The sequence below is a fragment of the Mercenaria mercenaria genome, chromosome 13 (assembly GCF_021730395.1).
Source record: "Mercenaria mercenaria strain notata chromosome 13, MADL_Memer_1, whole genome shotgun sequence".
NCBI lineage: Eukaryota > Metazoa > Mollusca > Bivalvia > Venerida > Veneridae > Mercenaria > Mercenaria mercenaria.
This window is the reverse complement of record NC_069373.1, coordinates 49,341,884-49,486,062: the sequence shown is the minus strand read 5'-3', so window position 1 is coordinate 49,486,062 and position 144,179 is coordinate 49,341,884. Positions and strand designations below refer to the sequence as shown.

Sequence of the window (144,179 nt, the reverse complement as noted above, 5' to 3'; positions counted from 1 at the left end):
TTGAATAATGAGTACATGTAGTTCCTTGTAAAAATGTTAGTGTAGTCATTGAAAAGCCATAGAGCTTGTCTGTAATTATTTATATGTCTTATGAAATAAAAACATTATCTCCGTTAAAAAAAAAAGAAGAAAAAAAAAAAAAGATAATTTCATTCAATTGTAGTACCACAAGCTTAGACCTCTTCAAATTGCTAGTCAGTCATCCTTCCAAACCTGTTAAAGATATATTTGACTCAACATGATAATTTAAAATTTGAACCATTTCTTACATATAAACTTTGAACAAATTTCTTAATAGTATCTAGGTAAAAATAAAACTAACGATGTAACCACGACAGAGTAAAAGGTTAAAAATTGAAAACACTTTATACATGTTTATCTAAGTACAGTATATATATGTACGACCATTAAAAACATGAAGTTTTTGAAACGATGACTGTTATATTGTGAATGCATCTTTATATAAAGAGACCTACATTTTAGTCAAGATAAATTTAGTCTATAAGGATTTTCTACCAGTTTCTTCATTTCTAGGTAAACAAGTGTTCGGCCGGCACGAGAAATTATATATACTTTATCAGATCGGTAAATTCCTTAAATCCTCGGCCTCAATGAAAGTATTTATAATATAGATTCGAATGTCGCATGTCGATTGTTTAGTTAGCCAATTTGACACATTCATAAAAAGAAAAACGTTCATATATTTCTTACCTAGTTTAATGGTCAACATATCTCAGTCCGTTTTATATCCACAAATTTGCAGTTTTCGTGGTCTACTCAACATGTATAAATTCCTCATACACTGTTACCAGTGAATATTAGGTAAGGTAAGAACATCGGAAATTATAAATTAACTGATATATTTATTCACTTGATTATATATCGATTTTGAAAGCTTTTGGGGTAAACATTAATGACAGATATAAACAAGATTTTTATCAAAAGACAACCGCCGTTGGGATGCGCAGAGGTATAAAAATGAAACTAAAATTACGGCGTTTCAATATTCGTATGATAGGGTGTGGACGCAGAAAATCTGTTCTAACTTGAATGGAATTATACGCAAATTGAAAATTGAGAATAGATGAATCTATTTTCATGTCATATCGACCTCCCTTAAGGTTTGGCAGTATATCACCAAATCAGAGAAAATGTTTGGTAAAGGAACAACATTTTTACTAACAATCTACCTGTCTAATACATGTTTACTGTACTGTACCATTGGATACTTAAAATATTCTCAAAAACTGTCCCCCTTTACAAAAGAATGCCAGTAGTAAACAATTGTTCGAATCGATGTTCAACATAGTTATGTGAAGTTTAAGCACTATGACTATTGCAATTGAATCAAAAAACAAAGACACGTAATAGTTTTTTTAAATGGTGAGTGTTTAAAGGCATTCAACTGACTGTCAAAAAGTATGGCCCCTTCATGCAACCCATTTCCATAATACAATACATATATGAGCAAATTGATGATACTTTTGCAGACATATATGTTTTATTTGCTGCTTAATTTTCATGTAAAAGAACTCTTTCTTTCTATGATTTGGTGATGTTCGAATTCTTTCCCTAAATCATGACCTAACTCTTAAAGGCAGTGATAGTATGTTCAACATGAAACTGCTCTTTATCATTTTAGGAGATTTTCTATAAAAGATAAATCATTTGCTAACAGGGAAATTCTCACACCCATGCACCTGTTACACATCTTTCCTGTGGCAGATGGCCTTTCAACATATCATTCAGAAGGAAATGACATCAAACAACGCTGAATTTCCGGCGACCTTCATGAAAATTTAGTGACGCTACTCGACATAACATTTAAAAAGAGATTTTTACATGTTTTATAAATAAAAAAGTGTCAATGAATGTTTGCTTTATGTTATAGTCTGCAGAATCCAACGGCAATTGTTGGTTCTCTGGAACTACCGGAATCGGACACCAACAAATCCCTCGTTATCCTTACATTTATGGTGTAGTCCAAGCAGACTTAGTCATTTCATATAGACAAGTTTAAAGGCTTGTACATTAAAGAATCTACATTTTAAACTGTTGGAAAAATATATAATATATTTCTAATGCTTTTTTATCATTAATTTTAAAATTACCAGTTATAACATGATCGAGAGATAGATGACAGCGTACAAACATCTTGCATCTCCAAATATCAAAACATTTAACAGTCTTTAAGGATCCCTATCCATAGGCAGCATAGAGATAATTACTTCACTTTATAAAATAAATTTGAAAAATAAATGTACAGATATATGTTTCAGCTAAATAACACCTCTGCTCAGAGGTCACCATTAATGCTTGTAGCTTTACGCGGTCTTTAAAGTTGATCGACGTACACATGAACTTGTGAATACACTTGTTTTCATCGTACGCTTTAATTCATGCTAGACCAGAATATTTATGTAACAACATGCACACCTCCTAAAAGATTTATTATTAAAATTGCGTAAAATCATACTGTAGGTTAACAGTTCAGTAACACATTTAGTACTGCTTAAATTCTTGTCTTTTATCCAAACATCATCCAGGGATACAGAACACAGCAGGTTGCTTGTCATATTACACCCAATGGCATACTGAAAAATCGCTTCATTGGTTACTAATGAATTACAGAATACAAAAAAGGTTCTGACCCACACAAACAAGGTTCTACATAATATGTTCTAAGCTGTTACGGATACAACAGAAATGTACAGACCTGCTAGAAACTTGATATCACAAGACACATTGTGATTGGTTTCATGGCGCTAAAGACAGAAACCACGATGTATGACAATCTGAGATTTTCTTTCACTATACCAGTCTTTGAAGCACCCTTCTTGTCAAGTTTTGGGACGTTAACACGCTAACTGCTTTTCAAAATATGTTAAAAACCGTATCTTTTACAATATGTCACAATCTCTTCTAATGTTAGTTTTCCCTTAAAGTCATTAAATGTTTTAATGTGTATATGTTTATCCTAGACTGTTTTTGTTAATCTAAAATTGCTTTTTACTGGTCTTACTTTATAATTGTAGGAGTAAAAGTAATAGTTACAGACCGGATATTTTTTTAGAGACGGACCCAGATGGATTTCGCGGATGTGCTACATATTTTAAATTTAGTACAGTTGAGCTCTGATTTCGTCGGAATATTATGTATAGATAGGAAAAAAATTCGAAATTCTTCCAAATATGGCACGTTCTTACTATTATGTTTATTCAGTGGACTGTCATATCCCATAATTCCCCAAAACATGTGATTAAACATGGATGGATTTTGAATATATCCCGCACGTAATATTGGTCCAAATAAAGTTTTTCAAGTTATGTCCAGAGTTCCAGATGACTGGCCGTCTATCCATAATATGGTAATAATTCCCGGTTGCATTTTAAATGCTTTATCAGAAACGCATTATAAAAGTCTGTCATTGTATGATACAGGTTAACATACTCATAACGCTTTACTGCAATTGTCCAACTATCATATGATTATTTTTATAAGCAGGGTTTTCTACGGTTATAATCAACACATTCAACCATTGCCTAAGGTGTGATTTGGAATTGAAGTTGTAGTAAATCTTCTTCTTGAAATATCCCGACTGTAACATATAGTGCTCATTTTCCTCTGGCTGATTTAATACCTCCGATATATTTTCACCGCCTCGCCTTCCTTGACCTCTACTAGGGTCAATAATGGCATTAGTAAGTTGAGCAAACTTCCCATCGTATCCTGTAAAATTACCACCGCAAAAAGATTCGCCTTTCATAATATTCAAAATATATGAACTCTCATTTGGCTCCTCCCACTGCCATGGCAATACACGTTTTAAAGTACTTGTTGTATATGAAGTTGTTTGCTTTGATATAGAATGATAATGGTTGCCTGGGAACACAGGCTTTGTATCTGTCTTGTAAAAATAACCTTCAATAAACAAACCTTTTACCCTTATTCCTCCTGATGCAAATATCCAAAACAATCCAAAAAATATTACATAAATTATTGCTGCGATACGAATGTATTTTTTCATTGTCAATGTCTTTTTTTTGAAAATTCTAACTCAGTCTCTCCACTATATTCTGTTTTCTTATGTGTGTTTAAGGTCAAACATTGTCTTTCTAAACATCTTTTAAATGTAATTATAAATGTATAACTTTTTCCCAAATTTTACATAGCCTTAAAGTTCACGTATATTGCGATTAAAAGGGACTTTAGCTACTGTCATAAAACTTTGTCACTTTGTATCATTTCTGATTCTAATCATATCGGACACCTGCCTGTTTCTGTCGCTGATTTTTCATTACTGTCATCTTAGATCAATATTGTATTGTTATTCACACTACTAGCTAGTTTAAGAACACCCCATTCCAGCAACATCATTGAAATCATCACATGTTATATTTGTTCAATGTTGCTCCATTGCAATTTTAGACAAAAAAGGAATTTTTAGTCAAAAGTACTTTCAGCACAAAACTAGAAACAAAAGTCCTCAACAGAAAAACGTATTAAAATTTTTGTGTTGCAGCCAATGTCATTTTTCAAACATCTCCATTTCTGTTGAATGTTGATAACTAACATCAGATTGCATATTTTAATTTTAAATAGAGCTTCTACATGTATTTACTTGGCTCGTATTTTCTTAATGTTATTTTAACCTTTACCCTGCTAAATTTCTATAATGAACTTGTCCATCTTTCAATCTGGACAGTACCATTAAATGTCAAAAGGGGTGCTTACCAAAACAAATACTGACTGAATGTCGAACAGTGCAGGTCATGATCAGACTGCACAGATATGCAGGCTAATCATGATCTACACTTGTCGCAGAGGCAGAATCAATCGTGCCCAGCATGATAAGGGTTAATACAGATATTTTAACCTTGCCTCGGGACTGTCAATTCGTCAAGTTTTGTAGATCAGTATCTAGCAGTGTAAATTTCATTTCATCATTAGCAGTATATGAACCGTTGTCCCTAAAATTGTTTAGCTATGATTTGTCTACAGAACTGTCTGGCTATGACTTGTCGGTAAAACAGTTTAGCTACGACTTGTTGGCAAAACTGTTTAGCTATGACCTGTCGGCAAAACTGTTTGGCTATGATTTGTCGGTGAAACTATTCCGCTATGATTTGCCCGTAAAACTGTTTGTCTATGGTTTTTCGTTGAAATAGTTAGGCTATAATTTGATGATATAACTGTTTAGCTGTCATTTGTCGGCAAAACTAAAAACTAAGACGCAGAATGCTGTTTTTTTATCTTTAGCATTTTTATAACTATATCGGTAATGTGCTACTAAAAGTCATTTCGTAAACACATTCACGCCGAGCGTAAATATACAATGTATATTTGCAATGGAGAAATTATTCAACAGCGGACTTTCAGTGCCTTAGTTCGATATCAAAATACATTTGCAGAGAGCATATGTAAATGTGAGATGTACGATGCTGTACAATGGATAAATCATGTTATACTGCCCGAGAAAGGTGTTGTCTTCATATCTTTAAGACACGATCTTTTAGCTTCTCTTAAATGAAAATATTTGTTTTACCATGATAACTTCGTAGAATTACTGGAGAAAAAGTGAAAATCAAGTTTTACAGCCGCAACAATGGCCGTGCATGTGAAGATGTTGTGATCCTTTTGTCCAAAACTTTGCGAGAATTGTTCACGTTTCTGGTTTCTATTCGTCGAGTTACCGTGTGCAAATTCCTGCGAGACCGAGACCAAGAGCTAATCAGAATACGGAGAAAGATGCTAAATTTAGACGCAAGTGTATGTTTTTTCCAAAACTGAAGCAATCGAGATTTTAACATTAATTATTTTATCATCTCCTCTAACAGAAGTAAGAGCGTTACTAAATTATTCTCCCTTTTTTAGCTCACCTGAGCCAAAGGCTCAGGGTGAGCTATTGTGATCGCTCACCGTCCGGCGTACGTCGTCCGTCCGTCCGTCTACACTTTCCTTTAAACAACATCTCCTCCTAAACCAGCTGGCCAATTTTGATGAAACTTCACAGAGATGTTCCTTGGATGGTCTTCTTTAAAAATTGTTCAAAGAATTAAATTCCATACGGAACTCTGGTTGCCATGGCAACCGAAAAGAAAAACTTTAAAACTCTTCTTGTCCAAAACCACAGGGCTTTTATATTTGGTGTGTAGCATCATCTAGAGGTCCTCTACCAAGGTTGTTCAAATTATTCCCCTAGGGTCAAATATGGTCCCGCCATGGGGATCACATGGTTTACATTGACTTATATAGAGAAAAATTGAAAATCTTCTTGTCCAAAACCACAAGCCATAGAGCCTCAATATTTGACATGTGACATCATCTAATGGTCCTCTATAAAACATTTTCAAATTATGCCTCTGGGGTGAAAAGAGGCCACGTCCCGGGGGTCCCAAATTTTACATAGACTTATATAGCAAAATTACTTAAAAATTCTTCTTGTCTGAAATGAAAAGACCTAGGCCTTTGATATTTGGTATGTAGCATTGCCTTTTGGTTCCCTACCAAAATTGTTCAAAATATGCCCCGGGGTGAAAAGAGGCCCCGCCCCGGGGGTCTCAAGTTTTACATAGACTTATATAGGGAAAAAGTCTCCTTGTCTGAAACTGCAAGGCCTTTGATTTTTGGTATGTGGCATTGCCTAATGGTCCTTTACCAAGATTGTTCAAATTATGCCCCTGGGGTAAAAAGAGGCCCTGCCCTGGGGTCCCAAGTTTTACATAGACTTACGAGGATTGTTCAAATATGAATGCATCTAGAACATTATCTCGCTCAATAATGCGAAAATCAAGATTATTGGGTAGATAAAGATGTTAGCTTTACATTGATACCACACCCACTGGCGCCAGACCAGAAAGAAAATGCATCTGTACATGTTATACCCTACCCCTAGGTATTCTATAAGAACCATGGTCATGAACGGGAAAATATACTAACCCGTTTCAATCGCGCATTTCATATCTAAAGCACGCAGTTCGGTAAATGTGTACTATGGATATCAAACAAGTGGTAATTTATCTTCCACTGTGTACCGGTCACATTTCTTCAATACTTCTTATCTTACAAAAACAACGCGTAGTTTATAGTTTTTTCAACGTTACACAAAAAATTTGCTTGACCTTCCCTGGTGAAGTTCCGTTCTAGATTACAAAACCATTCTGATTGGCTCTTGTGAAAATGTATGTCAATCGTCATTTTACTACACGTGAACACTAATATGTGAAAATGCAGCATAAATGTGCAAAATGAATAAAATAAACAGAACAGATGTAGATCAATGTATGATTTCAAATTAAAAATCATATACAAGATGTATTTCATTAATCATTTCTAGTTTTAGAGTAAAATTGTAATTTTTTTAAAATTCTGGTTTTGTTTGTTTACGTTTCGCCTAACATGTGCACACTGCCGTGACCTCTAGACCGGATCTTCATTAGGGAAGGTTACGCAAGTTATTTCTGTAACGTTGACGAAAGCATAAAATATGTTGATAATCTCAGCAATATGGAATATTGAGACAATGTGACTGGTACACGCTGGAAGATAAATTATCGCTTGTTCAATATACTAGGTACCACTTCACCGAACTGCGCGTTTAAGTTGAGAAATGTACGATTGAAACGGGTTAGTATATTTTCCCGTTCATGACCATGGTTCTTATAGAAAACCTAGGGGTAGGGTATAACATGTACAGAGGCATTTTCTTTCTGGTCTGGCGCCAGTGACCAGACCGATTAAAATCCGTTCACTTTATCTGTGTCTATCGCTCGCTAAACATTGCCTACTCGTGTATACTAGATCTAATACAAACATGACTGCAAGAAGGTCAGCGTACGCCGTTGAAATACGGTCCTATATTAAGAATCGTTGTATTCTTGGCATAGGGTGTAAAGACATTTTTGATGAAATATGTTCTGTTTATGGGCATAATGAAATGTCTTTTTCGACAGTTATTCGTTGGTTTAAGAAATTCAAATGTGGGTTAGTTTCAACAGAAGATGCACCACATGGCCGTCGGCCGAAAACAGCAACGTCTGCCAAGATGGTTGCTAGAGTGAAAGAAATAGTTGCTATTGATGCAAAATACACAGCTAGGCAAATAGTTAATATGGTTGACATCTCATTAGGAGCAGCTCATACAATTCTGAAACGTAATTTGAAAATGAGAAAGATCTGTGCTGGATGAATTCCCCATCTGTTGACAGATGAGCAGAAAAAGGCACGCGTGCAATGCGCAAAATTGTTGCTTAAACAGTTTCCAAATTACAATGCACGGTCTTTCTCAAATGTCGTCACTGTTGACGAGACATGGGTTCACTTTTTTGAGCCCAAACGAAAGATTCAGAACAAAATATGGGCAACAAAGTCTGGCAAAAGACCATGCATTGTAAAGCGGACCATGAGTGTCATAAAGGTAATGTATACCATAGTCTTCACAACTTAGAGTCCTGCCATTCAGGTTGCTGTACCTAAAGGCAAATCCGTAAATGCGAAGTTTAACAAGACTGAAGTTCTTCGAAAACTGAAGAAATATTTCAAAAATCGAAGACCCGCAACTGGTATGGCCAATGTCAGATTGCTACATGACAATGCGTCATCACACAAGGCGTCTATACAAGACTTTCTGAAGCAGGAAAAGGTTGTTGTGCTCCCTCACCCTCCTTATTCGCCTGACCTTGCCCCGTGTGACTTCTTTTTGTTCCCAAGGCTCAAAAAATACCTTTCTGGTCGAAAATTTGTGCAGCGCAAACACCTCGGTTCTGCAATATTCCAGTGTCTTCATAGTTACCTAGAAACGATTATGAAAATGCCTTCAAGGATTGGATTAGAAGACTGAAACTTTGCAGATCTGTTGGAGGTGAATACTTCGAGGGGACCAAATAAAATTTTCATTGAAATCTATCAAGGATACATTTTTATGTGCTTAGATGCATTCATATTTGAACAATCCTCGTACATAGGAAAAAAGCTTTTAAAAATCTTCTTGACTGAAAGTTCAAGGCCTAGGCTTTTAATATTCAGTATGTAACATTGCCTAGTGGCTCTCTAATAAGATTGTTCAAATTATGCCCCTGGGGTGAAAAGAGGCCTCGCCCCGATGGTCACATAGTTTTTATATGAGTTATTATTTGATAATATTTCCTAGACTGTTTAATTATAATTACCGTATGACCCCAAGTAATTAGGGGTCACTTGACTGTAACCTTGACCTACTGACCTTCTTTCTTGTTTTTTAAGATACACCTTTGAAATTTGGATGACATGTACAGATTTGCACACGGATCTTAAAACTGACTTTCAGTGACCATGAATGGGACCTACTGACCTTCTTTCTTGTTTGTTAAGATACAGCCTTGAAATATGGACGACATGTACAGTTTTGCACACCGATCTTAAAACTGATTTTCAGTGACCTTGAATGTGACCTACTGACCTACTTTCTTGTTTTTTATGTTTTTTTGGGGTTTAACGCCGTTTTTCAACAGTATTTCAGTTATATAACGGCGGGCAGTTAACCTAACCAGTGTACCTGGATTCTGTACCAGTACAAATCTGTTCTCCGCAAGTAACTGCCAACTTTCTCACATGAATCAGAGGTGGAGGACTAATGATTTCAGACACAATGTCGTTTATCAAATAGTCACGGAGAACATATTCTTTTTTTTTTTTTTTTTTAATACAGCTTTGAAATTTGGATGACATGTATAATTTTGCATGCCGATTTTTAAACAGACATTCAGTGACCAATAATGTGACCTACTGACCTACGTTTTTGTTTTCTAAGCTACAGCAAAAGGATTTGGACCACCTGTAATATTTTTTTACTGATTTCAAAAGTAATCTTTACCTTGACCCACTCTCCTAATTTTCTTGTTTTTAAAGCTTTAGCTAAGAAATGTGTTCAAGCAAGCAACTCTACTCAGGTGAGCGATATAGGTCATCATGGCCCTCTTGTCTCAGTTTTTACCTGAAAATATATGCTTGTCCGCTGCTATCCTGAAAAAGGCTATTTCTTTAATAAAATTGTAATACAATGTCAACAAATAGTAAAGTGTTGGTTCAGTAAATCAAATGTCATTTTCACGCCTAAAAAGCTGTTGTATAAAACATTTTGCCGGGATAATTTGTCTTATAATAATATGATAAAAATTATGATGTTATATTCAGTTATCATAGATATGTACTATACTTGTACTTAAGTGGGTAAAATTATTGTAGCAAATAAAATCCATGTGAAAACTTGCTATATATATAACCATGTTCGCTATATAATAATTTGTACACAGAACAAAGTAGGTCCAACATTGGGACATTTTAAATTGTTCATTATAACCGAAAATTCGTTATAACCGTGTACGTTATAGGTGAAATTTATTGTTCATTTCTAGATAAACAAGTGCCGACACGAGGAGTTATGTATACATTTTCAGATCGGTAAATTCCTTGAATCCTCATATCGGCTTCACTGAAAGTAATTATTACATAGATTCAAATGTCGCATGTCTATTGATTAGCCAACTTGACACAGTCACAAAAAGAAAAACGTTTATGTATTTCCTGCCTAGTTGAATGGTCATCATATCTAAGTCCATTTTATATCCACAATGTTGCGTTACATACAGTTTGTGAGGTCTACTTATAATGTATAAATTCCTCCTTACTGTTATCAGTGAATATGAGGTAAGTTAAGAACATTGGTCATTATATAAATATCATATAGCAGCGTGTGTGACATTGATATTGTCACTCCTAGGGCAGAATGTCACCCGGGGCTTAAGCCAAGTGGTGACATTCTGTTTCGAGGTTGACAATATCAATGTCACACACGCTGCCATATGATATTTATTTTATTAAACCGAACAAATTTATGTACATACAAAAGTTAAAAAATATTTTTATTTCATTTCATCTTTAGCGCTGTAATCGACTGTATACACATTGAATAATGACGTCACTACTATACGTGTACAAGGGAGGCAATCATTTCATGATTTGGCTAAAAAATTGAAACAGTTATTTGCCCTTATATGACATTCAAAAATATCGGCGCGGTCACATGACCTGACAGTCACTTTCGCTTGGTCACGTGTCAGAAAGGTTAAAAATGTTCAAAATATCTCTTTCTCGGGTAATGGGATTTTATCATTGTAGACAAAAGTGAGGTATAATAATATCAATTAACTGATATGTTTATATCGATTTGGAAAGCTCGCAGCATTTTGAGTTTAAGTATTGTTCAAACATAACTGTCCGATCATGATGTCAAATATGTGAATATAGGAATTACATCATTTTTATCAAGTGCCAACCGCCGTTCAATGTATTAATTTGGAATGCTCAGATGTACAAAATGAAAATGAAATTACGGTGTTTCAGTAGTCGTATGGCAGGGTGTGTACGCCGAAAATCTGTTCTAACTTGAATGTAATTTTTGAAAATTGAAAATTGAAAAATAGATGAATCCATTTTCATGTCATATCGACCTCACTTAAAGGAAGTGATGGTATGTTCCAGCATAAAACGGCTCTTTTTGTCTTTTTCAAGAGGTATTTTAATAAACGAGTAAACATTTGATAACAGGGAAATTCTCACACCCATGCACCGTGTAACATATCTTTCCTGTGGCAGATGGCCTTTCAACACATCATTCAAAAGGAAATGACTTCAAACAACACTGACTTTCCGTCGAATTTCATGAAAATTTAGTGACGCTACTCAACATAACATTAAAAAAAAGAGATTTTTACATGTTTTATAAATAAAGAATAGTGTCAGCGCATGTTTGCTTCATGTTATAGTATCTGCAGAATTCGTCGGAATATGTTGGTTCCCTGGAACTACCGGAATCGGACAACAGCTGACTTAGTCATTTCATATAGACATGTTTCAAGATTCCCTTATTTTAATCATCTTTTTGTAAAATTGGTTAAAAAGTTTATCAAAAGAGGATACGATGCGAAAATCGTGAAGCACAGTGCATGTTTAGTGATTGACACCTCTACAGTTAATTGCTACGCTTTCCTATTTGATGGTGCGATGACTAATAAAGTGTAGGACACCATGATGCTTTTCTCCTCAATCCTACATACAACGGACGGAGGGAGTTGATTTTTGTCTTACAGTTTTCTTAGTCGTGCCCTTAAAAGTTAGGTTCTTGTTGCTCTGACTTCAGACAAGTTGTTGAGTACATTTGTATAACTGTACCTTAAATATACCTTAATATTATGTTTTGCTTTATTGATCTGTTACTTTTGCACTAATGTTAGAGCCTTTCTAAGCGGGGATTTTATTTACATTGTGTTGTTTAACTTGTTGATAATAGGGTAAGTGCGAGGTTGGCATACCCTAAACGCGATTAAACCCCCAGTTTCCTTTATTTAGGTTACTGATAGTTCCAAGGCGGTGCCCCTATTTTCAACTAGTTGTTTTGTCTGTCTTGTATTGTCTGTTGCGTATGTTTTCTTTTTTGTTGTAAGCGGTTTTCCTCCGCCCCACTCCCCATATTGCCCTCTCTTTTCCCTTGTATTTACGAGACTTTTTGCATCCCCTCCCCCTTTACTTTTAGTAAGTTTTCGTGGCTCCCCTTTGATCTGGCAACCGAATTCCAAGACGGTACTTGATTGTTTTTCCTACGTGTGTGAGTGCGTTTGTATGCTTGTGAGTCTATAACGGTGCCCGACTGTTTTCTTACGTGTTGCTTGTTCATTTTTCTATGTTATTTAGTTGATCGTAGTTGTGTGTTTATCTTTAGTACATGAGTGTCTTCGCTATTGTGGTTTACGTTGTAGTGAAAAGAACATGGCATTCCCTTGTATATTCGTCCTTGTTCAACTTTCCCCTTCGGATTCCCCACCCCCCTACCCCATTTCGCCCCTTGCCGTTCGTTCCCCTCCATCAATATTTAGCATAATTTAATATGTACTTGTTGGATGTTTGAAGCAACCCGTATAAAATATTTTTCCATTACAGCTTCTTTAAGTTGTGGGCCTACTATGTAAATGCGTGGCTCTGGGGCTGTGTTTTTGGTGCTCTGTGCTTCCGAGCAATCTACTCTTACCTATTATCTTTTGTACATTAACGAATCTACATTTTAAACTTTTTGGAAAAATATATTTCCAATGCTTTTTTATTATTAATTTTAAAATTACCAGTTATAACATGACCGACAGATTGATAACAGTGTACAAACATCTTGCATCTCCAAATATCAAAGCATTTAACAGTCTTGAAGGTTCCCTATCCATAGGCAGCATAGAAATAATTACTTCATTTTATAAAATTAATGTGAAAAATAAATGTACGATATATGTTTCAGCTAAATAGCACCTTTGCTCAGAGGTCACCATTAATTCTTACAGCTTTACTTGTCCTCATCGTACGCTTTAATTTATGCTAGGACAGAATATTTATATAATTATATGCACACCTCACAAAAGGTTTATTATTTAAATTGCGTAAAACCATACTGTAGGATAACAGTTCAGTAACACCTTTAGTACTGCTTAAATTATTGTTCTTTGCTCAAACATCATCCAACCAGTTATGTCGTGACAATCATATTACACCCATACTGAAGAATCGCTCCACTGGTTACTAATAAATTACACTATACAATAAAAAGTTCTGACCCACATCCACTTAGTTCTAGGCTGCAATAGAAATGTAAAGACCTGTTAGAAACCTGATATCACAAGACACATTGTCATTGGTTTCATGGTGCCAAAGACAGAAACCATGATGTATGACAATCTGAGCTTTTCTTTCACTATCCCAGTCTTCGGAGCTCCCTGTCAAGTTTTGGGAAGCTAACACGCTAACTGCTTTTCAAAATATGCTAAAAGCCTTTTTTTTACAATATGTCACAATTTCTTCTAATAATAGTTTTCCCTTAAAGTCATTAAAACTTTTAATGTATATATGTTTATTCTGTTTATGTAACTAGACTGTTTTTGTTAATCTAAAATAGCTTTTCGCTGGTTTTTACTTTATAATTGTACGAGTATAAGTAATAGTTGCAGGCCGGTTACATCACTAGAAATAATGTCAGAACCTTAAAGTTATTCCAACATAAGGTATTATTGATGATTCATAATCTTTAAGTATTTGTGAAATACTGGAAAAAAGTCCGCAAAAGAAATCCAAGCCAAATTAGTGTAATTTCCTTATTCACATGCATGCCTCACATAAAAAGCTGTTCAAGAGATATTTTATAAATATTGTAAATATCCTCCACCTCTGATTCATGTTCTATACGACGTTACATCAATCCAGTACTGCAGAAAGTGACACTAAACCCCAAAAAATACTACAAACAAGTATTCCTTTCAGGCACACATTGTCAATTGTCTTTTATGGGTTGTTGAAAATTTGTTGATACACCTTACAGTTTAACACTAATCTTTCCATTTTCAGTGCTGAGGAGAATTGTGTTATTTAAGACATGAAAGACGAAGTTCGACGTAAAATAGCAACATTGGGTGAAAAAATGTGTAGATAGTTAATTTCTGCAGCCAGGAATAAAGGTACTCTAATATTATATTCATGCATTTCTGTAGTTTATGCTATTTCCTGGCTAGCGTTGTATATTTATTTAAACATTGAGAAGAATGGAAGCAGAAGAATGCAATCGCGTTTACTTATTACCAATTTAATTTCAATATTCAATTGTGAAGTGTATCTGTATTGAAAGAAAGGTATTTTCAAATCGCCATCTGTTTTTTCTCTGTATCATTGTATCAAAACATTACACAATACTTGTGTGTCATTGTTTCTCCTCCTTTGAAACCTATACATCTTTGATATTTCTACATAAAAGAATGAATTATAAAAGGGACCATAATGAGTCTATTTGTGCCAACCCTTTTATAAATATATATTATATATTACTCGCCTATTAATCTAAATGTTAAATCAGTTGACCTTTATGTTTACTACTCTTTTTTTAAAATTGCAGGAGAACAAATGTATGTTAGACCTAAGAAAAGTGTGTGCTTTGAGTGTAGAATAATTACTGCCACCCGAATCTACTTGGAGATGCAAACGGTACCCTTATAACGTAGCGAATCGGACACATTCATCTGACTTCTTTTCATTTCAAGTGCCTGTTCTGTGGTACAGATGCCAAACAAAATGCGAAAAAGGCATATGATGACTTCCAAATTTCAGTCAACAATAAAGAAAAATTGGAAGCGAAGTCTTCTGTTGACTCTAATCCGTACATGATCTAACAGCAGTTGGTGCAAGATATCATCAAATGTGTAGCACACATTTCAGAACAGCATGTCAAGTTCCAACTCGACATCAAACACCTCAAAATACTGTAAAACGTAGTAAAGGTAGACCAACAAAAGATTCATCTGAAGAAGCATTTTTGAAAACCATACATTATTTTGAAAACACTGAAAGTGAGAAAATAGCTTAAATTATTAAATGATCCCAGGCAGAGTCTTTGTAAATAAACACTCTTAACATGATGACATTGAAACAGCTGGTAGTATATATATATATATATATATATAATATATATATATATATATATATATATATATATATATATATAATATATATATATATATATATATATAATAGGGTTATTATAACAGTAGCTTGATCTGGGATGCAGTATTCGGCTCGAGTGGATTTTGCTAGATCGGATCTCACGAGGCGCGCAAGCGCCGAGTGTGATCCGACCTTGCAAAATCCACGAGAGCCGAATACAAAGTCCCAGATCTAGCTGCTGTTATAATGACCCTTTTATTATATACCCTTACGATTTTGATTCTTGTTTTGTTCTTGAACGAAATCTGCAATGTTTATCAATATTAAATGGAACTTAGTGAAGTTTTTATGTGCGATATTTATAGAAATGTGTCGGGTCATGCATATTAATGAAAATAGTCCGGCAGCATACAATACGGAATGTACAATACGGACTTTAAAAGGTACAATAAGGAATTTTTGTCTGTCTGTTCATATTTAATTGTGAAATACAAGCCGATTTTTTACAGAATTTATATAGGTATATAATAAATATATATATTGTGACTTGGTGGACGGATAGCTCAGTGGTTTGCAAACTTGCTTTCCAATCTTGAGGTCGGGGGTTCGATCCCCGGCAGCTACCCGGGAATTTTCAGAAACGTTTTTCAGTGTTTCCCACCCAACTAGAGGTGTACTGGTCAGGAACCCAGGCAATCCTTGCGTGTATCAGTGCTATACACTGGGCACGTTAAAGAACCAGGCTGTCTATTTGCAACGAGCTAGGCTAAGTTAGCCGGACAGGCCTGTATCTGATTTCTGATCTCTCTGTCGTGGGGGCTGTGTTTCACTCTGTCCCTCTGGTCAGACCGCTCTGTGTCTGTACTAGTTGAGGATGAATTATGCGCCCTGTGTGGCTGCATTTGAACTATGTAAAGCGCTTTTGAACATGAAATAATTGTTTGTACAAAAGTAAAACAAATGAAACATTAAACACATTGAGGTACAGAAAATTCACTACGAAGGCAACAAGCACACCGGTAGTAAAAATACAGAGCCTAACTCTACAGAGGCAACTGCAAAGTTTCATAATTTTAGAGTGCACTGCCATTAAAGTAGAGACATGGATTGGAAAGGAAACGAACCCTTTTGACTTGAGATGGTACAAACGTGGTGATAAACTTGTTCCTTGACACATAGGTTGCTCTACTGGGATGGCTGTAGATGTCATGACATTAACACTTAACTGACTTTCATAATCTTGAGAGAGCAATGAAAAACATGTCTTATTACTAAGGACAACATACTAACTTTATAACAGAGCATAATTTTAAAGTATATCGCATCGCAGAGTTTTGTTCTCACATTTTTGTACATTACGGCTTTGTGTACATTTGCTGGTCTACTGTAGTGACCTGTTCTATATATACTATAGTACAGTCACTGTTGATCTGGGATTCTTTTCCATAATGTTTATTAATATATCGTTGTTATTATAACATTTATTACATTTAGTGCGAGTTTCAAGGAAATAGTTAAAAGATATTGCATGCACGTTTTATTGATGGGTGGACCCGCCCGTTTAGCTCATTTGGAAGAGCACCGATCTACGGATCGCGGGATCGTGAGTTGGATCCTCGGGCGGGCCATATGTTCTCCATGACGATTTGATAAAAGACATTGTGTCTGAAATCATTCATCCTCCACCTCTGATTCATGTGGGGAAGTTGGTAGTTACTTGCGGATAACAGGTTTGTACAGGTACAGAATCCAGGAACACTGGTTAGGTTAACTGCCTGACGATACATAACTGAAATACTGTTTAAAAACGGCGTTAAATCCAACACAAATAAAATTGATGGGTGGGGTAAATCTATAGTGTAAATTAATGCATTTATTAGTAAATGTCACAACAAAGCTTAGTATCAGCTTTAATTAATGTGATATTTCATATAATCAATGCCTCTGATTGAAGAAATAAACCAACGTATAGGTTTAAACTAATGTATGGTACCTAATGAATGAACCTCTTGATTCGTCTGTATCATTGAATTGCAAAGAGGGTGCCCTTCATAATCTCATTTTTTAAGATTTTCCAATGGGAATTTTGTGAGGACTTTTTTTCTAAAATGATCTAATGTTTAGAGATTATAAAACAATAAAAACATTTCATGTTGGAATTTGTTTAACCTTTTGACATAATATGTGGTAATATGACCGGCCTACAACTACTTTCTAAAAAAAACAATTCATTTTTACACTTGGAAAAATATTGGCTATAAACTTAAGATCCCTATCGAGCTAACAATTTAACCATTTAATTATATTCAAAAAATGGCCCCAGACTGTAAGGAGTTAGGTAAATTAAATTGGAATTCTTGAATTTCGACCAAGAGTGTTTATGTTATAGATAAAATTCTGGTCAAGAACTTTTTAGAATGAGTTTGAAATAAGAATTTTACATGTAAATGGTTGTTTGTCATTCTCAAATGTATAAAATAGTGTCATTTGACAATAATGGCATTTAAAAGAATTGAAATAGTCAGTGTTTAGGATAGCAGGGTTATATTAGTTCCGGTATCTATACTACAAAAGAATACCAGAAGAACATGAGGTTGAGCGTGATGTTACGCAGGCTTAATGTGTAATCCGTATGACTAGGTTTTCCCGTCAGATAGGCAGCGCCTAATTTCATATTAATATAATCAAGAAATAATATATGATCATGTTGAAGGAGGTATATCTGCCTTCGTTAAGTTTGTCGGCTTTTTACTCGCCGATTGAAAATTTTCAAAATGGCGGCGGTAATACAACAGTGCGACACGTGCTTGAATTGGTCGACCTGCTATTTTTAGATAACGTTGCGACAGTCTAAATTTTAATCGATTTGAATGTTCAGACTGAATTAGTTAAATATGTTCATGATTATACTCACAGAGTCGTGAAATAAAACACTAGGATCGGCGGGTCTAACTAGGTATGGTCGGGTTACCCGAAACAAACATTTTTAGGCCTTATTACGTACGATGATTCACATTTTAAACAGCGGAATATATTGTGTATATGCCAATCAATTAATGAAGATTTAAAAATTTCATTAAAACATGCCGAATATTCGAATATATTCGAATATGGCAAACCGAATATTCGAATATTGATTTCAATATTCGTTCCCATCCCTAGTTGTAAGCAATTGGTGTCTCCAATTTAAGGGCAAGCATCTTTTAAAGTATTTTCTTGTTTTCGGATTAACTATATGTTACTGTATTCGTTAGCGTTAGATTTGTATCAATCTAGACAGGGTCGATTTTGGGTTTCTATTTTTCACAAAAATAACAGGCGAGAAAATATTGTATTCCAGATGCAAATTCCAGATTTATCTTTTGAACAAAGCCACTGTGAAATTAACATAAATGTTTTTTTTAAAACAATACATGAAATCAAACATCACCTCATAACATGTCTGTTTAGGTTTTTTTTAGTATGTGTGCTTTAGTACAAGTAATACGTGTCATGTTACAGTAACCTTGTATTGTTTATTACTTTGTATTACAGGACAGTGCTATACAAACGCTTATCTAAATAGGGAGAGCGCTGATCTACGGATCACGGGGCCGTGAGTTCGATCCCCGGACGAGGCGTATGTTCTCTGTGACGATTCGATAAAAGACACTGTGTCGTCCTCCAGCTCTAATTCATGTGGGGAAGTTGGAAGTTACTTGCGGAAATCAGGTTTGTACTGGTACAGAATCAGGGAACACTAGTTGGGTGAACTGCCCACCGTTACATAACTGAAATACTGTTGAGTTAAACCCAAAATAAACAAACAAGCTAACTAACAAACTTCAATAACTCTGTTTGTTTTTTGATAAACACACATAATAATAATAATCAGTCCATATAGCTTTTATCTGCATATATTGCGCTTCATTTTACCAATTAAACCTGTAACAGCTTCAACATCAACTATTGTATATTTATTTGCAAGTTCTTTCGTTCTGTCAATATTGTTCCATGATAGATAATGAAGATTTCTCCACCTTGCCATAGCTTTAAAATGTGTGTTAGCATTTGACCAGTATGTGGGATAGAGCTCTATCAAACCAGCGTGTTTAGGTAAGAACAGTGTGTGACTAAGACCTGCTCCGTGCATCCCGATCAAAATGTCGACGTTAGCTATAAGTTTTAGCTGATTCTTCATGTCTAACTTATCAATCTGAATTCCAAAGACGTCATCACCGACAAAATGTTTCATTGCACTATCTAATAATTCTTTTTCATTTTTTATTTTTCTAGAGACGGACCCAGATGGATTTCGCGGATGTGCTACATAGTCTCTTCTCCACAGAAACATTATTTTTAACTTAGTACAGTTGAGCTCTGATTTTGTTGGAATGTTATGTCTAGATAGGAAGAAAAATCGGAATTCTTCCAAATATGGCACATTCTTACTATCATGCATATTCAGTGGACTGTCATATCCCATTATTCCCCAAATCATGTGATTAAACATGGATGGCTGTTGAATATATCCCGCGCGTAATATTGGTCCAAATAAAGTTTTCCAAGTTGTGTCAAGAGTTCCAGATGGGTGGCCGTCTATCCACAATATGGTGATGTTTCCAGGTTGCATTTTAAATGCTTTAGATACCAGAAACGCATTATAAAAGTCTGTCATTGTATGATACAGGTTAACATACTCATAACGCTTTACTGCAATTGTCCAACTATTATATGTTACTTTGTAAGCAGGGTTTTCTACAGTTGTATTTAACACATTTATCCATTGCCTAAGGTGTGAATTTGAATTGAAGTTGTAGTGAATCTTCTTCTTACAATTCAGTTTGAAATATCCCGACTGTAAAATGTAGTACTCATTTTCCTCTGGCTGATTTAATACCTCTGATATATTTTCACCACCTCGCCTTCCTTGACCTCTACTAGGGTCAATAATGGCATTAGTAAGTTGAGCAAACTTCCCATCGTATCCTGTAAAATTACCTCCGCAAAAAGATTCGCCTTTCATAATATCCAAAATATATGAGTTCTCATTTCGCTCCTTCCACTGCCATGGCAATACACGTTTTAAAGTACTTGTTGTATATGAAGTTGTTCGCTTTGATTTAGAATGATAATGGTTGCCTTGCATCACAGGCTTCGCATCTGTCTGATAGAAATAACCTTCAACAACCAAACCTTTTACCCCCTTTCCTCCTCCTGTAAACATCCAAAACAATGCAAAACCTACAGAAACTATTACATAGATTAACGCTGCAATACGTATGTATTTTTTCATCCTCAATGTCTTTTCTTTAGAATTCTAATTCAGTCTCTGCGCTATTTTCTGTTTGTGTGTTTAAGTCAGTTGTCTCTTTTTACATTTCTTTTAAAAGTATTCATGAATGTACAACGTGTCCCAAATTTCACATAGCTTCAAAGTTCACGTATATTGCGAAGCCCGGTGTGACTTTACCTACTGTCATAAAACAAAGACATAGCACTTGGTATCATTTCTAATTCTCAGTCAAGTTTACTGGCATCTGTTATCTTCAAATCATATCAAACACCTGTCTGTTTCTGTTGCCCTATTTTATTACTGTCATTTAGATCAATGTTGTTTTGTTATTAACACTTTCAGTATAGCAACATCTCATCCCAGCAATATTATTAAAACCATCACATGTGATATCTGTTATATGCTGCCCCGTTATGGTTTTAGACTAAAGGAAGGACCCTTTTAGTCATAAGTACTTTCAATACAAAACAAGAATCCTTAACAGAAAAACGTTTTCAAATCTTTGTGTTGCAACCAGAGTCATTTGTTATATGCTGATAACTAACTTCTGGCTGCATATTCTAATTTTCAATTTGGTTCGTATTTTCCTAATGTGATTTTAATACAGGTAGTTTTACCTTGCGTCGGGACTGTCATTAAAATTCGTCAAGTTTTGTAGATCAGTTTCCAGCAGTGCAAATTTCATTTCATCAATATCAGTATATGAACTGTTTGGCCAAGATTTATTGTCAAAACTGTTTAGCTTTAATTTGTCTACAGAACTGTCTGGCTATGACTTGCCGGTAAAACTGTTTGGCTACAACTTGTCGGCAAAACTATCTGGCTATGATTTGTTGGTGAAACTGCTCTGCTATGTGTTATCGGCAAAACTGTTTCGCTAAAATTTGTCCGTAAAACTGTTTGGCTATGATCTGTCGTTGAAATAGTTTGGCTATAATTTGATGCTTTCATGTGTCGGCAAAACTGAAAAATAAAAAGCAGAATGCTGTTATTTTTATCTTTAGCAAAAACATATATTTCTGATAGCTTTCTATTCCATATAATTTATGTTCGATGTTAGAACTAGGTTAAAAAGAACACATGAAAACACTATGAAGCTTTTGAATGAAAAAGAAAAATAATTTTATAACTGTCCTTAAAACATATTGTTTACAATATATATTTTTAGCAAAATGCTTCCGCTAAGCACATCCAACGTTGCCCCCATTAAGAGGAACCCTTTTGAAATTAATTAGAACAAACCTATATAAGCATTTTTATGATTACATACTGTAATGTGCTACTAAAAATCATTTCGTAAACACATTCACGTGGAGCGTAAACATACAATGTATATTTGCAGTGGAGAAATTACCAACAGCGGACCTTCGTAAGGTACCGATAAAACAGTATAGTGCCTTCATTCGATATCAAAATACATTTGCAGAGAGTATATGTAAATGTGTGAAGTACGATGCTGTGCAATGGATAAAGCATGTTATACTTATATCACTGTCCGAGAAAGACGCTGTCATCATATCTTTAAGACTCGATCTTTTGAGAATATTTGTTTGACCACGATATTTAACTAGACGCTAGAGTTAAGCAAATTTGAAACTGTAGAAATAGGCGTGCAAGTGAAAATGTTTTGAGTCTTTGATTTCATAAATACAAAATATATTTGGGGTATTTTCCTGTTAGATGGATGAAAGAGAATCCTGACTTGGAATGAATTATTTAACGTACCCGTACTTAATGGGTACACTCAGGCAAACAGACAGCCCACTACTTACAAGCAAAAGATATCCCGTTATCTTGATCCATGGGCATATAAAACAAAGCAAGGGTCATTATTGTTGCCTGATATTACACAGTTTTACTGATTTGCCGGTCTGTAGTATCTATAGCCCGGAAGAGCCAACTATTTTGGCTGCTGACCGGCAAGAAATTCAACAAGTGTTTTAGAATATGACATCAGAAATAAATTTTCATTTTTTCCCCAAGTTTTTTTCTTTAGTCCTACAAAGTACAGCGTTGTTGATCGGCTAATAGCACAGACTATGGACCAGCCATTTATATAACGAGTCATATAATGAATAAAAGATGTTATGTGCATTCAAATTATGTTTACTTTCAACTGTAGTACCACAAAACTTCTTCATATAAAACTGCTATTCAGTTTTCATACCGTATATATACAGACACGTAAGATGTTTGCGTTGCAACGAGCTAAACGTTTCCATTGGTATTCCTTACAAGACCAGCTTTTGGGAGAATGTAATAATGATAGTTCTAAATTCTGGAAGTCTACTGGAAAAATTGGAGTAAATTGTTCAAACAGTAATAGAATTCCAATGGAAGTTGTGCTTGATAACGGATCGACTTAACATGATATCAGTGTTGTTTTAAACAAATGGAAAAACTATTTTAGCTCGTTGTTCCAGACGGTCAACCATTCAGATATTGATTATGGCAATATTATTGATAATAATACGACGGAACACGATGGTTTAATCTGTTTATTAAAGATTTGCCATTGTATATCAAATCTCTTGATATTGGTATTTTTATTGTAAATGAAAAGGTTTGCATTATGCTGTATGCAGATGATATTGTTTTGATAGCAGAGTCTACACATGATATGCAAAAATTGTTAAAAGCATTAAATGATTGGTGTTTAGTAAATGATACGACTATTAATCCTACAAAAAGTAATAATGTACACTTTCGGCCGAATTCTCAGACATGTACTAATGTGAGTTTATGTGTGGTAATAATCAGTTGGCTATAGTAGATAGATACATTTATTTAGGAGTGGTACTGCATGAAGAACTTGATTTAAATGTATCAGTTGCTCAGAGTGCTAGTCGTGCATTGCGTTGCCAAATGCAAAAATATTGGGGGTGTACCGTATGATGTTTTTAGTAAGTTATCCGATTCCGTTGTATGGCCAGTCATCAGTTACAATGCTATGTTGTGGGGGTTCAAGTCCTTTCGTGTATTGATGCTGTACATAACAGAGCGCTACGATTCTTCCTAGGCGTCGGAAGATATACTCCTAATGACGGGGTCTCGGGGGTATGGGATGGAAGCCCCCAGTGGTACGGCAATGGAAAAGTATATTTTTATACTGGTTACGTCTCGGATCTTTTGACATAATACGTTTCAACAAGCAAATAGCACTGTGGGCATATAGTAAAGCAAATATATCATGTAAAAAATGGCTTTTTATCATTAGAGAATTTCGCAAAGACAACAATTTGCAAGTATATGTAGATATAGACCATTTACTACCAAATTCGTTTATTAATGATGGTGAAACGGTATTATTTAATGATTATATTTTAAAACAAGTGGTTTGCTAGAATCAATGCTGTGGTAGGTAATTCTGGCAGAAGTTGTAATAAATTTCGGTTTTATAAATTGTTTCCTGAGCGGTACTGCAAATTGATCATGCCTCCTAGACATCGTGCAGCTTTTAGTAAATTTCGATGCGGTGTAGCACCAATTAAAATTGAAACTGGTCGTTACGAATGCATTGAGCTTGAAAGAAGGGCATGTCCTTTTTGCAGTGCCGTTGAGGATGAGATTCACGTGATGTTGAATTGTCCAGTATATAATGATATAAGTCAGTCGCTGTTTCAAACGGCAATCGCTTGTAGAAACAATTTTCATTCTATGTCTGAAACGGATATATGTATATTCTTGTTTTCTGACCCAAATATTATCAAGACTAGCGCCAAAACCTGCTTTTTAATTCTTAAAAGACGCAATTTTTTAACATGTAAGTAGTGATATTTATGCTGTAAATAAGGTACCGTTTTGAATTTTTTTTATCTGTGTTCAAATATTTTTGTCCACTGAAAAAGTTTTACTATTAATCAAAGCAGGCTGATCTTATCGACAGGTTTCGGGTCACCTACAACCATTTTTTATAATTATTAAAGTGTGTAAAATAGTAAAAAAAATATTTTCAAATATTATTATTGTTTTATGTACTTTTTTGAATATCTAGTTATTTTTAATAAGATACCTATGGTTTAGTAAAAACTAGTTCGGATATATTGTTTTATAGTTTTTGTAAAAGCATTGATCTAGATATGACTGTGTATGTAGTTCCAACACGGAACGGCGTAGTACATTTGTAATTGTAAATATATATTTACATATTTACAGGTTATTAGCTTTGTATCGGGAAATATCGGGAAATAGGAGCGCAATATTCTTCCGCTGAAGAACGAGAGCATATTTCCCGATGCAAAGATAATAACCTTTTTATTACATACACATCTAAACGTATACATATAATGTAAACATCATAAATATGTTCAACAGCTTGAATAGAATTGACAATACTGAACTAAATAGAAAAAATAGTGCAACAACAAACACTGAATTACGTCACGCACCCGATATGAAATTCAGGCATCAGTGTATGGAACAATATTGAAGTTTCCGGTACCAGTGTAACCTGACGGGAAATAGAAACGAGTATGTAATAAAGCTGTTTATTGGTTGTATGTATTACGACGAGAATAAAGATTACATATACCGAACTTGTTAAAGGTATATTAGACCCAATATTATATTTGAAATTTTGAACAATTACTTATTAGTAACTATGTAAACAAAAGATTAACAGTTTTGTTTGTAACAACGTTGAAAATAGAACGCCTTTAATACATGTATAGTCTAGCACAGTATAAATGTGTACGACCACTAAAAATGGAAGTCTTTTGTGAATTCTATTGTGAATGCATCTCTATTACAAGAGGGCCATAATGGCCCTGTATCGCTCACCTGAGTACCATTGCTCAAAATGATATGATCAAGTTTTGACATAGAGCACATAGGCATACACATTAAATATCATCAGGATAAACATTTATTGTAACAGTCCCTTTTGACCTAGTCAAGTCCAATTCCCATACCAAGTTTGAGGGTCCTAGGCTCAAATGCTGCATTTTTGTACTAACATGACTATTCCTTACCCTGGAAGACTTAAATAATATTTAAAACCAATCTCATTAGATGCTGCTGAGATATATTCGTTTACATAAAATAAAGGGAGGTACTAGTAATTTGTCATAAATTCAGTCAAAAGTTATCTATCCTGATTGTCCATCTGATGGCGCAAATGACATTTCAAATCAGTATCTTCATTGCTTACTGAGATACACCCATTTTAATTTGAAACAAATGGAGGTAATTTGACATAAAATCAGTCCAAAGCTATCTACCTTGATTGCCTCAGTCCAACTAAAGACAATAATGAAATTTCAAATGAGTTCTATAAATATTTACCGAGATCAATCCATTTTTATTAAAATCAGGGGAGGTAATCATGCATTGGTATATGCATACATGTAGAAGAAAGTACAAGCCTATACAACAATATATTAGTAAAGTATTCATATCAATAAATGTTCAATCAAGAGTTATCTAATATGACTATTTCTTACCATGGAAGACATAAATAACGTTTCAAACCAGTCTCGTTAGAAGCTGCAAAGGTGTATTCATTTAGATAAAAATAAAGGGAGGTAATTTGTCATAAATTCAGTCAATATGTATCATCACTGATTGTCCAAGTCCATCTGTTGACATAAATGAAATTTCAAAACAGTATCTTCATTAGTTACGGAGATATACCTATTTTGATTTGAAATAAAGGGAGGCAATTTGACATAAAATCAGTCCATAGTTATCTACTCTGATTGTCTCAGTCCAACTAATGACAATAATGAAATTTCAAATAAGTCCTATAAGTACCTACTGATATAAATTCATTTCAATTACAATCAGGGGAGGTAATCAAATATAAAATAACTCTGGAACCTACAATTGGATCTGACAGATTCGTCAAGGAATCCAAGATTTATTATTGTTGAAGATATTTTGGAAGTTTGTATCAAATCATAAATCTGGAACCCATGAAGGAATCTGGCCAGTTCAAGAAAGGAACCAAGATCTTGTGGTGATACAAGTTGTGTGCAAGTTTGGTTAAAATCAAATTATAAATGAAGCTGCTATTGTGCAGACAAGGTCAAAATAGCTAATTTTGGCCCTTTCAGGGGCCATAACTCTGGAACCCATTATGGGATCTGGCCGGTTCAAGAAAGGAACCGAGACCTTATAGTGATACAAGTTGTGTGCAAGTTTGGTTAAAATAAAATCATAAATGCAGCTGCTATTGTGCAGACAAGGTCAAAATAGCTAATTCTGGCCCTTTCTGGGGTCATAACTCTGAAACCCATAACGGAATCTGGCCAGTTCAAGAAAGGAACCAAGATCTTATGATGATACAAGTTGTATGTAAGTTTGGTGAAAATCAAATCATAAATGCAGCTGCTATTGTGCAGACAAGGTCAAAATAGGTAATTTTGGCCCTTTCAGGGGCCATAACTCTAGAACACATGATGGGATCTAGCCAGTTTAAGAAAGGAACCGAGATCCTATGATGATACAAGTTGTGTGCAAGTTTGGTTAAAATAAAATCATAAATGAAACCACTATCGTGCAGACAAGAAATTGTTGACGCACGCACGGATGCACGACGGACGAAGGGTGATCACAAAAGCTCACCTTGTCACTATGTGACAGGTAAGCTAAAAATAGATCTATAATTTAGTCTAGATAAATTTATTCGAGAAGGATTTTCAAAATTTAATCTTATTATCTCAAAAATAAAATAGTTTGTGAAAGATACGCATTGGATATCTTTAAATATCTCAAAATAGGATAACAGTTTTAGAATGAGGACGATGGCACTGTTAACAATGAATGACATAAACAGTTGTATATCTGGCGATAAATAGATATTGAGGATGACAGACACCAAAAGCTATCGTTGTATATTTTCGTTAGCTGATTTGCATACTTCAGTTTTGTGCTGTTGTTTTATCAAATGGATTACTTGTCATTCTTTCGTATATTACCTGTATCAACGATAGTCAATATTTGATAGACGTGAGTAAAGTAAAGTAAATATTTAAGTTATCATGTATCTTGCTGTGTAAACATTCAAATGAGATTACACTAAGTTGCATTGTTTAAACTTGTCTGGCTCAGCCTATATAATTTTGAGACAATCGACCAGTTATATTATTTCAACAGACTTCTCATTTTTCCGTCGTCTTCGTTTAATAGGAAAATGAATCGGGTCGTAATAGAATAGTTGATACTATTTGCAAGCAAAATAATCAGTCGACAATCGGGACCAACGACATATGAAACAAGAAAACTGTGATACTTTGACCCACATGGCGGCGAAGAACTTGTCACTAGAGTAGGTAAGTACCTCTCATCGAAAGAACTGGCAACTGCTTTTCATATAAAAACAACAAATGCAATGAAATACAGAATTTGAGCAAGAACAAAAATGTGAGTAGAAAACACACACCAGTAGACAAATGAACAATAAAGTAATTAACAGTAGTAGATTAGAAAGACATAATAAATACTATGTAAAGTATGTTAATCAAAGTATCGACTGTAAAATGTTATATCATGTGTTTTATAATTATATAATAAGGCATCTGTATCTCTACCTATTCTTCATATACACAGTATAGTTGTGGTAATAAGTAAACTGTATAATGTCTTAAGTAATAAAAATGGGTTTGATTAATACATTGTATGTATATATGCTTTTATTAAGGTATATTGTAATAAAATGTAATGCTATTTCTAAAAGTATTGTTAATTAGATAAAGTGGATACAAGTGTTTTACCAATTTCTCTTGCTGTTAATTCCATTTCTTTTTTTGTAATTTGTCTTTGTGGTTTTGTAAAAGATACATTATATTCTTGCAATTTATTTGACTATCCTACTACTTGTTTTGATGGTTTATTTTGTAAAATCCAGAACATGTGAAATTTTTAAATCGTATGCCGTCAGTGAAAACTTAAAAAGGCACATTTCTTTAATAACATTACAATACAATGTCAACAAATAATAAAATGTTGGTTCAGTAAATCAAATGACATTTTCACGCCTAAAACGCTTTTGTATAAGACATTTTGTCGGAGTAATTTGTCTTATAATAATATGATAATTATTATGATGTTATATTCAGTTATCACAGATATGTACTATAATTGTACTTAAGTGGGTAATATTATAAATTCTTTCATGGTCGAAAGGATGTAGCAAATATAATCATATGAACGTTCGCTATAGCCATGTTCGCTATAACCATTTTTACACAGAACAAATTCAAGTAGGTTCAACATTGGGACATTTTAAATTGTTTGTTATAACCGTGTTTGTTATAGATGAAATTTACTGTTCATAGATGAAATTTACTGTTCATTTCTAGATAAACAAGTGTTCAACCGACATGAGGAGTTATTATTATTATTATTATTATACCAAAGTTATATATACCTTTTCGGATCGGTAAATTCCCCTGTTCCATATCGATGCATCCTCACTGAAAATAATCATTATATAGATTCAAATGTTGCATGTCGATTGTTTAGCCAACTTGACACAGTCACAAAAGAAAAACGTTTATAATAATTTTATGTCCGCAATGTTGCCTTATATTTTGAACTGTTTGTGAGGTCTATTTATAATATATAACTTCCTCCTACACTGTTATCAGTGAATATGAGGTAAGAGCATCGGACATTATAAATTAACTGATATGTTTATTCACTTGATTATATATCGATTTTCAAAAGCTCGCAGTCTTAAGTTTAAATATTGTTCAAATATAACTGTCTCATCATGATGTAAAATATGTGAATATAGGAATTACACCATTTTAGAAGTGACAATCGCCGTTCGATGTATAAAGTTACAGTGTGGATGCAGAAAATCTGTTCTAACTTGAATGTAATTTCATGCAAACTGAAAACAGATGAATCTATTTTCGTATCATATCGACCTCACTTAAGGCAGTGATAGTATGTTCCAGCATACCAGTGCTTTTTTTTTATCTTTTTTTTTTCAGGAGGTATTTTAACAGAAGAGTAAACATTTGTTAACAGGGAGATTCTCACACCCATGCACCGTTTAACACATCTCTTCTATGACAGATGGACTTACAACGCCTCTTTCAAAAGGAAATGACGTCAAACAATGCTGACTTTCCGGCGCATTTCATGAAAATTTAGTGAAATTTACTCGACATAACATTTTAAAATGGTTTGAGATTTTTACATGTTTTATAATAAAAATGCGTCAACGCATGTTTGCTTCATGTTATAGCATTTGCGGAATTCCTCAGAATAATTATTACATTGCTTCCCTCGAACTACCTGGATCGGGCACCAGCTATTAATGTGAAAACTAAATGTAAAGGTTTATGTTTCAGCTAAATAACGACTTTGCTCAGATATCACCATTAATGCTTTGCAGCTTTACGCGGTCTTAAAGTGATATATGAACTCTCGAATATACCTGTTTTTTATCGTAGACTATGAAAATACGCTTTAAGTTATGCTAGGACATAATATTTGTATAACTACATGCACACCTCATAAATGTTTATTATCTAATTTTTTGTAAAACCATCAAGTATGATAACAGTTCAGCTAGTTTAGTACTGCTTAACTTTTAGCCTGCTAAATTTCTAAAATGAACTGGTCCATCATTCAGTTTGGGCAGTACCACTTATGAGTCAAAGGGGTGTCCACTGAAAATTTACTGACTGAATAGCAAATAATGCAGACTCTGAGCAGCCTGCACAGATGTGCAGAAACCTTTTTTTAAAAATGAAACTCATTATACGACACTAACGTTTCTTACATGCACATAACCCTATACTGGCACTCGGGCTACGTCATCGTTCAAATATAGGTTAGGTCCTGGGTAGATACGAAAATATTGATGTTGTAAACAGAACATGTTTTAATTGTCATGATATTATAGAAGATGAAAAATACGTACTTTTTATTGCCCAGTAGATAATGATATAAGGAGAGATTTAGTCACTGCAATTAATAATTTGTCAGAAAATAATCAGAATATGTATATGTCTGATGATGAGAAAATGATTATAATTTTCAGTGATGAAAACTTTGTATATATATATATCTGCCAAAACCTGCTTCCATATTTTACTTGAACGGAAAAAGAAACTGTACGGTATAACATGAATTTTAGTATTTTTTAAGCGTAAATGTAAATAAGGGTCAGTAGTACCTTTCAGCTTACATATTGTCTTACCTTGGTCTAGAGAGTAGTAGCTAATCAGTTCATTTACAAGAGGATTTTTACTGACAGGGGATTTCCAATTTCAAAAAAAAAAATATCATTCTTGTTAATGCGCAAGTTTTATTTCATGTGGTCCCTTTTGTTTTGTTTTAGATGCATCCTTTTAATCTAATTTTATGAGTGATTGGCAACTGCTCCTTAGACTTACTAGTCTTCATATGGTTTAAAATTTTGTTTTTAAGATTTTTTTTTTTTTTTATCCAAGTGTTGTATTTGTATATCAGCTGTGATACAAATGATTAGTCTCTTATAACTCATTAATAAGTGGCATCTGTGTACCATGTTATATATATATAATGTGTATGTAAATTTATGCATGTATGTTTTTGTTTTATGTAATGATGTACATGATGATGAGACTGAAATAAATAACTATCTATCTATCTATCTGCTAATAACCACTTCAGGCCTGTCTTTACCGTTGAATTACCTACTCCTGCAAATAAAGGTTTAGTCGATCTAATAAAAGCTACTTGCTCCACAGTACCGTTAAGTAAATGTATATTATTATATACCTAATTATAGATGGTATAATAAGACTGCATAGGGCAGAATCATGTAAGCAAGGCCGATAACCGAAAGCTGGCACAATAACCGGTGTGAAGAAGCCGGTAAAATAACCTCTTATTTTGACATCATTTAACTTTGTGTCATCGCATTGAAACAATCGTGTTATACTAATTGTGTTTAGATGTCGATTGCTTATCCAACTTCGCAAAGTCCCAGAAAGAGGAAAGTTTATGTTTCAAATACCTATTATACACTGGTCTAATCTTAATCCATATTTATGTCCGCAGTGTTGCACTATACAGTTTTTATCTAACTGGGAGAATTTACAATGTATAAATTTGCCCTTCAATGTTATCAGTGAATACAGGCTGTGTGTCATAAATTAAACGTTTTGTTTACTGGCTTGATTTTATATCGACTTTCAAAGCTATCAACAATGTGAATTATTTAAGACTGTTTAAGGTAATTCTGCACATTCGAAAGCATTGATTTTTCTGAATTTCAAAAAGAACAGAATTTACGTAGAAAATTCGGCAAATTGTGAAGGTACGTGTGCTTGATTATGAGATATTTGCCGAAGACTACAGAGATCCGCTCATTACACGCTGGTTTTAAGACATTATTTAGAATCATTTTAACGTGTCAAACGTTTTAATACCATATTTTATATTTAGGAAGATGGTAACGGTGCCGTTTTTGACAAATTTATTCACGTGCTGGCAATAATTCATAAAACGATTTTCATTTCCGTATACCAAGCCAAGACATTATTTTATTTTAAATTATCCGAATAAAGAACGTTACGTCATTACTTCCGGTTTACATCGACCTTACTGGAAGGCAATGGTTGTATGTTCCAGCATAAAACTGTTGTTTTGATCATTTTCAGGTGTTTTAACTGGAGAGCAAATTTGTGCTGAAAGAGATATTCTCGCGCTAACGCACTATTTAACATATTTTTCCTGTGGCCCGCAGACTTACAACGCACCATTCAAAAGGAAATGACGTCAGACAATATTGATATACCCGTGCATTTCATGAAAAAATTTAGTGACACTGCCCGACATAATATTACTGTTTGAGCTTTTTACACGTTGTATGCTAGAAAAGTCTTAAGGCGTGTTTGTTTCTAGTTATAACATCTACAGAATAACTCGGAATATGTTAGTTCCGCAAGCACTAAAACATACGTTATCCGTACATTTATGTTGCTCAACATTTGTTCCCTAATGTAAATGAGTTGTGAAACCAAAATGTGTAGTCCTGTTTGGCGACATATAACCTATACTGTGTTGGTGCGCCGTAAAACCCAAATAAATAAATAAATACTAAGTCATTTCAGGGAGGCATGTTTCAAAGTTTATACATGAACGAATCTGTATTTTGGACCTTTGGAAGAAATGTTCTTGATTCTTTTGCCATCGATAATCTTAAAATACCAGTAATAATACAAGAACTTGTGATGTCGTTTGATCATTAATTTGTTCAGTTTCAACGAAAACTGGTGTCAATTCATAAGAATTGCCTGAGTATGCACTTAAAATTAGAAGAACAAGTCATCAAAAGTATTAAAATGTAAGCAATTGCTAAACCCTCTGAATTGATGTATCCAGACAAATCACGCTGATGCAAGTCGAAAATGATAAAATAATCATATTCGTGAGAGGCAAAAACAACAAATGTTACGTCATTCATGGTGACCAGTATGTAGGGAGTTAATGAAAAGACCTGTGCAAATGCGTCATAAAACATGTACAACCAAACTCTCTTTGCTGCCCTCCACCGACAACACCATAGTATGTGTCTCATAAATACTGTAAATTGTACTATGAGTCACGATACGTTGCTTGGCTAGGAAGATCTACGTGACTTAACCCCTAGGCGAAAAAGAAAATGGACTGGGCCATCATTCAATTTGGGCAATACCATTTATTATTCGAAGGGGTGTCCGCTGAAAATTTACAGACTGAATAGCGGACAGTGAAGACCATGATCAGCCTGCATGGAAGTGCGGTGCAGGCTGATCTTGGTCTGCACTGGTCGCAAAGGCAGAATCGCTTGCCGCCAGCAAGCTAAAGATTACGTAACGTGCAGAACCAATGTGTTGCACAGTAGAACTGTGTAACGCATTTCATCAAAAAAGAATTTCATCCACATCACGCGATGCCATTGACTGCTGAAACAATAGTAGATCTATTGCAAAAACATGAAAATGTCAGAACTGTCATAAGTGCCATTGCCATACACTGCATGTCAATATATGGTGTAAAAATAGCGCAACCTTGATGGAATTTACAAAGAACACCTCTTAGACCATGTTTTCACTATTGTTATGGCGCTTAAAATGGTGTCTGTTCATATCACGTGACACAAAAACGAAAAATTGAATTGACAATACTGAACTAAATAGAAAAAATAGTGCAACAACAAACACTGAATTACGTCACGCACCCGATATGAAATTCAGGCATCAGTGTATGGAACAATATTGAAGTTTCCGGTACCAGTGTAACCTGATGGGAAATAGAAACGAGTATGTAATAAAGCTGTTTATTGGTTGTATGTATTACGACGAGAATAAAGATTACATATACCGAACTTGTTAAAGGTATATTAGACCCAATATTATATTTGAAATTTTGAACAATTACTTATTAGTAACTATGTAAACAAAAGATTAACAGTTTTGTTTGTAACAACGTTGAAAATAGAACGCCTTTAATACATGTATAGTCTAGCGCAGTATAAATGTGTACGACCACTAAAAATGGAAGTCTTTTGTGAATTCTATTGTGAATGCATCTCTATTACAAGAGGGCCATAATAGCCCTGTATCGCTCACCTGAGTACCATTGCTCAAAATGATATGATCAAGTTTTGACATAGAGCACATAGGCATACACATTAAATATCATCAGGATAAACATTTCTTGTAATAGTCCCTTTTGACCTAGTCAAGTCCAATTCCCATACCAAGTTTGAGGATCCTAGGCTCAAATGCTGCATTTTTGTACTAACATGACTATTCCTTACCCTGGAAGACTTAAATAACATTTTAAACCAATCTCATTAGATGCTGCTGAGATATATTCGTTTACATAAAATAAAGGGAGGTACTAGTAATTTGTCATAAATTCCGTCAAAAGTTATCTACCCTGATCGTCCATCTGATGGCGCAAATGACATTTCAAATCAGTATCTTCATTGGTTACTGAGATACACCCATTTTAATTTGAAACAAATGGAGGTAATTTGACATAAAATCAGTCCAAAGCTATCTGCCTCAGTCCAACTAAAGACAATAGTGAAATTTCAAATGAGTTCTATAAATATTTACCGAGATCAATCCATTTTTATTAAAATCAGGGGAGGTAATCATGCATTGGTATATGCATACATGTAGAAGAAAGTACAAGCCTATACAACAATATATTAGTAAAGTATTCATGTCAATAAATGTTCAATCAAGAGTTATCTAATATGACTATTTCTTACCATGGAAGACATAAATAACGTTTCAAACCAGTCTCATTAGAAGCTGCTAAGGTGTATTCATTTAGATAAAAATAAAGGGAGGTAATTTGTCATAAATTCAGTCAATATGTATCTTCACTGATTGTCCAAGTCCATCTGTTGACATAAATGAAATTTCAAAAAAATATCTTCATTAGTTACGGATATATACCTATTTTGATTTGAAATAAAGGGAGGCAATTTGACATAAAATCAGTCCATAGTTATATACTCTGATTGTCTCAGTCCAACTAATGACAATAATGAAATTTCAAATAAGTCCTATAAGTACCTACTGAAGGGGGGGGGGGGGGGTAATCAGATATAAAATAACTCTGGAACCTACAATTGGATCTGACAGATCCGTCAAGGAATCCAAGATTTATTATTGTTGAAGATATTTTGAAAGTTTGTATCAAATCATAAATCTGGAACCCATGAAGAAATCTGGCCAGTTCAAGAAAGGAACCAAGATCTTGTGGTGATACAAGTTGTGTGCAAGTTTGGTTAAAATCAAATTATAAATGTAGCTGCTATTGTGCAGACAAGGTCAAAATAGCTAATTTTGGCCCTTTCAGGGGCCATAACTCTGGAACCCATTATGGGATCTGGCCGGTTCAAGAAAGGAACCGAGACCTTATAGTGATACAAGTTGTGTGCAAGTTTGGTTAAAATAAAATCATAAATGCAGCTGCTATTGTGCAGACAATGTCAAAATAGCTAATTCTGGCCCTTTCAGGGGTCATAACTCTGGAACCCATAATGGAATCTGGCCAGTTCAAGAAAGGAACCAAGATCTTATGGTGATACAAGTTGTATGTAAGTTTAGTAAAAATCAAATCATAAATGCAGCTGCTATTGTGCAGACAAGGTCAAAATAGGTAATTTTGGCCGTTTCAGGGGCCATAACTCTAGAACACATAATGGGATCTAGCCAGTTTAAGAAAGGAACCGAGATCCTATGATGATACAAGTTGTGTGCACGTTTTGTTAAAATAAAATCATAAATGAAACCACTATCGTGCAGACAAGAAATTGTTGACGCACGCACGGACGCACGACGGACGAAGGGTGATCACAAAAGCTCACCTTGCCACTATGTGACAGGTAAGCTAAAAATAGATCTATAATTTAGTCTAGATAAATTTATTCGAGAAGGATTTTCAAAATTTAATCTTATTATCTCAAAAATAAAATAGTTTGTGAAAGATACGCATTGGATATCTTTAAATATCTCAAAATAGGATAACAGTTTTAGAATGAGGACGATGGCACTGTTAACAATGAATGACATAAACAGTTCTATATTTGGCGATAAATAGATATTGAGGAAGCTATCGTTGTATATTTTCGTTAGCTGATTTGCATACTTCAGTTATGTGCTGTTGTTTTATCAAATGGATTACTTGTCATTCTTTCGTATATTACCTGTATCAACGGTAGTCAATATTTGATAAAGGTGAGTAAAGTAAAGTAAATATTTAAGTTATCATGTATCTTGCTGTGTAAACATTTTAATGAGATTACACTAAGTTGCATTGTTTAAACTGGTCTGGCTCAGCCTATATAATTTTGAGACAATCGACCAGTTATATTATTTCAACAGACTTCTCATTTTTCCGTCGTCTTCGTTTAATAGGAAAATGAATCGGGTCGTAATAGAATAGTTGATACTATTTGCAAGCAAAATTATCAGTCGACAATCGGGACCAACGACATATGAAACAAGAAAACTGTGAAACTTTGACTCACAGAGCGGCGAAGAACTTGTCACAAGATTAAGTAAGCACCTCTCATCGAAAATTATACAAATTAGGAAAAATGGAATAAAAAGCAAGAAATGTCGATTTTACTTTTTTTAACAAAATGCTAATTGTTTCTCATATAAAAACAACAAATGCAATGAAATACAGAATGTGAGCAAGAAAAAAATGTGGGTGGGAAATACACACCGGTAGACAAATAAACAAGAAAGTAATTAACTGGAGTAGATTAGAAAGACATAATGCAGAATTACTATGTAAAGTATATTAATAAAAGTATCGACTTTTTATATCATACGTTTTATAATCATATAGTAAGGCATCTATATATCTACCTATTCTTCATATACAGAGTATAGTTGCGGTAATAAGTAAATTGTATAATGTCTTAAGTAATAAAAATAGGATTGATTAATACATGTATGAATATATGCTATTTTTCAAGATATATTGTAATAATATATAATACTATTTAAGTATTGCAAATTAGATCAAGTGAATATAAGTGTTTTACAAATTTCTCTTTCTGTTAATTCCATTTTTTTTAAAAAATTGTCATTGTTGTTTTGTAAAAGATACGTTTCATTCTTTCAATTTATTGTTTTTGATGGTTTATTTGGTAAAATCCTGAACATTGAAATATTTAAAACGTATGCCGTCAGTGAAAACTTAAAAAGGCACATTTCTTTAATAACATTACAATATAATGTCAACAAATAATAAAATATTTGTTCAGTAAATCAAATGACATTTTCACGCCTAAACGCTTTTGTATAAGACATTTTGTCGGAGTAATTTGTTTTATAAAAATATAAGATAACTTTTATGATATTATATTCAGTTATCATGGATATGTACTATAATTGTACTTAAGTTGGTAAAATATAAATTATTTCATGGTCGAAAGGATGTAGCAAATAAAATCAATATGAAAATTTGCTATAACCATGTTCGCTATAACCATTTTTACACATCAAATTAAGTAGGTTAAACATTGGTACATGTTCATTATAACCGAAAATTCATTATAACCGTGTTTGTTATAGATGAAATTTACTGTTCATTTCTAGATAAACGTGTTCGGCCGAAGCGATGAGTTATATATACCTTTTCAGATCGGTAACTTCCTTGAATCCTCACACAGGCTTCACTGAAAGCAATTATTATATAGATTGAAATGTTTAGGCAATTTGACACAGTCACAAAAAGAAAAACGTTTATAATTTTATGTCCACAATATTGCCATATATTTTGAACTGTTTGTGAGGTCTATTTATAATGTATAACTTCCTCCTACACTGTTATCAGTGAATATGAGGTACGATACATCGGACATTATAAATTAACTGATATGTTTATTCACTTGATAATATATCGATTTTCAAAAGTTCGCAGTCTTAAGTTTAAATATTGTTCAAATATAACTGTCCCATCATGATGTAAAATATGTGAATATAGGAATTACACCATTTTTTTTTAAAGTGACAATCGTCGTTCAATGTATAAAGTTACGGTGTGGATGCAGAAAATCTGTTCTAACTTGAATGTAATTTCATGCAAACTGAAAACAGATGAATCTATTTTCGTATCATATCGACCTCGCATAAGGCAGTATGTTCCAGCATAAAACTGCTTTTTTTTTGTTTATCTTTTTCAGGAGGTATTTTAACAGAAGAGGAAACATATGCCAACAGGGAGATTCTCACACTCATGTACCGTTTAACACATCTTTTCTGTGACAGATGGCCTTACAACGCCTCTTTCAAAAGATAATGACGTAACCAAATGCTGACTTCTCGGCGCATTTCATGAAAGTTTAGTGAAATTTTCTCGACGTAGCATTTTTAAATGGCATGAGATTTTTACACGTTTCATAATAAAAAGCGTCAACGCATGTTTGCTTCATGTTGTAGCATTTACAGAACTCTTCAGAATACTTATTATATTGGTTCACTCGAACTACCTGGATCGGGCACAGTTGTAGGACCACATTCGTAACAGATCGCATTTGTAACAGGTGTTACAAATGCGATCGCATATGTAACACGTGTTACAAATGAGATCGCATAATTATGTAACAGATATCAAGCACATTTGTAACAATTTTTGAGACAAATGTGATCGATGCCGATTTTTGATGTGACATCTGATCACATTTGTCACATATCATTTTCAATCGGAAAAATGAACAAAAAAGTGCATTTTTACATCTGAAACGTATTTGTAACATGTTTTAGCTTACTTGCACGAAGTAACAAAGTAAGCTATTGTGATTATCCTTTGTACGTCGTCCGTCGCCCGACCGTCCGTCCGTTCACATTTTTCTTGTGAATACGATAGAGACAACATTTATTATTTGATTTTGACAAAACTTGCACAGAACGTGTATATATTTATGATATCTCGGTTCCTTTCAAAAACCATCCATATCACGTTATTCGTCTTGAAGTTACGGCCTCAGAGATGGCAATAATTACTGATTTTAGCCTTGTGAATGAGATAGAGACCACATTTTTTGTTTATTTTTACTAAACTTGCACACAACTTATATATCAATAAGATCTCGGTTCCTTTAAAAAACAACCGTATTGCACCATTTTACTTGGAGTTACGGCCCTTGAATTGGCAAAATACAAACGAACAAACAAAAAAATGCTGATTTTATCCTTGTCAACACAATGGGGACTATATTTATTATTTGATTTTTATTAATCCCCCGCCACGAGTGGTTTGGGTTATAGGAATGGTCTCCGTCCGTCCTTCCGACCTTCCATCTTCCGTCCTTCCGTAACATTTCGTGTCCGCTCTGTATCTCCTAAACCCCTTGAAGGATAATCATGAAAATTGGGTCAAATGATCACCTCATCAAGATGATGTGCAGAACCTATAAGTCAGCCATGTCGTCTCAAGTTCAAGGTCACAACTCAAAGCCAAAGGTTTGAGTCTACCATTTCGTGTCCGCTCTGTATCTCCTAAACCTCTTGAAGGATAATTGTGAAACTTGGATTAAATGTTCACCTCATTAAGACGATGTGCAGAACTCATAAGTCAGCCATGTCGGCTCAAGGTCAAGGTCGCAACTCAAAGCCAAAGGTTTGATCCTTCCATTTTGTGTCCGCTCTGTATCTCCTAAATCTCTTGAAGGATTTTCATCAAACTTGGGTCAAATGATCACATCATCAATATAATGTGCAGAACTTATGTATCAGTCTTGTTGGCTCAAGGTCAAGATCACAATGCCGGGTCAAAGGTTTGAGCCTTCCATTTTGTGTCCCCTCTGTATCTCCTAAACCCCTTAAAGGATTCATACGAAACCTGGGTCAAATGATCACCTATCTAAAACGATGTGCAGAACTCATGAGTCAGCCATGCCGGATCAAGGTCAAGGTCACAACTCAAGGTCAAAGGTTTAAGCCTTCCATTTCGTGCCCGCTCTTTATCTCTTAAACCCCTTGAAGGGTTTTTATAAAACTTGGGTCAAATGATCACCTCATCAAGTCGACGTGCAGAACTGATGAGTAAGCCATACCGGCTCAAGGTCAAGGTCACAATAAGGATCAAAGGTTTGAGCCTTCCATTTTGTGTATCTCCTAAACCCCTTGCAGGATTTACATTTAACTTGAGTCAAATGATCACCTCATCAAGAACTAATGAGTCAGTCATGTCAACTCAAGGTCAAGGTCACGACTCAAGGTCAAAAGTTTGAGCTTTGTACCTCCTAACCCCCTTGCAGGATTTTCATGAAACTTGGGTCAAATGAACACCTCATCTAGACGATGTGCAGAATATGATGGGTCAGCCATGTCAGTTCAAGGTCAAGGTCACAGCTCAAGGTCAAAGGTTTGCCATTTCACTATGCATACCAGTGGCGGGGGATTTAGCTGTCTTTATGGCTGCCTTGTTAAACTTATAAAGGATCTCACTTCCTTTAAAAACAGCCATATCGCGCCATTTGTCACCGAGTAATGGCTTAAATGGTAACATTTGCTTATTTTAGTCTTGTGAACACAATAGAGACCATACTTATGATTCCATTTTAATCAAACTTGTATAGAAGTTATATATCTATACCACCTCGGTTTATTGCGAAAACCAGCTATATAGCACCATTTGTCCTGGAGTTATGGCCCCTAAAATGACACATTTTGCTGACGTTAGCATTGTAAACATGACATAGATCACATTTATTATTTGATTTTGACCAAACTTGCATTAAAATCATATATCATTAATATCTTGCTTTTTGTCCCTCGAAGAGTAGCCAAATCACGCAATTTGTCTTAGAGTTATGGCCCCGGAAATGGCAAAAAACGCAGATTTAATAACCGATAGATAGATAGATAACTTTTAATTCCTCCAATACTGAAAAGCACGACATATGTACATGAAACAAATATGATCATATATGTACAGACACAGAACAACAAGTACATTAAGACATGATATGACAATCACCATTAATACCATTATAGAATGCTACATCACAATAAGATGTTTTACATACCATTAATGACCAAGTGACCTAATACGTATGTAAAAAGTGTCGAGTTAAAGTTATATTTTTGACATTAATACTTACATATGATTTTTTGTTTCAGAGTGAGTGAGTGAGTTGGGTTTTACGGCGAATCGACACAAAATGGTCATATATCGCCGACTTTTGTTTTGTTTCAGAAGACAAATAAAAACTAAGATCATATCAGACACATCTGGCGTAAGAATACATTAGAGGTATCCTATCACACCTGCCTTTACATACTAGAGTCGATACAGTAATTTGATACTCTATATGATACAATATTACTTATAAAAACTGATACAATATTACTTACAAGCATACACAGCAATACATACAGTAATTATTCACTAGCCAACCTATCTGAGACTTGGAACGAAACCGAAAGTCAAGTCAAAATTTGATTGACCGAGAAATGTAATTTTATACTGTTTACTCTGAGAGAAAAAAGGAAATAAAACAACAACAATGAACTAAGACTTTTACCAAAATCTTCACTCGAAACGAAAAAGTAAGAATATGGAAAAGTCTTTTACATAATTATACTTTACTGCATGTTCTTAAAATGTTTTTTTTTGTTCATATGGAGAACTAGCATTGTAAGAATACTAAATTATACGACCTTTGATACGCGATGAACAGTCGTTCGCACAATAAAGCAATCGTTAATACAGTTCCTTAATGTCACAGTCACACATACGGCGCGGATAGCTACGTCTAGCCACGGATAGAAACGTAGTAATCCGTATCGATCCGTAACGATCCGTACCTGAGCCGTACCTTAAAGTAGTAACCCGTAGCAATCCGTACGGCTCAGGTACGGACCGATACGTGTTACTACATTTCTATCCGTGGCTAGACGTAGCTATCCGCGCCGTATATGTGACTGGGGTATATGCAACCATGTATAAAATCATTTATCAAATTTAAATGTCTATTTCATCATACGTAACAGGAGTTTAGCAGCATTATAATACTTTAAGCTGTACCCTTCTGATTCAGCGGACATTTTGATATAAGCATTGTAAACATGACATAGATCACATTTATTATTTGATTTTGACCAAACTTGCATTGAAATTATATATCATTATTATCTTGCTTTTTGTCCCTCGAAGAGTAGCCACATCACGCAATTTGTCTTAGAGTTATGGCCCCGGAAATGGCAAAAAAACCGCATACTTAATAACCTGTTTAGTGTAGTATTAACTCATGTTAGCGATAGTGGGCCATGACTACCCTCTTGTTGATTAGAGGGATATTTCCGGTCAGGTTAATATCTTGGTACTGGTTTGTTATCTGGCAATTAAACTTGGAAAGAATACCGTTATCATGACTGGTCTGTTCATATTAGCATGGTACTACATGTACATGTCACTTATAGCTTTCCCATATCGGTTTTGGTTTGTAAGATTTTATTTTTACTAAATAAATGAATATGTATGATTAAAGGGGAAGATGCACACCACATGCAATCCCTGTTAAATTTATAATCGGCAAATCGCTGGTTGTATCGCTTCAACAACAACAACAAAAATGTACTAAAACAAGATCAAGGCAGTCTCAGCTAACATAGAAAGTCTTGTAAAAGCTTGTTTCCATAGAACACCGGGTATATAAATAGTGACTAGCTTGACTATTCGAAGACTACTCAATGTTATTGTTCTGATCCTGATGTCGTCGGCGTGCGCGGGTTCGCTGCAAGATAGGTTTTTAGTTTTCGTTTTTTTTTATCTTTGTCAACTCGCATTGCGTTGAACATCAAAAATTGAAAAAAAAAAAAAAAAAAAAAAAAAAAAAAAAAAAAAAAACTTATACTAAAGACAATGAAATATGTCCTATTCAAAACCCTGACGTGAACATTATTGGATTATATTTACTAAGAAAGTTTTCTTGCCTGGCCTGGTGTCTACATTCGTATGGAAATACTCTTATTTTGTATTTCTATAGGAGCGGCACAAGTAACTCCATCGGTGAGGGTGGTGCAGTGCATAGTTTTGCAGATTACGAAACCGGCGGAGCCTGTTGAATTTCCAGTCTGGACCGGAATTTCCAGAGCTATTGTGTCTCTCATCCACCCAGTTAAGACTTTACGTGTATCGGTGCGTTTAACCAGGCCCGTAAACTATTGTATAAGTGTAAACTCGTATATACAAACATAATATTTATCAAAACCATTCTACAGGGTGCAAAAATTTGAGTCGTTTGCATTAATATGTGTAATATGATCACTATAGATTGTCAATAAATGGTGGTTATTTGTACCAAAGTATTTGGAAATCTGACTACAGCGAGTTATGATCCGGACACAAACGTAAATATTTCAGCAAAATAACAAAACAAATCTAAGTTCAAAGCTGTGACCATGATATGGATATATCAACATGGATCATGTTCGCAACAAACCTTTATCCATGCTGATCATTTGTACCGAATAATTTAAAAATCTAACAATGCATGGGCATGTTATACCAAGGACAAGAACCTATATATAACTGCACGAACACACAAACTCCGCTATTTCACGGCGGGATTATAATAAACGAAGGCCTATTTCCTTACGAGCGAGCTCAGTTGGGTGAGGGTAATTAAAACCTAAGGTATTTTTTCTTAAAATCTCATAGACATAAATTCGCAGCATGCACAAAGTCGGGCCCTCCTAGACTTAAGGCTAACAACTCCGTCCATGACAAGTTGTATATAATTTGTCCCAGGACATAGCAACTTCCTGTTTGTCACCCAACTTGAGACAGCTCTGGATAAGGAAAGATAGCTACAAATGTATGTCACCACCGGGTTCGAACCAGTGACCTGACCATGTGGGTCTACCTTTCAGCTAGTTGAGGTAACAGTAGAAGAAGCTGAAGTTGTAATCATATTATAGCGGTAGTGTAGTGGCAGTGGATGCAGCAATGACGATAACAATTGAGCCAAGTCACGGGAAAATTGGCATTCTAATATTTTCGTGAATTTCCGGAAACTCTATATTAAAGCTGACCTGTGCATTTATGCATCTGAATTAGGGTCAGAAAACTTCATATTCAGGTAGAATAAGCCTTCTTTGAAATAAAAGCGAACGGTGTGGGCTATGATCAGACTGCGCTGATGCACAGGCTGATCTGGGCCCACACTGGTTGCAAAGCCTCGAAAGTTCCCGAAGGCCCATTTTCTCATGATGCGGCTCAAATAATTTTATGACGTTATTGACGTCGACGACGACGACGCTAACTTGTGATGGTGCTTATGGCAGTCATTTAATGATGTTGTGATGACAACCAACTGATTAAACATTTACAGTATAAAACTCAACACGATACATATGTGCTTCTATTGTCAACCCCCATGTTGGACAAACACATTCGTAACACATTTTACCTGTTACGAATGCGATCGCATGCGTACGAAATCTGTTACAAATGCGATCTGTTACGAATGTGGTCTACAGGGCACCAACTATTACTGTGAAAACTAAATGTAAAGATTTATGTTTCAGCTAAATAACGACTTTGCTCAGGCATCACCATTAATGCTTGCAGCTTTACGCGGTCTTTAAAGTGATATATGAACTCCCGAATATACCTGTTTTTTGCTATCGTAAAATATCAAAATACGCTTTAAGTTATGCTATGACATGATATTTATATAATTACATGCACACCTCATAAAGGTTTATTATCTAAATTTTGTAAAACCATCAAGTATGATAACAGTTCAGTTCCTTTAGTACTGCTTAACTTTTAGCCTGCTAAGTTTCTAAAATGAACTGGTCCATCGTTCAGTTTGGGCAGTACCACTTATGATTCAAAGGGGTGTTCACTGAAAATTTACTGACTGAATAGCAAATAGTGCAGACCATGAGAAGCCTGCACGGATGTGCAGAAACATTTTTTAATAAATTATATTATAAAAAATCCGTGTTATAGTTATTGTGTTTAGATGTCAAATGTCGCATGTGGATTGGTTAACCCAACTTCGCATAACCACAGAAAGAGGAAAGTTTATGTTTCACAAACCTATTATACACTAGTCCAATCTTAATCCATATTTATGTTCGCAGTATTGCACTATACAGTCAACAGTTTTGAGTTTTTATCTTAACAATGTATAAATTATCAGTAAATACGGGTTGTGATATGAACATTGGATGTCATAAATTAAACGTTTTGTTTACTGGCTTGATTTTATATCGACTTTCAGAGCTATTCAACAATGTAAATTAAGACTGTTTAAGGTAATTCTGCACGCTCGAACCTTTTTTTCGGCGACGCCGTCTAAATTCGTTTTCGTTACCTATGCCACGTGACTTCAGTTTGCAAATCAAACTACTTGATAACGCATTATAGATAATTTATCACAATGGAAGATTTATGCAACACTCTGCCTGATTGGACGAGAGTGTCAGTTTCTTTCACTCTGTTGATTGTGCTACGCTGAGTGAAATGTAGACAAAGCGTTTATCCTAAACGACGCTGTTCACAGTTTTAAAGCTAACTTCGGCTCAGTATATTTAGCAAGAATATTGATATATCTCAAAATGATAAGTAAGTTTAATAAATATGATAAAAACCTGTTCAATACCAACATATATCAAATTAAAGAAAGAGCTGAATACGGTCTGCGTATCACATGAATAAGGGTGTGATAAGAGTCTTTTATGTAGAGAAGTGCTTTTTAAAAGATTTTCCTTGTTACAATTGTCGTCTGTATATGAAAAGGTTTCTTGCTTTTGTGACTTATTCAGGTTGCATATTAAAATGACTACTTGTTTGCTTTGATATATTTGTTATAAATTATTTAACTGATTTATTATATATGAATATTTTTCTTTAGTATGGTATGCAAATATTGAACTCAGTTGAAATCTGTTTTATTATATATATGCTATATAATGACTGAATCTCGTCACACTGAAATGAAGGTACGCTGCATACAGTTTACCTATGTGATATGACTATGGTCAAACTTTGCTTATGAAACAGAAATATTGAAATAATTACAAATGTGCGTTTTGCTTGACCTTCACTTTTTTATAGGTGTGACGTCATTGTCCAAAGATTCATGAATAGCGAATATGCTATTTGTTATAGCGGGATCAGTTGGCCTATTTTAGAAATAAATAAAAATAATAAATAAAAAAATCCTTTAATTGATTTTTTCTCATGTATTCTAATCAAACTTGATTTGTAGCATCTTTATTAGGTCCGCAGCCAACTTTGTTCAGCTGGGGCATTTGACCCCTTTTAGGGGCTGCTAGAGCTAAAACTAGAATTGCCTTTATACAGCGTCTCATGAACAGCTTGGTGGATCTTTGTCATACTTGGTCTGGAGCATCATTATAAGGTCCTCTTTCAAATTTATTTATATAGGAACTTGGGCCCTATTAGGGACCACTATAGCTAAAAGTAGATATGCCTTTCTTCGCATTAACCACTAAAATGTAATGGATTTTTATCAAACTCGATGTGTAACAATATCGTAAGGTCTCCTGCTATTTTGTTACAAATGGGGATAGGGACCAATTTAGCTAAAAATATAAACACGTTTAATGACCTCTTCTCATGAACCGCTTCATGAATCTTCATCAAACTACTGCTGTAATTATTCGTCTAAGGATAAACGAAACAAAATTGCAACCCTGCGAAACCTTTGCGAAAAATTAAAAGAGAACCATTTAAATTGTTAAAGTGCGGTGTTTAGTTTTGCAATTTGAAAAATGTTAGATGAAAGATGAATGTTAGATGAAAAATTCATAAACTTCTTTCCTTATTACAATTCGCCGACCATCATTTTTAAAGATATTTCTTGTTTCTGATTAAACACGAAATTTCAAAACCAACAGAATATACGTAGAAAATTCGGCAAACTGTGAGGGTACGTGTGCTTGATTATGAGATATTTACCGAAGACTACAGAGATCCGCTCATTACACGCTGGTTTTAAGACATTATTTAGAATCATTTTAACGTGTCAATACCATATTTTATATTTAGAAAGATGGTAACATCGCCGTCGTACGTAAGACAAAGCACGGGATATGATAAGATATGCAAAATGGCCCCCTAAATAATTAGAATATGAAAACTCCATAATTGAAATTTTAACTGTCTAAAACAAAAAAGAAGATCATAATCGTTAAAACTATGACTTTTAAAAACTTCAAAACCAAGTTATTTGTACGACTCAGACCTTTAGAATAGTCGTAGTCCGTGACTTTAACCGTTTTACCACGCGATTTACACACTACATGCTCGATTTTCATTGTGAGCCGGACCTGGTGTCAAGCTAAAGTTTTGCTGAGAAAATAAGGTTATTAAAATATACATTTTCAGAAAAGATCAGCTTGACACCCGCTCCGGCTCATATTGAATTTCCACTTTTTTCGCAATTTTTAGCCTCACTTTTCTTTGAAGGAAACAGGATAACGTGCTCATCTCTAAGCAACCGAGCATCAAACAGATACGCGGGAGTTTTGTTCTAATCATGAAACTGATAACTAAAAGTTGTTTTTATAAGAAAACCAAATGTTTAGAGCCGAGTTTAATACAAAAGTGAAACTGAAAGTAGATCTAGACATTTTACTGATCAGTTACGTGTTTTAGATCTACGTGAACTGTTTTTCGGGATTATATTCAAGTTTAAAAATAAGGTGTAATTAAAGTTGTTTAAAAAGAAAATTGTTATTGTTTACATAAATGATATAGAGACAAGAAAGATAACTCATGCACACCGCAACTAGTAGACACATGTAGATAGTTCTTTTATCTAAAAAATATTACGTAGTTTGTAGATAAGTCTCTGTGACGCAATCGATACGCACGGCGGCTGAAATGAAACTTTATGCCTGGTGTCAGTGGTATGCGAGATCGATTCCCAACAAATCCTGTAAAACTTTTTTTCTGGCAAAAACGACAGAAAGTACCATTCTTTGATAATTGAAAACCATATTTAGATTTTATATCTTTAGCCACGAGTTAAAATATTTTAAACCATTTAACCGCGTTATTTCTATAATTAGTCAATTATTCTTTTAGGCTACTGTATGTCTGTGATAAAGTTATAAACATGTGTTTTTATACTTCTTTTTTAATGACGTATGAAAAATAGTAAGTCAACATCTCAGAATTGTTTCATCAACTCCGTTTCATCGCCGTACGAAGTTTCATAAATAAATGTATGTTGAGTCAATTAATGTCACTGACATGTCATTTCCGGTGTGAAATATTTTATTTTATGAATAAAAGATAAAATCCAGGCGCGTAACTAGGGCATTCTTCATAGTACGCAGAGGTAATGCGTAGGGGTCTTGGTATCTTCCCCATGATATTTTTTTTTCATCTGAGAACCGCAAATGGTGCATTTTGGCGTGTATTTGAAGCTAAACATTGCACGAAAACCTTATTCGTTCTTAATCTTTTATATAAAATGTATTATTTTACTAGGTATGTGTGTAATATTGCACGTGCAATTTGTGGTTCATTGATCCATGTTATATTTGTGCAGTATTCAAAACAGATGGTTGGTGGTAACACACTTTCAAAACATCAGTATGATTGGATAACAAGAGATGTGTGTATAAGTATATATTCGAGAGTTGTTAAAAGTAATTTTGCCATAACTCCAAACTGAATACTAGTCAACAAAGACATGCTAAGTTTCATGATATTGTTACAAATGTACAAAATAAAAAACTGATGCCTTGCACAGGAAAAATATTTCGGCGAATGTCATCGACGTCTGCATTATGTCAACTTCGTCAAAATGTATCATTATCGTTTCTTCAACTAAAACAGTATTCTGCAAAATGTTTCTTACTCCTTTTTTTTGCAGTTTGCCATCGTGATATTGCGCTTAGCGCTTCATGCATCTCTTTCTCTGGCGAGCTGTAAAGCGCGAGATAGCGATGGTGAAGCCATCGTGATTTCGCGCTGTGAACACTTTGCGTATTGTGAAGCGTGAAGTGCGAAATCACGATGGTGAACTTAACATCACGGTGGTGAAGCGAAAAATTTCGAGAGATAAAAAAAAACAAAAAAACAACAAAAAACTCAATTTCGTGCTTTGTCATTTTGATCTAGTATATAGTAACATAAAAGGGAAGTAATTCAAAAAAAAATATTATAAGTACAAAAAAGAGATCTGCCAAATAAAAACAAGAGCACTGCAATGCAGAACAATATACACAAAGCAAAGTTATATATGACCTTTGACCCTTAAGTGTGACCTTGACCTTGAAGCGAGTCATCCGGAGCACGCGCTCTGAGCACAGAGCACTGCACATGGTCTCAGTGTTGTGAACATTTCTGCCAAGTTTCTTTGAAATCCTTCAAGCAGTTCAAGAGTTACAGAGCGGACACAAAACAAACTGATAGGACTTTTGACCCATAAGTGTGACCTTGACCTTGAAGCCAGTCGTCCGGAACATGCGCTCTGCACGTCGTCTCGGTGTGGTGAACATTTGTGTCAAGTTTCTTTGAAATCCTTCAAGGGGTTCAAGAGTTACAGAGCGGACACGAAACAAACTGATATGACTTTTGACTCCTAAGTGTGACCTTGACCTTGAAGCGAGACATCCAAAACATGCACTCTGCACATCGTCTCGGTGTGGTGAACATTTGTGTCGAGTTTCCTTGAAATTCTTCAAGGGGTTCAAGAGTTACAGAGCGGACACGAAATTGCTAACGGACAGACGGACAGACAGACAGACGGACACCAGCGTCATAACATAATACGTCCCTTCGGGCGTATAAAAAGTAAACTTACAGTTTCTTCGAAGATGTCCAAAAATCTGATAAAATGTCATCGTATCAGATCCTGACAAAATTTAATCCGTATCACGAAACGGTTTGCTAAATGTGCATGGGCTTTTATGCAATACAAATACCATGTCCTTTTTGCTGACAACCTATTTACAGGCGCGTAGCAAGTTGGGTATTTACCCGACAAATTTTAGCACATGGTCTTGTTTCTTCTTTTGAGTATTTGTGTTCCGTTATACATATAGTCAATAATCGTTTTACAAACACGAAATCAACATTGACTGTTTAAAACAAAGGAGCATGGAGGTAAGTCAATTATCATTCTCAGCCAGGTATGCATGGTGTTTAAAAACATCTGAGGAGATTTGAAAACTTCGCTCGCTATGCTCGCTCGGTTTGGCTCACATGTCTATAAATACCATTTATATCCTCGAACAATAACAATTTTCCCTTGCGCCCCGAATAGTCCATTCTCCCACATAACATACACCTTTCTCCTTTACTTATATCCTATATCTTAAATTGCAGTCACGGCTCAATACACAGAGAAAAGCGGATGCAGTGGTCCAATGGTAACACTAACTACGGAACCAGGGGTCGATTGTCCGAGGCCCCGCTCATTAAACAAAAAGTTACTAACATTGGGATAAGAATCCCGTGTGTGGGTGCTCCACACCTGGCACGTTAAAGAACCAGGAAAACTTCTGGAATTGGAGCGTCTTTTGTATCTTGCACTATCCTCCCACTAGCATTACTATCAGTCTTCTAGAGGAGCCGCCCCATATGGGTTACCGGCAGCGACTATGAATAAACTTATATACAAAATGCACAGTGAACTACACCCGCGTGTTAAACGGTCATTTTCTATGCTCTTGATTGCAAGTTTGTTTATAGCCGCCAAATGTATAGATGAAACAGAATAATTTGATTTTATCTCGTTATGTTATATTGCAATAACAGTTATTGCATCCTTTTACCAGTTTTTATAAGTATTATATATACATAGCTAGAGGGTTAGATGACTTTCACTGATATGACTTTTTTTCATTATCAAAATATTGTTTGTCAATAAAACGAAATTATGGAGTTTTCATTATAACCCTTAAAGGCGATTCCTCCAGATGGCTGTTAGTATTATGTAAACGCTGAACGTTTAATCGGAAAAACTATTATGCCACGTAGTATCAGCTAAGATTTTTTTTGTATATCTTGTTATGTTTTTCTTTTCTACCGAAAATTAATTAACGGAAACTTCCAGACTATTTGTGAGTGCCACGGGCCGTTTCACAAAAGTTCATAAGTCTCATTCTAAGTATGGACTTTTAAAGCACATTCATTTCATAGGATATAGCTTGAATCGTTTGAAAAACGATGTCATTAAGTCAATTTTATGACTTATCTACCTTACTTTTCTTCTGTTCAGATTCTAAGAACAGCCGAATTGTTAAAATAAGTTTACTTAAAATGATGTTCGAGAAACACCTAACTCATAAGTTCTGACTTTGTCCTAAGTATGCTTCGTGAAACAGGCCAAAGGTCAATACGGACTATACTTGAAGGACAATTAAATCTTCACTTGTCCAGTGATTCGACGGACAAAAATAGTCGACCGTATAGTTCTATAGTTTAATATAGTCTCGGCCATCTATAAACATCAATATAAAACATATAACCCAATAGCATTAATATGTAAATTTATGGTCATTCTTTTTTATAATGACCAGAGACTTATACATGTACTATTATAAAAAATCATAATACTGAAACTAAAATTCAGTAATGTTATATATATACATGTAAAACCGCCATACCATCAATGTTAACCTTTCACAAAGTATCTTTGTATTTACCGAAGCTCACAGACATTTCTGTTGAAAACAGAACAAAACTATCTAGACCAAAAAAAAACACCAGTAAAATCTTAACACTTAAAATTTAAAACAATTTTGAGATACTTATTACCTCATATCACATAAATTATAATGACATGAGATGAACTGATTAACATTGCTAATATATATTAATAAAACACAATATATACATGTATTTGGACATAGTTATGTCTTATCTGTATAAACAATCACATCTACTCTTAAGGCTAAAATAGCAGGTTTTGGCAATAAAACGATTCATGTTAGTAAAACTCAATATAAACTTCTCATTTTCAGACGTGTGAAAGAAATCTTGGTTAAGACTGAAGCTTTTCTAAATAGTTCTGTGCATAAGTTATCATACAGTGGTCAACTATTAGTTCTGTGCATAAGTTATCATACAGTGGTCAACTATTATATCATGGTTTTCATTTTCAAATTGATCTTTACAAAATGGGCATAACCTTTCACTTACCTCTCATATCGTCACTTGTGTTAGTTTCCACCCATTTTCTCCGGCCACTGCATCAGATGGTGCTTATTTAGACACCCCAAGACACAGACACATTGCCCTATGCTGTACTGGTTCTATACATGAGAATCATTAATCAATGTTTGTGTACCCAAGACTGCCACACCATATACTATTACAGACTAAACCTATGAGTGAAAATACTTCAAAGGGCATACCGGATAACAGTTTTTGCCACAATAATTGCTGTGATATTGAAATTCAAAAATTGATCTAATGTTTGACCCAAACATACATATTTATCAACAACTTGTAAACATGCATTGCCACATTTAAACCAATCTTGTATAACAGGTACATTTATTGGTCTGAAACAACATTACTTTTACTAGAGTTCATTCACAAAGAAAACAATTCTGGTAGACCAATCTTGCAGCTCATCTAAAATACTTTGAAGATCTTTGCACTATCAGCGAATAAAACAAGGTTATCTGCATACAGCATAATACTTATTTTCTTCTCATCATTAATAGTCACATCACTGCCAAGGGCTTTAAATTTAACAGCAAGATAATTTACAAAAAAAGCTAAATAAAACTGGTGACAAACCATACCCTTGTCTTAAGCCTGTCGAGACTTTGAACCCCATTTACCTTAACACAGGATGCTATACAATCATACAAAGATTCAATGGCACAATACATCTTACTATGTATACGAATATTGTTCAGTTTTCGCCAGGGAAGACCTCTGTGGACAGAATCGTTCGCCTTTTTAAAAATGAAAAACATTAATTCTAATTTCAATCAAATTTGTCAAAGATGATATATGATCTACTGTACCCCTACTTTTTCCAGAATCCATTTTGTTCATCAACTATTTTAGAATTAGATTCTCCCACTTAGATAATCTCTCGCTCAAAATGAACTATACAAGATACACATGGTATTTGATAAAGCTATATCCCTGTACGACATCGGATCTCGTGCATCATTAGAATTACTTTTTGGAAGTGGTTTATAATACACTTGTCCAATTCTGATGGTATAGTACCAGTTTTGAAACATATATTAAAAAGTATATATGTAAATATGAAACTGATCAATGCCGAGAGATTTACCCGATTTTGACTTTAAAATATCTTTTCGGACTTCCAGAATAATACATTTCTTGGTGGTCTGACGCAAGAACTGATGTCACAGATGTACTACTACCTTCAATGCTATATGCTATAATTTACATTTATATTTTACAAGGATGAAAAACTTGACATCCATTTATCTAACACTTGGTCCCTATTTGATAGAATATTCCCATTTTCAGTAAAAATTTCCATTGGTATAAAACGTTTCTTCTTAAAAATCAATCTTATTCTACCAAATGATTTTTAAAATTTATTAGGGTCTAGATTGATGTCATTTAATAATTCATTTTGCATATTATACCAGTACAACCTTTTTGCTTTTTGAACACATCTATTAAATTCTTTACGACAAGACAAGACTTCTCTATTTTGTATTTTTTTAGCATTTACTTCGATACATTTCAAATTATTCCATTTAACGGTGAGTTCATCTCTCCACTATGGTTTCCCGACATTTTTTTCTTATTACTAGAAGATTGCTTAATTAACCTCCCCTATCACACACTTTCTTTATACAGACAATTTCTCCCGACATTTCTTGTTTCAAAAAATTACATATACTGTCGTAGGTATCATCAATATCTACTTGCATCTGCATATTGGATTCAAGCCTCAAAACTGTATTTATTAAAACCTGAAATTACGTTTATACTACCCAAGAATGAGTCCGGTATATATTTTTTTTGTTATAACACATAGAATTATGAACCCCAGTCACATTTATACTCCATTTCGACAGTGAATGATCAGGCAATGATAAAGGGATAATATTAAGCTTCTCCACAATTTCAGACATCCTTGTTACCTTAAATTCTTTTGACATAGATTATTCATTGCTACTGACTAAACAAAAATCAACAACCGAGCACCATTGGGTTCTAATACATGTATTGTCACTTTTCACTGTATTTCGCCCATTAAGTATACAGAAGTTACTGTTAATCAAAAAATCAATGTGAAGCGATCCGTATTCATTACTTGTGAAGTAAACAATATTTCTGTCAGGAATATTATCAATACTTTCAATATGGTCATATGTATCAGCAACCCGAGCATTGAAGTCTCCGCAAATATAAATTGACCCTTTATCTTGATACTGATAAACAGATGTTAGAAGTGTATCAAAAATTGTTGTACAGCTATCTGCATTGTTAAAATGCTGCTGGCAAGTAACAAACACATGGGTATATACAACTTTGATCATACATCTTTTTTAATTCTTATACAAGTATACCTTTATTAGCATTATTGCAAACTTTTACATTAAAAATTTCAAATAAAAAATTTTTTTTATCAAAAAACCTACATCACCCGACCCAGTTCTAGCATTTCGATGTAATTTACCCCTATAATTCCCATACCATGTATGACCATTAACATTTTATTTCATGATTTAAATGTCTTTCGCAATACAAATGTCTAATTGAAACAACTCAATACATTTATTTCTTAAATTATAACTGTTTGTTACCAAAATCCTGCTTGAAGTTAATAATTATGACGTTTCCAATAAATTTTTTCACGCCTACTATATTCATTTCTGTATGTACAACTATTCAGCTCTCATCTGTGGTATCTGTCAAGATTTTCATTACTGTTAAATGATATGTTTCCATGGTTATACAGATTATTAAGACCACAGCTAGAAGACATACTGTTACATCTGTTGGGATCAGATTTATTGGTATATCTGGATCTCGGATCATCATGAACATCATCATCCACATACTTTTTATCACTTGATGTATTATTATAATCATTTTCACCACTCTCAAGCACAACTTTAGACCCACGTATGGATACATCTCTTCCTCCTCTCTTAACAAGATCTGCCAATGTACGCATATTTGCACCAACCAATGTACGCATATTTGCAGCAAATATTCTTTCCTCTGCTGTATCGTCCTGGTTAATATATACATTGGAGACGCTTCCTGTGTTTTTTAAGTCTGTGTTTTCTTCATTATTGTCTTCTTCCTTCATTATTTCTACACTTAGCAATAATAAGACCAGACCAGTTATCGATCCTAGTCCCTTTCCTAACTGCCGACCGTATTTTAATCTCACGGAGCTTCAAACCATCCTCAATGAAGGAATTTACTTGATTTTTAACATTTTCGTTAATTGCCTTTGAAATCCCACGTATAACAATGTTGAGAGCTTTACATGGTATGTTGGTTTGAAGTTCATTTTACTGCTCACACTATCTGTGAGTTTTCTCTCCAGCTCACTCATTCATTTTCCTTACCTATATCTCTTTGATGCGACATAATACCAGTTAAGAAAATTTTATGATAATATATTTTGTAATGTGTAAGGTTCGGTTACCGAAAGTTTATTTGCGGAATATTCATCAGTACTAGGTCAACACTTATAGGTCAATTCAATATACACCTGTCAAGTGATGCGACGAACAAAAATAATCGAATAGGAAATTGTAATTGTATAACAAATTGCACAAAGTACAGTTCTGATATCATTATTACAACAGAAAATATCAATGCAGATAAACATAAAAATTCTAAATGTAATAGCATATTGACAATCTTAACTGAAAGATTCAACATTTAAGCGTGTTTTAATCAATAACGGAGAGCAGAAATGTAAACACTTAGTTTGGTTTGGTGAAATTCTTGGTGCAAATTTTTATTAGCACATCTGGCCAAGTTTTTCATAATTTTCCATGGCAACGTTGTCCACAGAAAGTGAAATCCGTCTGTTTAACATGGTATCGTGACTTTTCTGATATTTTCTTCGAAAAATATCTCGTGAATTAAAGCCTGAAAACTTGCATATAAAATAAAAAAATGGAACAAATGTCGGATTTGAAGTAAGTTTTCTTTTAAAAATTATTTTTATGAACTTTTGTTTTCAGACATTTTATTTACACGTCGTTGTGAAGACAATAAAATTTCATTAGTCTGCAGAACAAAACGTATTACGCCTTACGTATTTTTATATATGTTCGATGCTTTTATGATTGCACCAACTACCGTGAAGTCAGTCAATGTCACGGGCATGAAATTTCGAGGATTTTTTTAAGCTAACTGTTTCGTAAGAGTTCGTGGAGTAACAGTATGGCGATAAAATGAAAGAAAATTTCATTTTTTTCCGTTTGAATTTAGTTTCGTGGTTTGACTCAGCCATGACATCCACGAACCGAATTTTCCGGCTGATTGATATTTGGCGGAGTTATGACTCCTTAAAGTTTTTGATAAAGATTGTTTGCTCTTCTTCTCCTGTACTACAGACTGGATTTGAATGAAACTTCATAGAATTGATTACTATAAAGTATAGACACAGATATTAACGCGTGTTGTTTATTGATACGAGTTGAGTTTTGGTCCTTCGGAAAAAAGTGATGTTTCACAATGTTTACACGCTAAGCACCATCATTTATCTAGCAATCATATTAACATTTACACAGAATGTATATAACTATAAAATCTTGTTTAAGGTTTGCAAAATTTCAGATCAGAGTGATAAGTTCAGAGATATGTGACATTGAATTATCTAAAATATGATATTGCACTATGTTTAAGCTTGAGCGCCTTCATTTTTTGACCAATCCTTAACATATTTACATAGGATTTCTTTCATTCGAATACGGGTCAGATCATATCAGTAGGTTTGGAGTTATGTGTCATTGAAATACCAAGCAATGTCATCTCTAGCATCTTCTTTTCTCAACGAATCCTTATCATGCTTACACTTGTCAGCGTCAAGTCGCAGTAAAGGTATTGTCAGACTATTGACTGATGAGTTATGTTCTCTTGATTTAGCAATAGTTTCCTTAAAACATTTATAAGCTGTGTAATCTACACATACATGTACCAACTCGGTATATGAAATCATATACCGATATGTTTTACGTGTCTTTGTGAACTTGTACTTGAGTTATGAGCAATGACACTCAGGTGAGCGATAAAGGACCGCCATGTTCCTCAGTTTTTGCATTTCTTGATTAGTTGTAGTTGCATGAATATCCTATTTACTTTTAACGGTTTCCCTTTCTATTTTCCTCAAGATTTTACTTGTTTCAAACACTGTACTACTTTAAAATTTATACTTGTCTTTTTCCGCAACACATGGCTTTATTAATATAATATTAGAGCATTGTATGCCTTATTCATCCTAGCCGTTGTTATTTTATCATGGACATTATGCGTACGTGATGTCGACAATAGGTTTAATTACGTAGTGAAAGGGTACTTATCGGAAAATATGCACTCGTTCTTTAGCGGAAGAAATTGCGCAACTAGAGTCGCGCAATATTTCCGCTGCAGAACTCGTGCATATTTACCGATACAAAGCTTATAACCTATAATTATCGTACTACGTTTTTAACATGACCTGGACAAGGGCACGAGTGTCGGACGTGGGCTTAAAAAATACGATCAGACAGATAGCCCTCCACTCCCTGTCTTTATCTCATCCTAAATCAAGCCAGAATGAAAAAAAAATATGTAGTGAAATATGAGCATCTTTCAAGTAGTATGTTACACAAGACTATAAACTAGAGGTTATAAACTAGAGGTTCGAGCCTAGGAGCGATGGGTTCACTTCCCACGCAGTTGTGAAACAAATTCTCCAGACAATTACAGACTTTACGTATACATTTACTTACAAACTGACACCAACCACAAGTCTCTAGCCCTTCCCGTTCATGAAATATCTACCAGGAAACAAGGGCTGAAAGTCTCAGGTAGCTTAAAATGTTGCACAACGGAACAGTGCGAAAACATCGGCTAAATAAGGTTGTCAACCGAGCACGAGTTAAATTCACTAGCCATTATTAACACATAAATCAAGGCCACTCATAATTGTTAGTAGTATCTGCTACACACGTTATGAGCCCGCACGCTTAGCTCAGTAGGTAGAGCCTTGGTCTACGGATCGCGGGGTCGTGAGTGCGATCCTCGGGCGGGGCATATGTTCTCCATGACGATTTGATAAACGTCATTGTGTCTGATATCTTTCGTCCTCCACCTCTGATTCATGTGGGGAAGTTGGCAGGTGCTTGCGGAGAACAGGTTTGTATTGGTATAGAATCCAGGAACACTGGTTAGGTTAACTGCCCACTGTTACATGACTGAAATACTGTTAAAAACGGCGTTAAACCCAAAACAAACACGCGCTATGAATGTTTTAATATCCTCTCGGTCTTTCGATTGTACTGTCCGCCATTGAACAGCAGCCCTTCGATATTTTGGAACGTGATTTCTGATTGGCCAATAGTGACACCCCACCCCGTCAAACAGAACACAGGATTTCTCTGATATCATCATATTGCCTCCAATGGCAAAGAATCCAACCTGGACACCTTTTTATAGATCCTGAACTCTTTCTACATTCCTTATCTACTTTAACATGTCCTGAACACCTTTTTACATATCACGAAGACTTTTTGAATATCCTGAGCACGTTTTATATGCTTGAATGTTTTCTAACATGTCGTGGACATTTTCACAAGTCCAAAACAACTTTTAACGTGTTACAATATATATGTCCAGAAGACCTTTTTCAATATCCCGAACCGTTTATATGTCCGGAACACTTTTTACAGGCCTGAAAATCTGAAGAAAGGTGCGGTACCAGTAAATAAAGATGAGATTGTGGACCTCATTCAAATGAACCTGTTTGGCAGGGTGGGATATGGTAAGATATTTAAAATATATGAATAATATTTATTGATAGACTGTTTACCTCATTTACCGTGAAGGCAGGATTGAAATATTGTTACTGCAATATAATTCATAAATATGTTAATGTCACAGTTTTAGTCATTATCTGCCTTTTTCTTATAAATCCCGCTAGCAAATACACGGAGGACGACATAGCTCGTCAACATCTTCGATGCTTAAACAACGGACTTACGTATAAAGGACTGAGAATCCTAAATCTAACGCAAGAGGGTGCATCTATTTAAAATCCTCTACCCTACCGTCATTGCATTTGAGGTGGACTCTCTCTCTCTCTCTAGTTAAACATTTGAGGTTGTTGTCATGGAGATCCATTTACAAACAAAAAAAAGAGGATTCAACTGTCCAAAACTCTTTACCTTACCGTCTTCGTATTATTTATGACCGAGTTTAACATTTCAGGCTGTTGTCGTGGAGATCCATTAACAAACAAAGGAAAGAGGATTCAGCTGTTCAAAATCCTATGCCTTACCGTCATCCCAATTTTGGGGGTTTGGGGATTTACCATGCATTCGTTAACAGTCAGCGTTGAAACAAAAGCTGATATAGAAACGGTAAGGCTAATGTTATAGAGCTGACCTTGGAAACTTGTCGTAGAACTCCAGTATCCAATATTGGTTGTTGGAGGACACACTTTTGAATTTGACCAATGGCAAAGCTCTACTTTTAACCTATTTATTTCCATATACTAGGCAAGATAGTGAAGTGATTTAAAATTTGCCGTACATTGAAAAACGAAATGTTTGATTAACATCTAAAACATTAATTTTTATTTTTCATAGAGACTTTCTTAATGGTCCGAGATATGTCAATTTTGTTCGAATAACATTACCATTCCGTATCAGTTCATAAAACGTATTATCATGGTTTCTGTATACCCGTATAGAATGAATTTATGCCCGAGTCTCATGTGTACATGGTCATGCTTCATATATCACAATAAATACTACCTGTTGACAGCGGTTTAATATGCACATTTGAATTGTAATTTTACACATTTGTTAAATTTACGCTAGAGAATTATTTCCAGATATATGAAAAACGCAGACATAAATCAGAAACCGTATAGTACTAGGTGAATATCCGTTTTCCCATTGACTACTTTCATTAATATTCATGACCTGGAAAATAAACAGTTCCTTGTTCAAGATGGATTGTACATGTTTTGCGTATAAAATAGGTGAATATAATAAAGGGTCATTTGCAACAGTAGCTTATTATGGGATATTGCGTTTGGCTCGAGTTTTTATCAAATTGTTTAAGGTATAGGTCCATGTTTCGGAGAAAAAAATTCGAACGTAATCAAATCATAGAAAGAAAGCATTGTTTTACATGAAAATTTAACAGCATATAAAACATTTATATTATTCTACAAAACCATTGTCAATTTATTCATGTATGTACCGAATTCCGGAAAGGGACTGCATGAAGGGGCCACACTTCTGGACAGTTCAGCGCCTTTAAAAACTCACCATTTTGAAAAAGCTGTTACATGTCTTCATTCTGATGCATTTGCAACATCATGCGAGTGTTTAAACTTTACATTACTAGGTAAAACATCGTCCTTGACAATTGTTTACATTTATTTCTTCACAAATGACATTCTTATTCAAAGGGGGACTACTCATTAAAAATATTTTAAGTATCCAACACTGTGGGACAGAACAATAAAGTATGTATTGAACAGATAAGTTGCGCGTCAAGGTGCTGTTCATTTACTAAAAAAATCTGTTATTTTGTGATATACTGCTAAACCTTAAGTCTTTTGTATTCTTGTTCAGGCAAAAACCTCTATGTCTGTGGTTGTTATGCTAGGGGAGCTAATTCACCACATACAACGTGAGCGAGATATGAGCGTCCTATATCTCAGTGATCTTGGGCCGGGTACCAAAACTTTCCTTCTAGCAGAATACATGGCAACTGATGACGCTCTTCAGAAACTCACCACATGGCCTAGAGGATTACAGGTACCAGCGCTACTTTTGTATTAACCTTTAATGAGCATAATTCTTCCTTTATTTCTCGAGAATAGAGCTGTTTTGGCAAATAATGTATGTTTATTAACATAATTATTCTGTTTTAGCATATTCTTAAAGAGAACTGAAAAACAAATCATTGAAATGACCTTTATCAAACATTTAGGACAGCAAAATGCTTAAGATATGAGCAGACCTGTACAACATAATGCTGGAACAATTGTCTAAGTTCACAGGTTAACATTAGAAATTAGCAAGCGTTATATATATATATGAACACCACGACCGAAGTAAAATGGATACAATCCATGATGACATTGAATTATTATTCAATCAAATGATGTTGTTTCGTAGAGTAACCCGAGAGAGGAGTTTCGCAGTAAAGCGAACTTGATGTCTTTTATCACCCAGCACCGAGCCTCGTTAAATCCTACAACGGCTGATATCTACGCAGAAATCAATTTTTACAGCGGCATAACTAGCGAATTTCTTTTATGGTATGTACATAGATGTTTAGGTGATCAACATATACGGTTAGATGATCAGAGAATAACAGTTTTGCCCACTTCCTACCCCAACCATAAAGATCACACATTGCTATTTTATTTTCCCACACACTTACAATGTAAGAATTTATGGACGAGACCTCTACTTCATTTACCTCATCTTGCCAAATAAATAAAAAATAAATACAAAGACTGCGTCATTTACAATGGATACACATATAGTTAAGCTACCATTCTAGATCTTAGAGTTGGTAAAACATTTACACATATTTAACACTGGAAAAGGAGTAGAGTCGTAATAGTTTTGATGAAAATTAACATATAAGCCGTGCCATGAGAAAACCAACATAGTGGGTTTGCGACCAGCATGGATCCAGACCAGCCTGCGCATCCGCTGTTCGCTTTTAAAGCCTACTGCAACTAGAGAAACTGTTAGCGAACAGCATGGATCCTGAAAAGACTGCGCGGATGCGCAGGCTGGTCTGGATCCATGCTGGTCGCAAAGCCACTATGTTGGTTTTCTCATGGCACGGCTCATATATACAATATTCCCTTGAAGTTAAAAAGAAACACGGTACTTTCTGTATGTTCACGTGTGAGTTCATGTTTTAAATCGTGTTATAGAAGTGCAAAGATTTATTATATAGCATCACCCTGTTTGATGTAAGAACACTATTGAAGCCGTCATGTTTTACCTTCATTTTAGGTTAGTTGAGAACATCAAAGGCTCGGGCTTTGGCTCTATATGGAAAACTTTGGTTGCCTACCAGAAGATTACACGTTGTAAAGAAGACATTGGTGTAGAGAGGGCTTACGGTGCCATGTTCTACGCTACTGGACGATTTGAGAAATGGACCGACTACGAATTCTACAATGAAAAAATCCACGACTTTAAATACAACTACAAAACAGCTGTATTTTACTCTGACGCCGTGATTCCGTTACACACAGAAGAAGTCAACGAAATTAAATCAACTGGTCTTAACATTACTGAAATTATTTTCGGCTATCGTTTTGAAATTCAAAATAATGAACTTAACGTGTCATACAAATCCTTAGAGAAAGCTAAATGGTTTTTTGATAATATAACGATATACCTGGATTCTTTGCTCCAGATACAGCTTAAGGTAGCCGCCAGAATTACATCAGAGGTCCAGGACGTCTTGTCCGAGGTTATAATCAAGGTAAAGATATTTTCTCTACATTTTACCAAAATGGGAAGTCCGAAGATACTCTAGTCCTAAGATACGCGAGTCCGACGTCCCGCTAGTCCGAAGGCACGCCAGTCTGAAGACTCGCTAGTCCGAAGGTCCGCTAGTCCGAAGACACGCTAGTATAAAGGTACGCTAGTCCGAACGCACACTAGTCCTTCAGTGCTGCTATTGTATTCCGCCACATCATAAAACTCATTCACTTAATCTCTAAAATGTTTTACACACTATTCGTATTATGTTGAATGTTTGAGGAGGTTTTTTCTGTTCTTATGACAGACGTTTGTGTACGCTCTGATGGTGGTCGTGGTGATAGCCATGTGTCCGGTGATTATGTTCACGGCCAACGGGTTGTCCACGGATATACAGCTTTACACGATGACATTGGTAGAGAAGTCCAAAGAGCTAAACATGGAGAAATACAAGACGGAAACACTACTATACCAGATGGTTCCAAAAACTGTGGCGGATAAACTGAAGAGTAGTGGTTCGGTTTGTATTTTCTTTTTGCAAAATATATCCACATGGCATAGATACGGTGTCCTATAGGGGTCATTGCTGCGTAGAAAAGTCAAAAAACGAAATAACGAAACTAGGACGGAAAAATGTCGAAATAACGACTGGGGAATGTGTCAAAATTATTTCGACTTTGCATCATTGTTTCGTTTTTCATCATCGTATTTCAACTTAACTTAATTTAAGAAATATGCTGATGACCCCAATGAGACACCGTAAATAGACTATGAGATAGAAACTTGTAATTTTCAGGAAAGTTAAACAGTGTATTAATTTATAAATCACTTTTTACGAATAATGTTTTGTAACAATATACTTTACGCAAAACAAGTGTTTATTATCTTACTGGTGACACTCTGTATTTATATAAAAAAATCAGTAATAAGATACGACTGGAAAACGTAAAAATTGACGTATACAGCTGAAGTATATATTCTTGTTTAAGTAATAAAATGACGTATCTATCGCTTACCATCTTTTAATTCTGGAATAATACATAGAACTTTGGTTTTATTCTGTGATAACTCTGTGATGAACTTTCCTGGTGGGCATTTCCAAATTAGGTACCATTAATCAGATTGTGATCAACTTTCAACTGAGTGATAAATTATTAGAACCAGCAATGTGTGTTAGAGTGGAGTTGTAGATGTGTTCATAATTGTCGTGAGTGCTAATGTAGAAAAGAAAGTCATGTAGAACGCCATGTCATTAGGCCCAATACATCACACGATGTTATCAATGTTGTCCTGTGTTCCGTGTAAACATGTAATCGGGTGCACTTGATTTACTTGTAGATGGACTCCGAATTTTTCAAATCGGTCACCATTTTTTTCTGCGATATTGCCGAATTCCATGGAATAACCTTGACATTGGCCCCTATGGAGCTTGTGCGTATACTGAACAGTTTGTACACATCCATGGACGAGATTATCGACAATTTTGATGTCTACAAAGTCGAGACGATCAATGATTCATATATGGTTGCTTCAGGTATATGTTAACAGCTAGATCCATATTTTGGAAAAAAGAATTCAAACAAATCCATATCATAGAAAGGAAGAGTTGTTTTACATAAAAATTAAACAGCATATAATACATGTATATTACTCTATGACAGGATTGTGGATTTATTGATAAATGCATTAAATTCCATTAAAAGACAGCAGAAAGGGGCCAAACTTTCGGAGAGTTCAACACCTTTAAAAACTCACCACGTTCAAAGAATTGTTACCTATCTTCGGTTTTGATACATTTGCAATAATGCCCAAGTGCAGAAATTTCACACTTCTAGGTTTAACATCGTTTTTAGCAATTGTTTTTATCATTTCTTTACAAATGGCATTTATATACAAAGGGAGACACATTTTTAAAGTGTATTTTTAAGTATCCATGGTACAGGACAGTACGGAAAACACATACTGTTCGTAAAGGTGTTGTTCGTTTATCAAATATTTCAGTCGTTTGGTGATACACTCCTAAACGTTATACAGGTTAGTTTGTTACGGTTGAAAATATCATGCCTCACAGCCAAATTTTACAGTCTGCCGTAAACGGTTATTCTGCAAGCATTTTACTACATTAATAAAATTGAAATTGTTTCATTTAGTGCCGAACAACTAGTTATCTCCCATATTGATAGTAGTATTGGACAAGTGTTTGATATTTTCTTTCTTGTTGAAAAGACTTCAAGATTCTTTAAGAAGAACATTTTATTCCAAATGTTGCGTTCCAGGCCTTCCTAGCCGTAACGGCGACAAACACGCACCGGAGATTGCGACGCTGGCTTTAGCCATTCTGAGTATGATAAGAAACAAGAAATTTCCGTGCTCTACACAAGCTAATGTGCAGCTTAGAATTGGAATCAATACAGGTAGAATATATTTTTGTTATCTTATATTAGTCTATTTGTCATATATTTGAGTAACATTAAATTCATTTTTTTTAATTTACCTCCCTTTATTGCTCTAGCAGTAATGGTTCATGTGTAAAATTGACAAAAGAGCTTTTCTTACCATGCCGTTTTGCATATTCTTTATCTGGACAACCGTTTTTGTCTCTAACGTTAAACATAAAGGATTATGGAACTTTGAACTAAATGTGAGAGATACACTATATAGTTTTTATCAGTACAAGTCATAAATTTATATTTGTGCCCCGCCTTTTTCGAAGAAAGAAAGGGGAATATAGAAATAGGCTGCGTCCTTCCGTCCGTCCGTCACACTTCATGCCCGGTCCATACCTCTACCATCCATAAAGGGATTTTGAAATAACTTGGCACAAATGTTCCTCATAAAAGGACGATAATTCAGACCCCTAGCTTCAAGGTCACATTTAGAGGTCAAAGGTTAACAGCGTATATTTCGTGACCGGTCTTTAACTCTGCAATTCATCGAGGGATTATGAAATTACTTGACACAAATGTTCCCCATAATGCTACGACGTGACATGCGCAAGACCCCTAACTCCAAGGTCAAGGTCACACTTAGAGGACAAAGGTTAACAGGGTCTGTTTCGTGTCTTGTCCATAACTCTGCCATTCATCAAGAGATTTTGAAATAACTTGGCACAAATGTTCCTCATAATAAGAGAACATGTTTAGCCAAGACCCAGACCACTAGCTCAAAGGTCAAGGTCACACTAAGAGGACAAAGTTTAACAGGGTCTGTTTCGTGTCGGATCCATAATTCTGCCATTCATCAAGGAATTTTGAAATTACTTGGCACATATAATGAGATGACTTGCCATGCGCAAGACTCAGACCCCTTGCTCTAAGGTCAAAATCACGCTACAGGTAAAAGATTAACATGGTATTTTTTGTACTGTCAGTAACTCCGCTATTTATCAAGGGATTTTGAAATTACTTGGCACAAATGTTCTTCATAATGAGAAGACTTGTCATGCGCAAGACTCAGAACTCTAGTTCTAAGGTCAATGTCACGCTAGAGGTAAAGAATTAACACGGTCTGTTTCTTATACGGTCAACAACTCTGCCATTTGTCAAGGGATTTTAAAATTACTTGGCACAAATGTTCCCTATAATGAGTTTATTTGTTATGTGTCTATATAGATCTAAGGTCAAGGTCACACTTAGATATCATAGTTAAATTCAAGGGTGACTTTGTCCGGAGCATTTCTTTTTCATGCTTCGAGGGATTTTGATGTAACTTGGCAGCAGCTAGATACGAAAATGTGCCCCGAATATAGGTTCCCGAGGATATATATAGCGTGTGACATAGCCTTATAGTCGCGAACAAATAAACCTGTATTTCTGCACATCTAACATGTCTAGATATTCGCTGATTTTAAATTCAAAAATGCTTCTATAAAAATGATCTGCTAGAGTCATTTATATCAGAGTTTAATTCTTGTCCATAACCATGAGGGACTTTTCAATACGTTCGGTGGAACATACAGTCCTTCAAAAGTGACACTTTATGCTCGTCACAGTTATTTCCCTTAGACCGCGCCGTATCTGGCTAGCCGAATACGCGTGTCATAATGGGATCAACGTTGGATATTGTGTTGTGATGGGTAAAACAGCAGGGGAGCTTAGTTTATGACCAAGGAAATCAGTGTGCGTGTAAAATATTTCGCATTGAAAATGCATTTCACTCAAAATCACTAGTTGAACAAACGTTGGCCAAAATATGATCGTTGTATATAGTGTGATGATTAAAACAGAGGAAAAGCATAGTTTAATAACATTTGTAATTTTTAATCCCCCGCCACAAGTGGTGGGGGTTATAGGAATGGTCTCCGTCCGTCCGTTCTTCCGTCTGTCCGTAACAATTTTGTATCGGCTCCATATCTTCTAAATCCCTTGAAGGGTTTTCATGAAACTTGGGTCAAATGATCACCTCATCAAGACGATGTGCAGAACTCATAAGTCAGCCTTGTCGGCTCAAGGTCAAGTTAACAACTCAAGGTCAAAGGTTTAAGCCTTCCATTTTATGTCCGCTCTATATCTCCTAACCCCTTGAAGGAATTTGATAAAACTTGGGTCAAATGATCACCTCATTTAGACAATGTGCAGAACTCATTAATCAGCCAAGCCGGCTCAAGGTCAAGGTCACAACTTAGGGTCAAAGGTTTGAGCCTTCCATTTTGTGTCCGCTCTGTATCTCCTAAACCCCTTGAAGGATTTTCATAACTTGGGTCTAATAATCAACTCATCAAGGCGATGTGCAGAACTTAAGAGTCAGCCATGTTGGCTCAAGGTCAAGGTCACAACTCAGAGTCAAAGGTTTGAACCTTCCATTTTGTGTCCGCTCTGTATCTCCTAATCCCGTTGAAGGATTCATATGAATCCTGGGTCAAATGATCACCTATCCAAGACGTTATGCAGAACTCATGAGTCAGCCATAGTGGCTCAAGATCAATGTCACGACTCAAGGTCAAAGGTTTTAGCCTTCCATTTTGTGTGCGCTCTATATCTCCTAAACCCATTGATGGAATTTGATAAAATTTGGCTCAAATGATCACCTCATCAAGGCAATGTGCAGAACTTATGAGTCAGCCATGCTTGCTCAAGGTCAAGGTCACAACTTAGGGTCAAAGGTTTGAGCCTTCCATTGTGTGTCCACTCTGTATCTCCTAAACCCCTTGAAGGATTTTCATCAAACTTTGGTCAAATGATCACCTCATCAAGAACTTATGAGTCAGCTATGTCAATTCAAGGTCAAGGTCACAACTAAGGGTCAAAGGTTTGAGCTCTGCATCTCCTAAACCCCTGGAAGGATTTTCATGGATCTTGGGTCAAATGATAACCTCATCAAGACAATGTGCAGAATTTATGAGTCAGCCATGTTAGTTCAAGGTCAAGATCACAGCTCAAGGTCAAAGGTTTACCCATTCAATATCCATAACAATGGCAGGGGATTAAGCTGTCTTTCAGACTGCCTTGTATTTCTTAAATTCACTGAACAAAACATATAGACAAACCTAAAAGACGCGCCACAAAGTAATTGTATTATTATTTTCTTGATGGTAATTATACATGCTTTGCATGAAGAAAATGAGAAAAAAACAAGTATCTAGTTACAAACTGGCAGTGACATATATTAGGCAAAGACAATGTGTTTTATGTCTAAATATATTGTTAAATTGATATAGTAGTATGCCAGTACTTAATGTATTAAGGTAAATTTAGACCACACTTTGTTTCTGCAGTGTAAGATAGTTATTATTCTATGTTTATAGAACTATACTGAAAAGAGAATGACTGAATACGTTTGCAGATGAGGTTTTTAAAAAAAATTAATTCAGGGAGGGCCTAATTATCCACCTGTCATCTGGTAGAATAGCTGTATTATACCAGTATTCTAAGAATGATTCGCACGAAGTTCATGTTGGAGGAAAAGGTAGATAGATCTGCTTTACATGATTCGCAATCTGACTAAAGTACATCTCCAATTAACGCTAAGCTTTGGATCTGAAGACGTGCTATTGATAGACTTGTTCTGACGACCCTTCCGCTAGCCAATCAGTGCCTTGCTTTCAACAGTTTGAAAGTGAAAGTAAAATCTATTTTTAGCCTGGGTTTTTCATGTTTATCATGACGACCACATCATGACTGCGCCTTCGTGTTTTGATAGGTATCATATGTCACGGTTCGGACTTGGTCACGTAAGGGGAGAATATGTGTCAGGCAGCCTGTTAGCTATGTAATTGTAATTTAAGATGAAATGATATCACAGATAGAAATATCTGTATAAAATAGTTATACAAAATAAATATACAGAATTTCAAACAAAACCAATATAAAAGATTAAATGTTGAATATTCATTCATGGACTGCCATGGTCATTAGTCATGGATACATAACGGTTCGTCTGCATATTTTTTACATGAAATGAAAGATAAAGAAATGTAAATTGGGAATATAGGTTATAATTATAAAATTATGACAAATGAATACTTATTGATGTTTTAAACGTTTACAAACAAAACTATATGATTCAATGTTTGTTTTACATTCAATTCCTTTTGATAAAAACTCTTGTTCCATATTGTTAAGATACATGCTGAATGAAAGGTGAAAGACTTTCCCTAGATTGCACCCAAAAGTTTTACCTAAAGAGTTACAAATTTTTATTCAGATTGATTTTAAATTATTATACAAATATATGATAAGTTAATCATCCAAAAGAATGCGCAGCAATAAAAATATATTTACTGAACAAAACAGTTAACCTGCCATTTGCTGTTTTTGCAAATATCTTACAAATTACTGAATGTACATTTTAAAAATTCAACAACATAAAGATTTAGATCAGTATGTAAACATAGCTTATTAAAATTAAAATATTCAATCACATAAAGATATAATTTTATTCACTTTAATTTCACACTGCTGTTACGAATCTTTCACTTTTAAAATATCTGGCTCGTGGGTAACTGTTGGGGAGGTAACAATACACTGCAGCATGTGAAGACTATGCAAACGATTTTTCAATAGAGACAAATCTTCTATATGGAAGCTCGTACGATTGTGTTAATTAAGCAAATTATTACTATGAAAGGGGATTGTAACTTGCTTGCGGGGAAATTATCACTATCGTAAAAATCAATACTACATTTAAGCTCAGTACATTTTATTCCTTTTGCGCTGCGATCATTTTCCAGTTTTAGAATTGAATGTCTTCTGACATTTAGTGTCTCAATGCCTTTTAACTTCTGACTTTTAGATTTCGTCGCCATTTACTCCAAAGTTAAAGTTTCGTTGCCTTTTTACTTCAATCTGAAGTTTCCATTACATTGCTATTTCTGAATTTAATGTTCCACTGCCTTTTCACTGACTGCATTTTAGGTTTTATTACCTTTTTCTTTACACTAATGCAATATCGGTTCAAATGCCTATTTACTAGCGCCGTTTTCCCTAAAAAATAATGTTCCCTTTTCACTCATGCATGTTCCTTTGCATTTTCATTATCGCATTCAAGGTTATTTTGCCTTTTCCTTCAGAATCTTATGTTCCCTTTGCACTAATTAATGCATTTTAGGTTCAATTTCCTTTTTACTACTAGTAATTTAGGTTATGTTGCTATGTATTTTAGGTTCCATTGCCTTTTAACTTCCGCATTCTAGGTTTCATTGCCATTTCCCTTCCGAGTTTTAGCAAATGTTGCTTTTTTTGCTGAATTTCAGGTTCCTGTATGGCAGGCATTGTAGGGACTGTCATGTTACGGTATTGTCTGTTCGGAGACACCATAAACACAGCGTCCCGTATGAAGACATATGGAATGGGTAGGTATTTGAACTTCCGGTTAGGAAAATTGAATAATATCGTTTTGAAGCTTTTGATTCTAAAGATTGGACCAGTTTATGAAATTAACAAGAAATATCTTTAAAAATGATGGTCGGCGAATTGTAATAAGGAAAGAAGTTTATGAATTTTTCATCTAACATTCATCTTTCATCTAACATTTTGCAAAACTAAACACCGCACTTTAACAATTTAAATGGTTCTCTTTTAATTTTTCGCAAAGGTTTCGTAGGGTTGCAATTTTTTTTCGTTTATCCTTAGACGAATAATTACAGCAGTAGTTTGATGAAGCTTCATGAAGCGGTTCATGAGAAGAGGTCATTAAACGTGTTTATATTTTTAGCTAAATCGGTCCCTATCCCCATTTGTAACAAAATAGCAGACCTTACGATATTGTTACACATCGAGTTTGATAAAAATTCATTACATTTTAGTGGTTAATGCGAAGAAAGGCATATATCTACTTTTAGCTATAGTGGTCCCTAATAGGGCCCAAGTTCCTATATAAATAAATTTGGAAGAGGACCTTATAATGATGCTCCAGACCAAATATGACAAAGATCCACCAAGCTGTTCATGAGACGCTGTATAAAGGCATTTCTAGTTTTAGCTCTAGCAGCCCCTAAAAGGGGTTAAATGTCCCAGCTGAACAAAGTTGGCTGCGGGCCTAATAAAGATGCTACAAATCAAGTTTGATTAGAATACATGAGAAAAAATCAATCAAAGGATTTTTTTATTTATTATTTTTATTTATTTCTAAAATAGGCCAACTGATCCCGCTTTAACAAATGCATATCCGCTATTCATGAATCTTTGGACAATGACGTCACACCTATAAAAAAAGTGAAGGTCAAGCAAAACATACAGTTGTAGTTATTTCAATATTTCTGTTTCATAAGCAAAGTTTGACCGTAGTCATATCACATAGATAAACTGTATGCAGCGTACCTTCATTTCAGTGTAATGAGATTCAGTCATTATATAGCATATACATGTATATAATAAAACAGATTTCAACTGAGTTCAATATTTGCACACCATACTAAAGAAAAATATTCATATATAATAAATCAGTTAAATAATTTATAACAAATATATCAAAGCAAACAAGTACTCATTTTAATATGCAATCTGAATAAGTCACAAAAGCAAGAAACCTTTTCCTATACAGACGACAATTGTAACAAGGAAAATCTTTTAAAAAGCACTTCTCTACACAAAAGACTCTTATCACACCCTTATTCATGTGATACGCAGACCGTATTCAGCTCTTTCTTTAATTTGATATATGTTGGTATTTGAACAGGTTTTTATCATATTTATTAAACGTACTTATCATTTTGAGATATATCAATATTCTTGCTAAATATACTGAGCCAAAGTTAGCTCTAAAACTGTGAACAGCGTCGTTTAGGATAAACGCTCAGTCTACATTTCACTCAGCGTAGCACAATCAACAGAGTGAAAGAAATTGACACTCTCGTCCAATCAGGCAGAGTGTTGCATAAATCTTCCATTTTGATAAATTATCTATAATGCGTTATCAAGTAGTTTGATTTGCAAACTGAAGTCACGTGGCATAGGTAACGAAAACGAATTTAGACGGCGAAAAAATGCTGTTTTAAAGAGGCAGACCCTATAACTTGATGCACCCGAAAACCGTCCGAAATTGATTTATAATTTTACATCGAATATTGCTGGACCTTATTCTCGTTTTTCTGTCACTTTGATTTTGGGCCACCGGTCCGCAACCAGTCGAAAGGGGATAGGTAACAAGCTAACATGGGTACCGTTGGATGGATATTGGAACGCTTTGTTTACAAAAAAAAACTTTTAACAATTATCGGTCTTACTAATGTAAAATTTAAATCAGATATATGAGCCGTGCCATGAGAAAACCAACATAGCGGCTTTGCGACCAGCATGAAACAAGACCAGCCTGCGCATCCGCACAGTCTGCACAGGATCCATGCTGTTCGCTAATGGTTTCTCTAATTGCAATAGGCTTTAAAAGCGAACAGCTTGGATCCTGACCAGACTGCGCAAATGCGCAGGCTGGTCTGGATCCATGCTGGTCGCAAAGCCACTATGTTGGTTTTCTCATGGCGCGGCTCATATGTCTTCTTCTTCTTGTACAATAAAAGGATGGACAGCGATTTATTATAAAATGTCACTATATTGCTGTTTACGTGCCTAAAATGACATTTTTTTGATGCAAATTTTTCTGTGAAGTTTCATTTATTTGTTATTTTAGGTTCATTTAGATAATTATATGGGTTCTCTGTATGCCACTTTAACTATCACATATTAACCAAGCACAGAAATTGTGTCACAATTTTTACATGCAGACATTTTAGGACAATTCTGCGTCCGAGAAATTCACTGGATAATGTATGTCTGTATTTCATATTTTCCAGCAAACAGAATTCATATAAGTGAATATACACACAGGGCACTTGCTAAAATGGGAGGTTTTCGAATGAAGCTTAGAGGGACACTCGATATAAAGGTAACACTATTTACATAAAATAATGAAAACAATTTGGACGCTAAAAGATTCCTATCTTAGACAGGAAAGAGTCTAAAATAGTAACTAAAATTAGACGACGTCTCAATACAAAGGTAACGATTTCAGGAGAAAACATGATGAAATTTAGGGGGTCGATCGACAGGAAAATAATGATATATAGGGGGAAATACGACGGCAATGATAATATATATTAACCTTTACCCTGCTACATTGCTATAATGACCTTGTGCATCTTTCAATTTGGACAGTACCATTAACTGTTAAAAGGGGTGATTGCCAAAAAGGTACTGACTGAATTGCGAACAGTGCAGATCTTGATCAGACTGCACGGATGTGCAGGCTGATCATGATCTACACTGGTCGCAAAGGCAGAATCAGTCATGTCCAGCATGATAAGTGTTAAGTTGGAGCGAAATTGAACGCATCAAGCGTTAAAAAGTAAAGAAGAAACACTCAAAGAACAATGAATGGAAGGCCTATTTGAGTATTTATTTTTTGTTTTAGGTTTAGGACTGGTTTTCGACGGTATTTCCATTATGCATTCAACTTAACAGTGTTTCTTGATTCTGTGTCAGTTCTAACCTTTTCTTCGCAAATAACTGTCAACTTCCCCACACGAATCAGGTTAAGAGAACGAAGGATTTCAGACAGACTGTCTTCTAACAAATCGCCACGGAGAACATACTCTCCCGAAAATTGAATTCTGTAGATCTGCATTGTTCCTATAGATTTAAGCGGGCGGGTTTGGACGACCTATGATATTAAGAAGGAATCAAAGTTGATCAAAAATAATGAACTTTGGCTGAATGCCTCCAGTGAATGTTATCACATAATTTAAACCATCATACTGACGTCGTTCTATTGTAGTTGCCATAGTAGATTCTTTTTTCACGAATCCATAGTTGATTTGACAAACAATAGTTAATTTACAAATTTTTTCATTATCAACTTCTCATATACGCTGCACCTGGAGATTGAACTTGCAACCTCCCCATTCATAGTTTTGTGCTTAACCTGCCACGCTAACAGGGTGGTTACTAAAAATCATTACAGCATAATTAAGTCAGTTGTACGGATGAAACTCGATAACTTGGTCTTATTCCAAATGACATTTCTACCTTTTACAGTGTATAAATGTTAATTATCACGTTTGAACTGTTGAAGGGTAATTGCCTAACATACTTCTGTATATGGTTTTTTACACTATTATGAAATGTGAAATCAAAATGTAATTACTATTTACAGCCCTTTATTTAATTTTGCATTCGCTAGTTAATATTTCTTGCTTTTCTGATTATTGTCTTAATTTCTGTTTAATATTTTTTTTTCAATTACGCTGTCTATGAAATTGCTGTATTGTACGAGTGCCATTCTAAAAAAAATCGCACGCTTCCTGTAGACGTTTGACACACATGAAACTCGTGTTTACATGGATGATACTATAAAAATCATATCTGGCCCGAGGGTAACTGTTTAGGCGGTAACGAGGCTCTGCCGAGTTACTGCAAAACTCGGCAAAACCTCGTTACCACATAAACAGTTACCCGAGAGCCGGATATTTCCATCCACACCTACAACTTGTGATAGATTCTTTTTCTTGCAAGTCGTATTCTTTAATTAAAAGAAGGAATGAAGGAAAACGACGTCTTTTCTTTTGAGCACTACTTTGTTATAGTGGCGTATGAATTTACGCATTCATTCATTAATTGCAGCAGGTGAGTCATCTTACAGTCCAGAGTGTCAGACGAGTTTTTCTAGCACCGGCAAAAACACGAGAAAGTCCTGTCGGGCATGCAAGAAATTACTGGCTACCTGCAAAAAATTGCTGAAAACTATCGTACAGTTTCGGAGATTGGTTTTGTGTTGTGTCAGATGTAGTCATGTACACTATGCATGTAGCTATGAAAAGCGAACAAAAATCTGAAATTAGAGCGTACATTTAATGATTTTTTCTTTAGAATTAGCTGCAAAGCAGATACTCAGTGGACTGCCCATACACAGACTGTGTACCATATTCCAGCACGATCATTGTCATCATTTTTAGAATGACCCTCGTATAAAAAATCAGCTAGTACAGTAGATTTATATACAATTAATAATGTATGCTTAGCCTAGTACATATATGTCACAATCTAATTATTAAAGCCCTGCTCCGCGGCTATTCATATACTTTTGTGAGTATGCAACCCATGATTACAAAAGGTAACAGTTAACGGCCACCTGCCACAATTAAGCACGCAAAACCACAGGTATTTCATATATAATTTTATTTAAAGTAGACTCTATTTTGACAGGCGTCAATGTTCATAGTCAGGATTTTCATGCTTTCTCAGTGACAATTCAAGGTTGAAAGGTAGGACGGGAGCAGGGTTTTAAACATCCGTCCTAATCAGATATGTATGACATACGTAAACATATGGAAATGAACAATGTGAAATGATTAAAATATACAGGAAAGTCATAACCTATGTTGAGAAAACAATCGCAGAAAAGATTTTAGTAAAGTATTTACGGTTCTGACCTGGCGCTACTATGAGACAACTTTAAATTTACTATCTGTCAACTGAAGTTCAATATTATTAACTTTTTAAATAGCTTGCTCGTCAATAGTCAAAACTATTGCCATAAGTGTTTTACTACATGAAATTCAAAATTTGAATTTTAACGCTCTGTATATCACATGTACAAAAAGAATATTTTCCAATAAAATGTTTTTATAAATATTTCTGTCATCTCTTAAGCTTCCAAAATTCCAGATCGACTCACGTCGTCTTGTACGAAAGCGAAACTAACAAGGTGTGACCTCTGGATATTTATATATCTATGTGTCGCCAGTAGACGAATACCAGACAAATAACTACATTAGATTCACAGAACGTTATATTTTCTATGTAAATATTTAATATGTTCATTTCTTGAATTTTGAACGAAATAAATGTGTATAGTTGCATTTTTTAAAAAACAAGATTACAAAAAAAGTTTTAAGTAAGATAAACCACACAGAAACTCCGTGAATCCACAGTCACTCGAGGTTTTGCGTGTTATGTTAAGATATCTTCAGAGTTAAAAGAAAACATTCATTTTAAAGACGGAATTTCAATTCAAAAAAATGACCTGAAGTTTTTGCGTCTCAATACCAATGTTTTCTTATTACAGGGAAAAGGACTAATGAAGACGTACTGGATTCTCAATCGTTGGGATGAAGGAGACTACTACGATGAGCAGAAAGATGAATGTCCAAACCTGCCTGGGGAACTGATGACATACTCGGACGTGAGGATTAGCGGCACAAACAGCGGCGCGTTCGTCACAGGGGACTCGACCGTATCCGACGGGCATATCTGGAGGGAGGAAGATGTTTTTGTTGCTGGAATGGAGAGGCAGAGAGAGAATATATCAAATATAAAGCCTTCACAAAGGCATAGTGGTATCCATAAGTGTTGAGACTTCAAAAAATACATGAACTTAAAATATAGTGTGAATTTATTCCTTCTCAGTGAAAAATGACTTTCAAATATTTCAACTTCATTTTCAAACAATCAAACAATGAAAACGTTCCTTCTCACAGGCATATATTCATATATGCCAATAATGGAAATATATTTCTTTACTCTGGCCTATGTTCAAATATGCCAACAATGAAAATATATTTCTTCTGACAAGCACATGTGCAAATATAAAAAAAAATGGAAATCTATGTCTTCATTCTGGCCTTTGTTCAAATATGCCAACAATGGAAATCGTTTTCTTCACTCTGGACTATGCTGAAGTATGTCAACAATGGAAATATATTTCTTCAGACAAACATTATGTGCAAAAATTACAACACTGGAAATCTATGTCTTCGCTCAGACCTATGTGCAGATATGCCAACATTCAAAATCTATGTCTTCATTCTGGCCTTTGTTTAAATATGCCAACGATGGAAATATTTTTCTTCACTCTGGCCTATGTTCAGATGTAAGGAAATTTCTTCAGACAAGCATATGTTCAAATATACCAACAGCCGAAATCTGTTTCTTCACATTGGTACATGATGTTCAAACATCCCAGCAATGGATAATATTTCTGTATAGAGGCATATGATGTTCAAATACCCCCCTTTCCCACAAAAAAGAATTAATTTATTCGCAGCGAGGCATGTTTTTGTTCAAATGTGCCAACAAGAACAGACTCAAAAAGGAATATCATTTCTTCACAGAGGCATATGATATTTTTCATACTTGCTTAAACTAGTTGATAGTTTTGGATTTTTCTTTTCACATTTGTTAGATATATTTGTGAAGTGTGTATGGTATTTTGTATATTTGTTTAGTAATATTTGTGAAGATGTATTGTGAATTTCAAAGATTTTAGTAATACAACTTAATGAATGATGCTGTGAAGTAAATAATTCTGACACGGTATCAAAGTACATTTAAGAAGATGATTATTCCAGAGAATATTAGATCACTGTCATCCGGAGTCGCAGGAATATGTACAGCGAGAAATTGCCGAATATAATTTTTTTTTCAGAGATGAGCCGGCTGAGTTTAATTTAGAAAATCCGTAACCTTATATTCTTTATCAATAATAGGAAAACAAATGGGATCGTGTTAAAATTAATGATAACGTACTGCTGACGATGGGGGAGAATGTTCCTTAAATGACGTCGCAGTTGCCTCAATCTAGTGACAGAATGTCCAGGCAGAGGATTCTAGTGTGTGCATCTGTTTTAACGACACGAACGTATAGTTAAGAAGAACGTTCCCTAGGTGAAGATAATGTTGCAGTTACCTAGTATTATGAACAGATTGTACAGAAAGCTGATTCTAATGTGTGCCTCTGTTTTCACGATACCAGCGTATCCCTAGACGAAGATGATAAATTGCAGATGCCCTGTCTTGTGAACTGGATGTCCGGGAAGCTGATTCTAATGTTAAATACAACAAATATATCCAATGAAAAAAGAAACAAACTTGTTAACAACGGAAGGGAAATATGATATACAGTCAAACATGTGTTAAAGACCACATCTGAACAGAGACCACCTGGCTCTAAAGACCACATGTTTTGTTTCCCATTTTAACATTTACAGTGTTTTAAACCTACGGATAAAGACCACCTCCCAATAAAGACCACATTTTGGCTCTCCCAAGGGTGGTCTTTATAGACAGGTTTGACTGTATTCAATACAATAAATACAAGAAACAAAATTAATTTATTCGCAGTTCATCCGAAATGAACGCCTGAATATGATGAACAAAGTAACTATTAACCGCTAGCGTAATTCATGAATATGTCACCCATATTCTGTCGTTCATTTTGCATGAACTCTGAACAAAATAAATTCATTTCTTATATTCATAGTTACAGGATAAATTTTCTTACATTCGTAGATACTTTTATATTTATTTCTTCTTTTACTTTAAATACTTCCGAGAAACTGCAGTGGAATTGATATAATTCTTAAGATGGTTATAATCCATAACTAGCCTTTAGAGGATCTAGTTGTAATCTCAAACGTTACTCATATTTTGACAAAGATATATAATTGTTGTTTTGTCTTGTTTTTTGTTGGCTTTTAGCAATCCTCTACGCAGTTGTCGCCCCTTAAATCAAGTAAGCATAACGCTTGGGCCGGTAACCACTGCTGGGAGTTTGGCACAATAGGTGAAATGATCATATTTTCCAGTCTTTAACAATGAGAAAATACTAAGATAAGCCTACTGGAATTATTCAGGGGCAAGCATCTGGGCAAAAACAAGTACCTTACATAAGCAAGGTACAAATGTTATCTAAATAAACTTGTCTTGTTAAAAAAGACTTCATACATTTTTATATTTTGTGATTTGTTGTTGTAAAATGGAACTTGCCTTCAAATTAATGTCGCAATATTTCAAAATGAGAAAGCAATTTTGTGTCAGGTACTGTATATAATAAGTTTAAAAAAACAATAAAGTAAAGGACAGGCAATATTATTTAAAGCAGACTTTAGAGGTCGTATAAATTTAATCCTTAATTTGTATGAAATAAATAGTCATATAGATATTATATAAGAAAATACTGATTATTTTGGCTTTAATTTTAAGACGAGTTTATTTTGGAAATAAAAACATTGAATCATTTTTGGTGTTACTTTTTTCTACTTCAGAGCCTCGAAGATGACAAACCTTTTATTAACTCAAGTGTGGAGAGGGGTTCATGTCTTGTTTAAATATCTAAAATTATGTACAAAATTATGGATAAAATCAGTTCCTTTGGCAGCATAGAATGCAACCAAGCGAAAGAATAGCAGGCTTGAATGAGTGTTTTCATGACAGAAATATAAGATTCTTTCACTGGTTTTAGGTGCAGATGGGAATTTCGGCCTTGAGGGTAACTGTTTAGGTGGTAACGAGGCTCCAGCCGAGTTACCGCCTAAACAGTTACCCGAGAGCCGGATATTCCCATGTGCACCTATAACCAATGACAGAATCTTTTTCTTGCATACCGATATCAAGAAATAATAATAAAAATAAAATCAATCGAACGGCTTTCTTTGTAGAACTATTTCTTATAGCAGCGTATTTAAACAAAGCGCGGGAAAGCAACGTCCGGAAACAGGAAAGACGTCATGACGTTTCAAAGACAAATAACAATGTTTAGTTCCGGTTTTGTTTCATCAGTTGCAGCGTAACGTTATGTATTTTTGATAAAATAACGATTTTTGAATCGAGAAATATACTATCAGGAACAAAGAGGAACTGTCAAGGTATTGGATTTTCATTCCGTTTTTTTTAAATAAAATATAAATAACTACATAAATCTTCTACATATATGTAGTTCGTAATACGTCATTTAAAGCACGAGAGTCATCTTACACCCCGGGATGTAAGATGGATTTTTCCAGCACCGGTAAAAATACCGGAAATCCCCGTCTGGTATGCAAAAAAATGAAATGTGCAACACCCCTCACATTCCCTAGCGCTCACAAGCTTGAGTGGAACTCTGTAATAGTAGGACCAAAAGTATAGCAGCACTGAGCCCAAGTAGAAAGTAAAGTCAACTTACATAGGGCTTGACTATTTGTTTTATTTTACGAACGAAACAAGTTGAGACATGTCTGATTGGCCGACCAATGTTGAACTGATAAAATGACTAAAAATTGACTTTCGACAGAAAAAACAAAACATCCAAGAACTATTATAATCGAGATAAAGTAGAAAACGTGTTTGTTCTTATTCCTTCTATATCAGTGTCCGAAACTCATCTTTAATCAAACTGTCTGTGTGACGTTAATACTTTTTATTGACATTGAAAATCATTCATATTTACATTGGACAGAAGAAATACCAATACAATGCATCAGTTAAAACATTATTTATTTAAGATGCATTGTTCAATGACAACAACTGAAAGCTTTCATTTGACAATGGCCAGTCTATTGCTACATCAACAATTTTAAAAGTTCAATACTTTTATTTTCAGTTCTGAAAGACTTCTAAGCACTTAAGGATGTAGGAACGATTTTTTCTAAGATTTTTTTTCATACTCTGTTATCCTGAAGAACATTAGTTTCCAAGACAAACAAGAGAAGAAAAAACATAGGCCATCGAACTCGATTTAATTCAATAGGCCATTTTCTTTACCCACTGTTTAAGCCTTTCGGAAATTTTGTAAAATTAACAAATAATCAAGGCCTTCGAGTTGTTTTTCGTCTGATTTACCACGGTTCAGAGTTCAGATGCGTAGGAATTGAATTGGTTAAATACTGAAGCATCTGAACGATGAACCGTGGTAAATTAGACGATAAATAACAAGAAGGCCTTGATTGTTTTCATTCTGACATGCTCATTGATATATTTTAATAGATATTATACTGGACTTCATTTACGCGAGGAGTAATGTATCGAACGTCATGCGGCAATATGACGTCATAATTGACGTCATAATGCTCTCTTACCGGTCCGCGCGAAATCAAATCGATTTTCCATGTTAGAATTGAATGTTAGAATTGAAAATATAGTGGTACTTTATAAAACATATAAAAAACCACTTAATGTTATAGGGATTTCGGGTCTTACAGGTTAATATGAATACAAGGTGATGTCAGTATTATATAAGCAAAAATGTCACTGACAAATATCTTTCACTTTTTACATGTTGACATAATTACCACATCCACTTTATTTTCAATGGATAAAACGTATTTAGATCTACAAAAAAATCTGACGTTAAGATTTTCAAAATATTTTCAGCTTTAATGACACGCAAAATGCTTCAAAATGAAAAGAAAAAAGTTGGGATCACCGTGCATCTAAGACATTTATTAAGAAAAAACTGTTAAAAACTGATGAATGTTGATATTTTTTGTTCTTTTTGTGTTAGTTCATATGTTTAAGATAATGTAAAATGCTATCTTAAATTTCAATTATAGCTTATCATTATATATGAGCCGTGCCATGGGAAAACCAACATAGTGGGTATGCGACCAGCATGGATCCAGACCAGCTGGCATCGCGCAGTCTGTCAGATCTGCTGTTCGTAACAGTTCTCCAATTCCATAGCTTTAAAAGCGAACGATGGAGCTGACCAGACTGCGCGGATGCGAGGTGGTCTGGATCCATGCTGTCGCAAACCATATGTTGGTTTTCTCATGGCACGGCTCATATATCTGTCAGGAAAATATCAAAACCAAACCTGATCTACTTTAATAGATATTTGAAATTACCTACCCCTACCCCATTGTAAATCTTGCGTCAATTTTAGGCATATGCCAGCCAAAAATAAGGGTGATTTTTTTTCAATGACTAGAATCTTTTTGGTTAAATGGTATAATATTAGCCTTATTTTAATTATTTAGCATTAATTTTGGGCAAAACTTTTGTTAGAAAGCAATATTCGAAGAAACATTTTTCAAATATCCTGAAAAAAAAAAAAAAAACAGGCTCGTACATCCTTAATTAATGTATATATTTATTGTTAAAGGACTTACTTCAAAATGAATGCTATCAAATATGCATTAAAATTATCCGGCAGACTTTGATTCGGTTGAGATTCAAATATTAAAGTAACCATGCCGTCACGTAAATATAACGTTTTGAAAAAAGTTTCACTTGTTTTTTTTCTAGTTGAAAGCATGTGTTTTTGAAAATTAAGTATAGAACATCTATAAATATCTCAATTTTCTTTACATATGCAATTAGTAAAGCAACTACTGACAATAATTGTGTGAGACTATGACCTAAGCCCTTATCATGCTTGACACGGAGTATTCTGCCTTTGCGTTCAGTGTAGATCATGATCAGCTTGCACATCCGAGCAGTCTGTTCATGATCTGGACTGTTCGCCATTCAATCAGCATCTTTTTTTGGTAAACTCCCCTTTTAACAGTTAATGGCTATGTCCAAATTGAAAGATGGACAAGTTCATTATAGAAATTTATTAGGGTAAGGGTTAAAGCCTAAAATGTCATTAATTAAATACACATACGCCCTTTTCTTGTTATTCCGAGCTCTTTAACTCTTCGAGCTCGCAAATAGTAGATGCTGGTTGACAATGTTGTTTTGCTACAAACTTGTTTAATTTTAAAGCAATCATAATAAGAAAAACACTAAGAATTGTTGTCAATGAACAATCCGAGCTTTCTCATTATGACCCTAAGCCTCTGAAACAGTTACTTTCAAACATTTAGTCATTTGCCTTGACACTAAAAGCTAGGGCATTTTTGAAGCAAAAAGCTCTTTTTCTTTCAGTCTAAGAACAGTCATATTTCTTTTTTGCAAACAAAAAGGTTTTACAAGAAATGGTTACTACTTCGTTAAAGGAGGAAAGTACATGTTATATATAAATAGGCCAATTATGTGCCAAACCTTTCAGATGGTTGCTTTTCAGCATGTTGCTTTTATTGTTTATACTATTTTCTTTTTACTTTCTTTTAACTGTCATATGATTCGCCGCAACATGCATATAATTTTGAAACGGAAAATAGCTGCAAGAGCAATTTTTCAAAGTGTCCGGATCATTGTAACGGGAAACAGGGACACTGAGTACTTATTCCGTCTCTGTACAAGTGGTGTTCAAGAAGTGATGCAAATAGGTCTATATTTTGCGAAATTTTTAACTAATTTAATATGCTCATTCTGATGAAATTCTTGTTTGTTTTTACTAAATAATTTCTGCTCTCTTCGTCGTAAGCAACTACATGTACTAAGCAACTACTGGCTACTTCAACCAAAAAGGGGTTATTTTATCACCTATTTGCAGGTATAATATGAATGTAAAAAGACATTCAGAAACATGTCTCGTTTAAAACTTCTAAGGTGCTGTGGAGGTTTGTAGAGCATGTTTTCTTCTTATAAAAGCACCTCTAACATTTTTTCTTTGTTTGAAAGTATTTGAGCCGTGCCATGGGAAAACCAACATAGTGGGTGTGCGACCAGCATGGATCCAGACCAGTCTGCGCATCCGCGCAGTCTGGTCAGGCTCCATGCTGTTCGCTTTTAAAGCCTATTGGAATTGGAGAAACTGTTAGCGAACAGCATGGATCCTGACCAGACTGCGCGGATGCGCAGGCTGGTCTGGATCCATGCTGGTCGCACACCCACTATGTTGGTTTTCCCATGGCACGGCTCATTGGTTTTTAGTATGTTTTTTTTTACATAATAGCCTTCATTAATATTTTCCTATATTTCAGTATTGTCCGTTTGTGTTTTTTAACATTTTTAACTGCTTACAAACTCAAACTAAATTAGCAATTCCTTTTTGGAATCGTGTAACTTTAACTATTTTCGTTATAATTTCATACAAAAAAACACTGTTCAAGGTTTTCATCTTTCCATACCAAAAGAGATACATACGTTTAGAAACAGTTTCAGTTTTGAATGGCCTGTTTCTTTAAGTAAGTACATACAATCCTTAAACTAAAATTTGATAATTTAACAGAGACACACTTACATAGTTTCATTTTTGGTTGTAAAATTATGGAGCTCAATTATGTTTTTACAGCCATCCAAAGATATCGTCGGTGCCAAATCTGCTGACAAATCAAACATTTATTACTAATGTATGTGATAATACTCTGATCAGGCTTACGTAAAAGGCTACTTGTTATTGATTCCAGTGGAATTTGTACTGAATATAATTAAAATGTCAATATGTACAACTGTTTTCCAATCCTTTACCTAACTTAAAAGATGAAAATTGATTGCCTTTGTTAACAGTGATACGTTAGCTTCAATCTTTTACTAATAAAAGTATGACACATTCATACATATGAAATAACAGTCCCTATCAGTGACTTATTCAAATGAAACAAATCAGTGACTTATTCAAATGAAACAACAATACTTTCATATTTCATACATTCTCATAGTACATGGGAGTCAGAAAAAGTTTTTAAATATTTACTAGTTTCTATTCCGATAAGGGTAAACACCCACATTTGATTTTAATTATTACCGAATGTGCTGTGACTGTACTTACCAAACTTTTCTGCATAAAGTTCAGTCTTTTGTAAGCTATGACAAACCCAGCCTTGAAATAAACTATTGCACGGAAAAATTATTCTGCTTGCTTATGTACATTATGTTTAGATATATTAAAATTACAGTTACAACAAACACCAGGCCCCAACTTCACGAAAAAAAAACAAACAACTTAAGTAATTTATTTCAAATTGTTTTTGCCCTTTATGCATCTTCAATGTTGACATTTTTTTATCTATATCAGAACTGTATATGACTATTTCATAGAACAAAACACAACAACTTTCTATATCGCAGAAAAGGAAGTAAAAAAAAATAAAAATATATACTTAAAGCAAATATTCAAGTTCTTTATATCGTGCTTAAATAAAAATGTCATATTTCCGTGGTTGAAATAAGTACTGCAGACAAATACTACTAACAACAGTATAATTTGGGCTATAAATAATTATTATAGAGGGACCCAATATTAGATACATGTAACAATAACTTACTAATAAGCAGCATCACCATTTCAAAATAACATACTTAACTAAGTAATAAGTGTTTTCGTGAAACTGGGAGCAGAATTTAATGTTCTAGAGTAGTACAATAAAAAAGGACGAAAGCTACGTTAAAAGTACACATCTCTTTACACTGTGACAAAGTAAAATATACAAGGAAGACAAAACAAAACAAAAAAGAGCAGGAACACACCGCCTTGCAACGGCCAGAGGCAAACACTCTAATCGAGGGCCTTAATTCGTTTAACGGTCAACATGATCTAACTTTAAATGCCCACTTAGTCCTAAAAGTACAGGAAAGTGTAGAAAAATACCCACAAGATAAATCCCTTACACCTCAAATGACAACAAAGACAAGGCTTGTAAAACACAAAAATGTTACATTTTGTATTTTAAATTTATACACAAGACGAGCCATAAAATATATTTGTAAGCATGTACCGAGACAGAGTGCTAGAAAAAAATAACTGCAGAGAAAAATCGACTGGAAGACAGATATCAGATTATACCAACCCTTGCTGACATTTCTGTAAATAGGACTTTAGAGTAAACAGAGTGAAATGTTTTCTTACTAATAAAAAGCAATTGAGCACTACTGAAATACGTAATTTCTCTTCATTTGTATTTTATTATATGAAATACATATACGTAATTTCTCTTCTTTTATCTTTTATTATATTTGACATGACAAAAAAATTGTTCAATTTTGACAAAGGGGTACGCGAGATCATATAAATTGTATACATATTTCCATAAGTACTTTTTCTGTTAATTGTGTGAAATTCGACCAAAAAATAATTGATACTTGAAAGTCAATAAACAATATGCTTACGTTGGTTTTATCGATTTTTCGGAATTGTTAAAATTTTGACGTCCGATAATTAATACTCGAGTAAATGAAATCCGGCATAATATTTATTAAAATATGTCAATGAGCATGTCGGAATTCTTGTGATTTATCGTCAAATTCACCACGGTTCATTGTTCAGATGCTTCAGTATTTAATCACCCAGGCTAACGTTCTCGTTGTTCAATTCCTGCGCATCTGAGCTCTGAACCGTGTCAAAATAAGACAATAAACCACTCGAAGACCTTGATTTTTGTTAATTCAAATATGACTTGATTTGATTTCCAGTGTTAAACAAAAAAGAAGAAAACCAAGCTAACGCCCTCGTGGATCAGTTCCTGTTATGAATCGATCGGCCTAGTAATCACGAGTTGTACTGGATAGTTTTGTTTGATAGGACAGCGTCATTCTAACATAGTACCGCTTAACTGCTAGTGACATAGCTTCACAAATGGTAAAGAAACCATGTCCATGGTCTGAAAGCTGTAGTTTCAGTATTTACATTCAATATGGCATTATCTATCATATCTTCTATTTCAGTAAAATGTCTAGAAATAGATATTAAAGCACTTTTCTTGGTAGAAATTATTGATTCTGCTTCTAACTTAGTGACTGTACATAATATGCTAATGACATAAAATTATAAAAGTATTGTCAAGTACGAAGTAGCAGTCAGATGCTTTATCGTACTAACATAGTTATATATTTTTCTAAGTGTCTTCAATTCTCTTAGTTTAAATCGATTTAATTGAACATAAAAATACTAACAAAATTCTGAGTGGTGAAAACTAATGACGAAGTAAAACACATGTTATTTATCCATTAATACACGCTATTTAACATATTAAAGATTGTTGTAAAGTTCTACATAGGACTTTTAAACATTATTGATATATCAGTTACCATTTTTACTTAATTCTAGCCCACGAAAATCGTTCTGATTTTTCTTCTGCTTTATAGCAAATTGTATAAAAGGGAGACAACTTTTTTCACTTTTGTTGGAAGTACAGTATTTTTGTTAATAAATATGTTTGAAATGTATTCAAATAGGTGATTGTAACTAATTATTTCTGTGATGAATTTAAGTGTTTTATCAGTATTATCGATAAAATTAGGTATTTCTTAAAAATATATACATATATGGCGGCCATCTTCGATTTTTCGGCCATATTCGATTTTTTTAGAGTGGTTCTCATGCTCATTTCTTTTGTGCTTTCAAGTAGTTATGCTGCAAGTTTTGTGCTTTTCCCATTTTCTGAAGTATTTTTGCACGATTTTACTGGACAAATAGTGTCCATCCGCTGTAAGTGATCACATAATACATCCCGTTTCGAAACGGGGTATAAAATGATATTTTGATATTATTCATCCTTCAGTATGGCCGTTTTTTTTACTTTATTTCACTAATGCTGTTCAAGAGTATTCTGACACCAGACATTAAAGCCATAGTTAACAAACGCATACTAAACAAACACAAAATGCTAAGTGTTCATTATTTAAGGCTTAAATACAATTATAAACATACACATCTTGTAGATATTAAAAATACCAACTTTCACGTACATTATACAAATGACTCAACAGTTCACGTGAGACAAATGCTGTCCACAATGTTCTGAAGAAAAAAATCTTGTATAATACTTATCAAAATTTAACAGATGTTCATAACAGGTTTCAGATTAGAAATGTTTATCATTAAATACAGACTTAGATAAGATTCACAACTGGGCGAACAAATGGCTCGTAGATTTCAATCCTTCCAAAACTGAAACGCTCCTAATCTCAAGAAAAAAGAACAAAGTAAATCACCCAGTCTTAAAAATGAACAACATTCCAATCAAAGCTGTCTCTTGAACAGTTATACATATCCTTTATCCGACCTCTCCTAGAATACAGTGACTCTGTCTGGGACAATTGTACCATAGAAGAAAAAAGAAATATTGAATCCGTTCAAATTGAGGCAGCGAGAATTGTAACGGGTGCAACAAAATTATGTAATATAGAAAAACTTTATATTGAACTCAAATGGGAAAAATTAGCCGACAAAAGAAAAAAACATAAACTGACAACCTTTTACAAAATGAATCACAATATCGCCCCAGATTACTTATCTCAACTCATTCCAGGTCAAACACAATCAAGATATAATCTCCGTAACATCAATAATACCCCTCAAATTAATACACGTACTCAGTTGTATAAAAACTCCTTTTTACCTTCTGTTATACGTGACTGGAATTCTCTTCCTGAATCAACAAAACTAGCCCCATCTCTGTCTGCTTTCAAAAACAAACTCAACACAAACTGCCAAAAACCCCACTCTTACTATTATCATGGTAAAAGAAATGAACAAGTACTTCACACAAGACTACGGCTAGGATGTAGTTCTTTAAATCATGACCTTTTTCGAAAATCAATTACTGAATCACCCTATTGCTCTTGTGGTGAAATCGAAACTGTAAATCACTTTCTTCTCGCATGTCAAAAATATTCTGCTCAAAGACAAAGATTCTTTTCAACTTTGCCTTGTCCTGTAACGTACCAAAACTTGATATATGGGTCGGAAAATCTTTCTACTGATCAAAATGCTCTTGTCTTTTCAACAGTACAGAAATAAATCCTCGCTACTGGGCGATTCACATCGTAGTCTGATCCACGAACTCAATAACTTACTTGTATGTTGTCTTCTGAAGACGAGTAGCACTCAGCATTCAATATCTTTGAAGTATTAATGTGATCCTACAATTCTTTTGTCCCCTCTTCTTTGATGGTCTATTATTTTATTTTTTGTATGTAAATATTTTTTTTTCTTCTCTACTCTCCAAAATATGTTTGCTTAAGTAGTCGTACACTAAACATCGCAAGACAAACTTTCAAGGAGCTGTATTAATATAAGCCTCTACAGGCTTGTTTACATATCCTTAGACTAGAAAGCTATGTTCATGTTATTATTTATTGCTATATAAAACTGTTTGACTTTGTGTATAATTTATAATGAAAATAAATATTGTTTAAACTTAATGTTTATCAAAACGTGCAAACCGACATTCTACATGTATATTTAATCGTTCTGATAATTATGGGTTTTTTTCAAAGGCGCTTTTCATTGCTCAAACGCAGCCATACAGGGAGCGAAATTCATCCTCTTCTAGTACAGACACAGAGCAATCTGGCCAGAAAGACAGAGTGAGATAAAGCCCCCAGAACAGATAGCGAGAAATGCGTTGTAGTTACAGGCCTGTGCGTCTAACTTAGCCTAAATCTTTGCGAATGGACAGTCTGGTTCTTTAACGTGCCCGGCTGATAACATCGATACACGCGAATCCATTTTTCTTGGGAAGGACCAGAACAGACCTAATTGTTAGTTGGGAGACTCTCAAGAGCATCTCAGATATTTCCAGTGCCTGGACTGGGATTCGAACCCCTTGCCTCTGGATTGACAGTCAAGCGTGTTAAGTATAGGTTAATAAGCCCTCGGGCTATTATCTTCTTCCAGGGTCATTATCACTCAAAGGCACCGCTCTCCCATGTATTTACCTGTTTATTACATGTCTACCTATAATATAGTAAGAAATGGTTTTTTTTTTGTGTCATTTTTATGGGTACTTGCATCTTCTGGCACAATAAATTTCAGCTTTTCAGTTTCTATATTATTTGTATAAGAGTCTATTTACTGTATAAAATCAAATACCTGGATAGTTGTACTTTCTTGCTTATTGCATGTTTAGGGATAAAATACGATATTTCACGAAGAATACACGTTGTTACGCTCAAGATGATAAAATAAAACGGAAATATTCGCTGTTTTACCTCCACGAAACGCCATGACGTCATTTCTGTTTACAGACGTTAATTTCCCGCGCTAACGCCAGGGCCATTATCGATAATGGCCCCGGGGCTTATTATGATAATGTGATAATGCATGACGCAATGCGATAATGGGAGAATTTTCAACACAAATTTGTTACTATTTATAGGTACTCATGTAATAAATAGTGATAAAGCACTGTTTTGCTATAAATTATTTCGATTCTAATATATTCATTTTTATATCAAATATGATGGAACTGTTTCTTCACGCAAGCAGACAAGTAATTCAACCAAGCAGTTGATACTTGAAAATGTTCATCTTTAAACAATCAATATATATATCACCGATTTTTCTTATATACGAGGGGCGTTCAATGATATGGTTACTCCGTGTGTAGTTCCGTAACCGGTATTTTTGAATGCGGTTTTAAGCACAATTTAGAGCAATTTATTGGAAATAAAATGCGATATAAATGAAAAAATAGTAAAGATATATAACATTTGAGTGAAGTGTACTGGACCATAGCAAAAACAATTATAACTTAGCTTTGTCCTGGGCATTAAAGGTGTCAGAAAAATAGAATAACTTGTAAAATTACAAAATTCTATCATTTCTCTTCGAGATACAGCAAATTGTGATTAGTTTTAGTTTGTTTTTAACTACTTATTGCATTTTTCATTTTACAAAACAGCTAAAATATCTAAACTCGATTTATTTCGATGTAAATCAGATGTGGAACCATATTTGTAGTCCTGTTAGGCGCCATATAACCTATACTGTGTTGGTGCGCCGTAAAACCCAAATAAATAAATAAATCTAAACTCGAGGTTGATTCCATCTGGAATGAATCTCGAGAGTGATTAATTAAAGTTATAAGAACTTGTTTCACAACCGAGAATTAAGAAATTAATATCAATCAAAAATAAAAGATTTTTTTCAACGTTGAACATCACGGCTGACAAAATTGAAAAGACTTATTGTACTCAGCTTATCAATTTTCGAGTAGAAATAAACACACACCGTTTAATACACTGTTATCTTTTCTTTTTTTAATTTGGTTTTCGAATGTTTATGTAAAGATGATGATTTATTTCAGCTGTTTAAACTGAAAATTGACCTACATTTCTAGTTGCTGAATAGAAGAATGAAGGAATTACATATTACAATCACAACATTTTGGACATAAAATGGTCCATATTACCCGAGTACACCTGACTCAAATGTTTGTATTTTTTACTTTCAAATTGAATCTACCGATTTTTATCATTCTTATGGCATTTTGTTTCAGACAAACTGCTCAATAATGTGCCGAAAACCGAATTTAAAAATAAAATAACCACCGGTTACGGAACTACATACGGAGTAACATTATTTATTGAACATCCCTCGTACGCTGTGTTTGTTTAGAAAAAGCTGGTATTTTGACCACTTCGAGGCACGTGACTCTACGTACAACAATAAATGGACGGTGGACCAGTTGTAAAACAATCGGCCAATCTAGAGCATCCAAATTCAATTTAAGGCCGAAACACTGAAATTTCTCATTGTATTTTCCACGTGTTTAGAAACTTTTTAACAAAATTGTCCAATCAGCAAGTATATTAAAAAGAGAAGCTTTTATTTCATACTTGTTCGGGTAATCGTAGATGTATGATTATTATAATATACGTCTGAAAAGCCCAAATTCTGCAAATTTCAATATTGTATAAAAATTTGACCGCACATGTTTAAGATATACTTACTAAACCTAAATGTTTAACACAAGTGTCCTAAACATTTAGATTAACAAGGTTTAATTGATTAGATACGTGATAAGGTTCATGATACGTGATAAGGTTCATGATCGTTCCTACAAATAGACATTGTCGATTTATGTGAAGTCTGACTGTGAACATCGAATGCGGACTGTCTAGGGAGCGTTTCAAAACACGTTTATTCATTTATTGGTTTGTTTTGCCAAGCGCCGTTTTTTACAGTATTTCTATTTCTATTATGTAACGGCAGGCAGTTAGCCTAACCAGTGTTCCTGGATTGTTTACGGGTACAAGTTAACCTGTTCTCAGCAAGTTGTTGTTGCTGTTTTTTCATAGAAAATGTTAAAATGTGACGAGCGAACTATTTTTAAGTTGCTTTAACAAGTCACAACCACTGGCGCCAGCCCAGAAAGAAAATGCCTCTGTACATGTTATACCCTACCCCTATGTATTCTATAGAATACCTAGGGGTAGGGTATGACATGTACAGAGGCATTTTCTTCCTGTTCTGGTGCCATTGGTCACACCCATTAACTGTGAATACCATTAAGAACTTTTAGTAGCATCGATCTATCGGAAAACCGATAAATCTGCCTATATAAACAAAGAAGGAAAAATTACTTAAACTTAAATAGAAAAAGTTCTATTTGGAAATAAAAAATTCGATACCCCACAAATTAAAGTTTAATTTATTCCGGATATTATGAATATATTTTTTTTTAATATTTTAATATTTGGTTGGTTCACGGAATGCTACTCTGGAGTGAAATTAGACTGATCGGAGACCATGTAATTACAGTTTGGTGATCATCTGAAGTTCACTTTAAGCTAATCTTGGGATTTTTAAACTATCAGAATATGTATCCCTAGCGGATGAAACTGGTAGAAGCCGTGCATTTCATTTTCAGTGACTACAATCATGTGCTTAAAGTGCGCAATTCTAAACAAATTATCCTCCTTTTTTACATTATTTTCTCGACAGTCTCTTATACATTTAAGTGCTCATCAGTCTATAATCATGCTTGAGAGATATTTCCAAAACGATTTTTCTCCCTTGCTGAGAAAATAAAACGAGGAAGTAAATGTTAACTTACAACAAAAGAAACATATACTGCAAGGGCGTAGCCAGCGGGGGAAAGGGAGGGGTGCGATAATATACTGCAAGGGCGTAGCCAGCGGGGGAAAGGGAGGGGTGCGACAATATACTGCAAGGGCGTAGCCAGCGGGGGAAAGGGAGGGGTGCGACACATGCGATCGCACTCCCTTTTCGGCAAAGCTTCCATTTTCATTATATCAAAATACCCTTGAATGTCCATTCTTTATTTCGGCTCGCTACGCTCGCAAACTTGCCAATATTTACTATGTTTGACGCTGTAATCTTTATATATAGTCTGATGATGATTCTTTATATTATAGAATATGATTTTTAGAAAGGTCAGAGCATTACTTTTATGAGAAACTGATTATGTATAACTATTTACTTTTTCACAATAGCGGAATGAAATGTATAAAAAAGACAGTTTCCATTTACATTAAGTTTCTAAAAAAGATGATGTAAAATAAATAATGTAAACTTTGTAACTGAATACTATGAAATTTATTAACGGTGTTATGCGAAAAATTTTAACGCTGTTATGTGAACATTAGTGTAAAAATAAAGGATCATATATCAGTGAAAATGTGTTTAGCGACATGACCGTACCTAGATTAAGACTCATTTTATTCGAAAATGATTTTAAGAGTAATAACTCTGCAAACAATATTTCGAGCGGACGTGCCAATGATATGCTCAACAAGGCTTTATAACAACACTTCCTACTATCATTGAAATCTGGACTAGAATTTTGAAATGAAGCGTTGGCAAAAATTTCTAGCAGGGCTTTTTCCCCCTATAAATCTACTTCCAGTAAAAGAGGTAATCCCAAAACAAAGAAAGTATTATTTCCCCAATTCTAAATTTAACATTCCCAAATTAGTGTTACCTTTTTGGAATTTTGCCGGTTTAAAATAGTTTTGCTAACTTTTATGTATATTTCGGTCATTATATCAACAGTTATACTGTTGAACAATTACTGAAATGCAGTCCATTAATATTTTACACAAAAATATCTTTACAAAGATTTTGTTTATTTGCAAATTTTCTCAAATAAAACAAATTTTCAATAGCATTTTCCTAATTCCACTTGTGTTGAAGGCGTTCCCAAAATGACGAAAAAGGAAAAAGGACCTGTCTACATAACTTCTATCTCTAATAATGAAATACAATTAATTCAAATCATTCAACGTACAATCCATAACTTATGAATAATATTGACCTGCAACTATCATTACTAAGACGTTTCAGTCAAATCACACAAACAGTATACTAGGAGAAGTAGTCCGAACATTTTTTTTCAGTAAAAATGAATAATGGACATAACTCCGGAAAAATATTTCGAACAGTATGTACCAACGATATACACATCTTATTTCAATAAATCCTTTAGGCTTCAATGACATTTGGAGATAAATTACAGAAAAAATCTCTTCATAGACTTTATGCATGATAATCAAAGGGCCATTACTCAGTACAAGATCATTTAAATATGAACCTCGTAATACATGCTCAGCTAGATCATTCCTATGAAATTGTTTTCAAATTCTGCTAATTATAAAGCAGTTCGGACAAATTTCATTCAAAAACTACTTTTAATAGGGACCCTAACTCCACAAAAAAACCCGATGATACGCGCAACAAGGCGTCATAATATCATTTCCGTGAAATTCCGTCTAAATCCTAGCAAAGCAATTTGAAAAGCTAGGTAAGGCTATATGAAGACGGACAGACGGACGTAAATATGACGAAGGCAGAAACAAAATGTATCAATTGAAATGGGAAACATAGTTTATGGAACTTTTGTAGAATTACTATCTTTTTTAAAAGAAATCTTATTCTAAGTACATGTATATTTTGGAGAGCTCTTGTTAAAACACTTTACTTATGCTTGGTTAAAGTAACTCTTCTAATGTCTTATGAGAACATTCCTATACTAACATTCACTTAAATTGTCCCAAATTTAATTACTTTCTAAACAAGCATAGAACATAACCAAGACTCTGTTTCATTCAGTCTGTCTATATAATACTTGTATGACGTTCTGTCATGAACAAAGTCAGCTACAGTAACAGTAAATGAAATACAAGTATGTCTTGAGAAGACCCCCAGGATTTACAGCACACTCACAGTTGATTGTCCACATCAACTTAAGCCGACAATGTCTAATAGTGCTAGTAATTACCCCTAGGGGGCAGGACGTCGAGCATAGGTGCTCTACACAAGTCGGTAAAAGACTATGGATGTCTGTTCAAAAGCGCTAGGCTATGTTAACCGGAAAAGTCTGTAACTAACATTTCTCCGTTTTTCTACTGGGAGCTTTCTAGTGCTCTGTCCGTCTGGTCAAACCATTGTGTATCGGATAAATTTTGCTCTTGGATTCGCTGCGTTTGTTAATTAACTCCCTGAGGCCGATATCGTAACATACCTGCTGCGGCGGGATAAGAATTACCACCTGACGTCGAAGAACATTATCTAACCTTATCATAATCACACTCACATACGGTCAGTTGAAATCATGCAGGGAAACATTATTAACTTGGGTGTAAATTAAAATGTACTTACAAAATATTCGAAGTTTGAACAAATATTTTTTAAATCCAATTTCGTCCGTAGCTTATATCCAAATAGAACAAAATTTTCACTTCGACATATTCACAATTTTAACACACCTACTGCGTTTAATAGATATTTGAACATTAAATTCCCATAAATAGAAATACATCATTAACCATGAATATTTGCATTAGAATTACCCGAAATTTACACCCGTTTTTGTGTGAGTATCAATGGTTTATTTTGATGTATAATCTATTTTTAAACATGTACACAAATGTCGTGTGTCACGCGCTGAGACAGTTAAGTTGTAATATTTACATGCATCTTTGAATAATTATTAAATTTACAAACATGCGTTTATTTACATATATATTTTTTTTGTATTTTATGAAACATGCATTGTGATGTTATTTTTCATCCATTTGTATCGTATGTGATGTAAGTGTACCAATATTTCAGCCTTCTAAAACTTAACATTTTCCGACCATTCATTTGTCTGATAATGGAATCGCATCGTCGGAATCATCATCCGACGGAACTGATATTTCAGAATCAGCATGAATATAAATAAATATTTTCTTCTTTTTAAGAAAGATCTCTGGCCGACGACAATATTTTACGCTTTTGAAATACAGTATGAACGAAACACAGCGGAGATCGTCTTTTTATTTCATTTACATTACCGCATAGTTACAGACATTTATTTTAACAAGGGTACTAATTATTAGCACAACTAGTAATTATTACATCAAAGAAATAATATCGACGCTGCACGGGTAGAAAATATAACGCCTATAGTCGCATTTCGGCCCCAGGGAGTTAAGCACCTTTGAACGAGTTCATAATGAAAAGGGTATTATATTGAGAACAATATACCAAATAAAAAGGGAAGAAAAATGACGTATGTCGATAGTGCTTAATTGTTTTCACTGTTAGGAAAAATAATGTTTGCTCTACATTAGGTATTATCTATAGAAAATTAGTTCTCGAATTTATTTAACCATTGTTCGAAGCAATTTACTTCACATAATAATAAAGTGCTAACTTTGTGATATATTGATGTTGGTCATTTCAAAGTTCGAGTGGCTGCGAGAAAGATTCAGTCATAAAATTAAGTTGTTGGAATTAGCTGTTTCTTAAAATGCCTGTCATTACTTTACTGTTTTCTGGTAACGTAGTGTTATCTATGTCAAATATAAACAAGTACAACAGAATCGAAGCTATGAATGGATTAAAGTGTCAGAGCAGTTACATTGTATTTTATGAAAATAATATTGGAAGTATTGCTGAATGCTTAAAGCTGTGTTCCAGTCAAGGTGCGTGTGCGGGCGCATCATACCAAATATCCACAAGGCAATGTATTGGATGTGACTGGCAGTTTCAAATCAGTAACGGAGCGGATGTTTTTGAAGCCGCGATGTTTTTCCAACTAAATGGTAAGAACAGACATGACTGGCGGGAGTGCACAAGCTCGTCATAGCACTACTCAACTCAACAGTGTGTTGGATATGGCAGCAATAGCTGCCAAACAATTTTCAAATTGTCCGGTTTTGATTCAATCAGGTTTTCATAAAGTAAACACAAACCTGTTAAAGGCAACTTACACAAAAATGTATGCCATGATACTGAAAAAATCTAATTCTTTGATTTCTTATATTTGCCATGTGAAAATTTCTTTAGATAAGTGTGGGGATGGGATTGACAAGGTACGGCCTGCGAGGTAATGTATACGTAGAGTCCAGTTAATTTCATGATGACAAGACATGAAGAAAAGTGGACAGTTTTTGCTTCTTCTTTCCATGGTAAGATGCATTTCGACTACCGTCCACGAACAGGCTCAATCAAACCGAGCCTGCAACATTTTCATATTTTTCGTGTTGAGCGACCTGTGGAGTTTCCACTTCTTCTATTTCATTATCACAATAATAACGTTGTTTGTGCCTTGTGGCGGCCGTAAAAAGTATCCCCACACATTCAATCAGCGCTGTCATATTTCGATCTTCTCAGATCGTTCAGCACGAACTATATGTCGTGTAATTAGTACTGTTTAGTTTATCAGCTTGAACATTTCGGTCTGGGTGGTCCCAATGCTCAAAATATCATAGCTTTGGGTATTGTATTGTCATCCCTTGGATAATGTGCCTGCTTTTTATATTGTCTTTTGGTAGTTCCTGTGATATGCAAGCTCCATAATCTCAGATCCTCTTTCTAAATTCAAGTTTCTTTAGTTCTGCCCATTGTTTCTTCGTTGAGGGTAAACTCGTTATTTTAACTTGGGACCATACACCGCTTTTCATGGAATTACACGCTAGTGTATAATTGAAGGTTCCATGTGCACCGCCGTATGAATACATCAGCGGATGGTTCTAAATTGATTTTTGTACTTGTAGTATGTGTAAATGTTGAGTTCTGCTCAACCCAGGGCTAGTTGTCGTGTTGAGTGACCTGTTGAGTTTTCACTTTTTAATCCCCCGCCACGAGTGGGCTATAGGAATGGTCTCCGGTCGGTACGTCCGTCCTTCCGTCTGTCCGTAACACTTTCGTGTCCGCTCCATATCTCGTAAACCCCTTAACGGATTTTCATGAAACTTGGGTCAAACAATTACCTCATCAAGACGATGTGCAGAACTTATGAGTCTGTCATGTCGGCTCAAGGTCAAGGTCACAACTCAAGGTCAAACTTTTAAGACTTCCATTTTGTGTCCGTTCTGTATCTCCTAAACCCCTTGAAGGAAGTCTATAAAACTTCGGTCAAATAATTACCTCATCAAGACAATGTGCAGAACTTAGGAGTCAGCCATGTAGGCTCAAGGTAAAGGTCAGAACTTAGGGTCAGAAGTTTATGAGCCTTCCATTTTGTGTCAGCTTTGTATCTCCTAAATACCTTGAAGGATTTTCATGAAACTTTGGTCAAATTGTCACCTCATCAAGATAATCTGCAGAACTTTTGAGTTAGCCATGTTGGCCAAAGGCCAAGGTCACATCTTAGGGTAAAATGTTTGAGCCTTCCATTTAGTGTCTGCTCTGTATCTCATAAACTTTGAAGGATTTTCATGAGACGTTAGTCAAATGATCACCTCATCAAGATAATGTCCGGAATTTATAAGTCGGAAGGTTTGGCATAACCGGCGGGTATCTGTCAAGGCGCAAAAAAATAGAATCAACATGAATCAAAACAAACAAGAAATATCTTTAAAATGTTGGTCGGCGAATTGTAATAATACAAGATGTTTACGAGGTTTTCGTATAATTTCTGTTGTTCTATAATCTACCTAACATAACAAATAACAAAACTAAACACGAACTTTTAACAATTCAAGTGCTTCTCTTTTAATTTTCACAAATGTTTTGTAGTGGTGCATTTTTGTTTCGTTTTTTTTTCTACGGCGAATAATTACAACAGAGGTCTGGAAGCCACTTCCTTACCTAGAAGACTTTAATCGATCGGCTTATCACAACCTTATTCATGTGATACGCAGACCGTATTCAGCTCTCTCTGTAAATTGAGATATTAAGTTGGTATTTGAACAGGGTTTTATTATATTTATTAAACTTACTTATCATTTTTAGATATATCAATATTCTTGCTACATTAACAGAGCGAAACGTAGAACAGCGTCATTAAGGATAAATGCTTTGTCTGACGTTTCACTCAGCGTTGCACAATCAGCAGTGTGAAAAAATAGACACTCTCGTCCAATTAGGCAGAGTGTTGCATAAATCTTTAATTTTGATAAATTATCTATAATGTGTTATCAAGAAATCTGATTTGCAGACTGAAGTCATGTAACATAAGTCACAAATTTGTTTTAGACGTCGTCCGCCGAAAAAATATGTAATAATCCATTAAATTAAAACTGTTCTTCTGTAGTTTCAACTTATATATTGGTTAATAATTTGTTGTTGAACTCTTTGGAGTCCCTCATAAGACGACACCGGACGAGGAATATTTTTCAGATAATTTGGCAACAATATCAAAAATAGGGGCTACGGGTAGATCTTCCGGAAGCAAAAGTCACCCCAAAGCCATTGCATTAAATACATACCAATTTTGAGCAAATGACCAGTTATAGTAGATTTCCCATATACCAAGGCGGTGATGTGCTTGAATGCTTGAAAAGAAAAGTTTAATCAAATTGATTAAGAAGATACATCGAGTATATCATGCCAACCTATACATTAACGAAAAAGTTATCGGAAGAGGAGCCTAGTGTCACAGAAAGACGTGCAATGAAGTATCTGATGAAAACAAACTGAATCATATATAAATATAATATATGATAATCAACTAAAAGCATTTGCAAATATTAATATGATAGATATTACTTTTCTGTTACAGACTGCCCGAACGGTAATGGCCGAATTCATCCGGAAGTTGACTTTCGACTACAGATTTATACAGATAAAAAGAATCAAAGTGACGCAGCGGACACTTGTAAACGTGAACTGAATGGACATCTCGTGGTTATTGATGAAGAATGGAAAATGACTAGAGTCTCAAGCATTTTGACTTCTTGTCCGGGTAATATTTTAAGTACACGTACCAATCTGTATTAAATTCTGGTATCAACATTACCAGTACTTGTTTGAGAGCATTATGGCAATTTTTACTTAAAGACATATTTTTTTTACTTTTTTTCTGACAATACACAGCAGTGAGCTGTGTTTTACAGGACAAACTTACACAACAAGAGAGCCATTATGGCACCGTATCGTCCACCTGAGTACTCGCTCTCTGAACACAACTTTGGTTACTCATATAAAACATCAATTTATTCAACAAGTTCAGTGTATGTATGTGCCGCTGTAACTAAGCCTAAGGGACTAGAACCAATTTGCAGTATTAGGGAATGTCTCTTTTTACAGATTATCATATCGTATAACACTAGTGTAATGTGACGCCCCCTTCCCCCGTTATTTTGTTATTGTGAATATTTGTGCCGAGAAATTGAGAATGTATGAAACGTTCCGGTTTTAAAAGAGAAATGCCATAAAAATCTTGTCAAAAGTGTGATTTCTAGAATGTTATAATAATTTTGTATAATTTGATCTTGTTATAAATGAATAGTATTTTCACCTGAGTTATTTGCCCTGATTGCTTTGTTTGGGTCCTTATAACACAGTTATAAACATGGTCGACAATATTCTGGTAAGTTTTCATACAGATAGTGTTGAAACCGTGGTATCAGTTCAAACAAATTCAAGAGCCATGACACAGATGTTACTTGAGCAATATTGCCCATCATCGAGCTGGGGCTAGAACTTGATGCTGTTAATATTCGGCGGTTTATCGTAGAGTTCGGGCCCTGATGTTAAATGAATTGAATGTGCTTAATGCAAATAGTATGCAAAATTAGAATTGATAGGTTTAACATCACTTACGTAGGGACTGGAGTATAATAGTGTGTAATAAAGAGATAGATGGCCGATACTGAGGTGCGGTTTGTGTACGTAATTAATGTAATTAAGTTCTTGGTGTTGTGCTTTTTGTTTTGTTTTTGTTGTTTGTAAGTGTGTAAAATGACATAATATTCAGAGTAAAACGGGTTTTTTTCTTAGCTCTTATATAATATGTTTAAACGCACATATAGAGGGTTCAATGCAATAGGTGCTATCGGCTTATAATAATAATATGTAGATACACCCCTATTGCGTTAAATCCTCAATATATTCTTTATTGTATAACAGGTTTTTCTGACGCCAACGACTACTGGACAGATGGGTCATGTGTGAACAGCAAGTATAAATTTACAAATGAAAGATATATGCCAATGGATCAGAATACATTCTGGAAAGAAAGTTCACCGGATAGTTTCAGCTCAAACTGCGTACGTTTGAGAAAAGACGAACAAGTGTATAGGTGGGACGATAAAGTGTGTCACCGCGAATACCGTTTCATATGTCAATATTGACAAGTTGGTAAACCCCAATTTGATTCCGTATTTTTGAATTTTACAACGACCGGTAGAATTTTGCCCAAGATAAAACTTCCGATTCTGTGAGTCCTATCAATATAAGCATCTTTTATCTTCGCACACTTGTGATGTATTTAATAGTGTATTGAAATGTAGTTATTTTCCAGAAAAATGGACTGAAGGTGTTTAAGTTTCTTTACTTAAAAAGGAGATAAAAATGCATAATTAGAGGTATACATTAGTTTTATTTGCAAATTTATTATTCTATCTTACTAAATAGATTGTCATTTATTGGGACTGTGAAGAAAATTTGTCTTGCAATTGATTTAGAAAAGAAAAGTCTACGGATAGATTTTTATTTGTGTAAACGACTGTCGTACAAAATTACATTATTGATAATAAACGTTAGTATTGTGTTTTTGTCGATTTTGTAAAAGCATTTAATTGTATATATAGAAATGCACGCCGGCTAATGTTATTTATCTGTGGTATTAAAGGAAAATTGCTATGTATAGTTTAAGATATGAATTACAACAAACTTAAATTTCAGTCATGTGTAAAGCTATATAATATGATGTGTGTCTACGTTAAGGGGTCATTAGTCATATGGTGACTTTCCAGCTTTGGTGGTGGAGGAAGACCTCAGGTGCCTCAGGTGCAGGATTTCATCACGAGCGGGAACATGGGTAGAACCACCGACCTTCCGTAAGCCAGCCGGGTGGCTTCCTCACATGAAGACTTCAACGCTCAGAGTGAGGCTCGAACCCGCATCGATGAGGGGCAAGTGATTTGAAGTCAGCGACCTTACCTTAACCACTCGGTCACGGAGGCCCCTTCTAAAGCTCTCAGTGTGTTATTAGTTAATTGCAATAGATATCAATTTATGCCAAAAATCTTATGTCAACTTTTCGGTTCATTTTTGGGATCAATAAATGCTGCTAAAATACGGGGTAATAGTGAATCAAAAGAAACCCAAATCTTGTAAACAGATACTAAATACATGTAATGCTGCTGTATATGGAGAACTTGCACGGTAGCCTTTGTAGATATCCAGATATGTAAAAATCATTAAAAACTGGTTCAAATTGTTAGAAACTGATAATGCAAATTTTATAAATTGCATTTGCTGCCTGTAGCCTTGGAAAGAAAAACTGGTTGCCAAATATCTAATGTTTACTATGCAGTTACCGCTTAAATTATGTGTGGGATAAATATCCAGAATCCATAAACGATAAAGTTTTTGTGCCTTTATTTAAGAAAAGAATAGACGCTTTTATACAAAACTGGTATTATGATGAGAGGACAGTGCTATATTAAATTTATATAGCCATGTTAAACATCCATATATGTATGAAAGTTACCTTGATATACTGCCAAGTAATCTAAGAATATTTCTTACTAAAATTAATGTACCATCTCATTCGCTGTATGTTTAAACTGGCATTTATGGTGTCAATAGTAATGTTAAACGAGGTGAACGATACTCTTCTCACTGTAATCTCCATGATGTTGAGGACGAGTATCATTTTATTTTAATATGTCACTGATATATATACTGGTAAGTTTTCATATATATATATATAATTACTTAAGACCTAGTATGTATAAGTTTATTTAGATGACAATAGGAATATTTTAATTAATCTATGCCTTTATATTTTGGTCTTTATTAATAATTAATAGAGAATAATTCATCCTTAGTATTTGCTACATGTAAACATCCTGTATAACTTCGACCATTGTGATTTTATTTACAGCTGATTTATTATATGCTTACTGCGTATTTGACGATGTACACATGTACAAGTCTAAATAAATTATATGTTCTTTTCTATTCCCGGGGCGCAATTCCATTCCTGAATATCTTTTGTCAATAATGTTCCCATAAGCACGATTTGATACAAATAAATGTTATATTCACTACTGTATTACAGTTGTTTTATCATTAGACTAACATAAGCCACATGGGGTCAGAAACTGATAGTTTGCACGCTTCATGTCGCCAGAGATTTTGCGATACATGTTACAGTGTCGAATAATAAATTACAAACCAGATATGTGGCATGCATGGTGTTTTATCATAGTTGTGTCGAATAACATTTTGCTTTTGTCGAGAACGTGTATAATTTTGTATACTAAGCAAAAACATAACTTCAACTACCTCAGTTTTGCCTTTTTTACGAGCAACACCAGCACCGGACGTCGCACAAACCATTTAAAGAGTATTCCCATCGGGAATGGGATTATGAGTTTATGACTCTGCATATCTCTGCATCTTTTCTTATTGATATATGTCTTTAATTAAATGATATTATCTGTTCACAAATTAATGGCAAAATTTTACCATTAGTGATGTGAATTTACCTAATTTGCATACCGTTGTACGCCTGGCAACTTTTTACGGATAATTTGTTCTCATTTAATTTGCCAGATTGTGTAGCTATGAACTTTTTATGGATATATATTTCTTAATTAATTTGCCAGAGTATGTAGCTATCTATGTGTATGCTCCATTGTTCCATTGGAAAGCAAAATATTTCACACTTTACTAAGAGTAAAAAATTGTTAAGTATTTTCTCTTTAGCCGTTTTTTATGAAATCTGCTTTAGTTCGTCATTTCAAACTTCGAGTAGCGCCGCAAAACGAAGTTAATGGAAATAGCTAATATTTCAATGCTTCTGAAAATGCATGTCCTTATGTTAGGCCACACCTAACTGAAAAGTTGCTCATCGGATTTTTTTTCTGAAAAAAAAATGAGGCGGAGAGCGAAAAAATAATTTAAATATTTTATTTTTGTTTTTAAGAAAATCAGGAGCGATCGAAGAAATATATTTCTCTTGTTTTGACTCTCGATTAACTAATAAAAGCCTTAGGATAGAATCTACAGCCCTTTTATATTAAAAATTATTCACAAGTAATTGAGAAAACATGGGTACATTTTGACCTGGAGGCACACAACAAAGTGAACTCGTGAAAAAAAGTTATAACATTGGATACAGAACAGTAATCATAATATGCATTGAAATCTTTAAAAATATGTATATTAGCAACAATGCATAACCTTAAACATAATCATGAATAGGTTGTGACTTGAATATTATGGGTGTAAAATAGCATTTTAGCTTGACTTTCGAGTTTGATAAAGTCAAATATCCATACTATTTAGCTTGGACTTGAATTAAAAAAGTTTTTAATCAAAGTCTACTCCAGTAGTAACATTTCCCATACCCTTATTTGAATTTCAGAGGTTAGTCTCTTGTAACTAAGAATTTTTTGTAAGTTTTATATCCAATATCTCTGTACTTTGAAAATCTATTGACTATTATGCCCTTCACGGCAAGCTCTAATTCAAGAACAAGCACTGAGCCCAAGTCAGACCGCTGTTTCGACAGCACTTGTTCTAACTTAAATTCTAACGCAGGGTTGATATCTTCATAATTGTAATGTTAAATTCCTTCACTCATACAATTTCTTTTAAATCACAGTTTCCCCGAGTTAATTTGAATCAGTTTTTCATCCCTTTGCCAAGTGCGAGCTATTTCCATTCACAGGGTGGTCCTTCCCTTCGGCAAAAACCTGTAACTGATTAAATGTTGAACAAATCTCATTAAGTCTGAAATGGAGATTTAAGTTGCATGACATTCTAAAATTTAAGATCTAAATTGGTCTGAACACAACTCAATGTAAATTCTTAGCTCACCATTCTGTATACAAATGCTGATCATTTGGACACCCAAAAAACCCCCCCCCCCCCCAGAAGCACGACATGCATCATAGTATCCATCCTTACAAAATAATGTAGATTGATGTTACAAAAAATTAGTAAGTTTCCATCGATTTCAATGAAATAAATCGATTGTTGAAGCAACTCAATTGGTAAACATTCGCATAAATGGGTAGATAAGGGAAATACTTAATGCACTAAATTAGCGGAACGATGACAACTGTTAAGTCGTGAGACTATGGTTGGTACGTAGAATATCCGCAAATAAGTGTGACAGATCACAGTTAGCGGACAAAGTGTCAGGGTAAATCTTGTATTTACGAAGAAAAAAAAAGTTCTACAGAACCCAGAATCACTGATAATTCCTCATCCCTCACTTTTTCGAATTTAGAAATGCTTCCGTATTAACCATTTTTACAGTGACCATTGTAGCAATTTGTGAAAGTTGATAAAAAATGATCGTTAGGAGGCAACTGATATAATGTTCACCCGCTGTAGTGACATATCTCCCGTTTCAACGAGGCATAAAAGATATTTGATAGTTTTCACCTTCGTATGGCGTTTACTTATCTCCAATGCTGTTCAAAAGTATTCTACACCAACATTAAAGCCTTACTTACAAACGCAAATGCCAAGTGTTCATTATTAGTTTAAATACATTATAACTTAACACTTGTAGATATTAAAATACAACTTCACGTACATTATAAATGACTCACAGTTACGTGAGACAAATGTGTCCCATGTTCTGAAGAAAACCTATATAATACATATCAATATTTAAAATATTCTTAACAGTTTTCAGATTAGAATTTAATCAAAGGTGTATATTTAATTTTTGCCTGTCGATGCTGAATTTTTATTATCCAGGTTATATAGCGCCCTTTTTGAATAAACACTTAAAGGCACTTACATAGCGCAAGACACCAAGGGCCGAATTATCCATTTGTACAGATACAGAGCGATTGACAGAAATGACAGTGAGATATAAGCTCCCGACAGATAAGGAAAATTTTGTAGAAAAGGTCTGTCGGTAACTTAGCCTAGCTCTTTCGATAGACATTCCGGTTCCTTAGCCCATTTTATAACGATATACGCGAGCCGTTTTCTTTGGAAGAACCCAGTACAAGCCTCATAGTTAGTTAGGAGACACTCAAGAGCATCACAGAAATTTCCAGTGCCTGGACCGGGATCTGAACCCCGTACCCCTGGATTGACGTCAAGCGTGTTACCACTAGACCACCGGCCCACCTTTAATTAAATTATTTCATTAACACACAAATAGTAAAAAGTCCTTGTAATGCTTATTCAATTTTGTGCAACTTCTGTACATTTGACGTGTAGTAAAGTACTGAAAATTTTCACTATTTTCTCAGAGACACTTTTGAAACACCCTTGCCTTCACAAAGTTTCTTTCAAATCATGCAGTTTCTCTCTAAAACTAGCCTCAACTCTCGGTACAGTTTTTGTTTCCGTGTTTCAGTACAAGGGGTTATCTCCTCGTGAACAAGAATTTTTAAAACACAATTAATTTATGTTGTCAAAACGCATCATGACCAATGTAAGCAAGCTCCGGGCAACCACACATTTAAGGAGCAACTTCTGTTATATACACCATTGACGCTCCAAGAAGGCACGACGTAAGTAACCAATATTCAGTATGATGAATGTAGTATGTTAGATTACAGCATGTCCGAAAGCTAGACGAATATATGAAGCAAGCATGATCAAACCAAACAGAATACCTAATACAGGCATGAACATGTAAGAATGCAAAATGGTTTTCTGAATGGCAAATTGTCAGACAATGACATGCGTAAGCAACAAAACAAGATGCAATGCAATGTTGCAGACTCATTTACTGTTATTCCTTCTATAAGTGTGTCTGAAGGTAACCTTTAATTAAACTATCTGTGTGACGTAAATACTTTTTATGTAAATTGTAAAACATCAATATTTACATGGGACATTAGAAATACACATACAATACATCATTCAAAACAGAAAAATAGTATTGTGATAAGATGTATTGTTAACTAACAACAACTGGAAGTTTCATTCGATAATGGCCAATCTATTGCTACGTTAACAATTTTAGAAATTCAAAACCATAATGTTTTTAATCAAGCATTGAAATATGTACTGCAGACAAATACTACTAACACTAGTATAATTTAGTTATAAATACATTGTTATAGACTCAATAATTAAATAACAATAACTTAAGCAATATCACCATTTTAAAATAACAGACTTATCTAAGTAATTAAGTATTTTTCGTGAAAGAATTTAATGTGCTAGGTAGTAGAACAAATCAAAGCCCTGAAAGGACTGATAGCCAGCTCGTATTGAGTGATATTTTGACCGATACACCTGAGGAATCTACATTTCATTGTGCATAGACTGGTCATGATTTGAAAAATTTTGGTATAGGTCCAACAGACAATGCTATATGCCAAGTATCTAATCTCTGTGCATTGTGGTTCAAGACAAGACGATTTTTAAAGGTTGTCTCTACATATCTCTATGAAAAATTAAGTTTGCCCCAGAGCGGAGTGATTCCGAAAATTACGAATGTGAATATGCAGTTCATAATTATTCTAGCATCCATTGTTTTTAAAACAATGTCCTCAGTTGTTCACACACTCACACAATATCAAATTTATATAAATAAATATGGTGCTATTTTTGTACACGTCCAGAAGAATATTTGTGTGACACGGTCACTTAGAAATAGACGGAAAACTCAAACGACGCGAGGTTGAAACTTGGTAATTGATTTCTAACCAGTAGCTATTAAAGCATTGGCTAAAAAGGACGAAAGCTATGTTCAAAGTACACATATCCTTCACACTAAGACTCAGTAAAAGGAAGACTAAACAAAAAAAGTACAGAAACACACCGCCTTGCAACTGTCAGAGGCAAAAACTCCAACTGAGGGGCTTAATTCGTTTAACGGTGCACATGATCTAACTTAGTTCCAAAAGTACAGGAAAGTTTAAAAATACCCACAAGATGAATCCCTTCCACATGCAATGACAACCGAGACAAGGTTTGTAAAACACAAAAATGTTACATTTTGTATTTCAAATTTATATAAAAGACATAATTATATTTGTACGCATGTACCTAGAATGAATATCAGGGAAAATCTCAGAGAAAAATGGGCTAGCTAATATCAAATTAACTAAACACTTGTTGACTAAAAGAAATGTCTACCTACATTTGCATTTGCTCAAAGTGCATCATTGTGTGACATGAAATGATTTCGGACAACGGTTAAATAGATCTGACATTTCTGTAAACAGGACCTTAGAGAAAACAGGGTGAAATGTTTTCCTATTAATAAAAAGCAACTGAGCACTATTGAAATACGTCATTTCTCTTCATTTACATTTTATTACATATGAAAGGACACAAACTTGACAAATGGATAAGCGAGATCATTCACATTGTATACAGACTTCCATTAGTACTTTTTCCTGTTCATTGTGTGAAATTCAACCAAGCAATTGATACTTGAAAGTGCTCATCTTTAAACAATCAGTATGCTTACGTTGGTATTAACGATTTTTCTTATATATACTGTGTTTGTTTTGGAAACGCTGACATTTTGATGACTTAGAGGCACGTACAACAATAAATGGACGGTGGACCAGTTGTAAAACAATCGGCCAATCTGGAGCATCCGAATTCGATTTAAGGCCGAAACACTGAAATTTCTCATTGTATTTTCCACGTGTTTAGACCACTATTTAACACAACTGTCCAATCAGCGAGTATATTAAAAAGAGAAGCTTTTATTTCATACTTGTACGGGTACTCGTAGATGTATGATTATTACAATATACGTCTGAGGTGCCCAACTCCTGCAAATTTCAATCTTGTATACAATTTGACCGTAAACGTTCAAAATATACTTACAAAACCTAAATGTTTAACCCAAATGTCCTAGACATTTAAATTTACGTGTAGCAAACAACAAGGTTCAATTGATTAGATACGTCATACGGTTCATGATCGTTCCTACAAATAGTGCTGGTAATTACTCCAGGAAAAGATCATAGATGTCCGTTCAAAAAGAGCTAGGCTATGTTAACTAACATTTCTCTCTTTTTTTCTGCTGGGAGATTTCTAGATAGTGCTCTGTCCGCCTAGTAAAATCATTGTGTATCGGATTGATTTCGCTCTTTGATTCCCTGTGTTTGTACATTAAGCACCTTTGAACGAGTTCGTAATGAAAAGGGTATTATATTGAGTACAATGTACCAAATAAAAAAGGGAAGAAAAATGACGTGTGTCGATAGTGCTTTATTTTTTTCATTATTAGAAAAATAATGTTTACTCTACATTAGGTATTATCTATACAAAATTAATTCTCCAATTTTTTAAACAATTGTTTGAAGCAATTTACTTCACATAATAATCAATGCTAACTTTGTGAGATATCGATGTTGGTCATTTCAAAGTTCGAATGGCTACGTGAAAGATTCAGTCATAAAACTAAATTGTTGGAATTAGCTATGCTTCTGAACATGCATGTCTTTACTTTCCTGTTTTCTGTTAACGTAGTGTTATCTATGTCAAATATAAACAAGTACAACAGAATCGAAGCTATGGATGGATTAAAGTGTCAGAGCAGTTACGTTGTATTTAATGAAAAGAATATCGGAAGCATTACCGAATGCTTAAAGTTGTGTTCCAGTCAAGGTGCGTGTGCGGGCACATCATACCAAATATCCACAAAACAATGTATTGGGTGTAACTGGCAGTTTCAAACCAGTAACGGAACGGATGTTTTTGAAACCGCAATGTTTTTCCTACTCAATGGTAAGAGCAGACATGATTGGCGGATGTGCGAAAGCTCACCATAGCACTACTCAACTCGACAGCGCTTTTGATTTGACATCAACAGCTGCCAAACAATTAAAAAAATTTCCAGCTTTAATTTTTAACAAGCTTTTAATAAAGTAAACACAAACCTGTTAAAGACAACTTACACACAAAATACATGCCATACTTAAAAATATATTATTCTTTGATTTCTAATGTTTGCCGCGTGAACATTTTGGGAAGTGCAGGGGTGGGATTAGGAAGGTACTGCTTACGAGGTAATAAGTCGAATCCAATAAATGTCATGATGTCAAAACAGGAAGAAAAGTGGACAATTCTTGCTTCTTTTCCGTTTAAAACGTAAAAAAATACATGTACTAAGCCTGCTGAAAATTTGACACTCATTTTAGTCTATTAGTAAATTTTAATATCAATTTGAATAAACCTTAAACGTCTACATATCAAAATGGACTTCCGATGATACCACTAAATCAATATTTAGACTATCAAGAGGCACTGGAAGGGATTTCCCTAAATGTTGCTTTTTTGAAATATGACGGTTGTTAAAACTGACACTTATTTTAATTTCACCAAAGTGTTTTTGCAGCGGTTTGTGTATATTTGAAACATTTAATTCAGTCTACCTACTCGGGAGGTTTGGCATAACCGGCGGGTATCTGTCATGGTGCTAAAAAAAAGAATCAACACGAATCAAAACTAAAAATGTGTAATAATCCTTAAATTAAATATGTTCTTTTGTAATTTCAACTTTTATATATTAACATTAGAAAAAATTTATTGCTGAACTCTTTGGTGTCTCTTATAAACGACGGAGGAGGAAGAATATTCTTCAGATAATTTGAAAGAACATCAAAGCCATTGTATAAAATATTTACAAATCTTGACCACATGTTCCTTTTTAGTAGAGTTCCCATTTACCAAGGCGATAGTGTGCTTGAATGTTTGAAAAGAAAATGGTTAATTAAATTTTTCATGAAGATGTATCGAGTTTATTACGCCAACCTGTATTTTGATAAAACAGTCATTAGTCGAGGAACCTAGTGACACAGAAAGGCCTAGTTTAGTGCAATGACGTATCTTTACTTATTATACATGTGAAACCAAACTGAATGTAATAATATGATGGATATTTCTTTTCTGCTGCAGACTGCCCTAACAGTAATGGCCGAATTCAACAGGAAGTTAACTTCCGACTACAGATTTATACAGATAAAAAGAATCAGAGTGACGCAGCGGACACTTGTAAACATGAACTGAATGGACATCTCGTGGTTATTGATGAAGAATGGAAAATGAATACAGTCTCAAACATTTTAACTTCATGCTCGGGTAATATTAATAAGTATATGTGCCAACCTATATTAAGATTATGGTTTAAGATCATTTTGCAAACAATATTTGTTTGAGATAAGTAAGACAATATATTTATGTTGCAGATTTGTTTACTTAATGAAGCATCAATGTTCATTGATTGATGCAAAGCGCTAACAACTTCTTTTTCGTTTTGGTTGACAATCAAAATCTATTACATCGAGTTAGCACCATGCGTAATATTTTCAACAAAAAAGGGCAAAACAGTGGTCGGTGTTTTGCATATTAATTGATATCTAAAATTCAAAAGTCGTTTTATATCATTTTGAATCATGGCTTTTGGGAACAAGGAAAGCCTGACAAGAAGTTAATTTCATATGAAAGCCATTTTCAAGCCTTTCATAACGCTGAAAGAATTTTTAAAATCGGACCACTATTAAAAAAGATATGGCAAATTGAAATTTAAGAAAATTGTTGGCCATTTTGTGTGTTTATGACATCATTTACACACTGCTGAATTCTTTATTTAGCAAATAACCTCTTAAATAGATTAATTTTATATGTTTCTTGTGTGTAAGATGTAAAACATGGTAATTTCATTCATTTTAGCTAGAAGAAATAGAGAAATCATTTTACAGAAAAAAGTAAATACAGTTTAAATATGTGTCTAGAAATTTAATAAATCCGCCATTTTGATTTTTGTTGCCGTAACGTTTTTATTTTTAAGTCGATTTTGAAAATTCTTTATCTTCTTTATATAATTAAATACATTCTAGTAGACGGAATTAACATCAAAACATCATTGCATTTCCCTTTAAGCGTAGGTTTACATCACACGTAAAAACGTAAAAAATAGTTCGAAAAAAAAGTTTATTTGAAAAACATTTGACAAAAAAGCATCAGTGAGCACTGTGTTACAGGACACAATTACACAGCAAAAGGACTCTGATGGGATCGTTTCGTCCACCTGCATACTTACCATCTTTAACACAATATATGTACTCAGATGAAACTTAAGTACACCATGCTCAAACATCAAGACATCGATTTACTCATCAAGTTCAGTACATGTATGTATCGCTAGAGATTAACGTAAGGAACTAAAGCCATTTTGCAGTATAAAGGAATATAACTCATATAAGTCTGGTCTGATAAGTCCACGTTGTTTTGTTATGGGGAATGTTAAAGCCAAGAAATGTTATAATTCTTCATGTATTAAACGTTCCACTTTCACAAGGGAAGAGCCATAAAGATTTCGTTTAAAAATTATGGTTTCTAGAATGCAATTTTGATATTCAGTGATGAATGTTTACAATTGAGTGTCCCAATATCACACCTGACCTTAAATTATCAAAGACAAACAATCTTAAGGTGATCAAGAAGAATATATTCTTCCAAGTGAGTGAAACAACTTTTCAATGATATGGCCTGATAATTTAGTTTTGATCCAAGTAAACAATTTGAGGCTCACATGGCGGGGATAACTTTTATTTATTCTGTCCCGTGACTTTGGAGCATGGCGGGGATAACTTTTATTTATACTGTCCCGTGACTTTGGAGCATGGCGGGGTAAAGAGTGAGGTTATATAGGTACAACATAAACCGGTTTAAGCTCCCCAGTGGTAGTTTTGCCACTTATCCTTTGAAGGCGGTGCCCCATTGTGTTTCATTATTTGTTTGTTTTGTCCTTGCGTATTTACTTTGTGTGTGTGTTGGTCGTGTGCGCGTGTGCGTGTGCGTGTGCGTGTGCGTGTGCGTGGTGGGTTTACGTTTGGGGAAGATGCATTTTTAGAACGTGGCTTTCCCTGTTAGATATTCATCCTTGTTTCGATACTGAGGTGCGGGTTGTATGCGTAATTAAATGTAATTCAGTCCTTTGTTGTTTATTTTTATTTTGAAAAATGTAATTACTCAATGCGAGATGTACATCTTTTCTTAGATCTTATTGTTTTTTTTGTTGTCTAACAGATTTTTCTGATGTCAACGGTTATTGGACTGATGGATCATGTGTGAACAGCAAGTTTGAATTTACAGATGAAAGAGAAATGCCAATGACGCAGGTGTCATTCTGGATAGAAAATGCACCTGACCAATTTGGGTCAAGCTGTGTACGTTTGAAAAAAGTCGACCAAGTGTATAGGTGGAACGACAGGGAATGTTACAGAAAATACCGTTTTATATGTCAATATTGACTGAAAAAACGGGTGAAAGTGGTTAAACCCAATGAAAAATTAAATAAATTAAATAAAAATCAACAATGTTATAAAGTCAAAATGTTTTTTATGATGTGAACAAATTTTATTTTGTTGGGTTTAACGTCGCACCGACACAATTATAGGTCATATGGCGACTTTCCAGCTTTGTTGGTGTAGGAAGACCCCAGGTGCCCCTCCGTGCATTATTTCATCACGGGCGGGCACCTTGGTAGAACCATCGACCTTCCGTAAGCCAGCTGGATGGCTTCCTCACATGAAGAATTCAACGCCCCGAGTGAGGCTCGAACCCACATCGATGGGTGGCAAGTGATTTGAAGTCAGCGACCTTAACCACTTGGCCACGGAGGCCCCACGATGTGAACAAAAGATTTAACCTTGTGTCTGTACCGCATCTGGTGTACACGTGCTGAAAATATTTTATACAGATCCATTTAAGGAATTATATACATTATTCTTCTTTGCATTTATTGATGAAGGAAACAAAGCATAAATGACACTTTTGTGGTATTTAGTAGTGGGATTAACTGAATGATCGTTCATAATGTTTCCGTGAATATTTGTACAAAATGTTTGAACAAGTTTTTAAAATTAGCTTTATATGCTAGACATTTAGCAGAAGTGAAATAATATTAAAATTTACAAACATTTTCTCCTTTGTGCGAAATATTTCATATGTATCAAAAAGGTAATACATGTATCCCTAAAATCCCATGTTCTATTGCGAATATTAGAAAGACATAAATATATGGGAACACAGAGTGACCCTTGTCTCAGATTTGTTTTTGTGTTGTTATAAAAGAGAATTTTTGTTGAAACTTTCTTTAGATATGCAAGCAGGCGTTACCATTGCATTCAGCAATTCGCCACACTATCTAGATGTTTTTAAAAGTACCGCAAAACATATTTGATAATATATTCAGTTTTCCTTACAAAACCTTAAAGTAGTCACAATTCTGTGACGTTATTCGCGATTGAATATACATGATGTATCAAGTGAGGTACATATGAATAGATTGTGCTTATTTTTTGCTTAGTCCTTTTACCTGTAAACGATAAATGAAATTTTAATTTCGTAAACACGTATATAACCGCCTCGATAGCCTAGTGGTAGAGCGTCCGCTTTGAGTGCGGGAGGTCGTGGGTTCGGTCCCCGGCCGCATCATACCAAAGACGTAAAAAATGGTACCAGTAGCTCCCTTGCTTGGCGCTCAGCATTAAAAGGAAATATCTCTCATACCCTCGTGGCGATGGATTCCATCAGGAATGAGGTGTCGAGAGTGATTAATATAAGTTGTGGAACTTCCTTCATAATCGACCTAAAATAAATTATGTATAAACTAAACACGTACTGCAAAACAACTTTCAATATATATGTATCAACTGTAATAAATGTGTTCTTTTATTGTTAAATGATTAATTATCCAGGCACTAACGTGTTTAGAATAAAAGGCTCGTAATGATCAAAAGAATAATTACTGAAGTAAGGGGAACTTTTCGTAGAAAAAATTGAATTATATCGTACGCGTTAGTCGTCCTGGGAATGCATCAAATACTTATTTGTTTGTTTTGGGCTTAACGCCGTTTTTCAACAGTATTTCAGTTATGTAACGGCGGGCAGTTAACATAACCAGTGTTCCTGGATTCTGTACCAGTACAAAAATCGCAAGTTCGAAGATACATGTCTTAAGGAGGTAGGTTACCTTGTTACCAGGGTAAGTTTAAATTAGTTGAACCCCAGCAATTTTTTGTATTTCGTATAATTTAATGTTTTAACTGCTACAATCTCAGTACAATTTTTATCCAGGTTTGAAGTACATGACCCTCCAAAGGTATTTTATATTGAAAGAAGAAGGAAAATACGGATATTTAACATTTTTCAGTGTATTTTGGTTTCAATGTTATCCGTAAAAGTCTGCATTTGATAATTTTACTAGTATGCGCGTTAGCTTTCTAATATAAGCTTAAATTGTATATGTTGCGGGGCTCGTGTTTCCATGATAACGCATTTTCTCTCATTTTTAAACTACTGTGTATGAAAACGGGGTTTTCCACGGCTTCTGTGCCATTCTGTTAATGACCAACATGGAATATTTGCCATGGGTAATATGATTAGCAAAATATCAAGCGCTTTACATGGTACCCTATTTTTCTTAAACTTTAAAGTAACCATGGCAACATAGATGTTTGAAATAACTTATATCATGCTTTTTATCGTAATTCCTTATAAAAATAAATAAATAAAATAAAATTATCTTTCATGTTAATGTAGCTTTAAAACATCTTATTTCTAACGTAAGTAATATTTTCGTGTTATTTGCATTTGTTTAAACAAATTTCACAGCTTAAAATACTTACAGCAGTACCCCTCGTCTGACATTTTTATGGAAAAATCGTTCTGCATGCTGCTATTATTCTCATGGATAGTGTTGAAATGCAAATAAAAAGCCGAAGCTGTGTTTCTTAAATAGACCTGCGTCAACGCTTTTGAATTTTACATTTAGATATAGAGGTCACGGGCTTCGGTTCCATGATAACATTAAATTCAAGAAACCACAATTTTCTACTGAAATTTGAACAATCTAGAGCTTAGTGTTAGTACATAAGTAACAAATTATCAACTGGAAAATAGGTATTACAAATCGAACTGCCCAGTTTTTATTTGAAAATGGCAGTAATAAGTAACCTTTCACCCAACTGTTTTCCCAATAACATTAGTTACCATGGATCATCAATTTTCTTACATTCCGCATAACATTTCAATATAACTACATAAAAGAAGCAAAATATTGATCATTATTCAGAGCGAAAGACTCATTAAAATATTTCAGCAAATAATGGCTGTCTAAAAATAGTTCAAATAAAGACAATGCACAGAATTACGTACTTTAAAAATAAAAGCTATTAATTTTACGCGGTAACTGACACGTAACGTCATGACGTCAGTGACGTCATTTTAAGGCAACAATGTTTTGAAGCGTTTCTGCGGCAATATATTCATCATTTCTGCATTATCAAACCATTAAGCATCAGATCGGAGGCAGATTCATGATTTCTTTTTAGAAGAATGGATATACAAACACATTTAGTTTGTCGTAAACGTCGTTGTAAATCGTCACGTTAGCTTCCGGTTGGACATGCGCACATTCAAATATTAAGGTAACCTACCTCCTTAACCACTTCTGTGCCAAGGCCGATTTTGGGCCGATTTTGTTTACTACGTTGAGTGCCAAGGGCCGATTTAGACCGATCTGAACTGAACATTTACGCTATTCTTTAGATGTAGGTGTAATTATTTTCCAAGCAGAAAAACATACTATCGTTTCTATGTTATACTGCTTAACAATCGTTATCGATTATAACTAGCAGGCGCTTTGTCAGGGATATCTGTTAAAAATAATAAGAATACAGAGATTATGTGCATAAAGTAAAAGAACTATTTTACAGGTCAGGTTAAAAAGTAAAAGCAGGAAGTTGAATTAGAATTGATAGAAGGGTGGTAGCTGCCCAACAAATACTTCTAAGTTGGGACTAGCTTGCAAAGACACAGGGAGACTGTTCCACAGACGTGTGCTTCCGAGAAAAAAGGAGTTTGCATGACAATGTGTCGTTGAATACGGTACCAAGTAGTTCAAGTTTCTATTAGGTCTAAGGTGGCTGTGGTCAACAAAAACAAGGTGTTGTTGGATCTTGTATAACATAGTAACTGAGCTGATCTTACGGCGTTGTTCTAGGGTTTGCCAGTTTAGTTCATTTATCATTTTGGAGACACTACTGGTGTAATTGTAGTCATTATAGACATATCTTGCTGCAGATCTTTGAACTTGCTCAATTTTATGGGTTAGGTATTTTTGCCATGGATGCCATATGGTGGAACAGTACTCTAACTGGGGTCTAACATAGGTTTTATATGCAACCTCTTTGACTCTTTTATTTGGGGTTTTGACATTACGTTTGAGGAATCTTAGGGAATTTGGGAATTTTTTGCTTTTGATGTTACATTATTGATATGATTGGTCCATGATAGGTCTTTACTAATGGTTACGCCTAAATGTTTGGCAGAATCAGCCGATTTTAACTCGATGTCATGCAGCTTATAACTGAATATTACAGGGTTTCTTTTGCGACTGATTCTTAGGATTTCGCACTTATCTGGATTGAATTCCAAGGACCAATCAGACTTCCAGGTTTCGAGACTGAAAAGGTCTTGCTGTAGGGCTTGGGCATCACTGTTTGATTTGACCGTAACATAGACTACTATATCATTTGCGAACAGCCTCACCTTGCCTTTAACACTTTCAGGCAGATCATTTATGTACGAGAGGAAGAGGCAAGGTCCGAGGACCGAGCCTTGTGGGACACCAGAGAGGACGGGGAGATTGTCTGAATTGTGACCTTCGACGACAACCTGCTGAGTGCGACCCTGAAGGAAGGACTTGACCCAAAAAGTGACCTGTGGATTGACACCTAGTCTTTGTAACTTGTGGACTAGTTTGTGATGATCTACCTTATCGAAAGCTTTGCTGAAGTCCATGACTATGATATCTATTTGTTGACCTTGTTCTAAGCTGTCACTGACTTCTTGGGAAAAACTTATTAGCTGGGTTTCACAGCTGTGTTTTGACCTGAAACCATGTTGATAGGGACTGAGAATGTTAAACTGATCATAGAAGGACATGATATTGGAAACAAGAATGTGTTCCATTAACTTTGAGGCAATACATGTGAGGGATATGGGGCGATAATTAGAGGGTTTACACTTAGGGCCTTTTTTATATGCAGGGGCAATGACTGCATGCTTCCAGTCATTGAGGACAATACCAGTATTGAGGGAGATTTGGAATATGTAGGTAAGGACAGGGGCTATTCCTAAGTACAGTTCCTTCAATAACCTAGGTGGCAGTTCATCTGGGCCAGAGGCTTTACTTGGATCCAGGCTTTTAAGGAGCTTTTCTACACCTTCCTGGGATATGTTGACCTTGGGCATGACTGGTTTATTTATAGGGGTTAGCAGTTGTTTGCATGACTGGGCGAGGCTTATGGGATGGGGCCGTGTGAAAACTGTCTCAAATTGCCGATTGAGTATGTTTGCGTTTCTATGGAAATGAAAACATAACGATCTTACTGGCATATCATGACGTCATTTTCGAGTTGACGTCACTTTAAAGACGTTAACGTAACAACAATTTCCGCCGAAATAATATACATATCGGTGGTTTGGGTGTTATAAAACTGATCGAAGAAACGTGATAAAATGACTATGACGCACGTTTTACGACGATCATGTAATAGAAAAATAAATAATTAAGATATTCTTTACTTCATTAAATCGAAATACGTAGAGCAAATTAAGAAATATCATGTTCATAAATAATTATCCAGTCTTGCATACCATTTAAAGGCACTGACCTCCAGATTTGGGTAAAAAATAATCTTTCTTTCAAATTGAAGCTTGGTCATATTATGAACATTAGAAAATGAATTTTTGGTTTCTAAAATTTTTTTAAAATTCCAAATCAAGAAAAAAAAAAGATGACCGCGTCGGGAATCGAACCCACGATAGCGGCGGCAATAAAAGACATTTTCCCGTCGTCGTAACCAATAGCGTTACAGCTGAATTAGTGAATACTGGCTTCAGAATATAGATATTTATAATCGAGACAGTTTACCTGGAGTAAAAGCGATTTTCTTCGTAAAAAGTAGTAAAAACAGCAAATTCTCATGTTTTTCCGTAACATAAAATTTGTCAGTAATTAAGTTTTAAAGCCTTCTTAAGAAATATAGCATTTATTACAAGATATCTAAAAAAAATAATTTTTGTTGTCGAACGATCTGGAGGCATGTCGCTTTAAAAAATAAGATATTACCTAATTAAAAGTCGAACAAAGTTCTTTTTAAATCAAAATATACGATAAGCACTGTCGGACTAGTGAGAGGATACAGGCAGGTACGTTTTAAGAAACAAACTAGAAGCATTAATATTTTACTGAAAATGTCCCTTTGACGCTCTGTGTGAGAAATTTCCCAAACTGTCGTGCACTGCCTTTGAAATGTCTCAGTTATACTATTGAATAAACTTGAAACCTATATCCTTTATAAGAGCTTGATGAATCTTTTTAGATAAAAAATAAATGTCATCATGAAATAAAGTGATACCTTCGTATGATTTTGTTGTTATGGTTACCAGTGTCTTCAGTTTGCCTAATGTTTACATTAATCAAAATTTAGAATATTTTTACAGACAGACCCTATAACATTGCATTTTGAGGCATTTTTGGCCGCTGACTTCGAATCACTTGTCCTTCACAGTTTCGGGTTCGGTTCGTAACCTCACTTAGGGTGTTGAATTATTTTATATGAGGAAGCCATCCAGCTGGCTAACGGAAGGTCAACGGTTTTACCCAGGCAGGTGCCCGTCCGTGCCTACAACATTGCATGACAGGGCACCTGGGTTTTTTCTCAACCATAAAAAGCTGGAGAGTCGCCAGTCATGGTATAAACAAGTGTGCGAATGTTTGGGACATTATGTTATAATTAGTAAATTAAGATATTATTATCATTGCATGTGTTGAAAATGATTTCAAACAACGCATACAACGCGCACTAAAGCACAGACAAACAGACAATAAAAAATTAAATAGAAAATTAATATAGTTTTACCTAATACTGGAAACCTGATTTTATTTCAAATGTCGAAATGAAAAAAAAGAAAAACAAAAAAAAAAAAACTATTAAACTATGATTTGTTTAGGTATTGAATACTATTAGGAAAATAAGTATGGCATGTCAAACGTTGCTCAATTATATATGTATGTTATACCGTGTTCACACTAGCAGAACGGTTTTATTTTTATTAGGCACTAATTGTCTATAATTGGTATTTGACATTCAAAACCCATCAAAATATAATCTAGTTTGCGTCCACACTAGGCAAAGAAATGTGGTTTAAATATATACATGCACTGTTGGAAGTTAACAAATATCTTGCAATAAGCAAAAAAGGTTACAAAGAATTGAGGCTAACAGAAACAAAAAGGGGTCATCAATATTTAAACTTCTGTGTTCATCTAAGAATTTCTGTTCATTCCATCTATTGTCCATTTTGAGCGTCAGCATGACTCCATATCGCAATTTAATGTTTTTGTTTCAACAACAGTCCAATTACTTTTGCCAGCCACAGCATCAATTGTTTGATACAAAAGAGAAACACATGGTATTCTTCCTCCAAAAGGTAAGATCTGTAGATCTGGGATTGTAAAACCAGTTAACCCACATTTGCGTTCACATTTGTAAAATAATGTAGCATTACTTATTAATGTAGTATTAAAACCACCTCCCGAGGTAGTTTTAATGCTTCATTACAGAAACCACTTGACTTCACGTTTAACACCACATATAGTGTAGACGCAAACGAGTTTAAAAAATAAACCCAAGTTAATGTAGGATTAAAAAACGTAGTCTGAACACGGTATTATTATTATTGTATGTTTGTTATTGTTATTCAATGTCTTGTCATTCATATTCTAAAAGTCATTATTGTTATTCTATATTTTGTTATTCTTATTGTATCTTTGATGGTGTTATTCAATGTCGTGTCATTCATATTCTAATAGTATAAATAGTATAAAGCATGGCTAAAATTCTCTCGATTATCATTTACTGTAACACGACAGTGTTTAAGCTCTTCGTTTTCAGGTTTATTTAAAGAAATCATAATAAAACACATTAAAAAGAAATAATACCATATCCGCTTTTAAAGACGAGAACAATGAAAAGTATTTACTTTATAATGATTATGCTCGCCCGAGAAGCTCTATATTCATATTCAGGAGCTCGGATCCTGGGCGGTACGTATCACGGCTCTCAGTGGTGATCGGCTAAAGTTCGTCGGTGGGGTGGGGGGGGGGGGGGGGGGGTACTGGTAAAAACACCGTAAATAACTTTAATGCTGGTGGGAAAAGTATCAGTAAACCAATAAAAATATCAACATATTTTTATCACACCATATGTAATTAGATCGCTTCTCAAAAATAGCATTGCATAAAGTCATTAAAATAGTTTTATTTTAGTTCTATGTTTATTGAAAGTACTACTATTGTTGATATTTTTTATTTAGTTAAGAATGTTATATCTAATATTATGTTTACAATGATTGTCATGGAGCTTTAGTTCCTAATTTCAATATAATTATATATTCAGAGTCATAACTATAATTGTCTGCGATATATCGTATTTATGTAAATAATTTCGAAAATCAGAAAGTGTCTTCCTTGGTTAGTAATTATAAATACAAAGTAAAATTAAAGCGATTGAGTGAATTTCAAACATTAATTCTTAACAAAAAGTCCGTGCAGTGTGTACAATATACAGAAAAGCAGTTAGTCACGCAATAAAAAATGTGATATGAAACAGAATTAATTAGCTGCATGTATTTCATATCATACTTGAAATGCTTATGATTTGTAAATTTGATATCTAATATGTATACATATACATTGCTATCTGTTCGTCTTGAGGTTGTACTTTAAGGGCAAAAGAAAAATGAAAGCAAAATATTAAGACAAAATTCAATCTGTTAAAATTATTTTTCAAATGATACACAACTCATAATAGATTGAAGGGGTAATTAATTATCTTGCTCAAAATTTTAAATATCCTCAAAGCAGCGGATATATTTTGAAAGAGTTTTGGTGACGTGTTTTAGTAGAGTAATCATGGTAGGGGAGGTCAAGTGTGTAAATCATACGCTACCACAACAGTTATTAATATTAAAATGTGTTTATCATATATCGAACGTAAATTCCGATCAGCTTACGATGCAAATCGCCATACGACCAAATATACAGACGAAATATTTACATGTCTTTTTTTTTTTTTACGCAACGTAAAAATATCTTGTTTCACAGGTTACCCAACGGTTCTCGGCATTCGCGCATGTTCTGTCTTCTGTACATCATAATAAAGTGTTTTCATAGTTTTATGTCCGCACAATTTCACTCGGATTTTTCACAAAAGAGAAAAACTTTCTGTCCTTCTCCCTAATTAAGAGTGATCGGAATATGCATGTTGAAGCTGACAGTTATATATATGATTTACCCAAGAACGAACCCACGTCCCGAGAAACAAGTACACTGTATTGCCACAGTATTCATTTTTCACTATTCATTAAATGCTAGACATTTAGAATTACCTGCTTTTATTAAATATGTTTCAGTATGTATTTGATTAAATATACGATTTCTTTTAAAGATTACCGCATTTTACAATTTAAGAATTGGATGCACACATGAAGAATATCTCCACCTAAATTTTCATTTAAAATTATGGTTTTCGTGTATAAAAATTCAATGCATCAGTAAAACTTTATATAAACATTATAGCCATTTGGAAATATAAATCTGCGTGTTTCGTAAGAAGAACTGGTTAATTTTAAGACTTCGTTGAATGTCTAACGGTATTCTTATTGAAATATGGCAGTCATTTTGAAAATCAAAAATGGCTGCCAAATTTGTGTTGTAAGTGCATAATTATATTAAAGTTACCAGCGCGGAAGCCATCTGGCCTAGTCGCGCAATGGCGGACTAGTTTTTGAACTTGACATGGCCGCAGAGGTCTAAATTAAAGCTGTTTTCTGTTTATATTTCATTGTTGATGTAGTTTTTGACATCTTGATAGAAGAAATGGGAGAGGAGATTGTATTTGGTGAAGTGAAACTCAATTTTAGTATGAGTAGTACTTCAAGGTTACAGCAGTGTGAGTTTGATGTGATTTTACGGTTAGCAAATGTGACATGAGAAATCTCTCTTAGAAGATACATGAACCCTCTCTTCATTTTATATCAGTTTTATCAAAACTCTTTAAAATGAGGTAAGGATTTGTTCTCTGAAATGGGTCTAGCTATGTTTGGTAGCTCTTTAAAAATGAAATGTTTTATATAGAATATATAGGGAATACTATTAAGTGTAGTGTGACCTAAAAATATTACCAACGGAATTCTTTATAGGCGATACATAACTTATCATAAAAATCTTTTTAAAAAAAATATAAGGAAAAGATCCACAGGATTACAATTCTCAAAAGACTATTAGGACAATGTCCATGATCCAGGATCTTACGAAAGTTTTAAAAGCTTCCCAATAAAAGTCAGGTAGTGATATTCATTGACGTAAAGCTTTTCCTTTATCATGTTTATGTATATTTTCACAAGATCTTTTTGTTTACATATCGTGACAGTTCGTAGGTCAGAAACCACCAAAAAAAGTACAGGGAATAAGGTAACATTAATCCGTTCTGACTGGTCAGTAATGTAAACAAAAAAAGTGATTTTTATTTTCAAAATTGAATTTTTACTGTAATAACAGTATATTATTATACATTTTGACAAACTAAGTATGAATGACCCAACATTTTTTTTCTGACAGCATTTACAAAGAGGTCATTTAACGTTAAAATGTAACACCTCAATGCCCAGTTGTTCGAAACTTTAACAGTTGATTAAGCTAACAGTCGATTAAAGTAATATTTCAACATTTTAGAAAACTAAGAAAAACAAATGTATGACTTAAGGATTATGAACACTAAAACGTATTTACGGTAAAATTAAAACATCGTACTAGTGTTTCCTACCAAGACTAGTATTTTGAATCAAAATTTAACAGGCGATTAGTTTAACAGTCTGTTAAAGTTTCGAACAACTGGGCCCTGGTCTATAAATTTTAGTTTTAATCCATTGACCAGACTGACGCCTTTTCGCCATTAATTGCATCACATATATTCTAGTACCAGTTTTAAACATTTTATTATTATTCTAACTCGACCCGTCGCATATATATAAATACTTAGGGGGACCATCTATAACTTCAAATCACTTGCCCCTCATCGATGTAGGTTCGAGTCTCACTCGGGGCGTTGATTCTGCATATGAGGAAGCCATCCAGCTGGCTTACGGAAGGTCGGTGTCCGCTCGTGACGAAATAGTGCACGGAGGGGCACCTGGGGTCTTCCTCCACCATCAAAGCTGAAAAGTCCCCATGATCTATAATTGTGTTGGTGCGACATTAAACCCAACAAAATTAATAAATAAATGTAACTATTCTACGATAAAGTATACGGGCAACGCGTGCGGTAAATGACTAACGAACGACGTGACGTAATTGTAAACAATCAAACTCCGCACAGCGATTTGATTGGATAAGCTCCGTTTTCAAATCACAGGTTATCACGTGACGATCATATGATTTTATGGGGAAAAAAAGATCTGAATTATATTTTATTATCTAAATTTTCATAAATTCATTATAGTGCATCGGCAGTGTAAAAAATACAGAAATAAACAATTTAAATTTTCATCAAAATTGAGAAAATGCCTTGTGGTGACAGTGGTAACTGTAACTGACATTAACAAAGTTGCGGGGCGATATTTTGCGGGGCGGTGGTATAAGAGCGAGCAAATAATTAAACTACTGGTATCTGTTTTATTTTTTTTTTTCAATTTGTAATCATTGAAATAGAATAAATAAGCTCTAATTACATGTTCAATATTGGTTTTTAGATGATCATTAGCTCCTACAGCCTAACCCCTCTTACCCTTTGATTTTTATTGCATGTTTGGCATTTTTATTTTTTTCATTTTCTCGGATAATCTGCAGGCCCGGGCCTGCAGTGCCTTATAGAAGCTAAGCCACTGACTACACTGTTATATTTATCCAAAGTCGCCGTAACGGATCTAAACACACCGCTGTGTATTTGATATATTTTAATAGAAAAACAAAACAAAGAAACAAGGCAAGTAACTATTTTAAACAGTATTACTACAGACTAAATAGTAAGCAAGAATTTATTGAAAGAGGAACTGTTTACATAAAGTGTACTGTTGTCATTCTCACTGCCAAGTCCGATCATTATAGTTTACGTTTATCCATTGTTTACATAAAGTGTACTGTTGTCATTCTCACTGCCAAGTAAATCTAGAGCATTCTTGATTATTTTTTCCCATTTTTCATCTTCTCCTTCAGGCACGTCTGGAATTAGAAGACAACACAATTATTCTTGTTGGAAAGAATTTATCAAAATCCAGTTTTAAAATGCCACAATAGGCCAAAAGAAATCTGGAATGACTTTCCATAAGACATAAAAAATTCTACAGTTTACATATTCATTTGTCTTTAAACAAATACTAAAACTACATGCTGAATGGTTTTGACAAAACAAAAAGGAACACTTTTACTACTTCATAAACTATTAAGACAGTGACCAGGTTAATTTTTCTCATTTTTCAAGATATAGAGGATATTTGTTTGCTTTAGTGTAAGATCGAAATATATTTCACCGAGTGAACACACTATAATATTTTCAGCCACGAGTGAAAATGTAAATTATGGTGTTCACGAGTGAAATATATTTCGATCTTACACTGAAACAAACAAATTTTCTATTTATCTTATGTATTTTTAATGGTTTAAATCAAATTATATCCAGTTGGTCCGCGCAACGTCACGTGCATCGCATCATGACGTCATAATATCGTGACGTCAGAATATCTTTGTAGAAAAAATGTAAATAGTTTTATTATGTTTCCTGATTATTTTTACATTTATTTATAATAGAAGGTAAATATTTATGATCCTGTTATTATTTTTATACATTTATACCTTTACTGAAGAATATTTTGCAAGGAATTTTCTATCATTTAGATCTATAATTCGTATTATTTCTTATTCAAGTGTAGTTCCGTAGATCTACCATTGAAAAATAAAAATGATATTTTCACTGTTTGAAACAGTGAAAATATCAATTTTATTTCACTGATAAATTTCAGTATTTCACCGAAGAGCATAAAATAAAAAAACTTTATACATTCATAAGAAAGTATAATTCTAGCAAATAATGGTGAGAAACGTGTGTGTCGCAGTTATTCATTAAGTCTCTTAGTCTAGACCTTTCAAACAGATTGATAGTTTAAATGGGGATACCGTTTAATATCTAAGAAGAAAAAACATATGACAATGTGTATTTAGTGATCCATTTACGGTTAGAAACAGGTTAGGTGGCTGAAATTATGGAGGTGGTGTTACATAATTTTAATCATTGATTCTCCACTAAACATGCAAATTAAAATTGTGAGAAAACCAAATAATGAAATTTTCACAAAGTAACTTTGAAGAACTTTATTTTGAGTCTGAATGCATATATGACATTGAACAAGTACTAGATTTTCTTAGCTCTATCAGAAAAAGTCAGTATTTAGGTTGGAATTAAGTCACCTAGAATTCAAATTTCGCTTAATATAGATACGTTACTTAATTTTTGCTTAACTTCAGGCGCATATTTAATGTCATGGGTATATATATTTCCTATTTAGCATTTGGTTTACACACTTACAACTATTCTGTATTAAGGTAGTTCAAAATCGATGGAAAAATATACATTTTATAAAAAATATTTCTGGTTTTCATAAGCGTACCAAATAATGTTATTTTTTCATTTTCGTATTGGTCAAAGCTGTATCCTTTGTTTATAATATACACAAATTAAGCTGTAATATCCAGTGATTAGATCGATTTGCCATGCCTATATGCCGACATAGTTCAGCCTGAACAAACATATATATATATATCTTCAGATCTCTATCTGTAAACAAAGGTCATAAAATAGTAACGTATCTATTCGAACAATAATGTTAATATCGAAAAATATGAAACATTACGAACATGAACAACAACACAAATTAACTGGCTAACAATGTAAGACTACTCAATGTGAGTCTTAAGAAATTGTTTTAGAATCAGAAACCGACATATACTGTCATATATAATGTTATCAGTGTTGGTAACGTATCTATTCATATTGTCTATTTTTTCATCAACGCAAATTTAGCTTCAATTAGTTCTCTTGTACCGTCTGCAATGACAAAGGATCGTTTCGATCTACCAATAGCTGTTGGAGGGACTATATTGCAGATTACTTTATTGAAGGGAACCCATAAATCATCGGAGGGGTTTGGCCACTTATATGTTACGCCCTTTTTGGTGACCACATCAGCCATGGAGTTAACGAAAATGTCAGAGTCTTTAACATCAACATCTATTACTTGTCCTATGAACCATTTCTTGTTGTACACTGCGGCTATATAAGTGCCAATCTCAGGTGGTTCGAACTCCATATCTATCGCCGTTCCCGCATCAACTACTTCTGTAGTCTCCATTGGCTCATGCACTTCTGAAATGACAACATAAACACTATTAATTATCAAAGATACTTGATATATTATTTTATAAATGTAATAAGTTAAAGAAAAAACCTGTTCAGTTACTTTTTACACAAAATAATTATCCTGGTAGACATCTTTATTTTTTTTATTGTGTTAATACCTTGAATCAAGAGACTACCGTCAGCTATTAAGTTAATGCGATAATATGTGTACTCGTTTTAGGGAATATTTCACATTAATATATTTGATTACTGAAAAGCATGGTTATCCGATATTAAAATAATTATGCTACACTTAAAGAACAAATCTATTTACTCTTAAAAGAATTTGGTTAAGTTATTGTACCTAATGGTTCGACAGTGGCGGCTTGTTGGTTGGTTGTAAGCTGATATTTACTCCAACTTTCACACAAAGACCCAGTCAGACACTGAAAACAGTAACATGAAACATCTCTGGTGTACACCGATGACCTGTCAGCAGGAACAACTGCGTGTAATCTCATGGTACCGGGGATAGGATCTGTATTTCTCTCTCTGATCAAAGCATCTGCTGCATCATACTCTTCATGTGTATAAAAAATATACTTGATTTTCTTTTCGTGCAGCGAAGCCCATTCATAAAACTCGGATGCATCTTGAATGGAGACCTTTCCCTGTTTCACAGCGTCTGATGCCTGTCGCTTAGCTGACCCGCCAATTCCGTCGCAGGGACCTTTGCCGTGCCCACTTTCAAAGTAGTTCCATACTGCCTTTACGCCAAACATGTCTTCATGTCTACAAAGTATATCAAAAATGTATCGGTTACGGTATTGTGAAGTTGGCGAGTCTGTCCAATAGTGCATCTTTGTTACATTTGGGAAATCTGTCTTGACCAGTGGAACTAACTTTTGTATGATAGCCACCACAGCTCGGGAATTATGATGATTAACATCTGATATGAACACATAGTTTTTGTGTTCAAGTTCACCGCTCGGCGATTTCTGATGTGCTACAACTGGGTGCAAGTCACGTTGGTAGAATTCCAGTATGCGCTTTGAATTTCATCTGCGCTCTGACAGGCAAAGTTTTCAGCAAAGTCCATTTGTATCACGACCTCGTTCATTGGAAGATTAGCCTTTAGTTCTGCGATAGATCTGTACTGGTGACGCACACGCTCAACATGCTGTAAAAACAAATCATACTGTTTTGTCATAGTTGCTATGAAGTCCGTCAGCTTCTGTGTTGTTTTCACAATGCGCATACGATTCTTTCCGTCTTTGCATACTACCCTCTGCCATGACTCAAATTCAACATCCTCTGCTGTTATATTGGAGAGGAGAGTTGTCATATGTTCCATATCCACTGTTTGCTGGCGACTTCTGGATTAGGGCTGATATTAACATTGACAGATCGCAGACATTTTAGTTTTAATGCCATGTTTTGGTGACTTGTACAGAGGCAGGTGTTTCTTGAAATCAAGCTTGTCAGTTTTACATGTTGCGGCCGTAGTTTGCAAAACTGAGAAAGCGAACATTTCATTCCTTGTGATTCGGCACAAAATTTTTCATGTAGGTTTGACAAGTAATCATTTAAGATTCGTGTTTGTTTCTTTTGTCCATCGCTTTTGGAAACATCTTGTTTGCCTGGCATGCATCTACTCACGTCATCTCTTTCGTAAAAATCCTTGACCTCCTCCTTAAGACGTTCTTGTTCTTTGTTTTTTCTAAATCGTTTTGTAAACTCCACCCTTTTCTCAGTATCGTTCAGTCTACCAACTCTTACACCAGTCTTCTTTTTAAGAAGAGATAAACATCTATACTTTTTCACAATTCTGCCACTGAATACCTTCTTTATAACTCTGCGTTTTGATTGTTGTGGGTTTTTCTCTACTACTTCTTGTATTTCTGAGCATACTGTATTCCCCATAACGAGTTTTCTAACAATTGATTTCGGTAAAGACCTCGGTGTCAAACCTGCCTCTCTGATGTCATGGTGTGCTTTACTCTTGGGTGTTAAACTTTCTACAGGAATAGTATCATTCTCGTCAGTTTTGTTAGTTTGCTCATTTTTCATTCTTTGGCAACGTTTCTTATATTTCCATGTCATTTTCTGCCATTTATCGCATTCACTCTTTAACCTATTTGTCTCAGATCTTGCTGCTGATAAAGCTGTTTTGCGCCTTTTCTTCATTGAGCTGCTGCTTCGCCTTCTAAAGTCAAACCGAACAAGCAGTTCTTCATTTGAAGTACCTGACCGTGTAACTAATGGTGATCCTATTGTTAATGCACTACTACTTGTAACAACATTATCATTTGAACTGCTTATATCTGATGACTGCACCAAGTTAGCTTCTTCTACATTTTGATTTCGGCAATTTCTTTTCATTTCTTTCATCTTGGATCTGTATTTTGCACAGTACATTTTAGCTGCTTCGTTTTTCTCCTTACGTTTTTGAGGTTTCATTACGCTGGCTGGTGTTCTGTATTGCCTCTGTCTCACTCGTTCTTTTTCTAGGAATGTACTGTTTAGTTGTTTCTTCCTTTCTCTGTATTGCCGCTGTATTTCAGCTCTTGATTTTGCCATGTTTTCTGAAAAACAATAAGATTTAGATATAATTCATTCTGCTACTTATATGTAAATAACAATATGACGTGAACAATGTTCATGTTTATCTGAATTAAAGCCACTTGCAAGCCTCGTTTCTGATTTTAAGATGTAATTTATATTACATATTATCTTATTTTATATTTTTTTTATAATCTATTCAAAAATAGAAAACAATATTCCATAGTATTCTTCAATAAATTACATCACTAAGTATAGAATAGATACGTTATCATGAACAATAGATACGTTACCCACAGTTGAATGTACATAGTTCTTTTATCTCACTACAGACCATGGTTATAAAGTACGAACATTAAATTATATGCATTACTTAAAGTAATAGGGTAAATAAATGATTTATTTTTTTAAGTTTGGTTCACAAAATATGAAGAAAAAGTACACTTACCGTATTATCCAGATTCACGTCGATTTAATATCCAGGTTTTGTATACAAAATGGCGTTCAAAACAACACGGGTCATCGCACTCACATTGTGACGTAAAATATTCGTATGACGTCATTAAGTCGCGTGAAATAGTCAATTAAGAGTTTACTTAATTGAAATCGGTAACGTATCTATCTGTAACGTATCTGTTTGCCAAAAAACAAAAGTGAATCTGAAGATCCTTTATTATTGTCGGATTTATTAAAAAATGTTAAATCACTAGAAAATACACGGACAATTACTGTGTTTAAATATTTTTAATGTGCTTGTAATGGTGAATGATTTTCAGTAAGAAATGGTGGTAACGTATCTATTTAGAATTTAATAATTAATTGTATCGTGTCCATTATGAGAAAATATTGTAGCTTTAGCAATTAAATGGTTGGCAAAACAGTTGGCGTATGGTAAAATATAATAACTTACGGTTTTGAAAACATAATATTAAATCACAAAAGGGTCATATATGTGGTTTTCTGGTCTCTCTGAAGTTTAGTAACGTATCTATCCAGTGTTTAAGGGACAAGAATTTAAGATGCACATTTCATAAATAAGATGGTTGATCCTTAGAAAATGCCTTTTCACTCAATCTTTGACACAGTATGGTAAGGAAAAAAGTTAATTTTCATCATACCTAAGGGTAATACGGCTTTATTCAAATGCAAATGTATGCTTTCGAGCGGGGGACAAGGGGCAATTGGCCATATCAAGAAGATTAAGAAGATGTACTTTTCACAAATATGTCATGCACATGATATTTAAATGTGATTTTACCCACAGTACGTTTGTTTTATGTTTATAAATAGTTCAACATATTTTGTTACAGTTGTGTTAGCTGAAACGCTCGTGGGACTGAATTTTCACTTAATTTTAATATTTAGTGGAGAATCAATGTAATATCAAAAGACCTAGAACGACCCACTTTTTTAAACAGTTATGACAGAAAAGAACATACAAACTATTCACTTTTACAGTTAGATTTTTCACCACAAAAAATAAACATTCTGCATAACTGAGGCCCCGGTATAGTTTTTAATATAACTAAAATATAAGCATCTGGGAAAAAAATATTACTTCAAAAAATATCTATACTACCAGAATAAAGCCCAAAAATGTTAAAATGTATTAATAAAACTAAATAGAAAAACTCTAACCAGTATATCGCGCAAATGTTACTTTTTGCTATAGTAACTATTCTACGTGTAAACTTAATTCATGAATTATTGGTGCAAGAGTTATAGTATTTATGTTACATGATGTAGATTATTATGAAGAACTGTTTCAACACTGAAGCAAACACGTTTAGCACCTAGAGAGACAAAGTGAAAGCGCATCAAAACTTTAACCAACGCAGGGTGACTGAAATAGTTCTCAATACATTTCTTATAGTTCAGGAAAAATCTAGAATCATGCAGTGTTGTTATTTATTCAGCGACTCTGACATAGTCATCAGTAATAGGTTTGGTAATACAGCAACCTCTTATTCGTCTCACACATACAGTAAGCTATCCGAAATGATATGCAAAGTGTATGTTACACTTGTACAAGTACGAGCAACAACGAGAACATTTTTAATGCCCATATTAAATACGTACTTGCATATACTTTCACTTCACAAAGGTGAAAGAAAGTGTTTGCATACTGGTCAAGTTTCACATATCTCGCTGTAACGCCATCTGGTATTTTAATGACCTCACAGTCGTGATTAGTAATTTTATCAAGCCAGCTCACTTGTCGGTAACTGTGCCATGTAAAATTACTCACGGATATTCTAATGTTTCTGGCTCGATCCGCTGAAATACGAAAATAGACATATATTTAGTATAATTCTTGCTATTTGATCGACCTAATCCATATCAAACAGGAATTTTCGTTGGTTTGTGTACACTACGGTAGCGCTTCATTGAGGTTAGACGAAAGTAGTGAGGTCACTGTATGTACAAAATGTAGGAAGAATTATTTCTCTGTAATAATGTAAAATTGATGGGAAAATTTTCTGAGGCCAGGATTTTATATATCATGAATCGCTTGTTTGTATAACCATTTACTAAACAGTTGCTAATGTTTCAAACTGTCATCACTGAGGTGTAAATAACATCGTATTTGAAATCATTACTGATCAATTTAGAATTAATCTATATTTCAAATTGCTATGCAATGGTATAAATATATCCTACAGGAAATCCAGTAAGTTGAGTGAATATCATGTTAAAGTTTTTCATATATACACATTTGTTTTGTCAGTGTACCGTTTTCATCCATGTAAAATGTATTTGGCTTACTTTCCTCATTTTTCACCACTGTTCGTTTATAATATATATATGTGTGACACTGTGGGCTTGTAGCCCAGTGGAGTATATTTGAATAAACTCTACAACTCTAAACTCTGTTACTTAAATACATCTTAACAGTTTTTAAACGAATTTATTAAGAAGAAAAAGGTAACTAGTATAAAAACAAGAGTTGTCCGTAAGACAGCCAGTGCTCGACTATTCGAACCGTTGTCCCAGAAGCAGGAATATTACCCTAAATGTTAAAATATCTATAGAGTTTCAATCCAATATCTGCATTAGTTATGGAGATAGTAACAATGCAAAACTGTAACCAGAAGTTTTAAGTTCAAAAGGGGACATGATTTGGCCAAAATGCATGTCAGAGTTATGGGACTTGATGCAATCAACTAGCTTTATAACCCCAAAGACACATGTGAAGTTTCAATTTATTATTTGCATTTGTTTTGCAGATAGTAACTTGCATAAAACTTTAACAAGAATTTTCTAAGTCCAAAAGGGAGCATAATTTGCCCAAAATACATGTCAAAGTTATGGGACTTGACCCGGTGAGTTGGTAATTGATCTAGAAAAAGAAAAAATAAGTTTCAAATCTATATGCCTTTAAGTAATAGCTATATGTACTTGTACGCAAAACTTTAACTAGTATTTTCTAAGTCCAAAAGGGGGCATAATTTGGCCAAAATAAATGTCAGAGTTATGGGACTTGATGCTGTCATCTAGTTTCATAACCCCGAAGACACATGTGAAGTTTCAATTCAATATCTGCATTAGTTTTGGAGATAGTAACTTGCATATAAAAATTAAACCATGATGATGAGTCCAAAAGGAGGCATAATTTGCCCAAAATACATGTCAGAGTTAAGGGACTTGACCTAGTGAGGTTGATAATTAACCTAGAAAAAGAAAAAAATAAGTTTCAAAGCTATATGCCTTTAAATGATAGCCATATGTACTTGCATGCAAAACTTTAACCAGGCTTTTCTAATAAAAGGGGGCATATTTTAGCCAAAATGCATATCAGATTTATAGGACTTGATGCTATCATCTAGTTTCATAACCCCGAAGACACATGTGAAGTTTCAATTCAATATCTGCATTAGTTTTGGAGATAGTAACTTGCATGTAAAACTTTAACCAGGATTTTCTAAGTCCAAAAGGGGGCATAATTTGGCCAAAATACATGTCAGAGTTATGGGACTAGATCCAGTGAGGTTGGTAATTGACCTAGGAAAAGAAAAAATAAGTTTAAAAGCTATATGCCTTTAAATGATAGCCATATGTACTTGCATGCATAACTTTAACCAAGGTGTGACGCCGACGCCGACGCCGACACCATAGCCGACGCCGACGCCAGGGTGAGTAGAATAGCTAGACTACTCTTCGAATAGTCGAGCTAATAAAAAATCATGTTATTTAACTTGGTTATGTAAGAAAGATTGTTCGCAAGGAAACCTTGTGTAAAGTTTAAATCCAAAACTGGTATATAACTGAGGAAAAACTTGATAGTTCCCCACAAAATTTTAACCAAATTAAAAAGGGCGTCATAATTTACATTCTGATATGAGTAACTATGCTGTAACTGTGCATTCGGGCGATTATACGTCGTACAAGTAATTTTACTCGGGCTGCGCCCTCTTGAAATCATTATAGTTTACCAATTATTTTCATATATGTGGCTGGAAAACACCCACGTAGGCATTTCGTGAAGATGAAAGGTTTATGTGTTATATGTGAAGTATATGATATAAGTAGTTCATTGATGCCGGTAGTCACAATTCTTAGGTCAAATTAAGGTCAAGAAATTAGGTCAAAGGTCATTAAGTGCGGTTTTTATTAATTTCACTTATACGGCATCATATCTTCGCCATTTTGATGAAATAAGTGAGCAAAAATGGTATTTGATTAAAGCCAATGTATTCAGCTATTAAATAAAATCACTATGTGCAAATTAGCTCACTTGCATACTAACTAATATTAATGAAAGCGACAAAATCGTACAAAATTACGATAAAAATTGGCATGTATGTACAGCTGTATAATACTTATTCTTTTATATATAATTTTCATGATTTAAAAAACAGAAAGGTAGCAAATGATATGTGGGATACACATTTCTTGATAAACGCAACTGTTTTTATTACCATCATGTGTGTTTTATGTGTAGATACTGCTAGAAGTGGGTGGGCTGAGTTGACTTCTGACCAACAGCTTTTTTTAGAACAATTGTGTAGTTGTTTTCACAAAAGCAAGGCAATTCTTTTGTATTAGTACATATCTACCAGCTATTTCAAACTGCGAACCTGTGAACCTATGTCAACACAGCTAATTGGCTGCCATTTTTTTTCAAAATGGCGACCAAAACAACCACCAAAGGTAGGTATGTTCAAAAGTATGCATATATATGAGCGTTTACATAAGTTTTAATGTAATTTATTGCAATATTAAGATTGATAAAAACAATTGATAATAAGACCATACCAAAATGGCTGCCAAATGTCAATGTGTTAAGGTTTCTTTGCATACATTATAGAGTTTAAATAGTTGTTTTATGTAGTTTAGCACAGTATTGTGATTGAAAAACATTACTGTTTTAAATCAGGTTGACACCATCTCAGCCAACCAATAAGACAGCCACTTTTCACAATGGCCGTCAAGAAGTCAGTATGTTCAGTTTTTCTAATATACTGGAGAATGTACAGAAGGTTTTATGTAAGGTTTTGCAGTATTTTGACGGATAATTAAACAATATACTATTTAAAACATGCATTGGGTTTACAGACAGGATAGCCTAAATTGGTATCAATAGTATACTTGGTATATCGACTGGGCACTAAATGTATCAAGTGGTATAGAGAAGGCACATATGTATATCTTTATATCTTTGGTATATCGGCAGACAAACTTGGCTTTTCATACATGCCACTATGGATATTCTTAGGATACAGACAGGCAAACTGTGTATAAGTGATATATAGTCAGGCCATTTTTTGGTATCATTTGTTTACAGACAGGCCATCCGAGCCTAATATTGATGCCACTGTCGGTATCGAGGGTAAACAGACATGCCACTCTGGGTATCCTGTGTATACAGATTGGCCCTACTTGCCAAACATACAGACATAGATTAGGGAAAACCTGGCTATACATATAGACAACAATAGGTAGCCTTGATACAGAGACAGATAAAATGGGTATCCTAGTTATACAGGAAAATTATCCTGGGTATACGTACATGCACATTCCACTATGGGTATCTTATTTATACAATCATTCACTCTGTGTGTTTTGTGCATACATGTATAGCCACCCTGGCTATACATACAGTCCACTTTGGATACCTTGGCTACAAATACAGGTCATGTGTATACAGAAATGCCTATCTCGGTATACTGTACATACAGACAGGTCATATTGGCTATACATGTATACATACTGACAAATACTGGTATACTGAATACACAGACAGCTTCTGGGTATTCTGGACATACAGAAGGGCCAACCGAGTTTCCTTGCAACTCTGGATATTCTGGGTATACAGGCATGGCATCCTGGCTTTACAGTTGTATATAAAGGCTACTAAGGGTATCTTCGATTTACATACACACCATTCTGGGTATCATGAGTATATAGAAATGCCATCACGGCTATACATTCAGGTCACTTTGGATGGCATTGGTATACAGACCGGTTACCTATGTATCCACGGTATAAAGCCATGCCACTGTGTGTAGCCTGGATGTATAAACATGTCAACGTGGCCATATATACTGGCCAAGATGGATATCCCGGTTTTACATAATTCGTCTTTCTGGATAAAAAACTGGGTATACAGGCAGACCATCGTTGCTATACACTAGGCCTGTATATGCGTTGAGTATGCTTGGTATATAGACAGGTCACCTGAGTGCATCCTAAGTAGGCCACCTTGAGTATCCTGGGTATACAAAAATCCTGACCGTTCACCACTATGAATATCCTGGGTATAAATACATGCCACCGATGTACCCTAGGTATAAAGGCAGTTCTATCTGGGTATCCTTGGTATACTGTCAGGTCTTCTTGGCTATAAATACAGGACACCATTGGATCCTGGGTACCGCTATTTGTAAACTTGCTATACATAAAGACCGCTCTGGGTATACTGGGTATATAGGTCTTCCTGGTTAAATATACAGAAAACTATGGGTATCCTAGGGGTACAAACAGGCCTCTCGTGGCATCCATTGTATACATACGGGCTATCTGGGCTATATATGTATGCCAATACGGATATCCTTGATATACAGAAAGGCCGGCAATGTATCCAAGGTAGACAGGTCACTCTGTGTAATATGGATATACATACAGGTCAGGTTAGCGATACATACAGATACACTTTTAGTGGCCGTGGCATAAAAAGACGCAACTATCGGTACCTTAGGTATAGATGCAGGACATTTTGGGTATCTGGGTTATATAGACTGACAACATGTGTATCCGGTGTATACAGACAGACCATCATAGCTTTACATATATGCCAGTTATACATATACTAATTACGCTTCACAACTTTGCATCGATCGCGTAAAATAATGGATCTAAGTTTGCATGCATACAAAGGATACCACGGGTGACATGTATGACTGTATTCCAATAATGCCCAAAGTAACGTGTCATTTACTAATGTCGATTGCAAGACGAAATGTGGCAGTTCAATGTGCAAATGCTTACGATCCAACCAGGTTTGCATGTGTGAATGTGCATGCGAGGCTATTTATATACCAACTGTAGAAATGTACAAGCTAGGCAACAAGTACAATAAAGTTGTAACATTTTTTTATAACAATGTCCTACGGTATTGTGTATAGAGAAAAGACTATGAGCAAGATTGAACTGTGTAAATTACGTTGTGCAGTATAAGTGTTAAATACTAATTATATATATTCTTAATGCATGGAATATTTACAAGCTTTACTTGGACATTTATAAAACTGATAGGATTCTTATCAATGGTTAAGAACAGATATATATGTACTAAATGAATGTGTTAAATGCATATTTGATACATTCAATTAATATTCATGAGTATGCAAATGAGCTGAAAAACTCTTAATCAATATTTATGAAGAACATTATTCCAAAATGAAAATATCTTACTATCTCAAATATGGTTTATATTTGAGAAATGTAAATATTGTCAGTTTTTTAATATTTGTTTTTTTAATGATTAATATACCCCACCCACTTTTGACAGTATTTACTCTTGCAAACAATCAATAATACTAGAAACAGATATATATTTATATAAAGTAATGTTTCAAATGTAATATTGCTTTTTTTTTGTCCATTTATAAACACAAACAGTGCAGATTTGATCTTTGTATTATTTGAAAATAACATTTTTAATGTATTATCTGCCCATTTTTTTATGTTTTCATGAATATTCATAAGTATGTAAATGAGAAAATTTTTAATTAAGTGTTTGTAAATAAATGTACAAAGCCCTAGCTTCATTTTGATACCATTGTTGTTATTCTACACCAATAAATGACCAAGATACAAGCTATTTTATGTGACACACATGTAAATATGCACCGAATGACCTTTGACCTCGTTTATTTCATTATAAAGGGCCACTACCGGCCAAGTCTTTCTTGTGGCACCTAGTAGATAACGCTTAACATGGTAGTCATCCATCTTCATAGAATGCCTACGCAAGTCACAATTTTGAAAATTCTAGGTATACTATTACGTCCGACGTATAACCGCCCATCGTGCATAAATAGTGTTAAAACACTGTTTTGCTAGGAATTATGTTTTAATTAAATTCAACTAAGATTTATCGAACTTAGAGTTGATGACTGGGGATCAATATGTAAAGTTTCAGTCTGATACATATAGCTGCTATTGCGATACAGCTTGATAGGTCGTTACATGCAAAACTTCAAATGAACTTTTCAGACGTTGAAGGGACATCTTGTTTTGTTCTGATGACTGCATAGCCTTGCGTGAAGTTTTAATCCAATAAATGCTATGGTACTGAGATATGACCTTGTATGTAAACTTTCTCGAAGGTATGACGCTAAAACCGACGCCTGAGTGAGCAGCACTGCGCTGTTAGAATGGAGTCACAGTCATAAGACTTACTATGTCAAAGTGTTGCATGAGGCCAGATGTTTACGTCAAGTCAAGTTCTAATGTAATACCTTCATTGGTTTCTTCGCTATTTAAGGTAAATGTTTTTCACGTTCTATCTAAAAGGGAAATGTGTTTGTAAAAGTCAAAGGTTATAAAACTTGATGTGTAAAGCTGCATTTGCTTTATAACCCAAAATGTTTGTTTTGTGTGAAGTTCTAATTCAAAGACTGCACAGGTTTCAAATGTCAATTCTTGGACATTTTCAAAGTAAAAAAGGAATTTTGTTTAAAAACAAAATCAGTTACTGGACCTGGTGCAATCCTAATAACCAGCTTTAAAGTTCAAATGCAATAACTTCATTGATTTCGGAAAACAACAATTTTGCAACGTTTTCTCAGTCCTAGAGGGGAATACTTTTGTTTCAATTAAAGACAGAACTATGGGATTTGGTAAACAAATATGCATTACGCCCTTAAAGGTCTTTATTAAGTTTCAATCAAATGCGTGAGGAAATGGCAATTCTTGGACATAAGTTATGGAATTTGGTAGATGAGCTTTAGTATGATCCCAAAATCTGTTTTAAAAAAAATACCCGTATGGGTTTTCGGATGGAAGGGACTGGGATGGGACAAATAATCCATATAAAGTAGCCCCCCCCCCCCCCCACCCCGCCAATACACACACACCAATCTTTATTTGATGGGGGTATAGTTTTACTTACAACAGCAGTCTTTTCTGTTATATAGCTCTATTCTTATAATTTTGTCGTAGGTGAAATACAGATCCACGTACCACCAGTTGTGTTGGTCGGATAGGGTATGAAAGCACGAATTACCCTCAAATTAGTTAGAAGTAGTCAATCCATCAATACCATTATCAGGACCAAACCAGGTATAATCAAATCTACTTGACATTAAAGCATTCTTGCCGAGTGCAATATTCTTTTCTTCTGAAAACGATTAATATAGATTATGAATGTGCAAATAATGATGATTATACCATTTTACTGTCGTCATTCTATTGCGGTTACCGCGTATTCTCTTTAAGAATCCTCAATTGATCAACAGCTTTTTGTAATAATTTTTTCCATTTTCACACACGCCACAACCGAGGACTGAAGCCACCTAAGAGGGAAGTAACCGAGACTCGATAACTTGGTTTTATCCGAAAAGGACATATGGTACCTTAAGCAGCCAGGTATTACCGATTGTTTAACCGCCACGGTAGCCTAGTGGTAGAGCGCCTCCTTCGAGTGCGTCGTGTATTATATCTGCACTGTTCGATATTCAGTCAGTACATTTTCAGTGAATACTCCTTTGAATAATAAGTGGGGCTGCCAAAATTGAATGATGGATCAGTCCATTTTAGAAATTTAGCAAGGTAAAGGTTAAGTTTAAAAACTGTTATCAGGTGATCATTTTTAAAACCGATTTTATTGAGGATCTTCAAATCATCAGAAACAAAGAATCATTGTAATGTAGAAGCTTTATAATGTAGACTGGTTTCGAAAGCGCGATGTAAATATTTTAGTATCTGGATTCAGGATCCAGTATACATCAGGGAGCCGATATATTTCCATTATACTGATTTATCATTTTGCGATATGTCAAATGTGTTCTGGAGTAACCATATTTTTGTTTGTCAATATTTGGGTCCATTACAGCATTTAATTTGTTTTATTATGAAACCTTGTTATTTACTGTTTTGCATAAACGTTTCGAGTTTTTGAAATAAAAGTATTACCCTTATTTGAACCTAAGCATTGATAAATATTTCCTCTCTATTTTCAATCTAAAAATCGTCCTATTTCAATTTCATATATGTTTACTAATTTTACGTTAAACAAAATTGCTACACCCTTGTTGATTAGTAGACTTCCTGCTGCAAATTTCGCCAAATTCTTTATCTGTCTCTGTTATAATAGACATATATCTGTACACGAGCGTAAAACGGTCCAAATGAAATAATAAAATTATTTAATTAATCTTCTATGTACGTACCATATTTCATTGTACATTTTAAATTATCAAAAGATTTTTCCCTATTTTAACTAGCAACCAGATGTTTTGAGTTTTCGTTATGTCATTTAGTTTCATTTGAAGTATGTTACATACGCTGCACGTCCGTAAATTTCAGATGCCAGAAAGCCTCTACATAAATTTCAGATCCTACGATGAATTGTAAAGTACGTAAAGACGAGCATGGGCGTCAAAACTAAGGTACAAAATAGTTTCTTATCCTATCACAATGGTAGCAAGTACTTTGAAATATGCCTAAAGCATACCCTTGAAATTATGAATGCAAAAACAAAATGTAAAGGTAGTTACTGAGAGACTTGCAGCACTGTTACACCTCAAAATGGTAGCAACGCGTTTTGGTAGTCACTACCAAAATTCGGCCGAGTTTTGGTAGCGACAAAATGCGTTGCAAGGGTACATATGATGTGTTAAGGATCATGGAATGGAACGTATTTTGGTAGTTTTTTCTACATCAGGGTCTGTGCTAATTTTTACATTACGCACAAAAGAGAGAGATAAAAGGAGGGAATATCTCCTATAAAAATGGTCGGGGAGGGGGTTCGGAGTTCCCCTCCCGAGATATAGATTTCGTATAAAAACATCCAAAATGTAGATTCCTTAGCTTGTGAAAGGGGCCTCAAACGACGCTTCCTATGGAATAACATTGTATTATTTTGTTAGTGTTGTCGGAGGGATAGTCCACCGAGATTTTTTAAAGCACGAAAATGTTGAATTCTGTAAAACAAAGTATAAATGTGAGGATGGCACGTGGGTCCTCCACCAAGATATTTTTTAAAACATCCAACATAAACATAAATGGTGAATTCTGTGCGTGCTTTAGTTATAATAATAAGGCTCATGTTTCCAAGGTAACAACATTTAGTCGAGTATGGACAGACTCTTAATATATACAAATTATGCCACTGAACCTCAACTTTAAAACAGATGTAACAATTTAGGAGCGTACATTTGTGCATTCAGCCCAATGGCAGTCCTACACCCCGGGGTGTAAAAAAAAAGGTTTTCCATCACCAGGTGAAAATACGAGAAAGTTATGTCCGGTATACAAAAATACGCGTGCATGATATTTACTTGACCAACCTCGGTAACTCTCGGTGAATAAATTAATCGGTAACCCTCGGAATTAAATTCACTACCGGGTTGGATTATTTAATTGTATTTTACTATTTAAACAGCATTGAAATATTCTAAATATTTTTGGTGGATAAAGGTTGCATGTCTTCCTTGCATATACTTTTAAAGGTATTATACAACCCGTCTTATGTGACCTTTTCTCGTGAATCTCCTGAATTTTAATCTCAAACAGTCTATACTTACTTATCGGCGTTTATGAAACCTGTCCCAGGGTCATGCGAACGACGCATCAAATAAGTGTGGTTAACAGTTGTGCCAAGTTCCTTCAATATTTCTCGGTGTATGTCAAAGTTAGAATTGCATTGACCTCTCTCACGTGTGTTCCAGTTGTCCTGCTTGACTGAATCTAGGGCCGTTATATTTTCAAGATCAAAATGTCTAGGTCGGATGAGCGACTAAGTTCCATCATGACTCTCTTTGAAATAATATTGTTTATTCGTCACAAAATATTCTTTTTGTAAATCAAGAGATTACTATTAATACCGTTTTGCGTTGGATGTGTACATATCCAACGCATTTTGGTACTACAATTTTGTAACCTATCAAATAGCGTTGAGTGTAACGCATTTTGGTAGTGACTACCAAAACTCGGCCGAATTTTTGTAGTGACTACCAAAACGCGTTGCTACCATTTTGAGGTGTAACACAGCACTATGACAGTACATTCATGCATATTTATACATGAATGATAAGGTGTAGTAAACCGCAGCATGCATGATACTTCAGGTTGTAGATTTATATTCGCACACTTATCAAGTATTTGTAAAGCAACAAATACAAAAAAACATATATCTGCTACCAGTCGCAAACAATATTGTGGAAAAAAAGTATAAAAAGGAATAATAATATTTTGATGTACTTACAGTTTAGAACATTCATGCAAACTGACAAGCGGTATTTTCTAAGAAGAGGGCCAGAAAACCTCTGCATACCGGTATTTTCTAAGAAAGAAGAGGGCCAGAAAACCTCTGCATACCGGTATTTTCTGAGAAAGAAGAGGGCCAGAAAACCTCTGCATACCGGTATTTTCTAAGGAAGAACAGGGCCAAAACACCTCTGCATACCGGTATTTTCTAAGAACGAAGAGGGCCAGAAAACCTCTGCAAACCGGTATTTTCTGAGAAAGAAGAGGGCCAGAAAACCTCTGCATACCGGTATTTTCTAAGGAAGAAGAGGGCCAAAAAACCTCTGCATATAATATACACCATCAACATGAAATGGACATGACCATATTGTCAGGCCTATCAAGTTTGATTGTTTTTATCTTAAGTCAATATGACCCTTTTTATTTTATTATATCGCAGTTACAGTTCGGTTACTAGGTCATACGTGTTTACACGTTTTCAAAACAAAATTTCTCTACTGACTAAATGACCTTTCTACTTTTCGATTATGTTTTGTTTTAGCTTCAGCTCACGTTTTTCTTTTTCTTTTTCAGACACACTAAAATATGAAACCCTGAGTTAAGGTTACAAAACGCAATCTTTAATGTTTACAAACATTATGCTCACGAAACTGAACTGTACATTGATACCTTGTGTATTGAAACATTCAAATGAACCCTGGTATACAACATAAACAGGTAGCAGACATGCACATACTGTGGTGACTTCTATACCTGATGATTGTTTTCTGAAGTAATGTATGGCCCTTTGTAGACTTTATAAATTAAGCCGCACCATGAGAAAACCAACATAGTGCGTTTTCGACCAGCATGGATCCAGACCAGCCTGCGCATCCGCGCATTCTGGTCAGGATCCATGCTATTCGTTTTCAAAGCCTATTGCAATGAGAGAAACCATTAGCGAACAGCATGGATCCTGACCAGACTGTGCAATTCATGATACACTTTTTATGGTATATAGCGATGGACTGGGGCCCTCCGTGGCCGAGTGATTTAAGGACGCTGACTTAAGATCACATGCACCTCAACGATGTTGGTTCGAGCTTCACTTGTGGCATAGTATTTTTCATGTGAGGAAGCCATTCAGCTTGCTTCCGGGAAGTCGATGGCCTGTAATGAAATAATGCTCGGAGGGGCACCTGGGGTCTTCCTCCACCATGGAAAGCTGGAAATTGACAGTTCTGCGCGTTTCGC

At 34.6% G+C, this 144,179-nt stretch overlaps 2 protein-coding genes and 1 long non-coding RNA gene across 6 annotated transcripts; 1 reads left to right on the top strand and 2 right to left on the bottom strand.

The window, feature by feature from the left end:
- Nucleotides 1-19,319: 19,319 nt before the first annotated feature.
- LOC123528726 (uncharacterized) lies at nucleotides 19,320-50,121 on the bottom strand. 4 transcript variants are annotated; one of them, XM_053521774.1, is made up of 3 exons: nucleotides 45,296-45,352; nucleotides 29,145-29,190; nucleotides 19,320-21,739 (listed from the first exon to the last, which is right to left on the bottom strand). In XM_053521774.1, the coding sequence occupies exon 3, from the start codon at nucleotides 20,774-20,776 to the stop codon at nucleotides 19,388-19,390; it is 1,389 nt and encodes a 462-aa protein (XP_053377749.1). In that variant the 5' UTR covers nucleotides 20,777-21,739; nucleotides 29,145-29,190; nucleotides 45,296-45,352; the 3' UTR covers nucleotides 19,320-19,387. The 4 variants fall into 4 exon arrangements, with proteins under 4 accessions (XP_053377749.1, XP_053377751.1, XP_053377750.1 ...); XM_053521776.1 differs by lacking the exons at nucleotides 29,145-29,190; nucleotides 45,296-45,352 and adding an exon at nucleotides 50,043-50,121; XM_053521775.1 differs by lacking the exon at nucleotides 29,145-29,190 and having other exon boundaries at nucleotides 45,296-45,385.
- A 6,211-nt stretch (nucleotides 50,122-56,332) lies between these two features.
- LOC123530335 (uncharacterized) lies at nucleotides 56,333-123,055 on the top strand. The gene is made up of 15 exons (XM_053520883.1): nucleotides 56,333-56,355; nucleotides 59,092-59,183; nucleotides 59,630-59,781; nucleotides 61,009-61,194; nucleotides 61,558-61,700; nucleotides 62,416-62,893; nucleotides 63,200-63,412; nucleotides 64,231-64,426; nucleotides 65,169-65,306; nucleotides 70,583-70,681; nucleotides 73,118-73,209; nucleotides 76,387-76,657; nucleotides 99,584-99,766; nucleotides 110,884-111,066; nucleotides 122,919-123,055. The coding sequence occupies exons 1-15, from the start codon at nucleotides 56,333-56,335 to the stop codon at nucleotides 123,053-123,055; spliced, it is 2,586 nt and encodes an 861-aa protein (XP_053376858.1).
- Nucleotides 123,056-125,054: 1,999 nt separating this feature from the next.
- LOC128547915 (uncharacterized) lies at nucleotides 125,055-132,284 on the bottom strand. The gene is made up of 2 exons (XR_008366771.1): nucleotides 132,093-132,284; nucleotides 125,055-125,281 (listed from the first exon to the last, which is right to left on the bottom strand). It is a non-coding gene; the product is annotated as an uncharacterized LOC128547915 (long non-coding RNA).
- Between the last annotated feature and the right edge of the window lie 11,895 nt (nucleotides 132,285-144,179).

What these genes read in the sequence shown, in the direction of transcription:
- LOC123530335 (XM_053520883.1), top strand. Translation starts at nt 56,333, where the DNA reads ATGGAACAAATGTCGGATTTGAA. An exon ending in GAACAAATGTCGGATTTGAA is followed by an intron (nt 56,356 to 59,091) that starts GTAAGTTTTCTT and finishes CACTTTTTACAG; the next exon opens with GCCTGAAAATCTGAAGAAAG. An exon ending in TGTCCGAGGTTATAATCAAG is followed by an intron (nt 62,894 to 63,199) that starts GTAAAGATATTT and finishes TTCTTATGACAG; the next exon opens with ACGTTTGTGTACGCTCTGAT.
- LOC123528726 (XM_053521776.1), bottom strand. Translation starts at nt 20,776, where the DNA reads ATGAAAAAATACATACGTATTGCAGCGTTAATCTATGTAATAGTTTCT.